We start from the raw sequence: 144179 nt of genomic DNA on the forward strand, positions 1-144179 counted from the left end.
AGGTGATTCACCCTGTGGAAAAGCCTTCTGCAGGAATTTCAAGAATCATGTTTGAGAGAAAACAGTTTTCTCATGATTTTCCCATAGAGGTTATTAATTGCGCTCCAGAAGCTAAAATTAGGGCATATTTTCTGTAAATTCACACAATCTTCCTCTGCCATATGAAAACTAAGTCTGACAGTTGTTTACCTTGTGTTCTACTGCAGTTGCCCAGCATGTCTCATCTAAGACTGACAAAAAAAACACGAGAAATGTTTAATGAGGAAAAATAAATGCTTGCCCCCAAAAATGAGTGCCCAAAAATGAGTGCCAGTGGCCCCCTCTGGCTCAAATTAAGCACGGAAGGAATGACAATTTAGAATATCTGGTGGTGACCACATTCCCCTTAAGCGGCATCGTACAACAGATGAGGTGTGTGGTAGTTTTAGTCAGTATGTTTGCTATTACAGATGGCATAGAACATTCATCCCTCTTTCACCAGGACCAGAAACAATCATTAGTAATATGCTTGGTGTTAGACTTGGCCCTTTTGACTTGCTTATTCACACACTTTTTGTATTTTGCCTCCTATTTTTCTGGCCCTGTTTTCGTTGGCTATAGGATTCTGGGCACTTTACTTCTGCTGATCAGTGTTAAAGTGCATATGATCTCTGTGTAAATTGTGATATGATTATTTATCCATGATTGACAGATTTGATTTACTGGTAAGTCCTTATAAAGTGCACAGTGTCTGAAAATCAAATGCTACTAGTGGGCTTGCAGCATTGGTTGTGCACAAATGTGAGTAGCCCTGTAAAAGTATCTCAGACCTACCACTGTAGTGTCTGCACACAGTTTGTAACTTCCATGTTGTCCTGGCAAGTGAGCCCACTTGCCAGGCCTAAACCTTCCATTTTCTTACAAGAAAGGCACCTCTACTGTAGGCTCAAGGTACCCTCATGGGCAGGGTGCAGTGTCTGTGAAAGGTAGGACATGTACTAGTGTGTGTGAAATGTCCTGATTGTGAAATACAGTGTATTTCCTTTTTTTGCTTTTGAAAGGCTACCTGTCTCGTAGGCTATTGATGTTGTACTGTACCATATTTACATGTGTAACTTTCCACAGGGACAAGATACCTATTGGTAAAGGTGTTTTTTAACTCCTGTGTTTGAAAATGCCACTTTTAGAAATTGAGCTTTTTCTTACGTCACCATTGTGTGCCTCTGGTTGTTTGTGGATTCAGCTTCTGAGCGGGGTTGAGGTCCTGCCTTGCCTGGGTGACTCAGAGCAGAGCTTAAAGGACCTGGTCTGCAGTTAGAGTGGTGCGGGGAGTGCTACGTACACCTACTGTGTAAGATTTGTAACCAGTCTCTTGCAGAAGGGATGGTTCCTAGTCAGTGGAAGCAGGCGCTGGTAACGCCATTGCTCAAAAAAGCCTCCCTTGATCTAGAATGTCTAAAGAATTTCAGACCAATATCTCTTCTCCCTTTCCCAGCCAAGGTAGTGGAACGGGTAGTGAGTGGCACACTATCCGCGCACTTAGAACATGCCAATCATCTGGAGAAGGAGCAGTTCGGGTTCCGACCGGCTCATGGTACTGAGACGGCATTGGTGACTATAATGGACGAGCTTCGGAGGCGGGCAGACAGGGGCCAGACAGCAGTGTTGATTCTGCTGGACCTGTCTGCCGCCTTCGATACGGTCAACCACAACATCCTTCTGAACTGGCTGAGTGAGGTGAGAGTCACTGGAGTGACTCTTAGATGGTTTCACTCCTTTCTTTCAGGGAGGCAGCAATCGGTGTCCCTCCCTCCTTACCAATCTGTTTTTACTCATGTCTCACAAGGGGTGCCCCAGGGCTCGGCCATCAGCCCCATTCTTTTTAATGTCTATTTGAGACCCTTGTTGACGATCATCAAGTGCTATAACATCAAGGTCATCAACTACGCTGATGATACGCAACTTATCCTCTCCCTGGAGGGAGAGCAATCCATCTCAGTAGAGGGGTTTCATAAATGTTTAGTAGAGATGTCACATTGGCTGAAGGAGAACTGTCTACAGTTTAATGTAGCCAAAACTGAGCTGATGCAATTTGAGACACCGCAGGAGCACGGGAGGGCCGCCCATGAACCTGTGGCCCCCAGAGTTTCCCAACCCTGGTCTGCCGGTCAAAACAGTCCGCAATTTGGGGGTAACATTTGATTGTAACCTCTCCCTGGAGGCGCACGTGGGGAAGGTGGTGAGTTGCTGCTTGGCGATTATTCGTTCTTGGAGGAAGATTTTTCCTCTTTTACCCAATCAAGCCCGCGTCCTGATAGCACGGAGTACTATTCTTAGTCGGGCGGACTATTGTAACGCCCTGCTCCTTGAGTCTCTCAAATTCCTGCTAGACAGGCTACAGCGGATGCAATCTGCCACTGCTAAATTGGTACTAGGATGGTCAAGGAGGTCCTCCGCCTCTGGAGCACTGGTGGAGCTGCACTGGCTCCCCGTGACACAAAGAATTACATTTAAATCCCTGTGTCTAGTATTTAAAGCCCTACATGGAAAAGGACCTGTCTCTTTCCAGAAAAAATTTGAATGGTACGTTCCGGGCAAAACGCTCCGCTCCTCGGGAGGCAAGTTAATAAAAGTCCCTCGTTTTAAAAAAGTTAGAGCTGGTGGCAGATCATTTGGGGTTGCTGTGGCCAGGCTGTGGAACACTTTACCTACTGAACTGAGACAACACAAGGATCTTCTTGTGTTCAGAAAGAACCTTAAAACTTGGTTATTCCCTAAGAACTAGGCCTGTGCTTTAGTCCCTCTTTGTGTTGACATGGTCCCTGAGTTACTAGCGCCAAGATGCCTGTCAGGTGGTAGTGCGCTCTATAAACTGTATAAATAAATAAATAAAATAAATAGGCTGTGTCTCCTTTTGTACAATGATGTCTCCTCCCCCTGTGGTCATGCTGCAGCAGTGAATGCAGAACTGGTTTGGATTGGTTTCAGAGACCCTTGCCACACAGAGAACAAATACATTTATGGGTATAAATATTGCACCTAAAACCCAAGGATTGTTTTACTTCCAGGAACAATAGGACCCTGCCAAGAACAAGAGCGAAGGACTGTAAGAGGAGCGCTGCCATTTCTGAGTCAGGGGTGGGTTGGCCTGCAGTTGCTGCGTCAAATGGACGAAATGGACTGACTCTTCTTGCCCTGCTGTAGTATGCTGCTTGTGAAGAATCTCCAATGGCCTGTGTGTACTCCCTCCTGTTTCGGAATATCTCAGGTTTATAATAGATTTCCAGAAAAGGATCAGGATCTTTAAGTGACTTGCCTGGGAGGACAGCCAAAGGATCTGTGTGAAGAGCACTGCCCTTAATTGGTGTAGGGGAAGGACTGGACTGTCCTAGACTTTTTGTCTACCAGGAAGTAAACCAATGCTGTGTGTTCTATTTGGGGCCCAAGCATGTGGAGAGCGCTGTATTTGTCACCTCGGAGGTGAAAGCAGGAGTGGGGTGCTTTTTGGTGACAGGAATTGCAAGGTGTCTCATTACTCTTTCGTACAGCAGGGGGTCTGCATGAATGGCCTTGTGCTGTTGAAGATTGCGGAGGAATTCACCAGGTGCCAGGAGCTTTTCTTTTGGAGTCATCTCCCCAGGCAGAGGTAGGCTGGAAAAAAGACAGGACGAGGCCGCACAGCTGGAGCAGGCACAGCAGGAGTCCCCCACCCGTTGCCCCCGGCAACTGCATAGCAAACACAAGCCTGGCCTCTATGGAGGTCCGAGGGGGAGTGCGCTGCACTTTGCAGCTGAGGATTCAGATGCTGTGTGTAGAGTTGAGTGCATCTGCATGTCATCATTCGAATGAATGTTAGCTATGTTGCGAGGATAGAATGTTAGCTTTTGAATATAGGAGTTGATCTTTGAGCTGTGAAGCTGTGCTGGAGGTATCTGCCTTGATTCTCAAATAAAGCTATTTGATCTTCATCAAATTGACTGGAAATTGGATATTTACACTGGCGACGAGTTGGTCTTCTCTGCGCAGGGGGTAGAGACATTGATACCTTCACCCCTAGATTTATGGACTTATTGGAGATTTATCTACCTGTTGAGATTTAGTTGGAACCTACAACTGCTGAAATCGTGTCCTACCTCCTTTGGATATACTGTGAGTAAAATTTGTTGGATGAAAGAATATTTGCTAGAATTTCCAAGATTTAATTTGAAATTGGAAAATCTGGATTCTCCAATAAGGAAAGGAAACGTTTATTTCCCTTAATATTTAATAAAACTTCTGAAGATTTGTTTAAATATAGAACCTGGATGTTTTAATATAGAACCTGGATGTTTTAATACTGAAACTTTAAGGAATTACATGCTTGCCTGAGAAATATCAAGTGTTAAAGACTGCATTCTTTGAACTGCTTCCTAACTGGTATATGGTGATTGCGGCCATATTGGATTTTCTTCGAAGCAAGCCCTACCTCCCTTGAAAAAGAGGACTGAGTGTTTCTTTTGGTGGCCATATTGGATTTTCTTTGAAGCAAGCTTTACCTTCCTTGAAAAGAGGACTGAGTGTTTCTTTTTGCGGCCATATAGGATTTCCTTCGAAGCAAGCCCTATTTCCCTTGAAAAGAGGACCAAGTGTTTCTTTCGGTGGCCATTTTAAGAGATTGGGCGGATTTTCATTAGAAAAAACATTACTTTACAGTGACTTTACTAAATATGATCAAGTGTACAGTAATGATTCAGAATCACATTCTGAAAATTCAGTTTTGGATTGTGATGTGGTTAGAGAAAGCACAGAATTGTTGACCAAGCCTCACTGCATCATAAAAGTATACCCATATGATGTTAAAATGATTGTTGATTCAGGGAGTCTTTACACTTTGTTACCCATGGAAACGTAAAATGAAGTGTGGAAAAGTAAATCTGATTTTAACTCATGGAATAAGCCTGACATCAGAGCTGTCGGGTATGGAGGAAAAATTATTGATATAATTGGTCTCAAATGGATGTTAATATTCTTTAAAGGAAAGAAAGTATATGGAAGGGTGTATTTAACCGAACAAGGTTCGAATTTGTTGGGCTGGCGCTAACAAAAGGATTTAAATATAATCCTCAACTCTAATGCTGCAGAACCTGTTATGTCTGCTGTTGTGCACGATATTAATTCTATCTATCAAAATGATTTATTTGAAAAGTACTCAAGAGTTTTCTCTGATGACCTTGCGAAATTAAAAAACTTCTCGCACAAAATTATTTTAAAGAGAAATGCTATTCCAGTAGTACACAAAGTTAGAAATCTAACCCATTTAATGAGAGAACCATTGCGATGTGAACTTAAAAAAGTCCTTGCTCAAGGAATTATTGAACCATTCGAGGCCTCCGAGTGGTTGGCCCCGATTGTCGTAGCGCGAAAAATGGAAACAAAATTCGTTTTTGTGTGGACTTACGCGATTTAAACAGAAATATTTGGGTAGATAGACCTTTGCCAAATATTTCTAAAATGCTAACAGCTATGGGTGGTGGTACTGTTTTCAGTGTGATCAATATGTCTTCGGCGTATCATCAGATAGATTTGGAAAGTGGATTAAGACATCTTACCTCTCTTGGGAGTTACATTTACTTGAGAGTTGTGACAAGGCATTTAATAACATTAAAAGAAACATCATTAGTGCTCCTACTCTTGGGTATTTTAATGTTAAGGATAAGACTTTTATTACTACTGATGCAAGTGCGGTAGTGTTTGGAGCTGTTTTGACTCAGTTGAGTAATGGTGAAGAAAAGATCAATGGATTTGCTTCCAGAAGATTGCGAGATGTGGAACTATCATATTCTGTGATAGAGGGGGAGGCCTTAGCGTGTTGTTGGGGGATTAGGCACTTTAAGTACTTTGTATGGGGTCTTCCTTTTCATGTGCGAACTGATCATAAACCGTTAGTTCATCTTTTCAAATGAGGCAGAGGATTAGAAGGAAATTTTACCCCTAGGATTTCAAGGTGGATCTTGTCTGTACTTGATTTCAATTTAAAATATGTTAAGGGTCTCAGGAATGTAGTAGCAGACTATTTATCTAGAATGCCAGTTGAGGGTGTGGCAAATGATATTGATGACATGATTGATGTAGTACATGATGTTAAAGAAGTTGAACATGCTTTTAGCAAGTAGTAATGGACAAATGCAATGTCAAATGAGGAACTTTTTTCAAGTGATTACTTGTGTTTCTCATGGGTGGCATCAAAACATTATTGAAGATGTAAGATTCAGAGGTTTCTACCATGTTGAGGCGGAACTGAGTGTAAGTGAAGGAAAACTATTGAGGAGATATCAATTTGTACCACCAGCAAGACTGAGAGGGAAAATTATAAATATTGCTCACGAGGGACACTTAGGCAGGAATATGACTAAGAGAAGGGACCAACAATCGTATTGGTGGCCTGGAATGGATAGAGAGATTGAGGATGCAGTAAGAGAGTGTTATGCTTGTGCTCAAGCGGATAAAACTAAAGTTGTAAGGCAGCCTTCATTGGTGTCTACAACTTTTCCCAAACATCCATGGGAAAGAGTGGCACTTGATTTTCTTGGGCCAATTGTCAAGCTTGGTACTCGTAGCAAGTTTTTGATGGTCATTGTTGACTACCGTTCTAAATGGCTTGTGGTGGAAAGCACAGAATTTATAAATAATCAAACAGTTGTTGATTTTATGGAAATAGTGTTTATGAATGAAGGGATACCCAAGACACTAGTCTCAGATAATGGTGTGCAATCTGTGTCGAAAGAAATGCAGGAATTTCTTTCTAAATTTGGGATCACTCCTGAGAGTGTTGCTCTATTTAGGCCACAAGCTAATGGTTTAGTGGAACAAATTAACCGATTGATTATGGATAGTATTCAGTTGTCCCTGTCTAATGGATTGTCTTGACGTGAAGAATCAAAAATTTTGGTGTGGTCTTACAGGATTACGCTGCATTCAATAACAGGGGTTTCTCCATTTATATCTTTAAGATTGTGTGTGGGTGGACAGAACTGCTGTGGAAGATAAAGTAGTTAAAATGCAAGCTGAATCTACTAGATATTATAATGATAGGAAGAGTGTGAAAGATATTAAATTTGAGATTGGTGATTGGGTGACCATAAAACGTGGTGGTGTAACTACAAAGGGTGACAGCAAATTTTCTGCACCGATTCAAGTGAAGTCTATAAAAAGAAATGTTGTTATCATGTACGATGGATCAGCTTGAAATACTGGAAACATATGCAAATGCTGTGCTCCGTTTCATGTTTCTGAAGATTGATGTCTTTTGAATATAAAAAATGGAAATGTATTATATTCCTTAAATATGATGTATATGAAGAAAGAAAAAGTATAATTTATTTAGTGTATAATAAGTAGGGAGATGTGTAGAGTTGAGTGCATCTGCATGTCATCATTAGAATGTTAGGTATGTTGCTAGGATAGAATATTAGTTCAATGCCAAAGGATTTAATGATATGGATAAGTGGGCACAGATATATAATAAATAGAATCAGGCTCATTGCTGACCCCTGCGGCACCCCTTGCTGAACAACGCTTTTTGTGGATATAAAAGGAGGAATAGTCACTGCCTGCTGCCTACCCGTCAGATAGGACTGAAGCAATTTTAGTGCCTGATCCTTGATTCCTATATTCATGAGTCCTTCTAGCAAAATACCATGGTTCACCGTATCGAATGCGGCTGACATATTCAGTAGCACCAGTACAACCAGATTACCATTGTCTGTACGCACTCTCAAGTTGTCAAGGACTGTAACTAATGCCGTTTCTGTTTAGTGCTCAGGGCAGAATCCAAATTGGGCCTCATCTAGCAGATGGTTTTCTTCTAAGAAGAGAGAAATGGATGTTTCTTATATTTGCAGGGAGTAAGTTTTAAAATGTTCCTTTGTGGGCAGAGAAGGAAGTTCCACCAGTGTGTAGCTTCCTGTTGGAAAAATATTAGGGTTGGGATGCACGATTTGAGGCCAGAATTCCAGTCTGTGTGTATCAGTGAAGATTTGCTTAGATTCCGCTGTTGGTACTGAAAAGTGAATTGAAAGAGGAACATCTCACCAAGTATTTTGAGAGCAGGAGATATTAGGGCAGGCCAAGAAGAACGCCTTGGAAGCAGGAGCTGCCCACCTTCTATATAAGGCCTTAAGGCAGACCTCTCATGATCCTTGCTATAATAGTTACATTAAGCTTAGGAGACAGCAGGAGGGAATATGAAAGGGAGAGATGACTTCTTTGAGGACATAGGCCTGCAGGGTTGTCTTGTCTTCTGCAATAGTTTATAGGGCAGAAGGCTATGTTAGTAGGAGGGGCAGTGCTTAAAATGGATAATACTCTGTGAAGGTATTTTCTGTCTCTGCAGTAATTGCTTCCTGCTCAGATGAGTCAATATGTTAACTCAAATGAGGTTGGAATTGGGTATGTAGTGATGGTGCCTAACTTCCTGCCTGCTACAACCAAGCAGAGGCTAGTTTCTCTGCAGTCCAATCTTTTTCTCACACTTTGTTTACTCCAAAATGTTATGCACTTGTTATAATTTAGCCCCATCATTCTTATTAGATGACAGGCTCATGCATCCAAAATTCTTTCTGGGATTACCTTGTCTTACTGCTACTAAGCTTCCCCCTAAGGAGTCTTATTTCATACGGCATTTGCTTCACACAAGAATTCAATAGAAATCTGCAAACATTGTTATCAGTAAATACATTCTCATTCTTTGAGCACTTTTGCAAATAATTTTCACTAATGTTATAGCTATTTAATAATCTGCTGCCATTTATGTTTAGGGGAACGTTGCAGGTTTGAATGTCAGCCATGAGCTGCCATTGCATTTATTCACTAAAATGGCAGCAATTGTTGTAGTGACATCAAAGGTTGTTCCCTTTACCCATGCTTAGCTCCACAACACCTACTTATTAGCTGCCCGGTGGCTAGGTAGAGGGACTGGAATGTAAAAAATACATAAGACTTTTAAAGCTCTGTTTATTTTCTGATCTTTTCATTTAGACAAGGGGTACTGAGTGCAGTGCGATGAGTGCCAAATGGAAAACTAGGTCAACATCTCGTACCCTTGGTAATCCCAGATTGACACCCACCTGTGATGTGGGGGAGTCATCTATCATCAAGCTAGTGTGCTCAGTTTCGATACTTAATGTATGTTATTGGAGCAAATCTTATCAAACATGGGTTTAGTTTTTTGCTAAATGACTGCCAAAGCATTTCAAATTCAAACATTTTTTGTGCAATACAGCTAGAATACGGGGCAGCTTCTCCCAAACAGCTACAAAGGTGTTTACAATACTAACATCATATTCAGAAAATAACATAAAAGTATTGTGTGCAACTAAATGAAGCATGAACTAAATATATGTGCTTAAACTGCATTATTTGCTGCCAATTTTCAAAACCTTCCTTTGGTGGAAGTATGGGGAAATCTCATGTAAAATATTTTTTTTCAGACTTGTTAGGTTGACACAACTGGCCCATAGTGTGGAGTGTACGATTTGCCCGAGATTGGGATGTAAAATAGAATCCGGTGTTTCACATTGCACCAGGTTTACTGGCTTAATGTGTATTAAAATAAAACATTTGTCACTCACTGTGCAAAAATGTCTTGAGAGCCCCAAAATCATGTTATGCAGACAATAATTTTAATGACCCTGTGTGCTTTAAAATTCACTATTTGCCACATGTAGTTTCAAAGAATGGCTTGGTGTTTTACACAGTACATTGGAAAACCAAAGCGAGCCCCACACAAGTAATTTTGATTTGTGCTCTGTCTTCCATAATCCATGTGTTAGCCCCCCTCCCCCCACACACACAGTTTGAGTCTAGCTGCCCCCCTGGTAGCATCCATCTATCCTGGTTCCTGCAGATGTGGTGTGCACTCTCATAGGGGAAGGTTTGAATTCATCACATTTTCGAGTTTTTCTTCAGTGATCGCATGGTGCATTTTCCACCCTGGTTATTGACATGAATGCCTGTAGGTGTGCGGTTGTTTATGTGCAAGGAACGCCCAAATATAGCTATAAGATGGAACTAAAAACTCTAATAAAAAGAATGAAGCGATAATGAGAGAAAATCTGTAAAGATAATGATGGAGAAAGAAAAATAAAATTAAAGAAAAGAAGGTATTAACAACCAAGGAGAAAATGCTTAGGAGGAGTACTTACGCGAAAGAGTAAAAAAGAACGGACACAAAGACAAAACGGAGAAAGAGACGAGAAAAAGGGAATAAGAAACTAGCCTCATTAGTAAACAATACATGCAGCCCTGACATCTGTAGTAAAAAATATGTTGCTGATCAGACATTACGAAATGTAGGCGGGAGTGTAAAAATCTGAAAAAAAATATAAATAAAAAGGAGTGCAAAGTTTTATTGTCTGCCGCCTCTGTCACTCCATGAAACCAGAGTCGTATATAAGAAAAATGTGACACAGTAATGGGAAGTAATTTACCCAAGGATGTTTCTGTGCCTTGAAGTGCCTTCGACATACAATGCTTTGAACGCTTTGCAAGCGTGTTTGCATCAGAGTCGTTACTCCAAGCTGAAGTTCCCAATTTGAGCGCAATGTGACTTTTATAATGCTATTAAATCCATCTCATGGAAAGTGCTTTGGAAAAACAATGATGCAGGATGGATCACGCAGGCTGCAGGGGCGAGGGGGGGACCACAAAGGAAGCCGAGGCTTTCACAAAGTGACTTTGAGGTTGCATATCATCTCCAAAACCTTTTATTCCTCGCCTTCGAAATCATAGCCCATGACTGCCAGCGCAACTATATTTCTCTCGCTTTCATGCTAAAATTGTGTCTGGTTGTTTTTCCGAGTCGTGGAAGAAACGGAACGGAGATGCTGAGTTTGTCCCTGAAATAGTTTGCCTCTCTCCGAGCAACAGTAAAGAAAAGCAACATTAAAAAAAAAGTGCGGGACCACATAAAGGGAGCTTTAGTGGTTGTAAAGAGGAGCAGCACTATTTTAGCGCCTAGAAAGTGGGAAGCATTGCTTGTCACGGGAACCTTAAATGAAATACAGCAGTGCTTGTTAACATATCTAAATTAAATAATGGAGCATAAGAAAAAAACATACACAAATCAACATAAAAAGACATTTAAAACATAATATGGCATGTCATAAAAAATAGAATGCAACACAAATACTGCAGTGCAACAAACAACATTATGTAGCAAGACTGCAGCAAAAAAACAACAGCACACATCACCAGCAGAGCAACATGCCACACAGCTAATGTGCACAAAGGTTCTTGTCACACGCTACCACCTCCAGAATCCAGTGCTCAAAATATAGTGGTAAAAGGTGTTTGAAGCAAGCACACCTTAATAGCGATAGTCAAAAATGTTTTGTAATCCAGCATATCTCTTCTGTAGGAGACAGTTTGAGAATTATACAAGCTATTTTTTGAGCATATACTAAGCTAGTTTTAACAGGCCAGTTTAACCGACCAAGGAATGCGTAATGTGGAGAGGGCTGAAGTTGAATCGTTGAACAAAGTATGTGAGTAGTCTGAGTATGTGTGAAAGCTATAAAAATATCCAAAAATCTACTTCTCCTGGTACAAAAATACATATGTGGCAATGGCATATAGACCATATTATCTCCTCCTACTCTTTTCACCATCATTAAATATGTAATGAGGCTGCTGCGCCTCACAGACAAGCCCTGAATCTGAACATTTAGAATCAATCAATCAATCAATCAAAGGCATTTGTAGAGCGCACTACTTACCCGGAGGGTCTCAAGGCGCTTGGGGGGGGGGGGGGGGGGGGTTCTGCTACTGCTCGAACAGCCAGGTCTTGAGCTTCTTCCTGAAGGAGAGGTGGTCTTGGGTCAGGCGCAGGTCGGGAGGGAGGGTGTTCCAGGTCTTGGCGGCCAGGTAGGAGAAGGACCTTCCTCCTGTTGTCACTCTTCGGATGCGGGGGATGGCGGCGAGGGCGTGATTGGTCCATCAGAGGTGGCGTTTGGGAGCGTAGAAGTTGAGGCGGTTGTTGAGGCAGCTCGGACCTTGGTCATGTAGGGCTTTGTGTGCGTGGGTGAGGAGATGGAAGGTGATTCTCTTGTTGACGGGGAGCCAGTGCAGGTCTCTCAGATGTCCGGAGATGTGGCTGCGTTGGGGGATGTCGAGGATGAGTCTGGCTGAGGCGTTCTGGATCTGCTGGAGTCTCTTCTGGAGCTTGGCGGTGGTTCCGGCGTAGAGGGCGTTGCCGTAGTCCAGTCAGCTGGTGACGAGGGCCTGGGTGACCGTCTTCCTGGTCTCGGTGCGGATCCACCGGAAGATCTTCTGTAGCATGCGCAGGATGTTAAAACAGGACGCGGAGACGGCGTTGACTTGTCTGGTCATGGAGAGGGAGGAGTCCAGGATGAAGCCCAGGTTGCGTGCGTGGTCTGTCGGTTTGGGTGCGGTGCCCAGGGCGGGGGGCCACCAGGAGTCGTCCCAGGCGGAGGGCGAGGAGCCCAGGATGAGGACTTCCGTCTTGTCTGAGTTCAGTTTCAGGCGGCTGGTTGTCATCCACTCGGCTACGTCTTTCATCCCTTCGTGAAGGTCGGCTCTGGCGGCGGCAGGGTCGTTGGTCAGGGAGAGGATCAGCTGGGTGTCGTCAGCGTAGGAGATGATGTTGAGGTTGTGTTGGCGTGCGATGGCCGCGAGGGGGCTCATGTAGACGTTGAAGAGGGTGGGGCTCAGCGAGGATCCTTGAGGGACGCCGCAGATGACTTCTGTGGCCTCTGACTTGTACGGCGGTAGACGGACTCTCTGTGTTCTTCCGTCGAGGAAGGAGATGATCCATTCCAGTGCCTTCTCCTGGATTCCGACGTTGCAGAGGCGCTGCACTAGGGTGCGGTGGCAGACAGTGTTGAATGCCACGGCGAGGTCCAGGAGGATGAGGGCCGCTGTTTCTCCATTGTCCATCAGGGCTCGGATGTCATCGGTGGCAGCGATGAGGGCGGTCTCGGTGCTGTGGTTGGCTCGGAAGCCAGACTGTGAGGAGTCGCGGGATCCATTAGTCTCGAGGAAGGCGCCCAGCTGTTTGTTGATGGTCTTCTCGATGACTTTGGCTGAAAACGGGAGGAGCGAGATGGGGCGGTAATTCTTGAGTTCGGTGGGGTCCGCTGTAGGTTTCTTGAGTAGGGCGCTGAGTTCGGCGTGCTTCCAGCTCTCCGGGAAGGTGACGGTGTCGAAGGAGGTGTTGATGATGTCCCGCAGGTGGGGTGCGATGACAGCGTCGGCCTTGTTGAAGACGTGGTGAGGGCAGGGGTCGGTTGGAGATCCGGAGTGGATGGAGTTCATCATGCGGATGGTGTCTTCGGTGCTGATCGGAGTCCAGGCGCGGAGGGTGGTGGTGGGGGGCGGTGGTTCGGTCGTGGCGTGCGTCGGTTGAGTGCTGAAGCTGTTGTGTATGTCCGCGATCTTGTTGTAGAAGTAGGAGGCGAGGGAGTTGCAGAGGTCTTGCGATGGGGTGATGTTGTTGTTTCCGGCGTTGGGGTTGGAGAGCTCTTTCACGATGTTGAAGAGTTCCTTGCAGTTGTGTGCGTTGTTGTCCAGCCGGTCCTTGAATGCAGTTTTCTTGGTGGCGCGGATCAGTTGGTGGTGCTTCCGGGTGGCAAGCTTGAGGGGGGTCATGTTGTCCGGTGTTGGTTCCCTTCTCCAGGCTTTCTCGAGGGCTCAGCAGTTCTTCTTGGAGCTCTTGAGTTCGTCGGTGAACCAAGGGGCCTTCTTGCTGCCGGGTCTGCTGGGCGGGGTCCTCAGTGGGGCGAGTTCGTCCGCGCAGTTGCTGATCCACTTCATGAGGTTGTCGGCGGCCTGGCTGGGGTTCGCTGAGCTGGCGGGAGGGTGCTGGCTCAGGGAAGCGGCGAGCTGGTCGGCTGTGATCTTGTTCCAGCTTCTTCGAGCAACCTGTTGCTGGTGGTGGTGGATCGTCGTTCTTTTGAAGGTGAAGTGGACGCAGCTGTGGTCCGTCCAGTGGAGTCCGGTGGCGAGGCTGAAGGCGATGTCTTTGCTGGATGAGAAGACGGCGTCGAGTGTGTGTCCGGCGAGGTGGGTGGGGGTGGACACCAGCTGCTTGAGACCGAGGTTGGCGAGGTTGTCGAGCAGGGTGATGGTGTTGCGGTCGTTGTTGTTCTCCAGGTGGAAGTTGATGTCCCCCAGGAGGATGTAGTCAGCGGAGGGGAGGGCATGCGGGCTGATGAAGTCGGCGATGTCCTCGCTGAATTGTGTGCGTAGTCCCGGGGGTCGGTAGATCAGGGTGCCTCTGAGGGTGGTTTTGGGATCCGTGTGGATCTGGAAGTACAGGTGTTCGGCGGTTGTCAGGGTGTCGTCGGTGTTGGTCTTGATGCGGATGGTGTCCCTGTAGATGATAGCGATGCCTCCTCCAGTCTGGTTGTAGCGGTCTCTTTGGGTGATCTTGTAGCCCTCTGGGATGGCGATGGCGATGTCGGGCGCTGAGGAGTCGTTCATCCAGGTTTCCGTGAGGAAGGCGACGTCAGGGGCTGTGGTGTCGAGGAGGTTCCAGAGTTCGATGGCGTGTCTGTGGACGGAGCGGGTGTTGAGGAGGATGCACTTCAGGTGGTTGCTGCTGGTGTTCGGCTTGGCGGGTGTTGGTGCGGGACAGGTCCGGATGCAGGTGAACTTGCAGGCGTGGCAGCTGAAGGGTCCGTGGGTTCGTCTCGGGGTGGCTCGGTAGCATCCCGGGATTCGGCCGGTGTTGAGTGCGTTGAGGGCGGCGGCATCGTAGGTCCGGCGGGTGGGCTGGTGTCTGCGGGGCCCAGGGGTCCTGGCACTGGGCGCGGTCCAGGCGCGGACGGGCGCAGACGGGCTTACCTTTGGTGCGCCTTCGGCGCACAATCGGCGCTCCCGCTGCGCGTCAACTCTGCGCGTGCGCACGGTCGCCATTTATGGCGAAGTGCAGGGAGGAGGAGCAGCTGGGAGGCGGGAGCGGGGAGGTTACAGAAAAGGGGGCGTGTCCACACTCCCGACGGCGGCGGGAAGCGGGGAGCGGGGCGGGTGGGCGCAGGGGGCAGTGCACAGGGGGACAAAATTATGGGCAGAGGAGAAAGCTAGGAAAGAGAGAAAGTACCGTTGGGGTACAATACAAAACAAGACACTAACAGACTACAGCAGGGAAAATCGACAATCGACGAGCGAGGCGGGGGGGCGTGGCCAGGGGAAGGAAGGCTCAGCGAGGCTGAGATGAGCGTCAGGCGGGGGCACACGCAACAGCTGGTGGCCGTGCAGCGCGGGGGTGTCCTAAGGATAGGTCACACTCACCTGCGCCGCACGGTCGCCATTTATGGCCAAGTGCAGGGAGGAGGAGCAGCTGGGAGGCGGGAGCGGGCAGGTTACAGAAAAGGGGGCGTGTCCACACTCCCGGCAGCGGCGGGAAGCGGGCAGCGGGGCGGGTGGGCGCAGGGGGCAGTGCACAGGGGGATAAAATTATGGGCAGAGGAGAAAGCTAGGAAAGAGAGAAAGTACCGTTGGGGTACAATACAAAACAAGACACTAACAGACTACAGCAGGGAAAGCCCCTCACACCCTCACCACCTCCTATCTTCCATGTTGTGTCTTTCAAACAGGAGGTCGCAATTTAGTTGCTTCTCCAGTTTGTTTTATATTTGATATTTTAAAGGCTAGTCCTCGGTTATCCTATGTTCTGAGGACGTGGAGTTGCGTGCTCTGTGTGTGTTGGAGCTCATGGTTGAATTTCCAGGACCAGAAAGTGACTTGTACTAGGTCTGGTACTTCGGGAAAATACATTTCCAGAGAGGATTTGGTTCAGATACTGGATCATATGAGAGGCAACCTGGCCTTCGAGGGGCCCTCTGCTCAACTGGAGGAGAAAGGTCTCTTCTCTTGAGTATGCCAAGCCTTCGCTATTGTCCTTACCTCTTCTTAAGAAAATTAAAGATATAATCTTCCAGCCCACAGTTTCAATTTTTTTTAACATTTACAGCGCTTTAAAAAAATGCAGTTTTCAGTTTTGCTTTTTTAAGTATTTACACTTTATTAAGCTGCTAACATTAGTTGATATTCTAAAATGCTGTGGACCCCAGTATGAGTCAGAGCCCCCCAGTGGTCCCCAAATCCCAGATTAAGAACTGCTGCACAAAGGAATGTAAGAGTGTGTAAAAAGGATGACAGGGGTATCAGTTCGTGTACTCTACATACCTTTGTGGTTTCCGCCCCATGTGATGCTGGGAAGACACTTTGGACGTGATTAGAGTTTGATGGGTGGGTTATTCTGTCACATTAGGATATACCTTATTGCAGGTGATATAGTATATGATGCACTAGTACTAAGGCTGTTAAGATGTCCGTCATGTTGAAATGGAGTAACTCATACGCCAAACTCACAGTCTGGCTCTTAACCTCCCTGTACTTACAAAAGTGTGTAATATACATATCTTGAATGTAATATCCTTGTGTAATTCCCATTTCATGTACACAATCTTTATCTTTTCCCAACACCCCACATAATGTAAAGTGATCCATTCATTCCTACAAATAGGTTCACTATGTAAATATTATTAGAGCAAAATATATTTAAAAAAATGATGTCAATAGTGGTGCAGAGTTATATGAGTCAAAAGTTATGATGAAACCCATAATTTAATTTGGATTTTTTTTGTACATTTAGATGCTGAAAAGACGATTCTGGTGTTTTTTAACTGTGATGAACTTAAACAATGTATGATCTCGGTTTTTCTTGCTATTGCTTTTAACGCTTTCTCAATTTTAATGATTTTGTGCTTACTGTATAGACAATGGATTTAATAATGTATATATTTGTTGTTTGTTATTTTTACTTGTATAAGTGTTTTCTATTTGTGCTATTATGATTGTACGAAATAGCAACTGAATAAAGCTGTCCTTGAACTGTGTACATATTTTGATTTCTACAAGTCATCATTTGTTTGGAGTTAAGTTGGCTAGGAATTTTCTTTGCAGGATTTACACCCACCTCAAATTCTATAGAGAAGAAAACTTAGTTTTAGCTTTAACTAAATAAGAAATGACCAATTTTATGTGAGTGTGATTGTTTTTCTGAAAATGAAGACTCTAATTACCCCCCAAAATTATTTGAGCAAATGCAGAGTACGTTCACTCATCTCTGAAGCACATAACATCGGCCTTTAATTCAGCAGGGGCTATTCTGCTAAGGTAGAGAAGCGTCGCCCTCCTTCCAGCTGCCTCAAAACAGCAGGAAAGGAAAAATAAAATGATTATAAACACGTTTTATTATTGTTTTATTTTTCCTTTTCTTCAGAGTCTTTGGAGGCGGGGCCATGGGGATGAGAGGCTGCCGAAGGAGTTGGAAATGCACTGTGATAAGTGCGCATGACAGTTTGGCAAGTCTTAGGACGGCTAAACCATCATGCGCACTGAAGGTGTCTCCAACCCGAGCTATGTTGCCAGGTTGGAGACAGCAGGCACAGGCTCCCAATCTCTCTGTGAGTGCAAAATCAGAGCGCTCAGGCCAATCCTGATGCTGCTTCCAGCAGTGTGAGAGCAGCACCAGGATTGGCCGAAGTGGAGTCTGGGAGCCTGTGTCTGCAGAGCAGGGGAGCAGACAAGAAAGACAAGGTCAGTTGCAGGTAAGTTATTTTTTAAAGTAAATGTTTTGTATTTTGTCATTTGTTGTCCTCGACCCCTTCCCCCCGCTCCGGCACTTTTCAACACCAGCCACTAATGCTTTAATTCTTATATCCTGAGGAGCAGATGTTATCAAAATAACTGTAGGAAGGAAATGGAGCATGGACAACGAGACCCTAAAAATATCCATAATGGCTGGGGGAATGTATACACACCTGGGGTAGACATCTTTAAATAGGATTTGGTTAAATATTATAATATGCATTTAGTGGCGGCCTCTGTGGATGCAGGCACATTATTGGCAGCTATCCAGCTCAAATATGGATACTTTGGAAATCCACAAGTCTGCAGCAGATATCTTTGAATGGGATTTGTTGAATAAAACCAAAGCCATTCATATGTACAAGCTGTGCATGAGTGCATATGTGTGGGGGGCTATCTTGGAATGCTTAAAAATATTTTAAGATGCCTGCCAGCTGATAGTGCAGTGGACAGCAACATGTTAGAAAGTAGGCTTGGGGAGGACTAAGGAAAGGACAGGAAAAAGGTTTTAAAAGAAAGGGGGTGCGTGACGGAGAAGGGAAGAAGGAAAAGGTAGAGAGAGGGAGACATAATACTGCACTGCAAGGTCTGAAGTAAGCAGCGGCACACTACATCAACCAATCAAAACACAGTAAGACCAAAAATCTCTCATGTGGGACAAACTGAAGAATAAGGAAGGAAGTAATTGGCTCAGGAGCAGAGAAATGGGACTGACAAAAAAGCTGTTCAATCATGAGGAAGGGGATGACTCAATGTCTACTCTAGATATAGGCTCAAATAGACAGCCCCCATTTCTAAGGGATTTTCACCATGGCATTAAACTCTTCCACAGAGTTGTTCGTGTCATACAACAATAACCTCAGTAACCTATGATGTGGAAATAAAAAATTTATGGGTTATCATGAGTTGAAATGTACATCATGTGCGGAAGGAGTCAGATGCTCCCTTTGGCTGTATGACAAAACATAACCAACAAAACTATTGGGGACAAGAGTATTGTCCAAAATGTATCAAGGACACCAGTATCAACTTTGACAGACTTTGTATGTAAGGTCAAAAATATCAACAAACATAGAATACCAAAATATTGTCAACAATAGGAAATTATATTGAATTGTAATAAATAGGAATGGTATTAAATTCTAAACATATATTAATTTTCAAAATAATATTATATATTTTAAATAGATTTGTATCATTGAAAAATGATAACATACAAGTGCAAGATACAAAAATATATTTTTATGACAACTGCAAAAAGTAAACATAATATTTTAAAAAATTGAGCATTGATAATAAAGTATGAATACAATTATTTATAATTACAAAACATAGATATTGGCAACAATTTAAAATATATAAAACACACATTACAATAAAAAGAAATTAATTAAACATATTAGTTAAAAAATTACATAATAACATATTTACATTAAACTAACAGTTAAAATGAAACCTATACAATATACATTAAAATATATATTGTATTAAACAGTGAAGAAAAGTTCGAATTGGGAGTGGTCAAATACACTACTCGCACTTCAAACAAAGCAATCCGTACCATTAACACTAACAGTTGCTGCCATCCCACCCTTCGCAACGCCATGGCGCCAGGGGCTAAAGTCTTGGCTTACAATATTCCGTACATCCCATATGACCAAATGCAAATACATTTGCCCTCTTCCATTGCAACAATACAGCAATATACTTGCTCATCTGTGTTTGGCTCGTGTCTGACCATTACGCACACCAAGGGCATCAATTCACGGTTGCCTGCCATCCGGTGGTTCATACAACTGTCTAACCATCTTAGCCCATGTCATGAAGACCTCTGCCAAATTATCATCGTGTGCCATATATTGCACTAGCAGCTTCTCTGTTGTAGCTCATTCTCTCATATCTTGTGTCCAAACTTCGACTTTTGACAAGTGAATACTAAACCGATGCATAGCTATTTTCCTCTTTACATGGACCATTCCCAATAGATGTCATTTTCTAACCATGTTTCCCTTCTTCTTTAGGGGCAACATACACAGTAGGTAGTGCCTAATTGAAGGCTGCATTGCTTGACCTATGCTATGTGCATGCACGGTTAAAACATGGTTAAAACATTCGTCTAGAGCTTTTGCACCCACCAACAATTTCAAATACGGTCATTATGTGTGCCTCTTCCTGCCGACATCTCAGACACCCTGGAGAGTGATCTCGATAGATGTTATTAAGCATGACAGTGTTCAAGTAGGTCATATGCATGTAATGTATTGTATCAGTGTGAAGCAGGTGTGTCTTACCATCTGTCTAATTCCCATACATTCATCACTCAGCATCTGTGAGTTTGTTGGGAAGGCTCTTTTGCTGTTTTTCTTTGACACCTCAAGTTCTTCAATGACCTATTTGCACAAAGGGCTTTGTACCAAAAGCCAAATATATCAACCTTCACTTTAGTTGGTGAGAGGGTATCCAGAAAGGTGAATCATATCTCTCTGTCCATACGTTCTAGTTTTGCTTATTGAAAGAATTGGCCTGTCCCAAAATTAAAACACTCCTCCTGCATCTGTAAAGCATAAAATCATCTATTGTGAGGGTACAGGTCTGCAAGAGTCTGACAGCATCCCTACTTCCAATGCTACTCAAATAGGCAGTGAGGGATTTGTAAGCAAGTGCTTATACTCCCTTTCTGCATGACTGGTGAAATCGGAGAGCGTCGTACAACTCTTTGAATCACTGTATCCTATACAATACAGACTTTCCCCTAAAACAAATGGGAGATGTGAGGCCATGCCCCTGCCCAACATTACTGAACTGTCTAACACATGATCTTTGTGGTTATCCTTCAATAGCCTTGTATCCCTATTGTCATCTCCTGCCAACCAGCGAACCATGTGCTGAAGCTGAGTGGCCATATAATAAAGCTCTGACTCAGGTATTTCCAAACCACCTTTGGCTCACTCTGTCTTCATTGTAGCCAGTTTAATTCTATTTAATGTTCTAGCCCAAAGCAACTTGACAAGAAGTGAATCTAGTCCTACAACCACCTTGTACAAGATCAAGTCACTGTCCCAGGCCCAGACTTGCCATAGCAGGCACCGGGCAATCCCCCGGTGCACCGCAAGGGTGGGGGCTGTCTTTGAGCCCCTGGGGGCCGATTTTGTTACTGGGCCGTTTTTGCAGCATAGCTGCAAAATCGGCCCTGCAACATAATCATCCAAAAACCGGCCCTAGCAAAGCGCTCGGCGGCACCTCCAACGCCCCCGAGTGGGGAATAGGGGGGGGGGGGTGAGCACTTTGCCAGGGCTGATTTTGGTTCCCAGTCCGGCCCTGCACTGCCCCTTGGAAGACATAGAGGCACTGTGCCAGTAAGACCATTTCTGCGATTGCAAATTTACCCATAGCTGATAGCAGCAGTGAGTTCCAACAATTTTTTAAACCATAGACTCCTGACACTTCCCACCCAATATTTAGGCTAAAATTCTCATGCAAGATGTGTATCACAAGGTAGTGAAAATGTGTGTTAACCCACCATAGGTCCAACCTTGGCAGCTGTTGCACCTGAAAACCTGCAAGCTGGCTTAGTGGTAATATTCTAGACTTTTTTGCAGTTAAATAAAAGTCCTGACAATTCCCCAAACTCATCCAAGGTATGTAGGAGAATTGGGACCAAATAGGTCAGCTGTTGCAAATAAATAAAGAAATGAATGAATCTGCATAAAAAGATACTGTATGGGTAGTCTCCTCCACCTGGATCCCCCATAGCTGTGGATCCCCCATAGCGGTAATGCTTCTCTAAACCGACAAGCCAAAGTTTCCATAGTGAAGTTGAACAGTAATTGAGGAAGTGGACACCGCTGTCTCATGACACATTCTAGTGCAAATCACATTCAAACCACTGGCATTGATCATCATTACCATCCCGGGGATAGCCTAATTTAGCCTAGCATCCCACACTTTACTAAGCCCCTCCCCATACATATTCAATAAGGACAAGGGGTGGTTCATAGACAGATCAGAGGAGTCCTTATCTGTGAGCTTCTTGCATCAATGAAAGCAATAAACCAGCCTCATATACTTCAAGATAAAAATCTAAAAGTCTTTCTGCTAAAAATCCCTCGTTGGATTGATAAAATTCCACAGAAAGGACATCTGTGCCCAGAGTCTTTGCCTTAGGCATAGACTGTATGGCCGACGATACCTCCTCCTATCTAAGGGGGGCGTTAAGCATCTTCCGCTGATCCAGTGAGACCAAAACAAAGGGGGAGCGCACACAAATATTCACGTTCAGTCCAAATTCCCTCCTGGAGACTGTTAATATCCGCTGTAAGTGCGTGCATGAAACCTCCTTACAGTGGCAATTCTAAATAAGTATTATGGGAGCATGTTGTGTCTCTCTGTTTATGATCCACGTTAGTTTTTTACCTGACTCACCCCAGTCCCAATGTAATTGCTGATAACAAGTAGTGTGAAAGTAACATTCCAGTGTGCCCCATGTGCAGCCAGAGATTTCTTGAGATCTGCCCATTTCATTAATTTCTCTGGATGACCCAAATGCCAGCATCTACCCTATTAAAATATTCATCTGCTTTCCCAAGCAGGAGGGTGATTTTTCTTTAAGCATTTTGATACTGTAGTTCTTTGACATGCACTCCCCTCTTATCACCACTTTCATGGTCTCCCATTCAGTGGTTCTGGCCTTAGCTGTACCCTATTAGACCCAGAATAAGTCGACTATCTCCTGCAAACACGGGGAGAAAAGCAAGTCAGGCAATGCTTCCACTCTGTGTTGCCCCTAAGGCAGCTTTGGTATCTGGTATTGTGTAATGTGTGTAGCTAAAAAGAGAGAGTAATCTGACTCGTCTAATGCTAAATATCCAACTCCCGAAATCTATGATTGATGTGTGATTGTTCGAGCAAGTAATCCAGTGTAGTATAAGTCCTCGAGTTTGGTGTGTAGCATGAATATTTTTTCTCAGTAGGGTGCCAAAGATGTCAACAGTCATTAAGGTAAGGTCCCTACCTTACCCCTCTAAGGCTTTAAGTCATGTTAGGTTTGGTGTTTTCTTTCGGGGGTTGCCTTTCGAGTGCTCCATTAAGCACACAATTCAGATCCCCTCCTATACTATATCTACTTGCAAATATGGGGCCGTGACCCTGAGAATCTCCTTATAGAAAACCCCATCATCAGCATTTGAAGTATACAAAGCAACTAAGCAGATGTCATGTGTGTCCAAGGCACCTGATACCACCAAGTATCTCACCTCTGGCCTGCAGGGGTGTAATACAGGCCCCCGCATCCCCCGCGGTGCGGGAGGGCCCCGCGCTCCAGGGGCCCCCTCACCTAGCGGAGCCCGGCTGCAAGCAAGCCCCTTCATTCCCAGCCAGCCGGCTGAAAACCTACACACATTAACAACCTGCTAAGCCTTTACAGTACGGGCAAAACGGGCTGAGAAGGAAAAGGACTCTGTCTTTTCCTTCGTGTCCAAAGAAGACAAAGACATTGTCTAGTTCCCCTGCCGCTGGCAGCTCCCCCCACCCCCTTTTTGTTTCCCCTCTCTCTTCCCTCTCTTACTGTCGCGCTCCTCCTTATTTAGTAAAACCGAGACTTCAAGAAACTCATATAATCTTCTCTTTCCTCCTTTCGTTTATTTGCTCCCCTGTGAAATGGACCCAAAAAAGATAAACACTTGTGGATACGTGGGCTTTTTCCGACATTTTGCAATTTCTAAGTACATCCTCAGGGTGGAGAGAAATAAAACATTAAAAATATGAAAAATAACTAGCTAACTAACTAAAGCAAGACAGAGTGGTTGCAAAGTGGCCAGATTGAGTTATTCACCCCTAAACACATTAGCGCCACTTTCCAGTGTTTGCCAGTGAAGCACTACTTTTGTTTTCTCCTAGCTCTTTGAACAACATTGTTTTTCCTGTGTGGGAAAGTGCACTATTTCTGGAGGTACTGAAATACCTGCTTGATGGGTGAATTGGAAAACAAAATGCATACTACGGCTCTGTATTCACAAACGTGGTCTTTGTAAACCATGCTGCTTACGTTTTGTAATGATATAAGCAATGGACATTGAAACTGGCCCTATTCTGGACCCTGTAGTCATGGACTTAACTTTTCAGGCAAAAGCACTCACTAATTTCTGAATAATGAGTGTAAAAAGAAAAAGGTAATCATGTTGTTCCTAGTTATATTTCACATGCTTTACTTAATATTGCATTCTCTATGAGTGTTCTAGGATGTTGTTAATTTTTTTTAGGCAGCATATTGCTCCTATTTAGTGTGTAATTTGAATTGAGTCGCATCCAGGTGTTTATAGAGGGTCAGTGCAGTGCAATTTTCTCTCAGTGGGGCAGTATGGTGTTCAGTGGAGGAAGGATGTGGCACAATGGTCAGAGCTGCTGAGTTTTGAACTGGGGAACCAGGTTCAGCCTTCATGAACAGTCCACCAGACCACTCACCCTGAGGGAGCACATTCCCATGCTAAACCTTAAAAGGCCCCATAAGATCATAAAAGCCCTGGTGTATTAGCACCAGCAGGTGGACCCTAGCAGTGGCAAGTGTAGGGTAACCTTGAAAGCCTGTTCTCTACAATTCATTCTGAAATTCACCTCCAGTCTTGCAGGCAGGCCTATGAAGCAGCACACCATAGAGTGAAAGAGACTCTGTCACTGAGTTCACAGGACCCTTGAGCAGAGTGGCTCTAGGGCAGTGCGACTGCACCAGGCACTGACTAGCCACGGTCCGTGCAGGTAACAGCGCTGGGGCAGAGGGGCCGGGTAAGGGGGGGATTTCAAAGGATGATGCAAGGGGAAAATTAAATAAATAATTAATTTCCCCTCTGCATCGTACCTCTAAATCCCCGCTCAGCCAGGCCCATCGCTGTTACCTGCATGGACTGTGGCTGGCACTGACATTAGGTGAGGTCGTCGTGTTTGCAAGTATGAAATGGTTTAAAAACACTTGCTGCCTTCTTCCTGGCCTCCAACAGTTTTCGGCAACAATAAAAATGTCATGATAACTCCAGTGATTAATGTTCCTTTTAGAGAGATGGTAGTTTGACTAATGGACGTTTTGACTCATGGAAACTAAGTGCAGAGGGTTACTGTGCCTATTGCTAAGAACATGTACTATGCAGATAACAAAGTGCACATCATCTAAATAGGTTACTGCTTTTGTCAGAGAGACTCTATTGTTACTTGCAGTTAATACGTTAAAATCCTAATATAGAACAGTGAGCTCTTAACTGTCATGTAAGAGCTGCATGCAAACTGCAAGGTGTAAATTAGAGTGTTATGGTTTTTTCCCCAGTCTTTGATTATCCTAATGTTGCAGAAAAAGGCTTGATTTGGGTAGAAATCAATTCTGATTATTAAAGAGAACCACCAACCATGGCATTATGTTTTAAATTCTGAGTTTGTGTTTCTCCAGACCAATCACAATTAAACTATACTGCCTACTAGTATGGTTATCATGTAACTCCTCTACCTAGTAGTCCTTTGTCTTATGTAACATTTCCTATATATTGATGTACACACATAAGATTGATTGTCTCTGTGTAATATGTGTGATGTAAAATGCTCCGATACCCTACATTGGTAATAGTGGTGCTGTAAATTTTCTGATAATTTATTATTTTGTGATTTTTACACATGCTAACAGTCTCTGCAAAGATTTTTCCTTATTAGTAAAAGTGGAACATGCAACTGCAGCAGTGAGAAAGGTGACCAGTCAACCTTTGCAAAGGGCCCTTCACTTGACAGCAGCACAAGTCACATTTTTTAGGAACGTTTGATCCCTTTGAGCTATAAACAATTTACTAGTTAAAAATCATCACTTTATGCAGATGATGTATTATGTGGCAAATATGTCAGAGCTATAATTATGAGAAAAACAATTGCAAACTAGGATATTTTGCAATTCATGTGTGAACTGTTCTTGTGGAAAAAGGGAGAAGTGCTGATGACAGAAACTCCATGGCTAGGAGACAAATGGCTTGTGATTCCACTTTTAAGGATATTTGAGACATTCTGTGATTGGAAACATATCATACTTTGTGAATGTATTTTAATGTCAATAACTCATATTAAACCTTAAGTAAACATGTGTATCCTTTGTTAAAATAAATAACTTAATTGGCTGCAACTTGTCAGTGAAATGGGAAACAAATAAAAAAGGGATATTTTGCTCTTCCTGCAACACCTCTGACTCCGCCCACTGATCCAATCTACGGGTTATTCCTGCCCTCTGATTCTCCGCACACAGTTCCCCTACTTTGACCACTGGATATCACATAGTGTTGGTGTGTGCCCTGAAATAAAATGCGGGCCTCACATGTTTATCTGGTGGATTACATGAATAAATTAATGGGTAATTAAATGCATAATAAAATCTGCCACTGAAGTTTCAGTATAATGGCTCTGAAGATGATATAATAAGCAGAAATCTGTTACAGCCTTCTTACAAGTTCTTTGTCGTTAGAGAGCAAAACTGGCAGCATCTGCAAACGCCACTTCCATAATTTAAGTATGTATCCCACACCCACAATTTTGCCTGGTAGTGGTACTTATATATGCACCAATTCCATGCACTGTTAATGAGTGCAGTAAAACTGTACAGAAGTAGCACATGTGCAAATACACCATTTGTGTGTCCACTAGAAGTCACGCTAGTGGGACATCTTGATCTGTACAACAACAGTTCAGGGACACATGGGAGGGGGGCTATGTCTATATTTAGTCCATGCCACCCCGATTAGTGTCATGGAGGCAGAAGACTTCTCAATCATGGTGCCATTTTGTGTGTTGTTATTTTTTCACACTAAATGGCTTTCAGTAAAGGAAAGGCTGATGTTTATCATGGCATGCTGGTGCTATCTGGATTCATGCTGTGCATGGAGAACGCCCTGTACAGTAGTGTGCTAGCATGCATGATGGACGCATTATGCAGCAGTGTGCTGGCATGCAAAGAGAACTTAATGTGCAGCAGTGGGCTGGTGTGCATGGAGGAAGCGCCATAGGCACAACCTACATCAACGTGTGCCTAACAGAGTGCTTTATGTCCTAGGAGGTTCTGAATTTGCAACTCTTCATTGTGTGACCTGAAATGTCTGGTGCATCTCTTCGTATCACACACCAGACCTTGTGCCTGGATTGCCTGGGCATGACTCTGATCAATGTGTACCAGAAGGGGTGCTCCTCAGACCCCGTGGTTTCCCTGGGTTATTTCCCATTCATCGCTTGTACCTTCCTGGCAAAATCACAGGCCTCATCACAGTGGGCCAAGTGCCCTTTTCCCACCTGGCCCTCCCAGAGATGTCTTGGTGCCTGGTAGGTGGGAGAGTAAGTGATTAGGTTAAAGGAACACTTCTGAGAAGGTTCGGAAGCAGGTCAAGACACTGAGTGACCCCCTTGTGACCCCCTTATGCTTCTCAGAACTGGGCTGCCCCGGCCTGCAGTGCTGTTAAAAAGTGTTATTTTTTTGTATGTACATATTACTGATGCCATTGTAGCCTAAGGTGCACCCTTAACCTGTGTGATACTGCAGTAATAGGATTGTGGGGTTGGGCTTGAGACTGACAATGCGTTGCACCAGATACGGGTGCTGTGTGGGGTTTGGAATAAAAAAATTCTCATGTATGCATATATTGAAATCCTCGATTGGGCCTAATACTGCTAAAAATGTTGGCAAGTATGATTTATGCCCATAAATACATGATATTCATGTTGCATTGATTAATGTGTGTGCTGACTAAAAACAATATTTGGTGTGATGTCTCTGATTTGTGATGTGCCGTGTAGGCGTACAATGCCTTGTAATGTAATGTAATGTATGTATACATGTAAAGCGCACTGTTACCTCGTTACGCGGCGTCCTGGCGCTGTATACCGCTGGGGAACCCGTCCTGGCTTTCCCAGTGAGAGGGCACCCCCAAGGTGAAGCCAGGCATCCCCGGCGCTGCTAGGGCCGTTGTGGAGATTAAGCAAGCTATTGCCCAGAGTTGCAGAGTGGGACCCATGGTTAGCGTAGGCACCTAGGCGAGAATTATCGAGTCCGTGGACATAGACCCAAGACCCTGCCGCGTCAGGAATTGAACCCTGGTCCCGGGCCGACTTCTGCTTCAGGGTCTGCCGCTTCTAACCAGTGAGCTACACTTCTCCACAAAGCCTTTGCTTTAGACATTGCTTCTGTAATAATCCTGACTGCTCAGTGACAAGCTACCCGAGGGTGAGCGTGGGTAGTCCAGTTTGTGTAATAACCTGCCCTTGACAGGAGCAGTGGGTTCTGCCTGGGGGTACCCCTTCTGCCAACCAGAAGGTGCTGGTTCCAGCAGTAGTCCCATTCAGAAGTTAACCTGGCTGGATGCCAGTAGGTAACCCTGTGTTAGCCAATGGGGCTACTAACTTTCCTCATCAAAATGACAACTTTTAGAGGGTAAACAGTCAAAATATCGATTTTTTAATTTCGACTTACACTTATATCGAGTTGCTAATATCGATGGGACAGAATATCGATGTCCAGAATATCGATGGCCAGAATATCGACCCTAAGGTAAGTAATATCGAAATTACTTATATCGATAGCATATATATCGATGTAAGTAATTTCGATTTACTAATATGTGTTAGAAATTTTAGTTAAGTATTTAAATTAATTGTTATAATATGTGTTTAATATGTTTTTATAAATAAAAAATATATAAAAGTAAATAATATGTTTTACTACCAGAGCGGGTTGTGGGTTTTTAGGGGAATAGGGTGGGAAGTAATTTATTTGTAATTAAATAATTATTTTTTAATGAATAATTTATTTTGCAATTAAATATTAATTGGCAATGAATTATTTTAATTGATTAATTGATTAATTAATTGATAATTTATGTAGATTTTTAAGTAAATTATATGTTTTACTACTGGAGCGGGTTGTGGGTTTGTAGGGGAATAGGGTGGGAAGTAATTTATTTGTAATTAAATAATTATTTTTCAATGATTAATTTATTTTTCAATTTAATATTAATTGGCAATGAATTATTTTAATTGATTAATTGATTAATTAATTGGTAATTTATGTATTTTCTTAATTAAATTATATGTTTTACTACTGGAGCGGGTTGTCGGTTTATAGGGGAATAGGGTGGGAAGTAATTTATTTGTAATTAAATAATTATTTTTTAATGATTTATTTTTTTGCCATTAAATATTAATTGGCAATGAATTATTTTAATTGATTAATAGAATAATTAATTGATAATTTATGTTTATTTTTAACTAAATTATATGTTTTACTACTGGAGCGGGTTGTGGGTTTATAGGGGAATAGGGTGGGAAGTAATTTAATTGTAATATTAATTAATTTTGGGTAAAGGAGTATTTTTAGTGTTCAGGGTCAGTTTGGGGTTTTTGGGTAAAGGGGTATTTTTTGTGTTCTGGGTCAGTTTTGGTTTTTGGGGTAAAGGGGTATTTTTAGGATTCAGGGTCAGTTTTCAGTTTTTGGGTAAAGGGGTATTTTTAGGGTTCAGGGTCAGTTTTCAGTTTTTGGGTAAAGGGGTATTTTTAGGGTTAAGCGTCAGTTTTCAGTTTTTGGGTAAAGGGGTATTTTTAGGGTTCAGGGTCAGTTTTCAGTTTTTGGGTAAAGGGGTATTTTTGGGGTTCAGGGTCAGTTTTCAGTTTTTGGGTAAAGGGGTATTTTTAGGGTTCAGGGTCAGTTTTTAGTTTTTGGGTAAAGGGGTATTTTTTAGGGTTCAGGGTCAGTTTTTGGGAAAAGGGGTATTTTTAGGGTTCAGGGTCAGTTTTCAGTTTTTGGGTAAAGGGGTATTTTTTGGGTTCAGGGTCAGTTTTCAGTTTTTGGGTAAAGGGGTATTTTTAGGGTTCAGGGTCAGTTTTTATTTTTTGGGTAAAGGGGTATTTTTAGGGTTCAGGGTCAGTTTTCAGTTTTCAGTTTTTGGGTAAAGGGGTATTTTTTGGGTTCAGGGTCAGTTTTCAGTTTTTGGGTAAAGGAGTATTTTTAGGGTTCAGGGTCAGTTTTAGGTTTTTGGGTAAAGGGGTATTTTTAGGGTTTAGGGTCAGTTTTCCCTACTGTTGCACCCACTGGAGTGGGAATAGTAATTATTGTTAAGTAAGTATATATTATATATGATTTTTAATTATTATTTTTTAAATTAAATATGTATTATTGCTTTTTTTAACATTATTACATATATTTAAATATGTTTAAGTAATTAATAAGTATTATTTACAGTATTTTTTATGTTATTTTAAATTAAAAAAAATCGATATATTTAACAACGATATTTTTAACATCGATATTATTTTTTCGATATTTTGGTACTTACCATGTTTTACATAGGGCGTCGATATTTTTGCTATCGATATAATTACGCCGATATTTGTGTAGGTCGAAATTCTGTCTGTCGAAATTCTGTCATAGATCCCTTTTAGAGGTTTTGCAAATGAGCCATATATAAACCTAAGTGTCTTGCTTAACAATATAAAGCTCCAAGCCCTAGGGCTCTATAGGACTTCCTTGGAGTAGACTTACACATACTGGTGGCTTTGCCATTATTTGTACTGGTGAAGTTCAACTTGCAGTGAGACAACTGTCTTTCCAGTCTGCAGTGGCAGGCAGGGAGCAGGGGCGTAACACAGGCCACCGCAGCACCTGCGGTGCGGGGTACCCCCAACCTCCAGGGGTCCCCTCAGCACAGCACTTTTGCCGGAGAGCTCCAGATTGAGTCTGGAGGGGGCCCCTCCACTCACCTTGCAGGGGGGCCCCGTAAAGTTTTGTTACGCCACTGCCTCTGGGTCTTTATGTTTGAAGGAAATTATTGAGACTAGCCAGGTGAGAACTCCATAAAGAAAGTAAAATAAGATGTAGCATACAACTGTCCTATCCATTTCCTGCGGGTTTTGGCAGCAACGTCCTGAAAGAGGTGCGTTCCCTGTATTCCTACTGCATACCGTTTTGAATATGCCTGTATTCTGTAAGGCTTGACATGGTTATAGAGTACCCAGACATTCCAGCTAGACAATTTGCAACCACTCATACCTCCTCAATAATTGCAACTGTCCATCCATTTTTACCAGTGAAAACCTTAAGGTCCATCTGCGACAGAGATCTGACCTCAAGGCATGGTGTGTGTGTGTGTGTGTGTGTGTGTGTATGAATTAAAACTAAGCATACAACTACTTCAGCCATCCACCCCAAGCAACCCCAGCCTCCCCCTGGTGGTGGACCCATGAGTTGGCAAACTGCAACAGCAAAGTCACACAAGCAAAGGTGACACCACCAAACATCCTATCAGGCTTCTTAAGCAGCCTGGGGTTACACTGTGGGTACTGCACTCAAACATTCAGCGCAACACCTGAAGAGAAGCGCAACTGTAATTAGTTATTACATTTGAGCAGCTATATTATTTTCCTAGTACAGGCGGAGAGTGCAGTAACAACTAGCATGTAATAAGAAAATCAGAGACCACTTTTTATAAAGAGCTTGCAGGATTTTATGTAATATGATTGTGATTGTTAGTAAGTTTAGTCACATGCTATTGAGGAGGCCTTTTAACAGTGCAAGAGTCAAGACTATGGACCAGATTTAGAGCTTAGCGGACATGTTACTCCATCACAGACGGGACAGTTATGCCATGCACCTTAATACAAGTTCATTATATTATATGGCACTTATAATAGGGCAGACGGGCTATCCATCCCCATCTTATTCCCAGGGAGAAGGCTAGTAAAATTCACTTTTTGAAGGACACCAACAATTCTTGTGTTGGCTCAGTCCATAGGCGGTAGGTACACTAAACAATAAAGGCTTGTTTGTGTAAGTTATTAAGTAGCAATACATGCCACGTATTTGTCCTCAAAACTATGTGCTGTAAACGATAGTTATTATTACCCAATTTAAGGGTACCAAATGAACTGATGTCAGAAGTATGAGATCTGTGACTGATAGTTTACCAGATGTCAGTGGTGAGCAGGTAACTCACTGAGCCATTTGACCTACAATGTGGAACACATTTACATAGTTTTTGTTATCCTGAAGCAACCTAGCTCATCCCTCTGAAGCGATTACCTGTATGTGAGCGCTCTAAAGCCTGCACGATGAATCCCCATTAATGTAGTGCGGTTAGCACTCTAGTGGACGCACGCACGCATCCATGCATCCGCAGGCCAGGCGTGGCCTGCGGGGGTCAATAAAAGGAAGGCGCGCGCTCGGGCACGTCACTTCCGACCAAGACGAGTGTGTGGTTAACTGGCTGTCGCTGCGCGTCAACACCCCTGCGCAAGCGGCCATATCTGCCTGGCTAGGCCCAACCACACCCGCACAACATTGGCGATGAGCGGAGGGGGCCCAACCCTCGCCCGTACACCGTGCCGTGAACGGAGCGGTCCGCTCACCCCCGCGGTGCATACCGCGTGTGTTCCGACGCACCCCCTGCGTCCTGCAAGCCAGCGTGCTCCTGCCTGCCTACCCGTGCCTGCTGGAGGGCGCTGTTCATCCGCCTCCACTGCCCTGCCCTGGGAACGGTGCGCTGTGCGTGTGCCTGCACCGGCGACCACCGAGGGAGCGAAGCGGAGCAGTTCGACACGGCACACGTGGTGCCGAAGTACACGCATCTCGAGTGGTACGCGAGAGAGCCGCCCCATGCCATATCTCACGCATTTGGGGTGAGAATTCGGTGGATCTCTGCAAGAGAAGGATTTTCCCTCATCCCTGCTGCACGTGTGAGCTGGCTGCTGCCTGGGACTGTCCCTGCATCTGGTACCTGCATGTTTGAAGCTCTCCACGGCCTCAGTGATCACCCCTCACCCGGAAACCACGCAGCACAGCGAGTGGAGCGACGCCACTACCAAGGTACACCTTGCTAAAAGCCTGTGCGAGGGCTGGGGGATTCAGGACATTGCATTACTTGCCCTGTGTACTACCACTATGGGGGACGGAGATGCGGTGGCCCCGGTTATCAATATCCCTTTCCAGCACGCTGCCGCTGGGGTGCTGCCGCCCTTCAGTGAAGCGAGCGACCCCTCTACTGCCTCGCCTCGCTGGAAAATTTGGTTGGAAAGGCTCGAGAACTACTTTGTGGTCACAAGGGAAACGGACGACGCAGTAAAAAGATCGCTACTTCTCCACTACGCTGGGGACGAGGTCTTCAGGCTCTTCAAACACCTACCCAACCCGACGGGAGTGACTACCTATGCTGCCGCTGTTACCGCCCTGAACAACCATTTTGACCCTCAATTAAATGTGGACTTTGAAGTCTTCAAACTAGGGCAAGCCCGTCAACGCGAGGGTGAGTCCATGGACCAATTCCACACCCGAGTCCGGGAGCTGGCTAGCTCCACGGATGAAGACCAGCCAAAGGCCATACGACGCCAGCTAATACAGGGGTGCCGAGATAAGACTTTGAGGGGCCATATCCTGAGAAAACCAGGAATCTCACTGGAAGACATCCTCATTCTGGCTAGAGCACATGAACTCTCTGACGCCAGAGCAACGGCCATGGAGCAGGCCTTACACAAAACTCCCGCCAAACCGGAAACCGTCAAGGTTGAGCGTGCCGACGCGGTACGCCCACGACCACGTGGCCAAGGAAAGAAGGGATTCCGAAGAGACACACCGCAAAGCCGCTGTGGATACTGCGGACATGAACCACATGCTGCTAAAGACTGCCCAGCTCAAGGGCAAACCTGCGGAAACTGCGGAATTCCCAACCACTTCGCGTCAGTCTGCCGCAGAAAGAGCCAACCCCGGAATGCCAAGAAGTCATGGACACCCAACAAAGCTGTCCGCCAACTATCACTCACAGATCCACCCCCGGAGAGAACAGACAAGTTCCTGCCAACGACCTATGACGAGTCGGATTCGGAAGACGAAGAGGCGTATGTAATCTCTTTTGCCAGGGAACTAAAGCTCAGACGTCGACCACAGCCAACGTGTGTAGTTCAGGTGGGAGAGACCGAGGTGAAAGCCGTCATTGACACTGGCGCCACCGTCAATGTCATGGGACTGCAAGAATTTAACAAGCTACGCCCTCGTCCGGAGGTCCTGCGCTCCAAGACCAGAATCTTCGCCTACGGAGCAGACACTCCTCTCCCTCTGAAGGGAAAAATCGTAATACCCATACGAGCTGACGAGAATGAAGTGACCGCAACGATACACATCATCGACCGGGAGGCCGACACGTTGTTGAGCAGCCACACGGCGGAGGACTTGAAGTTGATCGCCTTCGCCAACCGCATCCGGAACCACCAGGTAGAGGAACTACTGGAGCGTTTCCCTGAACTATTCAAGGGCCTGGGGTGCATCAAATGTGATCCGATAAAGCTCCACATCGACAAATCCATCACCCCTACAGCCCTACGCCACCGGCGAATACCATTCCACCTGCGGCCGCTGGTGGAAAAGGAACTCGAAAAACTAGAAAATATGGGGGTCATCGAGAAGGTAACAGGACCCACCCCCTGGGTCTCCCCCATGGTCATAGTCGAAAAACCCAAGCAACCGGGCGAGACCCGACTATGCATCGATATGAGGCTGCCGAACACCGCAATCAGAAGGGAGAGACACTTAACACCCACGATGGACGACATCATAGCGGACGTGAATGGATCGAGATGGTTCTCGAAAATCAACCTCAACGCGGGCTACCACCAACTGCCCCTTGCTGAAGAAAGCCGCTTCATTACCACATTCAGCACCCACCTTGGCCTCCGGCGGTACAAACGCCTCAACTTCAGAATATCCTCGGCAGCGGAGGTATTCCAGAACACCATCAGGGAGCTGCTGTCAGGATTGCCGGGGGTCATCAACGTAAGTGACGATATCCTCATTCATTCCGCCACTGCATCTGAGCACTACAAACAGCTACGGGACGTGTTAAAAAGACTAAGCACCTATGGAGCAACCCTCCACAAGGGAAAATGCCAATTTTTCCAATCATTGATCGAGTTCTTTGGTTACGTGTTCAACCAGGAAGGGGTACAAATCGACCCAAGGAAGTCAAAATCCATCAAAGATGCCCCAGCACCGAAATCCCCAACGGAGGTGAGGAGTTTCCTCGGAATGGCCACGTACTGTGGCCGCTTCATCCCAGGACTGGCCACCCGCAGTGAACCCCTCCGAGCACTAACGAAGACGGATGCCACTTGGACATGGGGCCCAAAAGAGCACGACGCATTTCAGGGCATAAAAGATGCACTCCTGGAGAACGCAACACTTTCATACTTTGACCCGACCAAGCGGACCGAAGTCATCGTGGATGCGAGCCCAGTGGGCCTAGGAGCGGTCCTGACACAAGAACACGAACCGGGAAAATGGACGGCTCTGGCGTTTGCCAGCAAGGCGCTAACCCCGACCGAGAGCAGATATGCACAAATAGAGCGAGAGGCCTTAGCCATCAAGTGGGCCTGCAGCCACTTTCACCTCTATTTACAAGGACAATCGTTTGTGATGGTCACCGATCATCAACCCTTAGTGCCGCTCTTCAAGGGCACTGCTCCCCATCCGCCACCGCGCATTGAGAGGTGGGTGATCCAGCTCCAAACATACGACATGGAAGTGGTCTACAGACCGGGAGCCAAAAACCCCGCCGACTACCTATCGCGCCACCCACTACCTCAAGAATCAACGGCTGCTGATGAAAGTTGCGAAGAATATGTCCAGTGGGTAGCGCTCACATCCTGCCCCCAATGCATGACCATCGAGGAAATCAAGGAGGCGACAGTGGACGATAACCCGTACATGCGGACACTGCAGGCGGTACAGGAGGGATCCTGGACCGACTACCTACACCCCCCCAACACCTGGACAGCATTGGATAAGGAAGCACTCATAAAATTCTGGCACATTCGTCACGAGCTCAGCGCCACGGAAGAGGGCATACTACTGAGAGGGGCACGCCTAGTGATACCAACACGCCTCAGATACAGAGCTACCCAGCTTGCACACGGGGGCCACCAGGGCGCCACGAAAATGAAGGCACGCATGCGCGAGAAGGTATGGTTCCCCGAACTAGAAAACACCGTGGATGAGTACGTTAAGAACTGCATGTCCTGCCAACTGACCAGCGATCCTGAAAGGCCGGTCCCCATAATCACTGAAGAAGCATGCACAACCCCGTGGTCAAAAGTCAGCGTGGACTTTGGAAGCTTCCCCGGAGAAGGCCACACCCTGGTAGTCATTAACTCTTACTCCAAATACCCCATCGTAGAAAGAGTGCCATCCACGGCATTCACACACGTGGGGCCAGCGTTAGAAAAAATATTCTCCCTGTTTGGACTGCCCGGCGAAATCAAAAGCGACAACGGACCACCATTCCAGGGAACGGACTTCGCCACGTTCCTGAAAACCAGAGGCATCATCCACCGGCGCATCACTCCCCAGTGGCCACAAGCCAATGGGGAGGCAGAAAGATTTATGCGGACCCTCAATAAAATGTTCAGGATTGCAGTGGTAGAGGAGGCCGACCCGGAGCAGAGACTACATGAATTTCTGAGAGAATATCGCGGAACGCCCCACTGCACCACTCAGAAGAGCCCGTGGTCCTTGATGTTTCAAGGTCAACGCAGAGACCTCCTCCCCATGCCCACGAGACCGACGCCGGCGAGGGATGACATGAGGGAGGTTCAGGAACGCCGGCGAAGGAACAACATGCGAGCAAGCCACCGACGCAGAGCGACACCAAAACAGCTACACCGAGGAGATCGGGTCGTCATCAGGAACAGACGCCCTGGGGGAAAATTCCAAACATTCTATGAACCAGGACCGTGGACTGTCACCAACACGAAGGGGACCATGGTGACTGCCAGCAAGGAGGGAGAAGAAGTGTCGAGAAACACCTCCTGGTTCAAGGTGGTCCCTTCCAGCTCGAGCGCGAACACCGAAGCCACAGATGGAATCAACGAGCCACCCCGAGCGGCGACGCAAGAAGAAGGGGGCAGCTCAGCAAACGACACCCGAGGGCTGGTGCTAGAACAGGGAGGGGGAACATCGACCACCTCCACCCCCATCCGGAATCCATTGCGCAGCGGGGAACGAGGGCCAGGCTGCACCCCCCGATACAGCTTGAGACCCAACCCCCGCCCAAATCAAAGACTCAACGACTACGCCTGTCAGCTGAGACCCTGAAGCCATCATCTAAGGGACACGCAAGTACAGAGCGCATAATGGAGTTCATTGTGAACAGTTTGGTTTGAACATTCACGAACTTGTGTATAGTTGGATAGAGATGTAGTGCGGTTAGCACTCTAGTGGACGCACGCACCCATCCATGCATCCGCAGGCCAGGCGTGGCCTGCGGGGGTCAATAAAAGGAAGGCGCGCGCTCGGGCACGTCACTTCCGACCAAGACGAGTGTGTGGTTAACTGGCTGTCGCTGCGCGTCAACACCCCTGCGCAAGCGGCCATATCTGCCTGGCTAGGCCCAACCACACCCGCACAACAATTAACACGTATGAAGCAGAGAACGCGTATGCCACATTAAACATGCCACCGTCACATCATTCGCTCCGTTGATGCACGCGCTCATTGGTGACGGATGAAGGCGATGCAGAATTCCTTCACGGTACCCACATCTGCATCCCACAGCCTTGTATCTCTTCATCGATGATTGACTACAAAGGCTGCCGACTGAAGCAAAAAACACAGCGCCATCTCCACAACCACGCGAGATTTCAGGAAACCGGACACCTCAATTATGAAATAAGACATTTAGAATCTCAAGCCTTCCGAAGAAGTTTCAAACCTTAGAGGAATACACGATTTAAATGACAGCTTTCCTGGGCAAAAATGCATTTTCCATTCTGCTCATCGAAGCATGTGACTGCGTTCTCATCGCGAAGCCTGCAGGCCTGACGCCATCTTTGATCTACTCTATGTAAATAGAGTGATTTCCTATTGGCAAAAGCCACGCTTGAATCAAAGTGGAGTTCATTCTCATTCCAGAAGCCATGCGCGCGCTGCCGCGAGACGGGATGGGGCCATTTGACGGCTGCATCTTAGGTATTCCTGTGGCGGCCCAGCATGATACAGAAATGTATAATTTGTAGGCCCGGGGAAAGCGCACTGCCCATTTATTCTACAGATGTCTTTGTATAGAATTAAGTAACATATCCCCTCTGGCTGCTAATCCACCATAAAATTTCCCTTTGCTAGAAAAAAACGCGTTTTGTAAAATCCATATGTGCGATTTTAGTCTGTGCATTCTTTTATTTTTTAGTGGGCCATGTTATACTTAAACGTTTATTTATTTTTTATACTTTTTGGAAAGACCCGGAGCCTTAAGAACGACAACCCCATCACTTAAGGTATCCTATATATCTGAGCGTGCACCACAGTAGCTACAGAACTTGCAGATAATAATTGATCCTCTGTGGCAGCAAAGCTGCCGTCGTTTCAGGACTGCCTCCTTCCTCTCTGTAGCCAAAGCCTTCTCTGCTTCTGCTAATGGAGCTAAAACTGTATTTTAGTTCTTTTTTTTTATTCCGGTGTCCTCAGTCGCTTTCAGATGTAAATTCTGTAAACACACATGGCAACAATTTAGACGAGGAAAGTGCGAGAGAAAAAAAAAAGAATGCATTTCTCCCATTGACTAAAAAGGCAATTTTCAGGCAGGCCAAAATAAAGCCATTCTCCCATTGACTTCTACTGAAGGAAAGGCAATTTCAAGCACGCCAAAATAAAGCTATTTTTGGCTTGAAAAACGTGAATTGACCCTCTGAATCGGGTCTAGAGGCATGCATGTGTAACTCATCCAAGCTTACTCCTACTGGGTGTGTCCCGCCAGGTCGTTACTTTCCAGAACGTTACCAGCCCAGTTGACTTAATCATTGAACTTTTATTATGGGGCTATCAAGTACGGTAGCTTCGGGAGGTGCTACACAACCCTAATAATTCTATTTTCAAGTAAAATAGTTGGGTACAGGTGTTTTCAGGTGGGTATGGTGCGGAGTCTGTCGGATTTTACCTGGGATTTTTACAGGCAAAAATACACTCACCCACTCTCTGTCTTTCATCTATGTTTTATAGGTCTTAAATAGTGTTGGTTATTTTACAAAATATTGTGTTTTAAGTGCCTGTTGCAGTCTGTACTCTGCTTCCTTTTCAACGTCCCTTTTTTGCACTGCTTCTATTATAATGTTGTTATGGGCGCCTACGGTCTCTTAAACCCATTTTGGGCTTTTTTGAACCATCTGTACGCCAGACAATTGTTCAAGCCCTTGTTCTATCGCACATAGACTACTGCAATGTCTTAATGCTGGGCTCCAACCAGACAGCTATCAACAGACTCCAAAGGGCCCAAAATGCAGCTGCCCGCACTCTGTTTGCTCTACCAAAACACTGTCATACGTCCCACATTTTGCGGCGTCTACATTGGCTACGGGTGAAACAACGCATTCACTTCAAGACCCTCTGTCTAATTCACAAAATTCTTCACTGTTCTGGCCCTCAAATATTACGAGGTCTGTGTTCCTTCTATGTTCCTACACGTGCCCTCCGCTCGACGGACCTTCACCTTGCCTGTACTATCAAAATTCGGAGGAGCAGAGCTGGTGGCCGCTCCTTCAGGCAGTTGGCCCCGAAACTGTGGAACTCGATCCCCTCGGAGGTTCGTGCTACAAATAACTATCTGTCCTTTAGGAAACAAATCAAAACCAGGCTGTTTCCCTCTACCTAGGGTTTCCTAGATGCGCTACATGTCATTTCTACAGGTTAGGTTGCCTTGATCTTAAGCATGTCTGCAAGCGCTGGGACGCCCCGTTGCTGGGGTAGCCATGCTCTATATAAGCTTAACTAACCTAACATAACATAATGTATTTTAACATGATATGTCAGCATGGTTGGCGGAAAACCTGAACCTAACTGCCAGCCGGTGCCAAAGATAGCAACGCAAAAGCTTACCTCCCCCCTCAGTGACACTATTTGTGACATTATACCACTTACTACCTTCCAAACGGTTTCTAAAACCATGTGTTGACAAACATGAATATCATTGGAGCTATCTTCTCTACACCTTTGACATCTGGGAGCTTTCCCCCTTGGCTGTCTGTGACAGCTTATCCGGCATACAGTGGATCTTGTGCAAAGAGTGGAATTTTTTTTTTCTTTCTTCAAGATGATTGACTATAGCCTTGTAGCCCACTGTAGCAGGCTATACCGGCTATTAAAGGCCTGCTCCAGCATTAAAGGCCAGGGAGCAGGAATTTAATGCACATATAGCCCAGCTACGGAGGGCTATAAGGCTATTAGAACATTTCGCTGCTAGAGGGCAGAATGTTCTAGTAAATAAAACAAATGCCTCTCTCAGGGAGCCCGAGGGGTTTGAAAACACTGGGCGCGGTGAGGCCTTTATTCACAGCAACAGCTGTAAATGACAACATTGGAATATTAGAGCTCCAGGCCTCTACCGGCCATTAAAAGTCTGGAGCATTCCGTTGTTTTCAATGGAGTTCTCAACATTTGAATGTTCTAATTAACATTAGTGTAAAGAAGATTCAAGGATACTTCCCGTGCATTTATTTGCTCAAGTGTTGCAGGTTTCCTTCCCAGGAATGTTCGGGAATTTTCTTGTTCGTGTCATCTTTATTCACGAGCTCCCAGTAGCAAGTTGATACAAGGGTCCTGTACCATTTCCTCGTACTGTCAAGGTTCCTTTAAAGTCCAAAATTAAGAACTTCACTATGATTTTAACTAGCAGTATTTGATTAGTGAGATCCTGCCGTCGGTCAACTCTCTTACAGCTTTGCAAGAGATAAGGTCTGGATCGTCGCACAGCTGTCCCCCCTGTTTTATCTCTGCCTTTTGCGACAGGACGCTAAGTTTATCTTCCAGAAACTGAGGGATCCCTGGAGACATTCCGACTGGGGTGAATGCTGAGTAGTAATTCACAACTAGTTGTCTCCTTACATCGTATCATACTAATAAGGAGGCTCTAAGATCTTTCAGGTGCATCTTCCTAAAGTATTTTGGATTTCCTTACTTGTATAGGAAGCTTTCCCACCCCAAATCATCTTCCATGCATGAATATAATCTCCATCTCAGGTATCATCGATCCGACCTGACAGTTGAAGTCTGCTGTTCATAAGCTGGAAAGCATAACAATACATCTGTACTGATGGAGCAGGGGAGAAACAATAGTTTTTGTACCCCTTGTAAAATTGTTCACTCATAACTTTAATAATATTAATTGTGTGAAGCATGTAAACTAATCAACAAAATGCACTTGAGATAGACACAAAACGTGTGAAAACTAACTGCTGTTTTGCAAAGAATCTAATTTACTATTAAAAACATGAGTCAAACTAATATAGAGCTGTGAAGACGTAAATATAAAAGAGTAAAAGCATGTATTTGTGCTTATAGTAGAATTGTATCGTGGCAAAAGAATGCAGATGGTAAGTAAAATTGAGTATATGTTTGCTTCGCTAGGTAACACCTAACATAGGAAATTAGAATGGCTTATTTATTATATCTAATTTCTGTTGTGTTTGTTTTCATATTAGTTCCCATTTTTGGCCTGATCGGCCTGGTCTGAAAGTGCCTGTTAAAACGCAATAGTGGAAACGATGTTAAAGATGGCCCCCACGCATGCACAAAAGAGAAGATGTGCTGTGTCGAGTGTATGGCCTATGCCCGGAGCAAGAGATGTCAAGGCCAGCCTGGCCTGCAAGCGGGAGTTGTGCCAAAAGTTGCCTGCATGAAAATCCTGAGAAAGATGGGACATTAAAATCTGTATGAGAGGAACTGTATCAAGATGCTAAACAAGTACTAATGTGAACATTTGATGAAGTCATGAGAATTTTGGAGTGATTTTGCATTTTTTTTAAAAGGTTTGAACAAGGAGGACATGAGATAATTATCACCACCCCTCCAAAGGACCAATGAGAAATAAGTGAAGTCCCCAGAAGTTACAATTTTAGGTTTAGATAATTAGTGAAAAGGGTATAAAAAAGCTTGTGCGAATGATCTCGGTGTGGCCTATATTTTCACACCATGACATGCTGTCGGTTGGGACGATTTTTCTTATGGTGCAAGAGACTTTGAAAATAATTGGACTTTAAACTTTGATGGGGAAAAGAACAAGATCTGTTACAGAGATTCTATGTCGGGAGGGAGACATCAAGGAAGTTAGAAAGACAGACAACTTGGGAACCTATTCTATATTCTGCGGTTCTATCATCTCCCTATGGCCAAGGGGTAATGAGTACTTTTCATTTTTCTTTGCTTAAATGTATTGAATTGAGTTTTAAAATGTACTTGTGAAGTGAAAAAAATCTTCGTAATATAAAATTCTAACTTAATGAATTTAGATACATTTCTATAAAAAATAAACTCGAGTCTGTGTTTAATAAAGTAAAGTCATGACGATTAAATGTTACAATTTACAAGAATATTGTGATTGAGTTGGACTTAATCACCATCAACTGATTCCTACTAGTTGGTCCATCGACCAAATAGCGGAGTACTTTGATGTTGTTCTTATGATTGTTTGGGCATTTAGAATCCTAATGTAAATAATGTATAAAGTTATTGTATATGTTAACAAGGTACCCCGCATGTCTTGCAGCCCGCCTACTTGTCACTGATTCAGGGGCAGTGTGCGTGTGTGTGTGACTCACGGTGCTCCAAAATTACTAGCCACTGTTGAGAGGTGTGAAGAAATTGCTAGTTTCTTTTCTGATAAAGTCAACAAGATTGAGTAATCTTTCTCTTCCACCCCCACTCCACTCAGCTAACACCTCCTCCTTAGCATTCCAACTGTACCTTCTTCTACTTCTATCCCTCCACCTGTTCCCCCTCAACCCCTACTCTCTCTCCCCCAGTATGATACTAACTCTATTGACCCCCAGCTAAAGAACAATGCATTGCGGAGTGAATTTTATCCAATATCAGAAAGCGCTGTTCTCAACATCATCACCAAACTCAAACCATCCTTGCATACCAAAGATCCTCTTTCCGCTCATTTGGTTCAGGAACTTAAGCACATCATTGCCCCACTATGGACCAACATTATCAACTCTTCCTTTGCTACAGGTAGTGTTCCTGCTTCCCTTCAACTAGGCTAAATCACCCCCATCTTCAAAAACACTGCAGCGTTCCTCGAGACGAACGGATCCCTCGACCCCTCACAGTCCGGTTTCAGAGCCAACCACAGCACTGAGACCGCCCTCATTGCAGCCCCCGACGACATCCGAGCCCTGCTAGACAACGGGGAAACAGCGGCACTCATCCTCCTGGACCTCTCCGCAGCTTTCGACACTGTCTGCCACCGCACCCTAATCCAGCGCCTCAGGAACATCGGCATCCAAGAGAAGGCACTGGAGTGGATTATCTCGTTCCTCGCCGGAAGAACACAGAGAGTCCGCCTCCCCCCATTTCGATCCAAGGCCACCGAAGTCATCTGCGGCGTTCCGCAAGGCTCATCACTCAGCCCCACCCTCTTCAACGTCTACATGAGACCTCTTGCCGCCATCGCACGCCAACACAACCTCAACATCATCTCCTATGCCGACGACACCCAGTTGATCCTCTCCCTCACCAGAGACCCCGACACCGCCAGAACCAGCCTACACGAAGGGATGAAAGACGTCGCCGAGTGGATGAAGGACAGCCGCCTGAAACTGAACTCAGACAAGACAAAAGTCCTCATCCTGGGACCATCGCCCTCCGTCTGGGACGACTCCTGGTGGCCCCCAGCCCTGGGCACCGCTCCCAAGCCAACAGACCACGCACGCAACCTGGGCTTCATCCTGGACTCCTCCCTCTCGATGACCAGACAAGTCAACACCGTCTCCTCATCATGCTTTCACACCCTATGAATGCTTCACAAGATCTTCCGATGGATCCCAACCGAAACCAGGAAGACGGTCACCCAGGCCCTCATCACCAGCCGATTGGACTACGGAAACACCCTCTACGCCGGAACAACAGCCAAGCTACAGAAAAGACTCCAACGCATCCAGAACGCCTCCGCCCGACTCATCCTGGACATCCCCCGACGCAGCCACATCTCCGGCCACCTGAGGGACCTGCACTGGCTCCCCGTCAACAAGAGGATCACGTTCAGGCTCCTCACCCACGCACACAAGTCTCTCCACGACCTGGGCCCCAAGTACTTCAACGACCGCCTGACCTTCTACATGCCCACCCACCAGCTACGGTCCACTAGCCTCGCCCTCGCCGCCGTACCACGCAACCGAAGAGCAACCGCGAGGCAGCTCCTTCTCCTACCTAGCGGCCAAGACATGGAACTCCCTCCCCATCCACCTTAGGCTGACCCAAGACCATCTCGCCTTCAGGAGACAACTCAAGACCTGGCTGTTCGAGCAGTAGCAGACCCCCTCCCCCAAGTGCCTTGAGACCCTTCCGGGTGAGTAGTGCGCTGTACAAGTGTTATGATTGATTGATTGATTGATTGATTGATTAACAACTTAAACAATTTGCACCCTATCTCTAACCTTCCTTTCCTTTCCAAAGACCTTGAAAAATGCGTCCTGACACAACAGGATAATCACATCAACACATTCAAGCTCCTTGACGTTTTCCAATCAGGTTTTCGAAAAGGATGCAGCACGGAAACTGCAATGCTCAACATTACTGACGACATTCATCACTTCTTTGGATAAAGGCAAATCCTCCCTCCTCATCCTCCTTGACCTCTCCGCGGCCTTTGATACTGTTAATCATGTCACCCTGCTCAAGACTCTCAAAGACTGCTTCTGTTTTGACAGCAAAGTCCTCAAGTGGTTCACCTCTTATCTAAAAAAATAGAACCCAACAAATTAAACTTAGCGGCTGCCTCTCCAAACCTCAACCTATCTCACTGGGCGTCCCACAAGGCTCTATCCTCTCCCCAACTCTTTTCAACCTCTTCATGGAACTCCTCACCCTTATTCTTAAACCGGCTAAAATCAGTAACCACCTATGATGATACTCAACTATATTATAAGATCAAATCCCACAATGAGATCTTACATCTCAACGATGCCCTGACTAAAATCCAAGCCTGGTTTCACCTTAACCACTTCAAACTGAATCCTCCAAAAACTGAAATCCTCCTATTTGCTGCCAAAAATAACTCACTGCCTATCCAACATTGGATTACTGATATTAAATCACTCAACTGCTCTCTCACCACATCCAACTCGGTCAAATCCCTTGGCATTAGCATCGATCAGAATCTCAGCCTCATCCCTCATATCAAAACTCGGCTAAAGGTGCTCTCTTCACTATACAACACCTTAAAAAAATTAAACCCTTTATTCCAGCTGACGACTTTAAATCCGTTGCACAATCTCTTGTCCTTTCCAAAAATGACTATGGCAACGCCACCCTTGCTGGCTCCCCCAAAGTCCAACTTGCCCCGATTAAATCTGTTCTCAACCTGGCGGCCAGGCTTATCTCTGACTGTAAGCGACATGATCACATCTCCCATGTCCTCAAAAACCTCAAATGGCTTCCAATCGAAGGCAGATACAAGATTGCCTGCATCACTCTCGAAGCCCTTCACCAAAACACCTCTTCATACCTTTCAGACAAACTCCAAAAAGCAGGGTGTACTGGATCTCTGAGGAGCACTAACGCCCTTGTCCTAATACCCCCTCAGCTCAACAATAAAAAGACTCAATCTCATTCATTCTCTGGTAATGCCCCCTCTATATCGAATTCTCTTCCCAAAGATCTTCGTTGCAACCTACCCCCTCTTCAAAAAAAACCTCAAGCTGCTTCTTCTCAACAAATATTGGGGTCCTTAAGTATATTGACGCTGTCCATTTACTCTTTGCATTACCTCTACTCACTCCCTTTCCTATAATCTCTCTCCTTCTTTCATTCTCAATCTAACTACTCAACAATTCTCTATCTACTTATTCAACAGTCCTCATTTTCTTTACACGACCTCTGAATTATTCTTTATCCTTATCCACTCGTTAGAATCAAATGCCTCATTCTATGTCAACAAATTGCCCTATGTTGATCTATTCTTGATGGGTAATTTATCCTGTAATGCGCTCTGATACTCTTGGGTCCAGCTAACACTATATAAAACCTTTTAAATAAATAAAATAAATAAATGGGGCCCACCGATGAGTAAAATATAGGTTGCTCCTGGATTGGTGATATAGATAGAGGGTTTTGTGTTAGACCCGCTCCATCAGTACATCAGGGAATGATAGCCCATCTTTTTCTGTTTCCGTAAAGCTAGTTTTGTGCTTTCGAGTCCCAAATAAAAGACCTTCATCTCCCCTGAATCTTATCTATCATGTCCTTTGGGAAAAGCAAGTTGATGTTGTTAGCTCTTTTTCTGGAGTTTGCACAGTTTCAGATGTAGGGTGAATATAAATATGCTGATTTCAAGGCAAGGTCGACAGTGTTGAAGAGGCTGCCATTCAGAGTATTATCCACTTTATTCATGGCTTTCCTCCAACAGTAGCCTCATTTCAATTGTCAAGGTAATATTAGGATTAAACCACCCATTTGAAATACTATTAGCTTATATTTTTGTGTTGATTTGTGCGCCCAGTCAGAAAGTGAGTTATTATTTTGGGAACCTTATGAACTTAATTAACCTACCCTGTCTATGTCTAAACACTGTTATCAGTGAATCTATGCTCATGCCTGGTAGCAGTGGCACAGGCAGCAGCCAACTCACTGGAAAAAATGTGCTAAGTGCAAGCAGCACCAGCAAGTTTATAACCAAGACAGTAAGAAACTAATTTATAAAAATAGAGACGAAATGTAATAAATAAAAATAAACCACAACAATCAGAATCAGATAAGATAACTAGAGGTATAAATTGCAAAGGTTTTAAGTTACAAATCATCTAAAAAAAGTATAGTGACCATTCAAGTATCAGTTTGTGGCCCAGATCTAAGGTTAATTTCAGGTTCACTTCGATGAAATGGAGAATTTTTTTAAAAAGAGTTTTATATAGCGCGAACTAGACCCATAGATATCGGGATTCAGAGCACCTTACATGAGCACCAGTTGCGTTATAGACGGACACATTAATTTTTGCTGGGTAGGGGGAGATTAAGTGATTTGACCAGAACCCAGTTCCTCAGCTTTGAAGTCGACCGCTCTAGCCGTAAGGCCACATCCTCTCCCCCAACTCTTTGGTTCTCAAAGTCTTCTAGCAGAGCAACTTCTAAAGTTGACGATAGCGAGGGACCCTCAAAGTCAGAGATCAAGTTCCAGATGAGGCCATTGGTTTTCTATCTAACAGCTCTAAATGTGACAAAGATGGATGTAGTAGCTGTCAAGGTCGCTTCACTACTGGGATTGATTTACTGTTCGTCCTGGCCCAAGGTTGTACCTTACGACTTAAACATATTTTTGGTTTTCAAAATCCATTAGCGGGGCAAGGCTGGAAGCTGTAGGTAGGCAGAGCTCCAGGAGGTCACACATCTTTACTGCTGAACACAATTTCAGTGATACCAAAAGTTCAGAACGAACTAATCTGTTGTTCTTGCCCCCCTAGATTGCATCATCCATGGGTAAACCTCTGAACATTTTTCTGCTTCTTCTCAGTTTGAAACAAAAGATTGTATCTGTCTGTTCTCTAACTCCTGGGAAATGCCTGTGGAGTCCTTAGGTGCTCTAGGCCGGCTTCTAGGCACCAGGTCTCCCTGTGGCCAAGCTGCTGTAGGGTGCAGTCTACAGCATCAGATGGTCTTTCTTGGGGTAAGAAGCCCATCTACTTTCCATGTACCTGAGTATACTCAAACAGTTGTCCAACGGGACTCAGTTAAGTGATCACCTCAAATGGTTCTTCTAGGTTGTCTAATCACTCATATACATACGTTCCTTTAGATAGTCTGAATGATCGTACAACACAGGATTTCATCATGAAATGGAATAAATATGAGTGCTCTTTTCTTTCTTTCCAAATAATGTTATTCATTAGAAAAAGATTGAAGTGCATATTACAGCCTTATAGCCTGGTGTAGAGGGCTATACCAGCCTTTAATTGCCCGCTCCAGCGTTAAAGGCCTGAGCCAAAGGCGAGGGCCTTTAACAAGGGAGCAGGACTTTACTGGCCGGTATTGCCCAGCTACGGAGGGCTAAGGCTATTAGAACATTCTGCCACTAGAGGGCAGAATGGTCTAACAAATAAAACAAAGGCCTCTTGGAGCCTGAGGGGGTTTAAATTTCCTCAGGCTCCGAGATGCCTTTGTAAAAAACATTGGAATGCTACTCTGCAGGCTTTTTACTGGCCATTAGAAGCTCAGAGCACTCCATTGTATTGAATGGAGTGCTCCACATTCCAATGTTCTGATGTACGGTAAATAATGGTTCAGATGATGCAGTGATAAATGATGTAATTATATGTACAGAAACATAATAGACACTGAAACCCAAGATTGCATAAGTACACTCATAAGGCTATCCAAATTGATTAACATAATCTTCTAAATTGAGTCATAAGTCAACCTAGGAGAGGAGGTGTTGAAGTTTCAACCTGATGTTAATTATCGGGTCTCGTAAGGACATAATGATCAGTCTAAAGCACCTCAAACATAAGAGAAGAGAAGATATAATCTGATTAACCCCTAGAGTATAAATGTTGTAAATCATCTTGATGCATCAATTAATGACAAATACCTAAGTTCAATCATAGCGATATAGTGCCAACAAGTAATGGGGCCATCAGTGATAATATTTCACCCACAGTGAAGGGTCAAAAAGGCAGTGGGAACTCACAACCAGTGTCCATCGATTAGATCCACTAACTCAAAACTGTTGTAAATTTCCTGGTCCTGTGACCATTAGAAGCAGAGTTCATTACGTGAAAGACCCCAAGTGCACCAGGATAGGGCAAATCTGTGTCAAACACCTGACAACTCATACATACAGGCACATTGGTAGCCTTGACTAGCACGCATGGATTCACAGTGCGTAAACCCCAGTGGCAGTCTCATAGACAGTACAGCCATACTGGATCATTGTCACAACCGCTTCTCCTTGGGAAGGGTTTCTCCCAACGATTTGTGATTATTTTTGGGTGATGGACTGGATTCCCCTAGTTGTCATACGTGGCTGTCTGACATCCGAAATTTGGATAAGGGTGTATCAAGCTCTTTGCTTTTACCTGTCTACCATCTGCCACTTGGGGGACCTTTCTGCCTTGTGGGACACTTTTTAGTCCATCTTCTGATTTTTCAATATAAACCTGAGCAATTCCAAGAATTTTATGTATGAATGATCTACATTGTCAAGCTATGCTTAGTTTGCTCAGATAATGCCAGATGTAGGTAATTTCTAATTACCGATTCCTAAACACCGAATTTTACGAATTCGGTATTTAAGAATCGGTGAATAGAATGTAGTTAAAAAATCGGTAGTTCGGTAATATTCATTATTACCGATTCGGTATTTACCGAATCGGTAATAGTGAATGGCTTCTCATTCATTCCTATGGAGGCCCATAGGAATGAATGGGAAGCCATTCACTATTACCGATTCGGTAAATACCGAATCGTTAATAGGGGGAGCATATTCAAGGGTGGCAGGGTGTCACATTGACACCCTGTTGCACCCCTGAATCTTGCATGTGTGCACATGTGGCGCTTATACATGTCCTAAGGGCATGTATGACTGCCACATGGCACTTTTGAAAAAGCACAAAATTGCTTTTTTACAGGTATTCAGGATTTACCACCAACTTGTAGTGGTGGCAAATAACGAATCCTTAAACCAAAAATGCACTCACTTGAGTGCTCCCTACATAGGATTTAAGGATTTGGTAATTTACTGATTCCTTAAATTAAGGAATCAGTATTTTACCGATTCCTTAAAATAACGAATTGGTAAATTACTGAATCCTTAAATCCAGCCTCCTACATCGCAAAGGGCTTAATACCGGTCGGTAACGGGACATTTTACCAATTTTCAGCCATTACCGACCGGTATTAACACCATCTACTTATGGCCCTTAGACCCTACTCTGTCCTCATTATGTCACCTTAATGTGCCATGGGTAGAAATGTTGTTGACAACAATCCGGATGTGAAGGATGTTCATTAAGGGATAAATATGTGGTTTGGTAGTTTCCCTTGAGCAACACTTGGATTTTTTTTATGGGCTATGGACTCTGCCCTTTCTATACATTTTAATAGTAGTCACATTAGTTTCATCACCTGCACAACTGTTTGAGCACTGTTTGTTCATATTACACTGAGCAGTTGAATTTTGCGTTTTCTGACACATTGTATTTTTGACACATTTCTACTGTATAAAGTGATATCTTCAATTAAATTGTGACTTGTGGTCTTACCCTCATCTCAGCAACTTTAGGTGCCTCACAGTATTTTGTTTAGGTATTGTACAATCTATAAAGTATTTAGATTCTCTCTATGAATGATGGGACCTGCACACCATGCTAGCCTTTTGCAAATCTGTAGTGTGCAAAAACGAATTAAGAAAACAGTCTCAAAGTTTATCAATTTCCATATCCTTGGAAACTAAAACATAAGGTCAGTGTAATCATCCCAACAGTAGCACCTGCTCAAATTGTTAATAACTGAAACTATAGGAGTTAAATAACTTGGCAATATTTGATGTATAACATATGGAAGCAGGCAATTCTTGTATAAAAGGCTATCTCTAATTTCCCTACTGCAGATGACTTGTAATGTATCTAGTCTCCTAGAAATGTCGTAGCTGCTCAACTGTAATAGGTTATTACAGTTGAGTTCCATCATAGTGCCTCCTTCGTGGGCCAGCAGTCAAGGGGAAAGGCAGTACACATTGCATATTGAAAGCCTCAGTTCAAACAACAAGCATGGAAACTTCCTTTTCTTCCAATGCTTTCTTTCTAGATGAAGCAAAAAGCAGATCAACAGAAAGGAGATATTTATGGCAACATGGTAATTTTTTAGCACATTAACTAGTTATAGGGAAGATAGAAGCTCTCTGCATGTTTCTATGCATTCTTAGATACACCATTTCCCTTTTAACTATAACTTGTGTTAAAAGGATTCTAGTACTTTTAGTGTTGGACCCGGCCCTCTCTACAGGGTTGACTCCAAATGGTTTGCCCTCACCCCTCCTGTTTTCTGAACACACTTCTGTTGGCTTTTAGGACTCTGTGCACTTTACCGCTGCTAAACAGTGCTAAAGTGCTTGAGCTCTCTCCTTTAAACATGGCAAAATTGGCCTACATGAAATTGACACATTTATTTACTTATAGGTACCTAATAAAGTGGCACAAAAGGTGCCAGTGCCTGTAATTAATTGGTGCTAGTTAAGCATGGGCGAATTTTGCGAATCTCGCGTTCGCGAATTTTGCGGATTTGCGAACTCGCAATCCGCAAAATCCGCGAATTCTCGCAAATTTGCGAATTTTTTTTTTTTGTGTGTTCGCGCGGGTTTCTGCCAGTTCGCGAGGGTTTTGTACAATTTCGCAAAACGCGAACTTACCTGTCGGGTCGCAAGTTTCGCGAACTTGTTGTTTCTACGTGTCCAGCCTGTTTGGGACACTCTTCTTCATCACTGCCACTCTCTGTCACCACTGCCACTCTCTGACTACTCATGCCACCCTCTGGCCCACCCATGCCACCCTCTGTTTCATCACAGCACCCTCTGGTTGTCCAGTCAGTGTACATTATTGTGGCAACGCAAGCACACCTTCCCTGCCTCAAGTGACCTGAATTAATTTGGGGCTGATTAATGTGTCACAGAATATTTTTTTAGCTGGCACCTGCTTCCTTAGTGCTTCCTGATTAGTGATCTTTTGCACTTGCTAAGTGCTTTCATTGTTGCAAAATTAGTTACAACACCTGCCCTGCCCCAACTGACAATAATGAATTAGGGGCTGATTAATGGATTTGAACCTCCAGCCTGGCTCCTGCTTGTCTCCCTTAGCTGTAATTCAGGACCTTTGTGGCATATGTGTAACTATTCTGAGGTTCAGAGCAGGGTCACATAATAGTTGCAACTGGCAACTGAACTCTGGAGGGGCCCCTCAGGAAGCACTACAGGAAATGGCTACTAATGATGAGCCTGAACTTTTGAACCTGGTAAGTAGTTTCAGTTTTGCTAAAATCGTATTTCTGCAATTTTGCGCTTATTCGCGGGGCGCGAAGTTGTACTGGGAAGCCGCGAACTCACGCGAACAGTGCGAGCAAGCCATGAAATCCGCTGCTCGCGGATTTGGGGATTTTGCGGGAGATTCGCGAATCTCGCGGATTGCGAATTTACCGAAAATCCGCAAAATCCGCAACCGAAACGGATTTTCCGCCCATGCTTAGTGCTAGTAGGCCTGCAACACGTACTGTGCCACCCACTTATGATGGCCTTCAAAGCATGTCTCAAGCCTGCCAATGCAGTCCGTGTATGCAGTTTTAAATGGCCATTTCTACTTGGCAAAATATACCCTTTGTCAGGTCTAAACCTTCATTTTCGAATACATTTAAGTCACCCTAAGGTAGACCTCAAACAGTACATAGGGCATGGTGCATTGTATTTAAAATGTTGGACATGTACGTTTAAGTTTTACATGTCCTGATAGTGAAATAAATCATATTTATTTTTCACTATTGCAAGCCCTATCTCTCCCATAGGATAACCTTGGGTTACATTATTACATTTATTAAGGGATAACATTAGTTTGGCAAAAGGTGAAGATGTCATATTTGGTGTCTGAGGAATTGTAATGCAAAACCCTCTTGAATGGTAAAGTTGGATTTTAAGTCACAATTATGAAACTGCTACTTTTAGTAATTTGGCATTTTCTTGTTCTACCCATTTGGTTGCTGCAGCCTGTTTCCTGGGTCACATGACTAAGTTTATTTGGCAGCTGACCTTTGTATATTCCTGCCAGACAGCAACACAATAGAGGGCCAGAGAGTTGACAGTATAGGCCATACTGTCTTGATGAGAGGAGCCAAGTTGTCACCTGCCAAACGTGCACTTCAAAGTCACTGCTTCGGCTCACACACAAAGAACTTAACACTAGCCTATTGTGATTGCAGACAGTCTGGGACTGGGAAGGGAGGCTGGAAATTCAAGACACATCAGTGGGAGGAAATTTAAGAAACTTCTCTCAATTCAAAGCTGTTATCTGGTATAAAAGTGGGACCCTCAGACCTGCTCTTGATATCATTTTGGGAGTTATAGAAGACTCAAAAGAAGTACTTAGCTGCTGCCCTGCTGTGGTAAAGAATGGCCTGCTACTCTGCTGCCTGTGAAAGGAAGACTGGACCTGCTCCTTGAACCCAGAACTACAAGAGTGAATACAAAGGCTAGCTGACTGATTCCAGGATCTGTCTTGCATCTTTCCAACTGCCCAGGCATAACTTGACCTTCTTGTGCCCTGCTGCTGGCCTCTGCTGGAGAGAGCCCTGATCCCCAAGAGGTGCCCCCTAGGTCCTGAACCCTTGGCTGACATCTGAGTGTACTCCTCCTGGCTCAACTGTGGGTTCCCTAGGAATCGATGCAGCACAATGCAACTCAATGCAGTACCTCACATGGCAGGTCTTGCACCACCTCATCAGAACTGTTGCAGTGCAATACAACACTCCACATGAAGAACATAAGGTACAATTCTCAGTAGGATTAACCTGGTCCCTGTATCCAGGGCAATCCTTCCTTGCAGTGGCCTGATGTAGTAAATTTGTCCTGGTGCTGGTCGGCCAGATAACCATAGTTGGTACTTTATGCTTTTTGGCGCTTTACTTACCTTAAAACCTTGAAATTGCATATCTCCAGTTCTATTAATTTGATGTCTGTTGTTTTGGTGAGAAATCAGTTAATAAATGTACTGTTTTTCTGAATTGGTGCGGGTGTTGTTTCTTGTGTTATCACGTTATTACTGTTAGTGGGCGGCATAAATACCTCCACATTGTCTGTAAGTTAGGCCTGACTGCTTTTGTACCAAGCTACCAGAGGGTTAGGCACATGTTAATTTTGTTACTTTTCTGGTTCACCCTGACAAGGCTTGTGACTGTTGCTTCAGAAGGGCTCACACCCCATCAACCAACAATCTCACATTTGGCAACAAATATCTAACAGCTTTTTGAAGTGGTTAATTTTGTAGTACAAAGGTTATGTCTATTGTATGTGTCTACATGCACCTTCGGCTAGATTTACTAACCTTTCACTCAGAGCAATGCAGCACAATAAGGCAGCTTGCTGTTGTGCGTTGTATGAAAGGAATGGAGCCAAAATGTACCACGTTTACTAAGATATGGTGCACTTCTGCTAGCTCATAGCGCCTACACACTTCAGGAAGCCAAGCCTCAGTGCAGGCACTGCTACTGGTAGGATTGTTTTTGTGCAGGAAAGTATACTATCCTGCACAAGACAATCCTTAGATGCATATCCCCCTTTTTATGTGTGCTACAGAATGCAGCACACATAAAAAGAGTAAGTAATAAGGAAAAATTAAGATTTTCATCCTTGTAATGCCAGCCCGGGATGGCGCACATTTTTGGTTTACTACCTTTAGTAAATCAGGGTTTCACAACAAAATCTATATGTGGATGCATGTGAACACCTATGCTGCACCCATGGAACACCTGATGCAAAGTAATGCAAGGCAGTGCTGTGCACTGAATTGTGTTACTTTTTTTTAAATTAAGCTGCGCAAAACGTTAGTACATTTGCCCCCCTATTTCTTTATGTGGAAGAACAACACACCAAGGATTTAAGCAGTTTGAGAGAAGGGTAATGGTGTGACCATGTATTATAAGTTATAAAATACCCTTTGCTATACTTCATAAGGAAATTGCAAGTCACATTGGAGTGTCTTTGGCTTGTTCTTCTACATGGTCACAGAACTCATCAGTTGCTTGCTATATCCTTATAATTTATGGTGGGCTTACATTATCCCATGTATAATGGCTATCTTTCTCAATGCATCTTATGAGTACATATTATTTTAAAAACGGCAATTGCAACCATCGTATGGTTGCAGCTAATGCTCTTATAGATGAGGATCATACAAATAAAGTAAAGTAGAATCTTTTTGTTGCCCAATAGGATTGTTTGCACAGATCATTTGTGACATTTTCATGCAAAGACTCCAGACAATCCATCACACAACAGCTAGACTGATCCCCAGGAGAAACCACACCCGACACCTGAAAGAGCTCCACTGGCTACTGGTCTAGAAGAGATGCTATTTTAAGCTCCTTAATCACGCCTCCATGGCCCTCCATAACAGAGTACCCGCCTACATGAACAACCGCCTTCACTTCCACTGACCATCCCAGGAATCTTTGCTCAGCACACCTTGCACAGAACCCTCACATACATTGTTGTCGAACCAGAGTATGCTCCTTCTCCCATCTTGCTGCCAAAGTTTGGAACATCCTCCTCCTCCCGCTCCACACCACACATTCGATGACCGACTACAGAAAAGGCCTCAAGCCCTGCCACTTAGACTGAAACCTGCAGCTAGCACCTGGATACCCTCGTAGGTGACAAGTCCCGGATCACTGACATAATATCGACAACCAAAATATAGAATGGATGAAATATTGACGCCAAAATATCGATGTACAAAATATCGTCTCCCTACCTACAAACAGGTAAGTACAAAAATATCAAAGACAAAATAACATTGGTTAAAATATAGTTTATAAAAATATCAAATTTTGTAAATATGTTAAAAGTAACATTAACTTAATTAAATAATCAATATAGTGAAGTAAAACATAATTAAAATTGTTCAAAAAATGTTACAATTAATAAATAATATATGTAATCTCTCTAAAAAATAAATACATCACTGTTGGGTGGCGGGAGGGTAAAATGTACTATTCCCACTTCAACGAGTGGAACAGTAGGGAAAGCATTGGATAGCGGGTGGGTAAAATTTACTATTCCCACTCCAGCGAGCGGAACAGTAGGGAAAGCTTTGGATAGCGGGAGGGTAAAATATACTATTCCCACTCCAGCGAGTGGAACAGTAGGGAAAGCATTGGATAGCGGGAGGGTAACATTTACTATTCCCACTCCAGCGAGTGGAAAATTAGGGAAAACGTTGGATAGCTATAGGGTAAAATGTGTTATTCCCACTCCAGCGCGTGGAGCAGTATGGAAAGCATTGGATAGTGGCAGGGTAAAATGTACTATTCCCACTACAGCGAGTGGAACAGTAGGGAAAACGGATAGCGGGAGGGTGAAATTTACTATTTCCACTCCAGCGAGTGGAACAGTAGGGAAAATGTTGGAAAGCTGAGGGTCAAATTTATTATTCACACTCCAGCGAGTGTAACAGTAGGGAAAGTGTTGGATAGCAGGAGGGTAAAATTTACTATTCCCACTCCAGCGAGTGGAACAGTAGAGAAAACGTTGGATAGCGGGAGGGTAAAATTTACTATTCCCACTCCAGCGAGTGGAACAGTAGGGAAAGTGTTGAATAGCGGATAGGAATAATTTGAAATTCACATTCAAGCAATTTAATCAACAATATTTAAAAATTAATTAATGTTTCTAAATTAATTTACCTCCCACCATTTTCCCCTATAAATGTCACCTCCAATATACTAAATTATGAATAATTTAACATAAGTAATTAACAATTAATTAATTAACTAATAACAATTAACAATAGAATTTATAATTATCAAATCTAAATTTATTTACACAATTAACCTTATAAAATAACTTTTAATAAATATTAATTTTAAATTATTATAAAATTTCATTAAAATAAATTACTTCTCACCCTACTCCCCTATCAACCCTCAACCCAGTCCTAAAAAAACGTACACAACATATTTAGAAAATTAATTTTAATAATTATTATCTCTTTAATTACTATTATTTTTTAACACAATATAATTACCAATTAATCAATTATTGTTATTAGTCTAATTATAATTATTAATAATACATTAATAAACCTAATTAACAGTATAGATTATTAAATATTAATGTATTAATTAATAAAATATTTAGTTAATTAATTGAAATGAAATTACTTCCCACCCTATTCCCCTATAAACCCACAACCCGCTACAAATTTAAATTACATAAAAATTAATTAACATATATTTAATAAATTTTAATAATTTAAAGAAAATCTATTATAATTAAATCACTTCCCACCCTATTCCCCTATAAACCGACAACCCCCCACGGAAGTAAAATACAGAAAAATGATTTTACAGAAATTTCTTAACTTTAAAAAAAATTAAACATACATTACAAAAATATTATACACTTTTAACACATATACTAACATACAAAACACTTTAAAAAATTCGATATTATTAAAAATTCGATATATTTTAATGCCTACATTACTTTGATATTTTGACAGTTGATATTACTTACCTGCCTGTCGATATTATTAACCTCTATATTATGTTCATTCGATATTATGTCCATTCTTTGATATTGTGTCTAGTTACCACAAGTCACACTTTACAAATACAACTTGACGGATTGATTGATTTTAGTCAATTGCTTTGGCGCAGACCATGATGTGCAACAATGTATTAAAACAAGCATTTGCAATGCAATCAGTGTCACCTTTGGGACCTTATAAGTATTCAGCGATGCAGCACATTATCGCGCAAAAAATAAGCCGTATGGTTTAAAAAGACCACATCCTTGCATACAGAGCAGCGGTACACATGTTATAAATTAAAATCAGGAAAACAGCTGCTAAGGATCACATCAAATGTTTTCTTTCAATGCATCAATCAGGTATTGTAGTACCTCCAGGAATAGTGCTCTACCCCAACCAGTGGAAATAAATGTTATAGCCTCCAGGCATTTCCATTAATGAATTTGTGTAAATTAGCATTAAACTAAGTTAATTGAATAATCTGCAATCCCTTCTTTAGAATTATCATGAAGCACACTTCCACTTTATAAACCTTTATATGCAGTGTGAAAGGGGTGATAACAGTAACCGATACTGAAAGGTACAGAGAGGACCTATAATGTAAAAAATACACATTTATGCTCCTATAAGTATTTGAAATGCTCACTCAAGTCAGATTTTTTGGTCAGAGTTTTTTATTAAAATACGTTAAATCTCATTATGAGCAGTCTGTTGCACTACTCGCCTCCATCCAAACAAGATCAGGTTGATTTCCTCCAGACATTTCAGGACTGATTTGAACTAAGTGTGTGCCAGGAAGTTGCACTCATCATATCTTCAGGCCCGACAAGATGGCAGCAAATTACACACAAACATACACTGTAAACATATACAGACGGGAAAGAGGAGATATTGGGACTTCAGCCGAGCACTGCTTTGGCGTAGCACTCCCTGCCCATAACATGCGTTAGGCTGCAGTGAGCAGATTTTGGCGTAATTCTCACATGGCTACTGGTTTAATATTTTAATATAAGCAACACTTGGCTGACCACAAAAATGAAGAGAGTGCACCGGGAGGCAGCCCTTAGCCAGTGAAGACCAGTCCCTATGGAGACGGATTAAGCAGGGAGGCAGACAGTATTCTTTGTTGGCAGAAGGCTCAGCTGCATTCCAAGCTCCTCCAGGTTACTAAATGTAGAAATCCAGGTTTGTGTGGCAGTCTTTCAAGGGAGAACAGGCGTTTGACAGGGTCGAGTTTATGCGTGCAGTGAGTGCATGGGACACGAGACGCGAGACGCTGCATACCTTCCCGGCCTGCGCCCCTACCTTGGCATACAAGTAATTTCTGGTGAACCACTTCAGAATCTCCATGTCCGTGCCAGACCCCTGCTGCTTCCCCTAAACTGAGACCACTTGCTCTGGCTCTCCCAACTGCACATGACAGAAGAGGGGGTTAGAATTGCACCCGTTCACCTGGCAATGCAAGGATGCCAGACCGAAGCTCCAGCATTGTGTCTCACCGCATCTACTCTCACACATGCACCAGAGGGCAGCAGCCAGCGCCTGTAGCTTGGCAACTTCAGCTTTTTAATAGGTAGCATTTAAAAAATAGGCAACGGTGAGTTGTAAAGAAAAACAAAATGTTGACTGATCGGTGTGTCGAAATCAACAATTAATGATGAAACCAGGGTGGCAGCGTCATGACTCAAGAACTCAGTGCTATAGTCGTTCCCTGCTTGTGCTGTCTCTGCCTCCTGCCGTGACTTGGGAGAAAGCTAATGTTTTGTAGCGCATGCATACGATGTAAGGCATGGTGTGCATGCGAGACAAAAATTGCAAATTCACCCACGAATCAAATAACAAACAAGCATTGAAATGCAATAGGACTAGTATTAAGCAAGATCTATTGCATTTTTAACGGAAGTGCGGACATGAAAGAAGGCACGAATGGGAGGGGGTGGTGGGTGGTGGTGGTCCAAGAAGTCACAGACTACGGGAGGGAATGGGGAGAGGCAGGGACACAGAACAGTTTTTGAAGTAAAGGGGCCTATAGCCTCGGAAGGAAAAAGATGACGACATAGCCGTCAGGAGGCGGGACTAACAAGCTAAACACCAATCACAACGCTGAATTTATGATTGGAACCAATCAAAACTATGGCCGGAAAATGGGCGGAGCATCCCCCGCTATAGTATACACTGCATACCTCGCAGAACCAACAGCGCGTTGCGCTGCAACACTATGCAAGACCTAAAAAGGCTTCAGTGCATGAGACTGAAACAATGCAGATCAGAAACATGGAGTCACAGCTCGCCAGGAAATGCATAGTAATGCACAGGATGGCGCCACAAGGCTTGATGGTGGCGTGAAGGTGCCAGTAGGTGGGCCAAACCACCAGGCCCCACTGCTGTTGTGAAGAGCCTTTAGGGGCCCCTCTAACGTTCCTGGATGCTTGCAGACATGCGCATTATGCTGACACCGATATTTCCATTATATTGGCACTCTGCAGGGAGGGCCACCCCTGTCATCTCTTGAAGGCGACCTGGGACCCTCTTACTTAGTGGGACACTCAATGGTCCTCATTTTTTAGCCCTGTAATATGGCGCTAGTGCAAAGCGAAATGTATCCCCTTGTTTGCATTCAACCACAACCCTATGCAATCTAGGAACAACTACTTCTTGTTCAGATACTAATACAATAGCTAATAGAGAAGGTAGAGAATGAACATCTTCAGCCGGTTCTGTAACACTAAATTGCCTCGTGAGTACAAACAATTTCACTAATGCCTTCACGCTCTCATCCATGATTGCAGACCTACCAACTCACTTGGTACCACTATGAGTCACACAATTTTGTCTCCATTCACATGGTCAGAAATCACAAGGTGGAAGAGAAGACGAGCTGAAAGGCACTGCACAAAGTGGCTTTTCAGCTTGTTTTTAGAGGCTGTGAGTAGCAAATGTCCATTAAAGGGTGTGCAAACATCCCAGGACATTAGTGAACGCCTCAGTGGACCTTAGTTTTTTTTTGGGGGGGGGGGTGAGGAGGGTGTTGGGAGTGGAGGGGGGAAAGGTGGAGGGCAAAATGCGTCTTAGATAGGTCCCGGGACAAGGCCCTGCCCCATACAAAGCCTCGCCCCACCTCACACGGTGAAAAATATTTATAACTTGGGAGTATGCGATAGCCAATGTTAATTTGTTGTGCCTGCTTGCCATACCAATTCAGCATCTGAAGTGTGTTATTGAAATTATAGTACGTGCATTTACATGTGCTTGTTCGGCCACTATAATAACATTACAAACCATATTTGCGGAGTTGATGTTTCCCCTAAGATGACACACCACATAACTTCATACCAGCCGGCATTGATCGACCTCGGAAGAATGAAAGGCTGAGTGAGCCCAGCAAGTTAAAGAAATGTGACCATGGCCGTCAAACTCAGAACCCTTCAGCAGACACACTATTTTCCTTTGCTTCCTGAGCCCATCAGATTAACTTGAAAAAACTTAGCAAATGGTAGAAAGGTTCACATTTGGTTGTGTAAAACCGAATGACCTTGTTGTCCATGGGGAGATGGGGTCAGCCGATCAGGCTTACGTGTCCTGAAGGAGGGTCACTCTGAAGAGTTATTTTACCTAGTGAAAAGGAGGATACAGTAGATGAAAACTTTTTCATAAACTCGGTTTGGAAAAAGAAAAACAAGTTAATATGTTTTCCTTGGCTCGCCTTTATTAGAATTGCAAATCAAAACTGCTGGGAGTACCAGAGCCAAAATATAAATAAAAAAAAAATCAGCGAAAACAAAAGCAGGCTGGGTGACAGCTGCCTTCGCCATCTTCAGTTAAGACAAATCATACTTCCCCGATAATCCTATTTCAGTCGTATTACAAATATATAATTATAACGTAATTAGAAAAGGAACATTTCAGCTGTGAAGCGTGCGAGGACACAAGTGTTCCTTTTCAGCACAAAATGCGCTGAGATTAAAACAACAACAATTGATATTGCTGGCTCTTCATATTTTCAGCAATAAGTTGCGTAGCCTAAAATATTACCCTTTTTAATTCAGAAACAAAGAGCATGGAAATTTAATGTAAGAACATTTTGTATTTGCATTATATTTTTCTTGTTTAGTAGTAAACTGGGACCAGCTTACTTGAGAGAAATGGTAATGAGGCAGCGATTTACGCTGTAATTTTTCAACGAGAAACCTCATTTTCATTTGTTTTCAATTTTTCACATTATCTAGCCGTGTTTTGCGCTTTTACCTTTGTGCATAATTTCTGAATGTTTAATCTGAATGAAAGGACAAGATAATGCTTTTCAATCTGACATTGGTTTTTGATGATCTTTTTTCCCTTGAAGAAATGTGTTTTGTACTGTGGGTCAACATGATTCCTTCAACTAATTAAACAGGGGGTGTGGAAGCACATAATAGAAACTGTACTAAAGCACAAAGCGCAAAAAATATTGTATGAAAGGTTAAATAAAAATATATTATCATTAATATTTAGTTACAGTTCGCCCCTCCCCCAGTCATTTGAGGTTGGCCTGCTGAAATATAATTATGCCGGCGTAATATCAGGAATTTCGCTTCATACTTTTTGAATTGAAATTCCACCGTTATGCCATGTTTGGGAATTAAGTAGCATTAGTTGTAACATTTTACAGCTACCACGCAGGAATAACACAAACAGCCAGAAAGTGTACAATTCTATTGCAGGACAGGAGGCTCCGATTATGCTAGTCTCATTTCTTTATTGAAATGCCCAGCAGCCAAGTAAAAAACCACATTACCCAGAAACACTTGGGTGATAACCATAGAGTCTTGTAGTATAAATAAGCATGTAGACAATCCCACTTCCTCTTTCTTTGCTGCTCCGCAGCCAGTTAAGTGCTCTTACCTTATTGTTGTTGTATTTGCGCTTTCTTGTGCTTATATTGCTGCATTGTGTATGCCTTGTAGTGCGCTTTGCTTGCAGCATCTTGTAGAGGCTTTGGACCGGGGAGTCCAGCACTCCATGAATAAGGCTCTTGTCCGTGCTATCACGCCGCTAAAGCGGCATTTGACTAAATATGCCCGACAGCAGAGTTGGGTCCCTGCGGCCAAGAAGGCTTCTTCCTCTTCACCTGCAAATCCGCATGCTTCGGACTTCAAAAAGTTGGCACAGTCCTTGTCCTCTGCCAAGCCTACCACTATTGTGGAGGACGACGAAAGTGATGACCTGCAGTCCTCTTCGTCCTCGGACCCCGCTCCTCCCCCTCCCAAGAAGAAGAAATGTAAAGAACATTTTGTCGATGCATCGACACATCCTCCTGTCCTTACTTTTGAGCCGGCGGACATTGTCCATCCTCAGTCCACGGCTTGGCTTCCTTCCCCGGCTGTGACGGAGTACGTCCAGCAGCACATACATCAACCCTTCGAGAAGGAGGTGCGTGCCCGCCTCCGTTCTGAATGCCCACGACCAGATTTGGCTGATCACCTGGCGGAGACCCCTGAAGTGGACCCCACCATGACGACGTATTTGCGCAAATTTGTGAAAGATCCGAAAAAGGGTCTTGACAGGTCTTGGCGGGCTTGCCAGGACAAGGTTTTAGATCTCTTGGGGCCCCTCACCAAGATGTTGGACCTTGGTTTCCTGGCGAAGAGTACGAACAGGATGATTGACCCTGATGAGCTCATTCAGTGGGCTCAACGCGCCATTTGCCAGTTGGGTAATGCCAACTGTGCGCTCGCTAGCGAGCGGCGCCGTTCCATCTTACTTAAGCTAGACCCTAAGCTGGCAGAATTGGCGACTTCAGAGTCGGGCCCTGCGGCTCAAGGTCTGCTTTTCGGACATCCATTTTTAAAAGAATTGACCAACTTCGTCAATACCTTCAGTGGCCTAGATAAGGCACAGGCATCTCTGCGCCGGACCTTTCGTCCGGTTTTCAACAGGGCTGGAAGAAGTAGGGGGCGTTCCTCCGGCCGTGGTCAACAACAGCCCTCCCAGAGGGGGTATCAGTCCCAGCGTGGAGGCCAGCAGGATTCGGGATATACCCAGCGTTCAAACTTCTGTCCCTCAAGAAAAGGCCGTGGCCAATTTAAAAAAGGACGTGCTGGTGGCTCCTCCGGCGGCTATCACGATTCCGCCACTTCAGGTGAGAATTCTTCCTGCATGCAGTGTTGTTCTGGGGGGCAGGATTCGCCTTTTTCTAGAGAACTGGCGATCAATCTCCAGCGATGCATGGGTGCTGGAGACGGTTCAGGGCTTCAAGCTAGAATTTTATCAGCCTGTTCGTCAGTCCCATCCTCCCTTTCCTCTCCATTTCTCAAAGCAAAGTCAAGAGTTCATCACAGAGGAACTCAAATCTCTGGAGCAGAAAGGGGCGATTGTGCCGACAATACGCCATCCTCAGGGCTTTGCCAGCTCAATCTTCCTGGTGGAGAAGAAGGGAGGGGGATCGAGGTTGGTCCTCAATCTGAAGGAGTTCAATGCGGGAGTGGTTTACCGCCACTTCAAGATGGAGGGCATCCATCTGTTGAGGGATCTCCTGAGGAAGCGGGATTGGATGGTCCGTCTGGACCTCAAAGATGCTTACCTCTCTGTTCCGATTTTTCCACCCCATTGCCGCTTTCTTCAGTTCCAGTGGCTGGGGATTTGGTATCAATATCGGGTTCTACCCTTCGGCCTTTCGTCTGCACCGTGGTGCTTCACGAAACTGTTGCGTCCGGTTGTGGAGTCACTCCGCAGTCGCGGAGTTCGCTTGATCATCTATTTGGACGACATCCTCCTACTGGCGGACTGTCCAGGCAAGCTTATGACTCATCTGACATGGACCGTCGACCTTCTTCAGTCTCTGGGGTTTTTAATGAATGTTCCCAAATCTGTATTTCATCCTACTCAGGTGATAGATTTCTTGGGGTTCCAAATCAATTCCCTCTCTTGCCAACTTCTGTTACCTCGTCAGAAGATTCGATACATCAAGCGGGAATTGAATTCCGTTGTCTCGAGTCCGACAGTGTCATTGAGATCATTAGCACGAGTTGTCGGTCTTTTAGCGTCTTCTCTGCAAGCAATATTTCCGGCTCCGCTGCACTACCGAGCGTTGCAGCGCCTGAAGATTCAACATCTTCAGAGGGGCCTTCGCTATTCCGACCACATTCCTCTGTCGGAGGAAGCGAAGTCGGAAATGATGTGGTGGTTGAATCACATGGAGGCCTGGAACGGCAGAGCCCTCTTCGGATCCTCTCCGGAGATTGTGATCGAGTCGGATGCCAGTCGGTGGGGCTGCGGAGCCCGCTGCGGCTCGGTCACGACGGGGGGACGGTGGTCCCCTCAGGAACTTTCTCTCCACATCAATTGTTTGGAGTTACTGGCGGGATCGTTTGCGATCAAATGTCTGTCTCCTCTTGAGTCCCGCTGCTGTATACTTCTCCGGATGGACAATGTATCAGCAGTCCGTTACATCAACAAGCTCGGAGGGACTCGTTCGAGGTTGTTGGCGGAGATAGCCAAAGAGTTTTGGCATTATTGTCTGCACAACAAAATCACAGTTATTGCGGAATACCTTCCGGGTTGTCGCAATGTTGTAGTGGATTGGAACTCCAGATACCTGAAGGATTTCAGCGACTGGAGACTCCATCCGTGGGTATTTCGACAACTTCTACGGACTTGGGGCCCTTGTCAGATCGACCTCTTTGCGTCCCGCCTCAACGCCCAACTTCCCCGGTTCTTCAGTTGGAGACCGGATCCGGAGGCTCTGGCAACGGATGCTTTCCTTCAACCGTGGCCGTCCTCCCTATGTTATGCGTTTCCCCCATTTATGATGATCCCCAGGGTTCTGGCCTATGTGACACGTTTCCAGGCGGAGTTGATTCTGATCACTCCTCTGTGGCGGGCTCAACCGTGGTTCCCTGTTCTCCTGGAAATGGCTTGCGCATTGCCATTTCTTCTGCCTCAGAAGCGGAATCTCCTGTTAGATCCGCTTCGGAATCCGCATCCCCTGGTTCAGTCAGGCTCTCTCCTTCTCCTGGTGTGGCGGATTTCGGGGAACGTTGGGCAGTGTCAGGCCTTTCGACGGACGCTACCAGACTCCTCAGCAAAGCCTGGGCCCTGGCTACTCACAAACGTTACAGAGGTTCATGGAAACGTTGGAGTGATTGGTGTGCTCAACGGCAGGTTGATCCGACATCAGCTGATGTCTCTTTAATTGTCAATTTTTTGGCTTCCCTGTATTCAGCTTCTGGTTTAGCGTACCGTACTGTCAACAATTTCCGTTCTGCTATTTCGGCGGGCCATCTTCCTATTGATGGAAAACCTGTGGGGGAGCATCCTCTGGTGTCCAAGATCCTTAAAGGTGTTCGTATGGCTGTTCCTCCGCGTCCCAAATATGTTGCTTTATGGGACGTTTCGGTTGTTTTACGTTTTTTGGAAGCCTGGCCGATCAATTCCTTGCTGTCACGCAAGCAACTCTCGGCCAAACTTACTATGTTACTATGTTTGCTTTCTTGCAAACGGATTTCGGATGTTCACGCATTGGATCTTGCTGGACGGAGTTTTACTCCTGAAGGGGTTACATTTCGCCTTTCCAGGCGCACCAAAACTAATACAGAGATTATCTCTTACCCTTCTTTCCCGGCTTGTCCCAACCTTTGTGTGGTCCAATGCCTTAAAGCTTATGAGGTGAGTACTTTGCTTCTTCGCTCTGATATGCAAGGTCAGTTGTTGATTGCATTGCTGAAGCCTTTCCGCCCCGTTACTCCTGCTACATTGGCTCGCTGGGTACGGTGGCTTATGGGAGAGGCGGGAATTGATGTTTCTGTATTTGGTGCTCATTCTGCTTGTGGGGCCATAGCCTCTAAGGCCTTTTCATTGGGAGTCACCTTGGGAGACATTATGAAAGCTGCTGATTGATCGACAGATTCTGTGTTTAAAACTTTCTACTTTAAGCCTGTAGCTACGGTTGCTTCTGTGGTGTTGGATGAGCTTTGAACAAGCATAATCGGAGCCTCCTGTCCTGCAATAGAATTCAAAATTTGCAAACATTCGTGACAAGAATTTTCAATTCTATTAAGGACTAGGAGGCGAGGATTATCCCACCCATGGATTGTACATTGTGAATACTGACAATTGTTTATGCATTATTCTGTTACAACAGTATCTATTGCATTGTCTTCTTTCCCACCCTTGTTTCGACATGTTCCTGTTTCTACTGGACGTGTATTACGGCTTTGTGTCTTTTTTCAGGCTCTGACCCCAAGTGATGTGTCTCCGGTTCGACGTAGAAGTGCCTGTTTTCTTCTCTGAAGATAGTTCCTGTTTTCTGCCTTCGGCTGTTGGGGTTTTGCACCTTCCGTCATCTTCCCTGGACTGGGCTTTGTTGTTGCATTGACTGTTTTGAACTGTTTGCTGTTTCCTGGATTCTCCTCACCAAAGAAAGAGGAAGTGGGATTGTCTACATGCTTATTTATACTACAAGACTCTATGGTTATCACCCAAGTGTTTCTGGGTAATGTGTTTTTTTACTTGGCTGCTGGGCATTTCAATAAAGAAATGAGACTAGCATAATCCTCGCCTCCTAGTCCTTAATAGAATTGAAAATTCTTGTCACGAATGTTTGCAAATTTTGAATTGTCGTTCATGTCACTTGTGTTTTTTTTGCAATTTTTCTCTTTGCAAAATGACGCAAGGATGTATCTTGCACTACAATAAAGTGCTAAAATATGGATTTGCATGTTGTGTGCTTACGCACAGTATTGTGTATTTTTCTAGAAATTTTGCATAACTATGTAAATTGTGTGAATTTCGCACACGCCTAATTTTAGGTCTCAGTTAGCTGTCTATGGGAAAGACCTATTGTCTCCAATACATTACATATACTAAGAGTGGATGGAGAGCTGCCCCCTAGTCATGATTGGGAGGTTTTGTTTTCTAGTTTATCTCCCTACTCCCGATTCAGTCTTTCCTCACTATTTGTGAGGCTCTGCTGTCCAATAGCATTAAGGGATCTCACTGTTCTGGTAAAATGAGTTGTATCTTTCCACTGCACGCTTGAAGGGACTTTTTTATTTTGCTTTAAGCACCCATATTTTGCTTTCGTGGGTCATGATACATAGGGGCCCAAGTATTTACCAGGTGGTAAACTTATGCCAGCTCACTGCTTTAGCATGAATGCGACTCAGTCTGCGCGATGCCAATGAGGCGAATGAATGTGAAGAAGGTTGGGTGGTTGTGACAACTGTTCCTCCCACAGTTTATAAAGGTGTCATTTAACCCTTCCCACACTTATGATGGAACCGCTCCGTCATGGCCCTCGGGTGGACTGTGCTGGTGACGGAGGGTTCCGTCATGGCTCGCCTGAGACGCCTGCGCGGCGCTGATTTTGCACCTGCGCTGACGTTCTAAAGAACGAGCGGGCCATGACGGAACCGCTCCGTCACAAGCACAGCCCACCCAAGGACCATGACAGAGCGATTCCGTCATAAGCGTCGGAGCGCCGCGCGGCCGCCCCACCCCCTTAGCGCTATGGTGGAATTGCCGCCACAGCGAAAGGGTTAAAAAGTTGTCCGGATAGAAGAATGCAAAATGGATGAAGAGTCATGGATACTGAAAAGGTTCATCAAGAATGGATCGACTAGAGATAGGGGGGCAGATTTACAACTAACGCAGCACAGTGCAGCAAGTCATTTTGCTGTGCTGTGCTTCGTTTGTTTGAAAAGCACAAAGAGGCAACATATTTACAACAATATGGCGCATCTCTGTGCTTCTCCCGCTGCTGGCGCACAAACTGCTGCCATGCGCCGATGCAGGCACCCTTGCACCATGGGGCAAGGATGCCTGCGTCGTGGGGAGATTATTTTTGTTCAGGAAGTGTTTCCTTCCTGCACCAAAACAATCTGAAATGCAGTTTTTCAACTTATATGTGTGCTGAATTAGCACGCATAGAAGTTGAAAAAAAGCATTCTTTCAATGATTGTTCATGTGCAAGAAGGGAACCCTTCCTGCACATAAACAATCATTAGAGGTGATTTCCTCTTTCAATGTGTGCTGCAGCTCGCATAGAAACAGGACACAAAAACTAGGAGAAAATAATACATTTCTCCGTGTTGCGCCTTCCTACGCCTCCCCTGGGGAGTCGTAGCATTCACACGCATTTCCCGATTTACGATTCCTCGTAAATCTGGGAATGTGTCGGGTTCCATGGGTGTTGCATGGGAACATCCACAGCAACACCCATGGAACTCCCCTTTCTTTCAAAGTGCTGCCTGTTAAGGGGCTATATTTACAAGGGCAGGAAAAGACATGCAGGGTGGCTTTTCCTGTCCTTGTAAACACATGGAAGTGTATTACGCTATCAGTGCGTTACAAAAAGTGACATACTGGCAGCACAATGGGCTTGTAAATCTGCCGCAGAATACATACCTCAGAAATGCGCAGCTTTGCACAGGTTGCTAATGAATTGACCATAGTTCAAGGAATAGCTAACAGAATGGAATATTTTGGGCCACTGGGGCTCCTGTAGTAACTCTCCAGAGAGACTTTAAAGGGAAAATGGTTATTTATTGGTAACCTCTTCCAGCTAACGGGAGAAGTTCTGAACAAGTCCTAAGTTACACCAACCTACTACATTCGATGCTACTAAGGGATATAGAATATGATAACATTCTATGGAATACATAAATACTCTACCTTCAACGATAAAGTTCTAGAACAAAACCACATTACTACAGCTCCCCAGTAAAACCTGAACACTCTCTATTTCGGTTGTGCTCCTGCTTTTTGTGTCCTAGTGTTCCCTGTTGCTGACAGTGTTCTTTCTAGGTGAGCTATCCTGTGCATCTGTGTTATTGTGTCAGCACTATAATGTCACTGTTTCTATGTTGATGCTACAACAAGGTTCGGGTTATATTATTTCTTACTGATAGCAATGATAGCAGATTGTCCTCTGCAAAAGACAGCCTGGCAGGGCGTGGCAGCAAGGACCTTGGCCTCTATCTCATTCATGACAATTCCTGACTCCTCCTCTCTATCTCCCACAGCATGTTGGTGGGGTGTGTTTGTCACAGCAAAGTGTTCTAAATGCAACAGGACGAGTGCAGCAGGGCTACTGATGTGCCTACTTCAGGAAACATCTGGTAAGAATTAGTGCTTGGAAACTGAACTTTGGAAAGGGTAAACGCTTTGCAACTTTTTAAGAGGTGGTGGAATTCATTTGGGATTAATTTAAGGCGTTTCTCTCGTCATTATAGAATGTGTTAATTGAGAATGAACTCCTGAAAACGACTGAACCTAACTTCTGGCTCTAGTGGCAACTTGTGTTAAACTGGTAACTGCACCTTTACTTTAAAATACTAAATAACTGGTACTAATCCTGTACTCAAAATCTCAAGGCGATCCTCTTCCAACGTAAGAAATGTGCAATGAAGTAAGAAACTGTTGTACATTGATTCTTCATGTAATATGCTTGTCTTTTGTCTTAGTCCTTTCTTTGTGTTTTCTTGTTCCCTGTCTACCACAATGCCAATGTGTGTTCTGACTTCTATCTGGAGAATTCCATGAGTGTCAGTTGGTGGTCTGGTCAGCTGGTGAGGATTGTACTCAGCTGTGTCCTGCATTAAATCTATTTGTAACCAACCAGAAGTATCCTGTCATCTGTCCGCATCACCTTTACAACATTTTGGCGACGTTTAAAGCTGACCAGACCAGAGGAGAAATCATCTAACACAGCCTGAGCTACACCTCGCAGAAAAGAACCCACTGCGACCCTCCTATCTACCACCAGCAACAATCTAAGCCAGATATAAAGGTAAAAGAAGAAGAACTCAAATGAAACTAGAGAAAGAAAGGAACTGAGAGTACCCTTCTTATCGCTGGCAGTACAGCGCAGTGTTCAAAGTGGCAAGAAGTGTGGTGAGGGAAAATAAAAGCGGCAATGTAACCAAGAAGATTTGGTTGAGCAGTGAGAATAGATGAAAACAGCCGCAGCGCAGTGAGAATTGGTGAAAACAACCGGATATTATAGCGAAAAGAATCCTGTCTAAAGTGGCGAATAGAGTTGAACTGAACTGAGTTTGAAATAACTGCAGTTTAAACCATGAGCAAAAATAGCTGAGAAATGCAAGGAAACACATAGAAAACTGCAGGAAATCGGTTCAATGAAACATCTGTAAACTAGCATCAAGCAACTGTGAGTAACAGAATAATTTCAAAACGCATTGTACCATTGTGCTATGAAGGTTGAGGTGAAGTTACATTGTATTCTTAAAGCGTGTCTTCTTTATTAAGATGTATTCAATCACCTCAGCCAACAACAAACTCTTACTGCCTTCCCAGCCTGGTTGGCATCTGACTCTTGTCATCACCAGGTTCTGGAATGCGATGCCAACTATGACTTAATACCTAGATACAGCCCACAATAAAGGAAATAGTAAATACCAGGCATCTCCCTTTCCTTAACTGAACACAGAATACTTAAACTGCTTACTTTACAAACCAACATAAGTCAATATTCATCTTAAAACAGGTACACCAATATACACATTTGTAAGATAAAGAATCCTACATATCACTTTCTTCATAAGATTATCATTCCACTTTTTATTATGTAAGACATTACACATATTGTAGATAATTTGTTTTTCCGCATTTCCTAGCATTCTACCTCAAACCTTTATTACCAGTACCATTACACTCTTTATCACACTCTCTCCCTTTTAATGTCACAGGCGGTTTGGCAATTCTGTTTTCCAGATCTTGTGATCATCTGTCTGAACTGTGTTCTTAAATGTCTAAATAACCCTGGAATGCGATGACAAGCACCCATGACATAATACGTAGTCACAGCCCAAATTGGAGGATAAACACCAGATAATGCTTCTAACTAGGCTTTAATATACTCCACAACCTAAACCATTTGTTGCAATGCTATTGGGATGGCTTATGGGACACAATAGGTGTTACCAGTGAGCAACATAATCTCTCATCATTACCCATGGCTTTTATGCATGACATGACAATATAGGAGTACTCGCCTCAGTCACCGATGGAGTGCAACCCCACGAGCTATCACTAAAATCTTTACAATGAGACATTGGATCTCCACTGTGATCCCTACCCTTGATGAATGTATAGCAGATCTACACTGGATATTTTCAGAGTTAGTGATCAACTTGACCTATTTGATTATCTAATAACTAGAAAACGCTCACACTGCTTAATTTTTAAAAGTCTACTACAAAACACACACCCCACCAACATGCTGTGGAAGATTAAGAGGAGGATGCAAGAATTGTCATGAATGAGATAGAAGGCTGTCTTTTACAGCAGGCAATCTGCTGTCATTTTTATCACTGAGAAAGGACATAAACTAAGCCGTGATGTAGCTTAAACATGAGGATAGTGCTAGCAGATAAAAAATCACAAGCAGAACCTAAATAGAGCATGTTCAGATTAGGCCTGGGCGAAGCACTTCACTGGGCTCGTGTTGTTTGCGAAGTTTGCGCAACTTCGCACTACGTGGCCTGCACGTAGCACAGTCCGTACACGCGTACATCCTGGCGAGACTTTTTCCTAGTTCGCGATCAGCAACATCAAGTTGCCGATCGTGAGCGTGGAAAATAAACCTCCCTGCGAGATTCTCAACGTGGGGAGGTCTGGTTTCTCATTGCGAGTGGTAGCGTATGCTCAAGACCGCTCGGGATGAGAACCTATCAGTTCGCGTTGACAAAGCTGCCGCTCGAGTAAAAATCTCCTCGAGCGGCAGAAAACTACAGCTCACTGTGCAAGATGATGTTTTCAATGATTACACAGTGCCGGATGCTCGTCCACACTGTGCAATCATTGAAAACGGCTTCTTGAATAGTGAGAACATGCTACTACGCAGTTCGCGTAGTGCTACGTGTAGCTCGCGTAGTGCGAAGTGCACTTCTTGTAGCTTTGCGAAGCGCTACTTCGCAACTACGCCCAGCCCTAGTTCAGATTCGACAGGGGGCCACTGGTTTCACAAAAACATCAATTCTCTTAACCATTACTGGAATCATGGTCAATTCATTTGTAACCTGTGCAAAGCTGCACCTTTCTGAGGTAAGTAGACTATCTCTCGGTCATCCATTCTTGATAAACGTTTTCAGTATACATGACTCTTCATACAGATTGCATTATTCTATCAGACCTCTTTTTAATCACACCTTTACAAACTGTGAGGGCGTAAGTTGTCACAAACACATACATTTCCTACCACACAGCGTTCTCCGCAGTCTCCTGAGTATAATGATACCTTAATTGTGTGGTTGGGGCAAGGGCCTGTGATTGGGAAGGGCCAAAAACATAGGCATTAAGTGTACAACACAGCGGATTCTAAGTTCTATATTAATAAAATATGTATGTTTTTAGCCAATTCTGCATTGGCCACCCACACACGTGTCGTATAATGTTTCTCGGGGGTCTGAGGGAAAGGCAGTGTGGTAGGACTTTTGTGCTGGCATACCACACAGAAATATGTGGAAAATGTGATTTTTTTCAGCTAAATTTGGGGTTTGTAGGTGATTCTAGGTATGAAAACGTTGTTAAATCCAGGCAAGCCATACCGCACTGGACTCCCCACAGTGTCTAGTTTTCAGAAATGTGTGGGTTTGGTAGGGTTCCCTAGATGGCCGCTGAGCCCGGAGCCAAAAATCCAGATATCACTTTTGCAAAACCAGGTAGTTTTGTGATAGGTAATTTTGATGTCTCCACAATACGTTTTGGACCTTTACTTGTCTCGGGTAATCAATCAATCAATCAATCATCGAATTTATATAGCTCACTACTTACCCAGAGGGTCTCAAGGCGCTGGGGGGGGGGGGGTCTGTTACTGCTCGAACAGCCAGGTCTTGAGTTGCTACCTGAAGGCGAGGTGGTCCTGGGTCAGGCGAAGGTGGGTGGGGAGGGAGGTCCAAGTCTTGGCGGCGAGGTAGGAGAAGGACCGTCCCCCTGTGGTGGTTCTACGGATGCGGGGGACGGCGGCGAGGGCGTGGCTGGTCGAGCGAAGCTGGCGTTTGGGAGCGTAGAAGTTGAGGCGGCTGTTGAGGTATCCTGGGCCTTGGCTGTGTAGGGCTTTGTGTGCGTGGGTGAGGAGACGGAAGGTGATTCTTTTGTTGACCGGGAGCCAGTGCAGATCTCTCAGGTGTCCGGAGATGTGGCTGCGACGGGGGATGTCCAGGATGAGTCGTGCTGAGGCGTTCTGGATCCGCTGGAGTCTCTTCTGGAGTTTGGCGGTGGTTCTGGCGTAGAGGGTGTTGCCGTAGTCCAGCGGCTGGTGACGAGGGCCTGGGTGACCGTCTTCCTGGTCTCGGTGGGGATCCACCGGAAGATCTTGCGTAGCATGCGCAGGATGTTGAAGCACGACGAGGAGACGGCGTTGACTTGTCTGGTCATGGAGAGGCAGGAGTCCAGGATGAAGCCCAGGTTTCGTGCGTGGTCTGTTGGTTTGGGTGCGCTGCCTAAGGCGGGGGGCCACCAGGAGTCGTCCCAGGCGGAGGGTGAGGATCCCAGGATGAGGACTTCCGTCTTGTCCGAGTTCAGTTTCAGGCGGCTGTTCTTCATCCATTCGGCTACCTCTTTCATCCCTTCGTGAAGGTTGGCTCTGGCGGTGGAGGGGTCGTTGGTAAGGGAGAGGATCAGCTGGGTGTCGTCGGCGTAGGAGATGATGTTGAGGTTGTGCTGGCGTGCGATGTCTGCGAGTGGGCTCATGTAGATGTTGAAGAGGGTTGGGCTGAGCGAGGAGCCCTGAGGGACGCCGCAGATGACTTCGGTGGCTTCAGATCTGAATGGGGGGAGGCGGACTCTCTGTGTCCTCCCGGCGAGGAAGGAGGTGATCCACTCCAGTGCCTTCTCCTGGACTCCGACGTTGCTGAGGCGTTGTACTAGGGTACGATGGCAGACAGTGTCGAAGGCCGCGGAGAGGTCTAGGAGGATGAGGGCCGCTGTTTCTCCGTTGTCGAGCAGCGCTCGGATGTCATCGGTGACTGCGATCAGGGCGGTCTCGGTGCTGTGGTTGGCCCGGAAGCCAGACTGCGAGGGGTCGAGGGATCCGCTCGTCTCGAGGAAGGCGGCCAGCTGCTTGTTGACTGTCTTCTCGATGACTTTTGCAGGAAACGGGAGCAGCGAGATGGGGCGGTAGTTCTTGAGGTCGGTGGGGTCAGCCAATGGTTTCTTGAGTAGAGCGCTGAGTTCGGCGTGCTTCCAGCTCTCCGGGAAGGTAGCGGTATCGAAGGAGGTGTTGATGATGTCCCTCAGGTGGGGTGCGATGACAGCGTCGACCTTGTTGAAGACGTGGTGAGGGCAGGGGTCGGTCGGAGATCCGGAGTGGATGGAGTTCATCGTGCGGACGGTGTCTTCGGTGCTGATCGGAGTCCAGGCGCAGAGGGTGGTGGTGGGGGGCGGTGGTTCGGTCGTGGCGTTCGTCGGTTGGGTGCTGAAGCTGTTGTGTATGTCCGCGATCTTGTTGTGGAAGAAGGAGGCGAGGGAGTTGCAGAGGTCTTGCGAAGGGGTGATGTTGTTGTTTCCAGCGTTGGGGTTGGAGAGCTCTTTGACGATGTTGAAGAGTTCTTTGCTGTTGTGTGCTTTGTTGTCCAGTCGTTCCTTGAATGCAGTTTTCTTGGTGGCGCGGATGAGTTGGTGGTATTTTCGGGTGGCGAGCTTGAGGGCAGTCATGTTGTCCGGAGTTGGGACTCTGCGCCAGGTTCTCTCGAGGGCTCGGCAGTTCTTCTTGGAGCTCTTGAGTTCGTCGGTGAACCATGGGGCTTTCTTGCTGCCGGGTCTGCTAGGCGGAGTCCTCAGGGGGGCGAGCTCGTCTGCGCAGTCACTGATCCACTTCGTGAGGTTGGTGGCCGCCTGGCTAGGGTTCGTTGTGCTGGTGGGAGGGTTCATGCTCAGGGAGGACGCGAGCTGGTTGGCTGTGATCTTGTTCCAGTTCCTGCGTGCAACCTGTTGCTGGTGGTGGTGGATCGTGGTCCTTGCGAAGCTGAAGTGGACGCAGCTGTGGTCCGTCCAGTGGAGTCCGGTGGCGTGGCTGAAGGCGATGTCCTTGCTGGATGCGAAGACGGGGTCGAGTGTGTGTCCGGCGTAGTGGGTGGGGGTTGTCACCAGTTGCTTGAGTCCCAGGTTGGCGAGGTTGTCCAGCAGGGTGGTGGTGTTGCGGTCGTTGTTGTTCTCCAGGTGGAAGTTGAGGTCCCCGAGGAGGATGTAGTCAGCGGAGCAGAGGGCGTGTGGGCTGATGAAGTCGGCGATGTCTTCGCTGAACTGTGTGCGTTGTCCAGGGGGTCTGTAGATGAGGGTGCCTCTGAGGGTGGTCTTCGGGTTGATGTGGACTTGGAAGTGCAGGTGCTCAGCGGTTGTGAGGGTGTCGTCGGTGTTGGTCGTGATGCGGATGGAGTTCCTGTGGACGATGGCGATGCCTCCTCCGGTGTTGTTGATGCGGTCCCGTCGGATGATCTTGTAGCAGTCTGGGATGGCGATGGCGATGTCAGGCGCAGAGGAGGCGTTCATCCAGGTTTCCATGAAGAAGGCGACGTCTGGGGATGTGGTGTCGAGCAGGTTCCAGATCTCGATGGCGTGCCTGTGGACGGAGCGGGTGTTGAGCAGGATGCATTTCAGGTGGCTGCGGCTGCTGTTGCTCGTCGAGGTCTTGGGCACTGCTGGAGTGGTGCAGGTCCGGATGCAGGTGAACTTGCAGGAGTTGCAGCAGAAGGGTCCGTGGGTGCGTCTCGGGGTGGCTCGGTAGCATCCTGGGCTTCGGCCGGGTAATTGGCCCACCTACACGAGTGAGGTACAATTTTTATCGGGAGACCTGGGGGAACACTTTGTGGTAGGAAATATGTGTCAGCCTGGTGATCACTCAACTTCCCTCACAGGAATGTGAGAAAATGTTGATTTATTTTCAGGTAAATTTGAGATTTGTAGGAGATTCTAGGTAGGAAAACGTTGGATGGTCCATTCAACCCATACCTCCGTGGACTCCCCAGGATGTCTAGTTTTCAGAAATGTGTGGGTTTGGTAGGTTTCCTTAGATGGCCGCTGAGCCCGGGACCAAAAACGCAGGTTACCCGCTTGAAAACCAGGTGGTTTTTTTTATAGATATGTGGGCACCTGTGTTTTTGGTCCCGGGTTTGCAGACATCTAGAGGGACCTAAAAACCCAGACATTTCTGAAAAAAAAGACACCCATGGAAATCCAGGAAGGTGTGGCTTGCATTGATCCCCCGCCATTTTAGTTCCAAAAATTTGCAGGAAACCTCAAATTTTGCTAAAAGTCACATTTTCCTCTAATATCTGTGTGAGAAAGTTGAGGGATCACTGCACGGCACACATATCCTATCACTCAGCATCCTCCTCAGTCTCCAGATAAAAAGGATACCTTATCTGTGTGGATGGACCAAGTTCCTAAGACATGGAAGGGCCAAAAACCTGTAGAGATTGAGGGGGCCCAAAGCGAGTCCAAAAGTGCAATTTGTTTATACCTGTTTAAGCTGACGCTACTTTGGGCACCAATACAAGTGAGGTATCATTTCCCTCAGGAGACCAAGGGGAATGCTGGGTCGTGGGAAATCTGTGCCTGTGCAGTTATCCTACAACTTACCCACACAGAAATGTGAGGAAAATGTGACTTTGTAAGTAAATTTGAGGTTTGCAGGGGATTCTGGGTAAGAATGTGCTGGGGGATCCATGCAAGCCACACCACCAGCCAAGAGTCAGTACATGCACACCACCATCCACACGCACCACCAGCCAAGCACCATACACACACCGCCAGCCAAGGACCATCCATGCACACCACCAGCCAAGTGCCATTCACATACACAGCCAGCCAAATGCTATGAATGCACACAGTCAGCCAAGCAATATCCATGAACGCTGTCAGCCAAGCGTCACCCACGCACTCTGCCAGCCGTGCACCATCCCCACACACTGCCAACCAAGCAGGGCCAGACTGGGAACAGCAACCAGCTCTGGCAGATTGCTTTTCGACCCGCCCTGACAGGTGGGGGGACGCTCGTAAAAAGCACTACTCCAGCTTTTGGTACTGGGGCCCGATATTGCAGCACTGCTGCAAAACCGCTGCCAGTAACAAACCGCTTCCCACAACCAGAAAACTGGCCCCCACCCTTCCGACCCACCGGGTAAACATCTGGTGCCCACAATGGCCAGTCCAGACCTGCAGCCAATCAACATATATGTACACAGCCAGCCAAGCCCCATCCACGTACATCACCAGCCAGGCAACACTCCACGCACACCACCAGGCAAGCTCCAGTGCACACACACCGTCATCAAGCGCAAATCCTCCCACACCATTTGCCAAGTGCAGTTCCACACATTCTGCCAGCAAAATGCCAGCCAAAGGTCAGTACACGCAGACCATCAGCCAAACTTCAATTTACACACATACAAACTCTCCCTGGTTTCTAGAGGTTTTCTGCCCCCTCTTGGAGGCTGATGAGAAAAAAAATATCACTGGAACAAATCCAAAATGCGTGCCTAAAAAAATGGGAGCAACCCTTGCCTGTGGAGCTTCTCACTGGCATGCCCATAAACATATCCCTGGTGCCTAGAAGGCTTTCTGACCCAACAGGGGGGCAGATAAGGGGCTATTGCCCCGAAATGCATTCTGGGGTGAGGCAGAAAGCCTTTTTTGGCAGTGGGGGCATTAGAATGCCCAATACTAAACAGCCCATACCCCTTCGTATAAAAAGACAATCCCTGGCGCCTAGTGGGCGTTTTTGCCCGATCTGGCTCCAAGGGGGGGGGGGGGGCAGAGAGACTGTGGAATTTTTTATGGGGTGTGGTGGGATTGGTATGCCCATTCTGGGCAGCCCTGACCCCTGTATAAAAAGATACCTGGTGCTTAGTGTGCTTTCTGCATCAGGAGCTATTGCCCCATCTTCCCCCCAGGGGGCAGAAAGACTGAAATTGTGCTAGGGTGGTTCATTTTGGGCAGCTCCTGCCCCTATATACATTAAAAATCCTTGGTGCCTATTGTGCTTTCTGCCCAACGGGGGGCAGATGGGGGCTATTGCCTCTATCGGCTCCCGGAGGCAAAAAGCTATAATGTTGTGGGGTTGTGGGTGGGGGCATTGGCATACCCATCTTTGTCAGCTCCCAAACCTAAATTTAATGAAAACAAATCCCTGGCCTCTAGTGGGCTTTGTGCTCTCCTGAGGGGGAAAGAAAGACTAATTTTTTGCACAATTAATGTTGAGGGGAGTAAAGGCCCTTGCCTAAGGGGCCGCTCCACCCTCCCTGTGCCTAGTGGGTGGATCACTGCTTGGGGATCTCCCTCCTGGGGCTATCCCCAAGAAGGGATCCACTAGGGAGGGGTACCATTGGAGATTCTCCCCTTTCCAACAAACATTCCTGACTTTCTATATGCTCATGGGGCTGCGATAGCCCGGGAGCAGGTGGAAAGAGAAAGTGAAACTATTTCATTTGTATGAGGTGCGCGCTGATCGTCATTTCAGGGAAACCAACTACACAGGAGTTGGGGGAGCTCCTTCCCAGCTCCTGAGGCTGTTCAAGGGGAAAATTAATTTCAGATGCCATGTGCGAGGACAGCTTGGAGCTGTCCTGCACACATGCCCACCGTGGCTTAGGGCAGCTCCTGCCAGTCCTGAGCACTTAGGGGTTAAGTATTTCTGAGTACCAACATGGACAATAAGTAATTAGGATGACCTGAAAGAAATCCATCACCAATTTATTCAAATAAATCAGCTTGTTGTATAATTTTAGGACACCAAAATGAAGACATTTGGATGAGTATAACCAAAGTGTATAATTTTTAAAGGAAAGATAAACCAGTGCTTTTCACTCTTGCAAAACAATAAGGTCACTGCGAAATTACACTAATGACACTCGGTGAACTATATGTCAAGTTCAGTGGAAGCCACTTTGTAGAAAAGTGATGTGGATCCCAGGACCAGGGTCCGATAGAGAGTTGAATTTTAGAATTTTACCTGGCTCATACAGCCCAGGTGCAAACTGGTCCTGGAGTTCTTGGTGCTGAACACAGGAACCATGGGTGCTGGTTTTGCTGCTTGGACAATGCTGGTGAGGAAAGGGGTGAAAAATCATGGTAAAGTGGCCACTGGGATGTCGGATTGAGGATGCTGCAGGGTTCCATTGAGACACTGTGGCGAAAAAAGGTAGTGGTAGCCTTACTGGCCACCAACAAGCCTTGGTAACAGTAAACCCAGCCTTTCGTTATTTCAATGTCAAGGAGTCCGAGAGAAAACAGTAGCTGCCTACGTCAGGACTACGTTTCCTTCAATGCACTTGATGATTTACCTTGGGTTGATCCCTCGGCAGGCCGGATGGCCATTGTTTCTTTGGTTCTGGGAGCGTGCTTTATGTGTGGGCTGCAGGGGATGAGTACCTCTAGTCCAAGTAATTTCTAAAGTTACCTTTGGCTTGTGGAACGATTGCTCTTTCCTTTGAAGCCTGTCTCTGGGCCAGGACGCATCACAGATATGCAGTTGGACGGTAGTTGTCACAGGTGCAGTTTATTGTGCCTTTGCTTTGTACAGGTCCTGAAGTCGCAGACTCAGGTCTCTTTTGCAAGTCGATGAGATCTGAGGTTCTAATACTAGGAAAGCCTAATAAAGCCTAGATTTAGGGGCTTTAAGGGAGTGGTTACTAGTAGCCTAGAGACTACTAGCACCAGTGGCTAATCTGCCCCTGAGATGTCAACTTCCTGTGGAGTGTGGCACCTTTTCTACCTTGAAACCTCTATTCTGCCACTTGTAACATGGCAGAATCCTTATTCAACTGTATAGACCAGGTATCCCACCCTAGGGGTGTGTCACGGCCTTCTAGGGTGTACACATCCTGACTATCTAATTTTTCGCAATGCCTGGGTTGCAAATGTGGCTGGGGCAAGGAGTTGGCTGTTACCTCCTCTGGGAGGGTGCTTGTTTGCATATCAGAGACAGAGAGAGCTTTGAAGCTCATAGCCTTGATGTGCCACTCCACTAGCCATCCTGTCAGGGAGGGAGTTGACACCTCCCACCCAGGCAGGTCTTTGTTTCTGACTCCTGGGAAGGCTCACACCTCCTGGCAGGGGATCAGATTCCTGTCTTGGAGGCAGAAGCTGCAGGCTGTCCGTCAGGGGACAGAAAAAGCTGGGTCAATCAGGTGGGCAACATCTAAGGTAGCCACCTCAGTGCATGCCACATCAACTCTGCCATGGGAGCAAGTCAGGTTTGGTGAGACAAGTTGTTTGATACCAAATATGACACTTTTCAATGGGGCCATAATGGAGCTGCCAACCTCCTGATGCCCAGGTGCCAGCCCATGCTATCATGTGGCCCTTAAACACTTAGAGTGACCCTTAATGGAAATAGGACTCTGTAAGGATAAATACGCTTGCAAGTATATGTCCACTCTTTAAATATAATGCACCCTGCCTTTTGGGTTTTGGAGGCCTACCTTAGAGGTAACTGTCATATATTAAGAATAGTGCTGTACACTTGCCACTCATGATGAGGGCAAAAATCGAGTTTGGGCAGTTTGCACTGTTCATGCAGTCTGCAATGGCAAAACTGCTGTCATCTTTTTACTTGGGCCACTAAAGTTGCGCAATCAGTGCTTCAGGCCCTGGTGACCCCTTTAACTGCCATGGCCTGGGTACCACTGGTACCACCTACCAGGGACTTACATTTTCCACTTCATTCCCGCGCCCTGGGTACCCTTGGTACCACTTACCAGGGACTTACATACCCCTTCCCAAGCTTTCTTAGGTCCTGGGAATTCCTTCCTCCAGGGCCTTTTTTTTAAAGAAGCGGAGAGCAGCCAATTGACCCCCCTACCTGAACCTTCTTAGGCCCTGGGGACCCCATCCCCTAAGGCCACTCTTTAAAATTAAGGGGAGCACACTGCATCCTTTCCCAATCCTTGCTAGACCCTGCGGATCCTATCCTCAGGACCCTTTTTTTAATTAAAGAGGAAGGGAGAGTGTGATCCTCCCTCCCCCAGCCTTGTTAGGCTCTAGGGAACGCCATCCCTCATGGCTGTTGTTTTAAAGTAAAGGGGATGAGGGCCAAGTGGCTCCCCTCGCGAGCCGTCATAGGCCCCATTAACTGGGGCCTTTTATTAAAGAATGGGGAGGGGACAATTGGTCCCCCTCCCTCAGCCTTGTTAGGCCCTGGGGACTCCATCTCTTAGAGCCACTCTTTAAAGCAAAGGGGAGGGAGGAACAGAAGCTTACCTCGAGCCTTGATAGGCCCTTCCGGACCCCGTCCCTGGACTCTTTTTATAATTTGATAGGGAAGTGGGCCTGTCGCCCCCATCCAAAAGCCTTGTAAGGCCATAAGGACCCCATACCCGAGGGCTCCTTATTTTAATTAAAGGGAAGGGAGATGTGTGGCGCCTTGCCTGAGCCTTGTTAAGCTCAGGAGACCCCATTCCCCTCGGCCACTACCTAGAAATTAAGGGGAAGAGTGGTGCGCAACCCCGATCCCTGAGCCTTGTTAGGCCCTCAGGAATCCATCCCCCATATCTGAAATGTTTTTAAATGAGGAAGGGGTGTGCACAGCCCCCCTCCTCAAGCCTCTAAAGACCACGGCGAGCCCACTCCGGGGCCAAAATTGTTCAAAATGGGGAAGGGGGACGTGCAGTCTCCCTCCTTGAGCCATTATCGGCACCAAGGACGACATTCCACAGGGTCTGCACTACAAAAGATCGGTGTCCTTGTGCCCACCCAGGGCACCCTACATACACTTAGTGTGGGCCGCAGAGGAGTTTCAGGGCTCCTGCGACCCCAGCCAGCTCCTCGCATGCAGCGGGAGCCAGATTTGAACCCGCCCAAAGAGAGCAGCTGCTAATGCTGCTCCCTCCAGGTGGAGCATTATTTTTATCTGTTTCCTTGCCCACATCAGTGCAAGCAGAGAAAAAGATCAAAAATATGCACCCAGCCACAGGGAGCATTTTCAAACCTCTTGTCAGCTGGATGCAGACTTTGTGTTTGCTACCACTTAGTAGGAGATTCAAAAATGCTCCCACCAAGCAGAAGCAAACACAGGTTTCCCTACTCATGGTGCTGCAGGCAGGGAAGCTGCTAGGGGAAGTCTCCCCTGTACATCGCATGTGAGCTAGCCCCATGGAGAAGAGTCTTCTGGCCAATAATGGCTCAGGGAGGGGGTCGCATGGCACAACTTCCTATTTACAATGATGTTGGTACTGGAGTGGGCTCCCCGGGGCTTTTACAGGCTCAGTGAGGGGGGCCACTCAAACCACCCCACCAATTTTGAAAATTTCAGCCCCAGGGGTGAACTCCCAAGGGGTTGTCATGGCTCGGGGAGGTGCCCCACTCCCTTAATTAAAATATTTCGGCCCCAGGGGTGAGTTTACCGCGACCTCTGATAGCTCGGGAGGGGGTCACACATCTCAACTCCCCATACACAAGTTTTCAGCCCTGAAATGGGCTCCTCTGGGCCTATGATGGCTTGGGGCAGGAAGCCTGGTGCCATCTCCCTATATATATTTAAAATTTTGGCCCCAGGGTAGAGTCCCGTGCCCGTAAAGGCTAGAGGAGGTGGGGGCGTATGGCCCCTTCCCATTAATAAAACAAAGCAGCCGTATCACGGGATCATGGCTATTTTTATCAATTTGTTTTTGTGTTTGGCCCCAATGAGGTTTCTCTGGGTCCCTCCATAAGGCCTAGGGGGATCAAGGTATCCCTGATTTGCCCCCTTATTTTTTTTTTAATAAAGATGCTCATACAATGTTAGTGGCAGTCAATCAGACCTCCATGGTAGCAAGATGGCCCAAAAGAAATTAGGCCCCCAGGGTCAATCAGAACGCTTCAATTTTTAAATTGGCGCTCCTATGAGCGTCTCTCAAGACTCATGCGGACCCAACCATACAGATATGCAATTATTTTTAACATTCATTTCTCAAAAACACCTGAATGGACTTTCATCAATCATAAAAACCACAATCTGCAGACTAAGATCTAACTTCCTGCTAAATTCAGTGTATTTTGTTCAGCAGCTTTTGCTGTAGCCTTGTCTAAAGAAAGTTGTGGAAAATGCATGGGGATTTTGGGATTTGGGAACCCCCTTTTTTCTCAACCCCCGCTCAATATATCAACTAAACTTTTGCACGCACAAACTAGTCAAACAGTAGCACCTTTTCTGAAAGTTTCATGGAGATTTTTTGAACAGTGGCAACGTTATTAGAACACATACAAATGCTTTTCCTATGGAGCAGCTGACCTAACAATAACTCCTCAGTGGTGTTCTCCTCAGGACTCAGGACGTTTGAGTACTGTTAAATTATAAATAACAAAACTTTCATTAACTTTCTCTCCACATACCATTATGCGATAAAAAAACCCTATGCATCCAACCACCTCTTATGAGAAGCCTCATTTAAGTGCCAACTTGCGCAGCAGGGCAAAACATAACTCTAGGTACTCCTAAATCCATGAATCAGCCACGGTTCATCCTGCAACCTAAATGTTACCGAATTATTTTGAGCTACACTGAAAATCACTAGAAAAACACGTGCTATATCAACTACAAAAATACTAAATTTTTCAACTGCAGTCTTAACTTCCGTAAAAGCATCCACAAGGGGAGGGAGCCACTCTGAAATGACCTTTGTAATAGACCTGCAATAGTCAATTCAATTGCTTTGTTATTCTCCTCTCATCCTTTCTGCCTGAGATTATATACTCATTTATTCTAGTACTACCTTTACACGCTTTGCATTTGGTGCATGGATAGAACCTGGTCACCTCCATCTTTTTCATAGGGCTCTCCACGTACCGCCAGTGGACTAAAATGTCCTTCAAAGAGACACTTTTTCTATAGGTTTTGTCGGGGGTGATTTGCTGATTCTTTGCCCAATATTGTGTCCGTTTGGAGAATACTCCAATGTCTTTGAATTGCTCCATGAATCTGTTTGGACATAGTGGAGAAACTGAGTATTAATCTCACCTTCCCATTTGTGTTATCCTTCCGATCTCTTTTCTGTTTATGTGTTAAAAGATCCTGCCTTTCTTTCTTGTGTTCTTTGTCACTTGCATTTCTTAACATTGTCTGTGAATACCCCCTCTCTCTAAATCTAGCAAGAGCCTCTCCTTCACCTTCAATATAATTAGCAGTGAGAGAGCAATTGTGTTTCACTCGCAGTAGTTCATCAAGGGAATACTATTAATCAGACTTCGTGGATGCTGACTTCGCGCAAGTAGAATAGTGTTTCCTGCTGTAGGTTTTCTAAAGCACTTGATACATAGTTTATCGTTAGAAACAAAAACAGTGAGATCCAGAAATGGCACCTCTGTCTTACTTATCTGGCTGGTAAATCGTAGATTTAAATCATTCATATTTAAGATAGAGATATACTTCTCAGCCTCCAAACAGGTGCCATGACACACTATAAAAATATTATTAATATATCTTGCTGACAGGTCAATCTTCTCCACCCATATTTTATTTGACTCCACCAATGCCATGTGCCTCTCCTACCAGCCTACAAACAAATTCATATAACTGGGGGTGAAGCACATACCCATGGTGGTCCCCTGTTTATGTAAAAACAATTTCAAAGTGAACAAAAACTTTTGTTGTTCAGACAGAAGTAAGCAATTTTGAGCAACATCATAGTATGTTCTTGATATTTGAGCAGCCTTAGGAAAATTCCAATGCAGAAAGGCCTTTATCATGTGAAATACATGTGTATAAGCTGGCAATGTCTAAGGTAATCAGCATGAAATCTTGTTCCCATTGGATGCTTGTGTGAGCCAGATAAAGTCTGTAGTGTCTTGAATGAATGAGCTTAACATCATAAGTGCTGCGCCCAGTCCAACGGCCGACGGCACCATTACCTCGGGAGTGCTGCCGTCGGCCGTTGGACGTTCCAACTGCACCTGCGCAATGGAACGTTCAGCACTGGAGCTGGACGTTCCATAGCAGCTAAGGTGTTAAATCATTAACATTGGGAAATAGGGAGGATTCCACATAGATCAAAGCTTTTTCCAGGATACTTCCATTTGATGGCACTATGGGGCGACCTGGTGGTCTTTCTTCGTTTTTATGCACTTTTGGTAAATTCCTTTATTTCCCCAACCATCTAGCAATTTGTAGAGAGCTTTGATACTTGCATTATAGGTCATCCTATTAGTTCGAGTGTAGCTTTGTTTATCTCCCAACAGACGCAATGCCTCCTCTTGATACATATCTTTGTTAAATAACACTACATTTCCACCTTAATCAGATGGTTTGATTTCCAAAGATGTCTCCTTTTCTTGGTAGATAATGGCTTTCCATAGCTCCTTCGATGGAGCAAGGAGTGACTTGCTTGTATTCATGAACCTCGAGTAATGTTAATAAGGTAACCTACATGTTTATTTTACTATTTCTGCATATTTTATATCAACATTGGGTGTCCGAGTGAAGCTTGCTTATGTGTTTTACTAACTGTAATACGCTGCTGCTATGCGAGGGTTTCTACTTGGCATGCGTCTGTCATACTCACGTGACATGACGTATTCTTTGCTTTGGAGGGAATCTGTTGCTTCTGCGCACTAGTGTTAATATGGCTGCTCTGTGTTCTCACATGTGAGAAGCTTGCACTGCTGCTTTTGCTAAACTGTTCGTTCTGCCTAATCCTAATGCTATAGTTAAAATCTCAGATAATGGGTATAGAGTAGAAATACATGGTATACAGTGTATTCATTTATTCTGTGTTCTAAAAACGGGTTCTTTCTAGTTTTCATGTATCGTAATCTTTGTGCCTGGGAGGTTGCTTTTACTCCATCTTGAAAGTCTTTCTGAGCATGATCAAGCTTAGCAAGAAATTGAAGTTGTGTGTCATTGAACAGAAGCCAAAGACAGTCCCAGCCAAGATGCGCCTGGGAAGCTGAACCGTAACCCTGCTAGAAGAAGCTAAACTGTACTCAATATATTACAATGTATTCAATGTTAAATTCTCCATTGTTAGGTGGAATGAATATGTCATGTGACAAATAAATTGATGGGCGGGAACGTAAAATTAATATTCAACACTTAAGTATCAGAATTTAGTGTGGTTTGATGACCTCTCCTCACTCTTTGACCAATCAAAATTGGGGATCCTTACACTTGCAACACTGGGTGGGTGGTACACTGGCCTGGAAAATAGTATAACTAGGGTAGGCTTAGCTAGTTAATTTGTCCGACTTGTCCAAATAGCTGACCTGTCACTGACCCAATGCACTCAATAGGTGACCAAGAGCAGAGGGCTGCTGAGCACTCTGCCGGATGACTCGCTGACCCAATCGGGGTCTGGGAAGCTGAGGTGCTGGCGAAGCACTTTGTTGGTGAATTTGATAACCCAAACGGGGTTCTGATTGATAGCTGCAGAGAGGGAGAAGCACAGGCGTTGCAACTGAACTGCGGGTGCTGGTCTTAACCTTTGGTGGTCCTGTCCTGATCCAAATCTGGTTTATCCTGTCCTGATTCTAATCTGCACCTGCTGGTCTACTGGTGACTTCATCCTTCTTTGGATTTTCTGTCTTTCAACTGACCCGTGGCCAGGGTTGGTCTTCACACTATTCTAGGTAAATATAAATCTGTGTGGGTTCATCATTACATATGGTTTTCTCTCTTAAACTCGTTTTCCTTAACATTTTGATTGCATATGTTCCTTTTCTCTTACTCATTCCCCATAGTAAATGATCAATTGTTTCTCTGATTTAATAAAATGTTCCACTTTTCTTACCCTCCTTATAGTTGAATGCTAAACGTTTTCATGATTGCGTAATAGGTGTAATAGCGTGTACCATTTTCTTACCTTCCCTATAGCTATGTGGTCAATTTTGTTTAGTGATTGCATATTATGTTCCCTCTTCTTACCCACCCTTTGAAAATTGCTTAAAGCTATGTTATTTAGTATGTTCCTTTTCCTTACCCACCCTTAGGGAATTGTGTAACTGTTTTATTAATTAGCATGTTTCTTGTTCTTGCCTTCCTTAAATTTGCTAAATGATTGGCATAATATATCTTTTGCATAGTTAAACATTATTTCTAATACTCGTCATAGACAATCTTATTGCCTTCAATCTTTGGATCATGACCTTTTCTGAAAATAAATAAAGAGTTTTAAAACTTCCTGAGTCTGTGGTTATTATAAGAGTACAAATGTTATTTTCCTATTATGCTAACACCCTGATCCAATAGGTTTATGCTAACACCCTGATCCAATAGGTTTATAGGTACCAGCGATATGGATTGGTAAGTCAATGGTATAGGACCTAGTTCATAAAATAGACCGGTAGTAGTGCAAAGGTTACCTGGTTAAGTAAATGTGTAATTGATTATGGGCCCAGGCGAGTATGGTAAATTTATAGTCGGGTGACCTGCGTGCTCTCCCAGTATATTTCTTTGGTATCAGAGGAAAGGTTAGGGTTTAGTTAAAATAGGTAACTAGTTAGCTGGTTATGAAATTACTATTATGATTTTCTGAATGAATGTGTGAATAAGTGATAGCAAAGAGTTCGCTAGCAAAACTTTTGTTGGGATATCACCTCGTAAGGGTCACACAGAAGGAGTAGCAGGTTCGTCTGAGCTTGATTGATAGCAAAGGGGTTCGCTGGTGAAACTTTGGCCTTAGTATATATCCCGGAACGGATGAGTCTGGAGGAGTAGCAGCTTCTCTAATGCTTGTGTGAAGGGTTGGCAGAAGGGATCTAATCGCAGTGTATGAAAAGTAAACAGAAGCGTTTTACTTGTTGTGAAATATTTATTTTCTTTCTAGTCACTCAGGTACAGTGGCGAATGTTTTACGTTGTTGATTAAAACGAACTGCACTTTAAAATAAAAGAAGTACATTTTGCATTACCTTGTGAAGGAGGGAGTCAATCGCAGTGCTGCGCTGACGTCACTCAGAGCCGCGCTGGTATTGGTTGAAACAGCGAGCGTGTAGCTGAGATAGTAATTGTAAAGGAGGGGTGAGCGCAGGAGCGTGGGAACTCGTCTCACGAGAAAAGCCGCTCACTCATTGGCTAAAATTATTTGAAACTACATTGTTGATTGGTTGAGAAAAAAAAATAAAAGGCGCACGAGTATTGGGAGTAATTTGTAAACAAAATTGAGAGTTATCATACGATTTCACATTTTTTGAAAAATATAGGTGGCATTTAAGTCCAGGAAATCCAGAAACCCGACCTGATAGAAGATACTCAGGGTTTGCTAGAGAACAGGTGTTAAGGGGCAGACCTTACAAAATGTATGGAAGCGAGAGAAAAATGTAACTCGTAAACAGAGTTAAGAATTTCTTTAAAAAAGATAAACCAATTAAAACTAGAGAAGGAGTTATTATTCCACCACCAAATACGCCTGCATCATTTATGATGTTTGACAGGGGTTACCACACATGTGTATGTTTGGAGAATTGGGTGGAATATATTAAAGATGACGGAATTTTGGCATTTCCCTAAGATGGCACATTTAATGGCAGAATTTTATTCAATTTAAGGACTCGAATGAATGATTTACATCCAAGACCTAGACTAACGCAATATGAGGCACTAGAAGAATGGGAAATTGAGGTTTTTGAGCGAGACAGACCTAGAATTGACAAAGGAAGGGGACTCTAAAGCTCTGCCTAACCTGCCGTGACGGGAACGGCCAACAGCCACAGAACACTTACCCTTGCACCGCTCTGCACCAGAACCGCGCCGTGAGGGAAACGGCCAGCGCTCACACCGCCATCCACCGCCAGCCACCGCCATCCACCCGGTGCAGCAGCAGCTGGGGAACTACATCACCCAGCTGCCCCGGGGGTGGACGCGGCGGTAGTGACGACGGACACGCGCCAGGAGGCGCTTCATAAGCAGGGAGCGCCGAAGCGCTCTGGGGACTCTAAAGCTCTGCCTAACCTGCCGTGACGGGAACGGCCAACAGCCACAGAACACTTACCCTTGCACCGCTCTGCACCAGAACCGCGCCGTGAGGGAAACGGCCAGCGCTCACACCGCCATCCACCGCCAGCCACCGCCATCCACCCGGTGCAGCAGCAGCTGGGGAACTACATCACCCAGCTGCCCCGGGGGTGGACGCGGCGGTAGTGACGACGGACACGCGCCAGCAGGCGCTTCATAAGCAGGGAACGCCTCTCGCACACGCGAGTCGTGCGCGGGAGAAGCCCGGGACAAGGGCGGGACCGTCTGTGGCCGTCCGAGGTTGGCCAAGGTTGGGTTGGGCCTGGTCTCTTGGCTCGCTGCCCTGGAGTTGCTGTTGCTGAGCTGCGAATACTGTCGACCAGCTTGTTGTTACGTAAGTTATATTGACTCTGGTTGCTTATACAGTTCATAATGCCCCCTAAAAAGTTAACCACGTCTACTAACACTATGGAAAATTATCTGGTGCAGGTAGTAGAAAAAATCAACCTTGATAGAAGAGCCTCTTTGGGAATCGACTTATCTGCTCATTCTCCATTTATTGATATCGAGGCTGATGACCCTTTTGGCCTTTTAGCAAATAACAGCACTATTAGTGCCACTCCTGATTTGTTCCCAGATACTATTACTATACAGCCAAGTGGTACTGTTGCTGGAGTTGAAGATCTGAGTGTCAACGAGGTACTGGCTGATTTTACTATCAGCCAGGATCAATCTATTTCTCCTCCAGCACCAGTTCTGGGTAAACGGGAATGCCTTAGGTCAGCCAAAAATAGAGTAGCAAACCCCCCGAGGAAATACTCTGAGGAGGAGGAGCATGATCTGACCAGTGAAGCGTACATTACACTTTCGAACGCGCAATTTAATAAACTGATTACCTTAATGGACTCAAAAATCAAAGGTGCAATGAAGCCCTTAGTTAGCAAAATAGACAAGCTAACTTCTGAGGTCAACCGTTTGGAAGGTCTACTACAAAAATCAATAGACGAGACTGGAAAACCACCAGAAAGTGTCCTTGCAAAGATAGAGGGATCTGTTAACAAATCTGTAATTGCAGCCGTTGGTGGTCTTAGCCCTGTCATTGCTCCAGTAACGAACACCCTAACGGCAAGGAATAATACTCTCCCAGGTGTTTCTCATACTGCCTCGATCCCTGCTCCTGCTGCTGAAGACCCGCTTATTGAAAACGGGACCTTTGAACTTGTGGTTGAAGCTTCCCCACTGGTACTTGTCCTTGCCAATGTTCCAGCTCTGGCTCAAGGTGAGAGGGAAACAGCATCCTCTCTACGAAACAAATCTTTATCATGGTTAACCACCAATATGGTAATTACTCCTTGGGGAAAGCAGCAACTTTCTGAAGAGCTTGTCAAAGCACGAAGGGTTCAGTGGATAGGGGATAGAGTAAAAAAGTTTAAAGGGGAGTGTGTTGTTCTCCACTTCTCTGACCCTGGGGTTTTGCCCAACATCCTACCAAATATCTTACCACCGCAAAGACGAACAACTTCAATTGTTCCTTTGACTTTGGACTTCTTTTACCCAAGAAAGGGAAGTGGACCAAATTCAAGTATTCTAAGAACTAAATGGAACATTGTGACTAAGAGGGGGAGGAAGGATGTTGCCTCAGTTGACTGGGGTTTGGGGCTAGAAAATCGATTTTCCTCATTATCCAATTTAAGTGACTGTGATTGACAACCACTTATTTGTAATGCTGTGTCTGCACCTGCTCATGCCATAAGTCTATCAGGTTTAGCTCACGACCCTATAACAACCAGCCCGTTGGGGCCTTTGATTACTGATTTAGCTGGGGCACCGAATATTACGAATGTAGACTGGGGTACAGGGGGTATGGTGTCAAACATGTATTCTACAACCAATGGTATTCCTATGACACCAACTTCAGGGAATATCCTGTCATGGAATGTAGCAGGCATATCTTCTAAAATGGAAAGTGCAGAATGGTTTGAATTCATAAATAGGTACGACCTCTGTATTTTCCAAGAGTCTTGGGCGTGTGAGCCTACTTTTGCTTTGGGGTATTTAAACTTTTATGTTCCAGCCACCAAGGGTTCCAAAGGGCGGCCTATGGGGGGCCTTACAATATGGATTAGGCAGTCCCTAAAGATTGCTGTAAAAAGCGTAGAACTTGACCAAAAAGATATTCAGCTTATACGATTGTCCAGTGATCTACCCCTCTCCATGGATGTATATAATATCTATGCCAGAGGTGGTAGTAAAGGCAGATCCGAGGTACTTATGAGCCTTTCTAATATTCTTGACATTGAATCTGCAGGAAAAAACATCTTAATTGCAGGTGATTTGAATCGGACATTTGAACCTTTAATAACTGGTGATTCTCCTCTGGGATCAGAGGAAGATAAACTTTGGGACATTCCCACACTTGAGTCCCCCCCGATAACCAGATGGACAGCTGACATCTTAGGTCTAAATGCCATGTGCTTGGAGCATGGGTTACGCGCCCTGAACGGCCGAACCCAATCAGACCGTGTACCCGCCATGACATTTAATAATGGTCGAAGCAAAAGTCGTATTGACTACGTTATTTGTAGTACATCGCTATGGCCATCCCTTATTGATATGGTAGTCACTGCCAGAATAGAAAGTGACCATGACCCGTTATGCGTCTTACATAACTGGTGGACATCTAATGTAAACCCCCCAACTAATTGTCATTTACTTGTGCCGCCAACGATCACGCTAACCAATAATATGCGTAGGCTAAGATGGTCTGGTGTTAAGACGGACCAGCAGGCCCTGGAAAAGATAGGTGCAGCTGCAGACAAGGCCATTCGGGCTCTGGAAAATATCACTGATTTAGTAAATGGACAAGGTGAGGTTAGAAATGTTCATACTTCTCTTTTTGATGAAGTTAAAATTTTTTTCTTAAAGCCCGCACGAAACATCAAGGCTTGTCCACTTAAAACAGCAAAGTGGTATAACCAAGATTGCAGGAAAGCAAGATCGAAATTAGGAGCTGCAATTAAAAATAACATTCTGACTGAGATTCGGTCTGCTAGAAAGCACTATAAAAATTGTATCGCCAGGGCAAAAAAAGACTGGGACGAAGATCATTGGCAGAGACTGAGATGTGCTAGTGAAAGTAAAGATTCTAGAAAATTCTGGCACATCGTCAAATGGGGACATGATAGACCTCCAGAGCCTCCTAATAATAATGTCCCTCACGATGCCTGGGTTACATTTTTTAAAGAGCAGTATTCTTCCAGGGGTCAGCCTGCAAGTAATATTAATCCCACTTATCTGTTCGCAGACGAAGATGTTTTTATGTTAAGCGAAATCCTGTCTGCTTTGAAATCCGTCCATAGGGACAGAGCCCCGGGTAATGATGGTGTTCCGGCGGATGTCTTCCTAGATGACATCGACCGGTGGAGTAAGTACATCTGCCTTTTATTAAACCTCCTAGCAAGAGGCGCTGAAATTCCGGTCTCTTGGAAGGGTGCCGTCATTATACCAGTATATAAAAAGGGGGACCGGGCGCAACCCTGTAACTATCGCCCTATCAGCCTAATAGACACGGTCCAAAAGGTGGTAGGACGTGTTATCATCAACAATCTGCTTGATTGGGCTGAGGAGCAGAACATTTTATCCCCTTTTCAGGCGGGCTTTCGTAAAGCAACAAGTACTGTAGACCAGGTTTTTCGCTTCCAACTTATACAATGGCGGACAGTGGTACTGGGTGGAAGCAGCCTGTATGCAGCTTTTGTTGACTTGCGGGCTGCATTCGACCTGGTGCCAAGGGCAAAGTTGTGGGAGGTGCTGGCTGCCCTAGGGGTCCCGATGATTATCCTAACTTTGATTATGAGACTCCATGAGGGTACTTATGCAAAGATTCAATGGGGGGGCTATGGCAATGACACTACTGACTTCCCTGTCGAGCGGGGGGTTCGGCAGGGCTGTTCAATGGCTCCAACACTGTTTACTCTTTTTATAAATGGAATTGTTCCCCTTATGCAAGCTGAGCCTCTAGATGCTCCCTCTCTTGCTGGTGCAAAAGTTCCAATTTTAATGTTCGCAGATGACACCCTAATTTTATCAAAATCCCCAAGTGGTCTGCAAAAGGCATTGACAATCTTTGATAAATTTTGTTGTGATCATGGCTTGGAGGTAAACGCAGCGAAGACAAAGCTCATGGTTTTTAATCCCAGTAGGAAATTCAAACCCAAAATTACCTTGAGTGGGCGCTGCCTTGAAGTCGTGAACTCCTTTACCTATTTGGGGATACATATCTCAAATAATAACAGATGGAACCACCACTTAGACTTAGCTATACTAAGGCATAGACAGCTTGCTGGTACCATCATTAAGGAGCACGCGAAATCCTTAACTAAGCCAATCAAACCGCCACTGATCATTTATGAGGCTAAAGCAATAGGGTCTGCACTATATGGGGCAGAACTGTGGGGGCAAGAAAACCTCCAGGAGTTACAGAGGTCAGAGAATACTTTCCTCCGTAAACTAACTGGTACCCCACAGAGTACTCCCCTCTTGCCACTCAGATATGAACTTGGTAGAAAGGAAATTTCTGCAATGTGTAAACTTCGACCAATATTATATTGGCGCAGAATTTGGACCACCCCTGAATTGTCACAATATGCAGAAGGATTTGCTGATGTAATCAAGGCAGATCGATTTCATGAAATTAAATGGTTTAGATCTCTGAGAACTGCATTAAGTGAACTAGGGTTGAGTGAACTGTGGTCGGATCCAACCGGGTCCTCCTTTCCACCTAAGTTGCTTATAAAAAATCTCTACTGGGAACATGTTGCAAATAAGAGCCTTCTTAGTAACAGCAATGGGTCTATGACGACTGCCTTCCTCGAAGCTAAACTGTTTCCAATGTTTGAGATGTACTGGGATATTATATCTAAATCCCTGGATAGGAAACTGTTCTTCCAACTGAGGGCTGGCTCTCTACCTCTTGGGAATTTAACATCCAAATGGAGAAATAGAGGCCCAGCAACTTGTTTAGCATGTGGGGAAGGGAAAGAGACTCTGGGGCATTTCTTGTTTGTATGTCAAGCATATTCTGTTCCGAGACGAGTCTGGTTGGCTCCCATGTGCAGGAATCTGGGTACTAAAAGTTCTATGGTAGCCTTACGTATCATTAAAACTACCCCTTTAAATTGGATTGTCATAGCAACTGCAAAGTATTTGGGGTGGGCGTGGGTAATTAGGCAGAGATTGCTAGTAGAGTGACTACTCTCTGCCTAGTTGTTCAGGGACTGCTAGTATATCTATTCCCTGTTCCCATGCCTGGTGTCTTTCTGACGAAATCTTATTTAAATTAATTTTTAATCATGTATGTTTTTAATATATGAACTTTGCACCTTGATGTTTAAAATTTGATGAAATCCGTTTTTAAAAAAAAAAAGGGAAAAACCTCCTTTTTAATGTGTCTGTGCTTAAAGTCATGCTGACTCTGTAATTTAATTGTATTTTATTATATTTTTGTTTGTCGCTTTTATGAGTAATTACTCGAATAAAGCACTTTTGACTTGACTTGACAAAGGATTGGGTAAGTTCTACCCAAAATTCCCACGAGAAACCAGGGATAAACAAACGAAACAATGGAGACAGAACATGATAGTGGAAGGATTATCCCCCAGATGCATCAACAACCCAATTTGCAAATCCTTAATAGCGAAAAATACCGATTCGCTATTAAGGAATTGCAAAATGGAATGCATCAAGAAATCACTTAAAAAATAGCGATTTCTTAGAATTCCTTAATTGTGACTCGCAAATTGCGAGTCGCAAATAAGGAATACCTCCCCATTCTTTCCTATGGGCCTAGAGGCCCATAGGAATAAATGGGAAGACAATCTCAATTTGCGAATCGCAATTAGCCATTCGCTAATTGAGATTGCGATTTCAAGGGTGCAGGGGTGTCCAAAGGACACCTTGTTGCACCCCTGAAATTGATATGTGCACATATGTTGCGCACACACATGCCCTTAGGGCATGTGTGTGCACAACATGAATCTTTGAAAAATGCACGTTAGTGCATTTTTCAAAGTTTTTGCAAATTACCATGAAATTGTACTTCATGGTAATTTGCGTGCCCTATTAGCGATTTCGCTGTTTTAAAAACTTTCATGCATTGCATTTAAGGAATCTCAATTTGACATTCCTTAAATGCAATTAATCGCAATTTAGCGATTTTCTATAATTGCGATTTTTGCTTTTGGGATGATGCATCCCAAATGCAAAAATACCGCTCGCAAAGGGGCAGATTCTGAGAACCTTCCCCTTTGCGAGCGGTTTTTTGTTTGATGAATCTGGGCCAAAATCCTGTGTTAACTTTAGAAGAACCCACTGGAAGTAAAAGGGCTGAGAAATCAAAACATTTAATGACTAGTGGTGATTCAGACGATGAATATATGGAGGAGTTATTAATGAAAAATCCACCACCTTATAATGAAGAACCAAGTACTGTAAATCCGAACGCCCCATTTTCAAAACCACCTTTAATTCTGCAAGTAATACATGAGACCTCAATCGAAAGGGTATTACAAGAAAGAAAAAAGAGAAGCATTAAATAAACAAAGAAGTGAATTGATTCAGAAAATTTCTCAATTAAATACAAGTCCCGAAGCTCTGACAATTACAGTAACTATTGGCCCAGTTGTTCCTTTGTACAGGGATAAGCAAGCTAGTTCAAAAGCATCCGGTTATAACTACATCGGTAATACAGCCAAGAAAAGAACCATTGATAGTAGATGATCAGGCAAGTGAATGGCAATCAGTAATCTCCTTAATGGATTTACCAATAAGAGAACCAGAAAGTAGTTCAATCAGAAAAGCCACTCCTTTGAATTTACGAGAAGTACAGATGGAGACATCCTTAGGTACGAGAAGTGCCACTGTAGTAACTCTTGAAGAGATAGACAGATGGACACGAAAAATAGAGAAACCAAAGACACAGCCAAAGCCATTGGATATATATAAATTAAGAATTGAATTAGAGGAACTGATGGCTGGAAATGTGGGATTGGACAGGTTAAATACTCTAAGTGAAGATGAATTGGTATTTATTTGTAAAAGCATTACTCGAAATACAAGGGTGTTTCATGAAAATTAAGGGATACCACAGCCAGCATGGGAATTGACATTGGTAAATCTAAAGTATTGCAAAAATCATATCAAGCAGAATTTTCGGACAAAGATTTAGAAAACATGAATGTGTCAGGATGAAAGGTGCAAATAATAGAGCTACTAGCATTGTTACAGAAATGGGGAGAACTAGAAAAGTGGAAAGCTAGGTGGGCAAAGAAAAAGGAAGAGGTTCGATCAAAACAAATGACTTCAGAGTATGTTTTAAAAGAAGTAGAAAAAGTGGAAAAATTGTGTCCTATGCGAGAGGTACCAGGCGGAGGTTATATGCATGTTCCAAGGTCCCGACAGGATATTTTATCATTTACAAATGATTTCCCAAAACTCAGTGAAAAACCTGTAGAATGGTACAGACAAGTTGAGAGAAGTTTTAAAGTGCCTTTTGAAAGATTTAGATGGATTATTCGACATTGTAGTTCCAGTAGATTTATGGACAGAATGTAAAATTGCTGTTGACTGGCCTAGTGATGAGTATCCAAGAGACCCAAAGACAGGGGCACCTTCTGAGGACGTTATGAAAAAGTACAACCAGGTAATACTCTACCTTAAAGGGACGGTGCCTGCAAAGGAGACAGACTAGACTAGAATAGATAGAACAACACAGAATAAAGATGAATCTGTGCATGCATATTATGAGCGTTTATTGCAAGTGTTCAAACAGTACAGTGGATTGGATAACATAGATATGAAGGATATGGCACATTTTATTTATCGATTTGTGTCAGGATTAAGACCAGAAATTTCACAGTGGATTAAAGATCATAAAATATGTTGGCAGGCAAAACCTATTGATGAGATCCTTAAATATGCTAAGTATTGTGAAGATGAGCTAGACAATAAACGAAAAGAATTAAAGGAAAAAGTCATGTGGGCACAAGTAAAATTAGCAGAGCAACAAGAACTCCAGTTAAACCAGATAAATAATAACCAGATTCAGAGTGATGGAAATGGAGGGGAAAATTCAATAGAGAGATGAGGCAAAACGGAAATTTCCTTGTCATGGGTGTGGCAAGTTGGGGCACTGGAAGAACGAGTGTAAGGCTGTACAGAGTGGTAATGTGCAAATTAATGATTCTAATCCACAGATGCAAAATGAGGTACCACGGAAGACACAGCAGCAGGTAATACGAAACCAGTTACCCTCTGCACCTATACCAAATTATAGGAGCAAGCACAACATGATGTAGATACCACGCCTTTGGAGGGAAGGGAAAGGAGAGATACAGTAACCTCACAATTTCTTTTGAGTGATACATTTTTTAGTGAAGAACTTACTGACGGGCCTGAGAGGGGAGGACGAGGAGTGTGTGCTTGGCGCCTCCTTGCTGGTAGACCAGTCAGGGCCATACATTGACGGAAAGTTTGAAGGAAATGATGTCACCTTTCTATTGGACACTGGTGCTACCCATTCTACTGTGAGAACAGCAGATGTTCCAAACCTACCCCTCTCGGGAGAAGCGATCCAAGTAGTGGGCATTTCTAATAAGCAAATTAGTACCCCAGTTACAGAACCAATGGAAGTTATAGTAGAGAATTTTAAAGAAATGCTTAGATTTGTCGTATGTGATTCAAGTCCAGTAAACTTGTTAGGTCGAGACTTGTTGTACAAAATGAATTGCACTATTTTCTGCACCCTAAGTGGTGTTGAAATTCAAACCCCAGACGAAGACGGAATTTATAAATTAATGTTAGCAAAGCAAGAGACATAAATTAAAGGACTGACAATAATAGACTTACCAGAAGAACTGCAACAGAAGGTACAACCAAAAGTGTGGGATTTTACTGGAAAAGATGTAGGATTAATGGCAAACGTTGACCCAATAAAAGTGACAATAAGAGAAGATGCAGTTTACCCAAATACTTGACAGTATAAAATGAGCTCATAAATAAAAGCAGGTGTTGCAGTAGAAATAAAACGCTTGGTTGAAGCAGGCATTTTACAAGAAATAATGAGTAGTCCATGTAACTCTCCCATAATTGGTATAAAGAAAGCGAGTGGCAAGTACAGGGTTGTACAAGACCTCCGAAAAATTAATAAGATTGTTGTTCCCTGCTCTCCAGTCGTGCCAAATCCTGCGGTGATTCTGTATCAGATACCATGGGAGGCTGGATGGTTTACTGTCATAGACCTGTGTTTACAAATTTTTCTTGATTCCATTACAACCAGACAGCAAATTTATTTTCTCATTTGAATTCGACAGTCATGTTTATGTCTGGAATCGTGTCCCTCAGGGGTACACAGAGAGCCCCTCAATTTTTAATCAAATTTTGAAAAAGTGTCTTGAATCTTTGATAGTGCCTGGACAGTCCGTTCTGGTTCGGTATATAGACAACTTACTGGTGTTGTTGATACTATTGTTTTACTGAAACATTTAGGTGAAGGAGGACATAAAGTGTCACCAGAAAAATTACAATTCTGTGCTAAGTCAGTGAAATATCTGGGGCACCAGATAGAAAAAGGTGCCAGAAGAGTTACCTCAGAGAGAATCAGAATAATTAGAAACATGGACTTGCCTCATACCCAAAAAGAGATCAGAATGTTTCTCGTAGTTGTGGGATACTGCAGGCAATGGATTATGGGATTTGCAGTCCTAGCAAAACCATTGATATAAATGACAAAGAAAAGAGCAAAAGACCCAGTAAACTGGGATGACGAAAGCATGACTGCTTTTGTAAAATTACGAGAATGTCTGTGTACAGCTCCAGCACTAGGGATGCCTGACTATTCAAAGGATTTTGCACTTTTTTGTGACACCTGAGATAATTGTGCACTTTCAGTTTTGACTCAAATTCATGGTTTGGTAAGATGTCCGGTGGCATATTTCTCTTCCACCCTTGACCCGGTGGCAGCTGCATTGCCATGAGCCTTGAGCAGAGTGAGTCCAATATAATGGGACATCCTGTAACTGTGTATGTTCCACATGCAGTTTTAATTTTGCTAACCTGGACTAAGAACCAGTATCTCACACCTAGTTGGCTGACTAAGTACAAGAGAATCCTTGTAGGTGCAGGAAATGTAACCATTGCTAGATGTAATATTCTGAACCCAGCAACACTGCTACCTAATTCACATACTGCAGACTTGAAGGGAGAAGTTAAACATGACTGTATTGATTTGACTGAATATAGTACAAAACCACGACCGGATATATGAGAAGAGCCATTAATTGGTCCAGAATACGAGCTATTTGCGGATGGCTCCTGTATTAGACATGAGGAAGGAGGTCTGAGCGCTGCTTACGCAGTGTGCACATTGGGAGGTCCAGTTGAAGCATCCCATTTGCCTGGAGTCAAGTCTGCACAAGTAGCTAAATTGGTTGCCTTGGCAAAGGCCTGCAAATTTGGGAAAAATTGGAAAAGTAACCATATATACTGACAGCCAGTATGGTTACGGGGTTGTGCATGACTATGGCCAACTATGGATACAAAGAGAGTTTCTGACTTCTTCAGGTACTCCAATTAGAAATGGTCAATATGTAAAAGATTTACTTGAAGCAATACAATTGCCAAAAGAAGTGACTGTGGTCAAGTGTGCTGCTCACAAATCTGCCACTGATAAAGTGACAGCTGGTAATCGATATGCTGACCAGTTAGCCCAACATTGTGCAAAATATAAAATGGCTGTTAACAAGAAAGTTGAGGTTGGCGGAAACAGCAGCCAACTTATGTTGCTTGGAGATGTGAATACATGGGAGGAAGTGAGAGACTTGCAAATCGGAGAAGAACCAAAAGAAAAGGAAGAAGGAGGAAACTAGGTTGTCAGAAAAGGGTTGTGGATGGTGTCATTGTTCACCTTGATGGAATGCCAGTGTTACCCGACTGTCTGCTTGCTCCTATGGCTAGGATGATTCACGGAGATTCTCATTTGGGAAGAAATGCTATGATACGTCTGTTCAGACAGTCATGGTTTATTTATTTATTTATTTATAGATTTGTAACGCGCCGGAATCACACCCGAAGGTGTATCTCCGCGCAGTGCTGTCTGAGGGTGCAAGGAGAGGAAAGCTCTAGTACTGAAACAGAGTGGTCTTAAGACTCTTCCTGAAGATTGAGTGGCTGGTACACTGCCTAAGGGAGAAGGGAAGGTTGTTCCACAGACGTGGACCCATAATAGAGAGGGCACGTCCTCCCTGTCTGGTCTTGCTGAATCGGGGAATCTGCAGTAACAGCTGGTTACTAGAGCGCAGGTTACGTGAGGGGCGATGGTGGACAAATTTGTCAGCTAGATAGGACGGCCCTAGATTATGCAGACTTTTGTGCACCACGCAGCAGGTCTTGAATTCCACCCGTTTCCGGATGGGCAGCCAGTGGAGCAGTTTAAGAAGGGGCCGGGATGGAGTTCTGGGGGGGCATTTGTCAACAGGCGTGCTGCGGTGTTCTGTACCACTTGGAGTTTGTTTAACACGCCCTCATTGGCCGCTAGGAGGAGAGCGTTACAGTAGTCCAGGCGACTCAACACGAGAGCCTGAACCAAGGTCTTCCTCGAGCTGTCGGGGAGGAGAGGGAACACCTTCCGAAGGAGGCTGATGACATGGAAGCAAGACCCCACCGTGATGTTTACGTGATGTACAAGTGTGAGGTCGTGGTCAAGGCGGACCCCCAGATTTTTCACCACCTGTTTAGGGGAGGGGGCCTCTCCCAAGCGAGTAGGCCACCAGTCAGGATTCCACAAGATTTTAGCTTCCCCAAACAACATGACTTCTGAATTTCCCACATTACACTGGAGAAAGTTGTTGGCCATCCAACTGGCGACCGCCGTCATGCCACTCGAGAAGGCTTGCCTTACCGCAGGGGTGAAGGTTTTAAAGGTAAACAACAACTGAGTGTCATCGGCGTATGAAATGGGTACAAACCCCTAAGACCTCATAATATTAGCCAAAGAGGCAACATAAACATTAAATAGCGTAGGGCTGAGACAGGAGCCCTGCGGGACTCCTCTAGTGATTTTAGAAGGGTTGGAACTGAAGGTGCCCATGTTCACCTGCTGGGTACGTTCTGTGAGGAAGCTGGTGAACCACGCCAGGGCAGATTTTTCCAGGCCGATCTCCTCTAGTCTTCTTAGAAGAATGGTATGTGATATGGTGTCGAATGCTGCGGACAAGTCCAACAGCACCAATACCACAGACAAACCCCTGTCTAGGGACATGCGTATAGTATCCGTGACCGAAAGAAGAGCAGTCTCGGTACTATACTTTGGCCTGAACCCTGATTGAGAATGGTCCAGGCATCCAGTCTGCTCAATGAAACTGGAGAAGTGAAGGTTGACATGTTTCTCCATCAGTTTGCCGACAAACGGCAAGAGGGAGATGGGCCTCAAGTTGGACATATCAGACCAAGGGACGGAGGTGTTTTTCCTAATGCGCTTGACCAGGGCATTTTTCCACTCCAGTGGAACTAAGCCTTCAGATAACGAGCAGTTAATCAGGGTCTGAATAGTAGGACTAAGAATGTTCCCTATGAGATGCATCACTCGGGCAGGAACGAGGTCCGCCGGGCAACCCGATTTAATGGTGCCAATCAGTGAATTGACATCGTCCAAACTGATCTCAGGAATGCAGGACAGTTTAGTGGGGCCAGATTCAACAGTCTCGAGCTGAGGGCTTAGGAGGGAATCACTAGTATCGACCAAATTAGTAGATTGAGCAATTTTTTGGTAGATAGAGTCGATCTTATTCGAGAAGAACCCAGCAGTGTCATCACACAGTTGTTGGGACACCGAATTACGAAGTTCAGGAACATAGCAGAGGCACTCTGTCAGAGGTGTTTGGTTTGTCAACAAATGAATCCAGGGAAGAAAACAGTAGTGCTACAAGGAAAGATTGGGAAGGCAGAGGGTCCCTTTATACGTTTACAGATTGATTTCATTCAGTTACCCCCTTGTCGAGGACTGAAATACATACTTGTCATTGTCTGCATGCTTTCAAAATGGGTGGAAGCTTACCCCACACGCAGGAATGATAGCATCACTGTAGACAAACATCTACTTAGAGAGCTGATACCACGTTTCGGTTTTCCAGTAACAATTGAATCAGATAGATGAAAACATTTTAATAATGAAATAATGGGTCTAATTTGTGAAGCATTCAAAATTATGCAAAAATTGCACCGTGCATCTCACCCAGAGGCTTCTGGAGTGGTAGAACAATTAAATGGCACAATCAATTCAAGATTGGGAAAAATGTATGAGTCTACTCGATTGGAGTGGCCAGATGCTTTGCCACTTGTTCTGATGTGACTTAGAAGTATTCCCGACCGGTACACAGGTTTGAGTCTCCATGAGATACTGATGGGAAGAGCAAAGAGGCAGGCATGGGTGCCAGGACACAAGCTGCTAAATATATATGATGATTTAGTACTGGGGTTCTGCAAAGAACTGGCTGACCAAGTGTGTTCTATCTCTCACCAGGTTGGGGAAGACACTGTTGCCAGACCAGCAACTCCAGCATATGATCTGAACCCAGGTGATTGGGTAGTGCTTAAGAAACATACTCGAAAAACTTGCCTTGAACCAAGGTGGGGAAAACCAAGACAAGTGATTTTGGTTACCACCACAGCTGTAAAGTGTGCAGGAGTTCTACACTGGATTCATGCCAGTCATACGAAAAGGGTGACTGAACCTGATGAAACTGAAGCTGAAGATTTTTCAGCTGAGGGGTCTCAAATTATCGATCCTGAAGTAGCTGAAGAAGAACAACCGAGCACCAGTCAAGATGATTGGATTCCAGTAATCAACATACCTGCAGAATACGTGAGAACAAGAAGTCAAACTTATCTAGATAGACAGAGTGATAGTGAGGACGAGACAGGTGTAGAAGAAAATACTCAGATCATAGAAATTTTCAAGTCAAAAGCGATTCTGAGGAGGACCAGGTAGAGAAAGATCACATAATCGACACTCCACCAAGAACTCCAGAGTCTGAAAAGGGACAGATAGAAATTAGGACGGAGGCTCAAGCAGAAGAAAATCAAGGGTTCGAAGAGCTTGACCAGGACCAGTCAGGAGTAGACAATAGTGTTCAGGAAGAACAAAGAGAATCAAACGAAAGTCAAATTCAGCAGATCCCGAGACAGAGACAGATTTGTAACCAGGCAGAAGAAACAGAAATAAGACCTGGATCTAGTCAGATAGAGAGGGAAACAGAACACAGCATCAAAATAGATGTGTCACAACTGAATGAAAGTAAAAGAGCATCGAAAGAGGGCCAAAGAACAGTGCCAGCTAAAAGACTCAGAAAAGGAGACAAGTGGCCTAGATTTGTCAAAAGACTCTGACTGCGTTTGAATACAATTAATGAAGATCCTGAACAAGTGAATGAAGTTACAAGTCAAACTGATCAACCGGTGATACAAACAAGAAGGAGAAGTCCGCGATTAAAAAGACTGAATAATAAATACAAAGGCCCTCAGTGGACCTACCTTGTTTTGGAAGATTTTGAAAACTTGGAAATATGTGATGAAAGTGATGAAGAATTGATTGCTGATCAAACTGACGAAGAATTGGGACCAATCTGAAATTTACACAGGGTAAAGGCTGTGTAAAAGTTACAAATAGGGGTTGAATCTCTTTTAGTCAGAAATGGCGGATCATACTGTTAATGGAAGACCGAAAAGAAATTGTTTAAAAACATGCTGCAGAATATGTTTATGTAGTATAGCAATAGTACTTATAGTTTGGATAGGACTAACAATAGCTATTCCTTACATGATGAGTAGAGAGACAAAGAATCACACTAATGAGCAACTACCAATAGATACAGAAGAGCTACAGACAATAGATACACCAAAAAGAGTAGATACACAAGAAAAAGCACTAAGCATAAGACAACAGAAGGTAGATTTAGAAGCACCAGATGATGAAGGACTGCATTATACAAGAATTAAAAACAAAACACACTTAAATGTATTCGCAAACCTATTAGTACACTAGGTAGAAGCTATGGAGATAGAAGATTGCTATGCATGTATGAAGCTGCCTACTTCAGTAGCTTACTGGAAAATTGGATTTAGATAATTATAAAAGTGAATTGGTTTCAGGTAAATTAATCGTCCTGAGTGAGTTTAGTTCCAACAGATCATATAAATAAACATATAATTCAAACTAAACAAACATAACAATACTCAACATTTGAACAATAACCAATAGACAAGTGTATAGGCAAAGTAATAGATTTTATCAAAAAAATGAATCATAAGGGAAAAAATACAATACAGATATATATATGTATAAACAGGGATACAGGAGAATTATATATGAAACCAAATCAAATTCTCTGTAAAGCCTGTAAAAAACCTATCCAAAATGTAGATGTATAAATTCTTCTTTGGATAAGGCTGAAAGTCGACGTTTCGGTCTTTATGGACAACTCTTTAAGACCATCATCAGGACAGAAAAAATTGATATTGTAACTCCCTAAAAAGAGAGGTCCTTAGAGTATCTTTTGCCTGGGACTCTGTTAACATCCGCACTTTGCTTCAGGGCGAATCTTAATTTATCCACCATCAAATTGATAGGGTGATAGAGGAGACGATTGATAAAGACTCTGGAAGTGGACAGAAATTAATCTTAATATTAGCGAAATTATAGACAGTGAGCGCTCTTCAACTATTTGGCAATGTGTCACAAAATCGTCGAGGGATCAATCACAATCTGTCACAGAATCGTCAAAAGATCGATCTGTAAAAGTCTTAGAAGTCCAAGCAGCGAGGTATGCCAGCCGTAACCGTACAAGCGGCGATTTTGTGACACATTGCCAAATAGTTCCACTTCCACTTCCAGAGTCTTTATCAATCGTCTCCTCTATCACCCTATCAATTTGATGGTGGATAAATTAAGATTCGCCCTGAAGCAAAGTGCGGATGTTAACAGAGTCCCAGGCAAAAGATACTCTAAGGACCTCTCTTTTTAGGGAGTTACAATATCAATTTTTTCTGTCCTGATGATGGTCTTAAAGAGTTGTCCATAAAGACCGAAACGTCGACTTTCAGCCTTATCCAAAGAAGAATTTATACATCTACATTTTGGATAGGTTTTTTACAGGCTTTACAGAGAATTTGATTTGGTTTCATATATACTTCTCCTGTATCCCTGTTTGTACATATATATATCTGTATTGTATTTTTTCCCTTATGATTCATTTTTTTGATAAAATCTATTACTTTGCCTATACACTTGTCTATTGGTTATTGTTCAAATGTTGAGTATTGTTATGTTTGTTTAGTTTGAATTATATGTTTATTTATATGATCTGTTGGAACTAAACTCACTCAGGACGATTAATTTACCTGAAACCAATTCACTTTTATAATTATCTAAATCCAATTTTCCAGTAAACTCCCTTGGAGGCAAATTTACCCATCCTACCATATTTTACCCAAGCCCCCAAGGGTATATTGGGTCGCTCACTGTATTTAAACATACTTCAGTAGCTGACATATGGCATTTCCTGTAGTGTTTTAGCTAGTTTATTTTATAAGAAAGGACCTTTACAGTATTATTATTCTAATCTAGACGTGATATTTGCTGAACTTCCTATACGTAGAGACCTGAATCCTTTACATACTACGAGGAATATAGCACACTTCATGAATGAATATTTTTTAACTATAGGTACGATAGATATAGCTGACGCACACAAGAAAAATTTAACATGCTTATTACAAGAAAAAGAAAAAATATTTTTAAATATGGTTGAGAAAAGGAGAGAGAATTTCCAAAGAAAAGCAAATGATAAGAATCATAAAATTCCTAAGTGGGCTGAAAATATGGGGAACACCTCAAATGGTGGAGCTAATGCTGCTATGTTACTGGATTTCGAAAAGAAGGGGAAAATCTGTCTCCACAGAGAAAGAACTAGTTATTATAACAATATACTCATTGGTTACAGTGTAAGTGAACATAATTATAAGGTAATTGGGAGTTGGGGTTTCAAAGATGGGAGAGAACCTGTTTTTCTCGGAATTTATTATATATGTGGGAACAAGGCTTATTATAAATTACCGGATCACTGGTATGGGAGCTGCTATTTTAGAATAGTGTTCCCAAAGATATATCATGTAGACAAAATAACTGGAAACATTGAAGAGACTAATGGATTAGTACGTAGTAAAAGAGCTAGTGTTGGTGAAATAGTAGGTGATATATTTGGTGCATTGATACCAACAGTGGGAGTGGCTCTGAATACACACAGAATATGCAAATTGTCAACAGTAGTGGATCGGTTATCAACTGACACTGCTGGGGGTTTCTTGATGGTCAATACCGAATTGGTTGCAATCAGATCTATGGTTTTACAAAATCGACTTGCTCTTGACACATTATTGGCAAAAGAGGGCGGAGTTTGTAGAATGTTGAAGGTGCAACATTGTTGCATGTACATACCAGACAAAAGTGTTGAAATTAAGAGGTATGTGAGAAATATTACTAAATTGGAAAAAGAGCTGAAACCACTTGAGGTTGATAGTGCATTGAAGAGGCTTACAGATGGTCTCTCCTCAATAGGTAGTTGGTTGTCTAATGTAGGTAAAAGTCTTGTGAGTAGAATACTGATGCCAATGGCTGGAATAGGCTTACTAGTTTTAGGAAAAATAATTTGTTGCAAATATCGAAAATATAAAAAGAAATACTCCATAAATAGGCGAGGAGTAAAAAGAAATGTTGATGAACTCGGATTTGAAGAAATATATAAGAAAATGAAAAATTCTCATAATAATAATGAAAAGAAGCAGAATAGAAAGTTTGAAGAGATTGAATTGGGTGAAATGTGAGAAGTTGGCAACTGTTTTATTAATTGGTGATGATATAAAATATCATCAAAGAGGGGATTGGTGGAGCAAGGATTCGCACATGAAGCGACTTGCTTGTATTCATGAACCTCGAATAATGTTAATAAAGTAACCAACATGTTTGTTTTACTAATTCTGCATATTTTATATCAACATTGGGTGTCCGAGTGAAGCTTGCTTATGTGTTTTACTAACCGTAATACGCTTGCAATTAAGATGGCTGCTGCTACGCGAGGGTTTCTACTGCACATGAGTCTGTCTTACTCACGTGACATGATTTATTCTTTGCTTTGGAGGGAATCTGTTGCTTCTGCGCACTAGTGTTAATATGGCTGCTCTATGTTCTCACATGCGAGAAGCTTGCACTGCTGCTTTTGCTAAACTGTTCGTTCTGCCTAATCCTAATGATATAGTTAAAATTTAAGATAATGGGTAGAAATACAGTGTTTTCATTTATTCTGTATTCTAAAAACTGTTTCTTTCTACTTTTCATGTATCGTAATCTTTGGGCCTAGGAGGTTGCTATTACTCCATCTTGAAAGTCTTTCTGCGCATGATCAAGCCTAGCAAGAAATTGAACTCATGTGTAATTGAACAGAAGCTAAAGACAGTCACAGTAAAGATGCGCCTGGAAAGCTGAACCTTAACTCGCTAGAAGAAGCTAAACTGTACTCAATATATTACAGTGTATTCAATGTTAAATTCTCCATTGTTGGGTGGAATGAATATGTCATGTGAAAAATAAATTGATGGGCGGGAACGTAAAATTAATATTCAACACTGAAGTATCAGAATTTAGTGTTGTGTGATGACCTCTCCTCACTCTTTGACCAGTCAAAATTGGAGATCCTTACACTTGCAACATTGGGGGGTGGTACACTGACCTGGAAAATAGTATAACTTGGGTAGGCTTAGCTAGTTAGTTTGTCCGACTTATCCGAATAGCTGACCTGTCACTGACACAACGCACTCAATAGGTGACCAAGAGCAGAGGGCTGTGGAGCACTCTGCCGGAAGACTCGCTGACCCAATCGAGGTCTGGGAAGCTGTGGTACTGGTGAAGCACTTTGTCGGTGAATTTGATAACCCAATCGGGGTTCTGATTGATAGCTGCAGAGAGGGAGTAGCGCAGGTGTTGCAACAGAACTGCGGGTGCTGGTCTTAACCTTTGGTGGTCCTGATCCAAATCTGGCTTATCCTATCCTGATTCTAATCTGCACCTGCTGGCCTACTGGCAACTTCATCCTTCTTTGGGGTTTTCTGTCTTTCAACTGACCAGTGGCCAGGGTTGGTCTTCACACCATTCTAGGTAAATATAAATCTGTGTGGGTTCATCATTACATATGGTTTTCTCTCTTAAACTCGTTTTCGTTAACATTTTGATTGCATATGTTCCTTTTCTCTTACCCATTCCCCATAGTAAATGATCAATTGTTTCTCAGATTTAATAAAATGTTCCACTTTTCTTACCCTCCTTAAAGTTCAATGCTAAACGTTTGCATGATTGCGTAATAGGTTTCTTTTTCTCACCCTCCCTTTAAAGTGCTTAAGTTTGGTTATCTTATGTAATAGCGTGTTCCATTTTCTTACCCTCCCTATAGCTATATCGTCAAATTGTTTCGTGATTGCATATTATGTTCCCTCTTCTTACCCACCCTTTGAAAATTGCTTAAAGCTTTGTTATTTAGTATGTTCCTTTTCCTTACCCACCCTTAGGGAATTGTGTAACTGTTTTATTAAATAGCATGTTCCTTGTTCTTGCCTTCCCTTAAATTTGCTAAATGATTGGCATAATATATTTTTTGCATAGCTATACATTATTTCTAATACTCATCTAGACAGTCTTATTGCCTTCAATCTTTGGATCATGACCTTTTATGAAAATTAGATAAAGAGTTTTAAAACGTCCCGAGTCTGTGGTTATTATAAGAGTACAAATGTTATTTTCCTATTATGCTAACACCCTGATCCAATAGGTTTATAGGTACCAGCGACATGGATTGGTAAGTCAATGGTGTAGGACCTAGTAAATAAAATAGACTGGTAGTAGAGCAAAGGTTGTCATAAATTGGCAGCAATGGGTTAGCGTTAGCAGAAGCCATTTTGTATTTCTGGCAGCCATCTTGTCTGCCATGTGCTGCAATGTGCTCACCATGTGCTTTGTCCTACCTTCCTGTTAACTGCGCCTGAAGTCTGCCCAGTAACAGGATATTTTTAGCCTTCTCCACTTTAACGCATGCCCAGACATGCCCGGTAGGGTCTGCAGCTGTTACTGATTAGTTTCAGATAGGAATGTGTTTACTACTTTCTGAAAACTGTTAGCTCCTCCCACTTGGTTGAGCAAGTAGAACTTGCATGTCCATATTAGGCATTTGTATATGCTCACATGAGCCAGGACTGCCCCTTGCATTTTTGCTTACTATGTAACTCTAAAACATATATAAAGCCCCAGGTTTCTGCATTCTTCAGACTGCCTCATTCAGTTGCTAAGGCTTCTGAGTGATGTAGTCTCAATCATTTGAGTTTAAGAAATATGTCTTTTGATATTGCAGTTTCTGTGACAACTTTTGTGCAGCTTTTAAAGGACCAAGTATCAGTGAGACCCCTGAGAAGCAGTTTTGATTTCTACAAGGTTACCTGGTTAAGTAAATGTGTAATTGATTATGGGCCCAGGCGAGTATGGTAAATTTATCGTTGGGTGACCGGCGCTCTCTATCACCTTAGTTATATTGAATTTTTTTCTGGATGCTTCTGGTTGGGCAGATGTTCTTAGTCTATCCAAATCTTGTATTACTGCATCGTGAAAACAGTCAGTTGCATCGAAGGGAGTTCTGGGTAGAAATCTTGATTTTGCTTTTAAATTACTTTTCCCACTCCTCTGTTCAATGCCAATTTGGTCAAGAAATATAAACGTATTGTCAGAATCCAGTTCCTGTGGGGATATTGGCGATTCCTGTAATTGGCACAGGATTTGAAGTGTTTCCAGATCTCCACCAGTTAGAATATCAGTTGATGCCCCTATGTCTGTGATCGTTGTTGACTTTCGTTTTGACTGCTGAAATGAAGTTTTTTCACTTTGAGTTTTCTTATAAGAAAAAGAAACTTGAAGGAGGTATCTGCAAAGAACACAACCTCCACAAACAACAGAAGAAAGATCCAGTGAGGGGCCAACGGAAGGAAACCAAACACCACAGGCAAGGGTCACCAGGAGCAACAAGAGCTATTATTGCAAATAAATGCTAAGTCTGACTATTGTAAATTTATCTGACCGTCAACTTACCGCCACTGACTCAGGTGTTCTCGAAAAAGTTCTAACATTTTGTCCCACAAGGGGGTGGCACTATACTCAAACAGGCATTGATTTTACGCTTTATAAGAAAACTCAAATTGAAAAAACTTAATTCTTGTTTGTTTATCTGTATAAGCAAATGACTTCACACATTTTAGTTACATATTTTGTAATACGGTACCTTGTAACTTTATATCAGTTATTTATAATATTACACTCAGAATAGTTCATATTTTGCTTTTGTGTAGAAAACTACACTATTTCCAGTCAACATGCTGTGTGTAATTAGATATATCTTGAGTAAGACTGTGATTTTGGCAATCTGACGCCTGTGGTTTGTCAGTTTATGTAGAGTCCTAATATACCTCTGGGCCCAGTTAGGAGTTGCACAGTGTAAAGATACTGAAGAATAGACTAATCAATAGGGTAATTGACTGGCAGCAGTCCCCAACAGGTAAACTTCCCTAAGTCACAAGCTACCCAAGACTTGGAAAATGGATCTGAAAAGGCACTGTTCAGGCTTTAGGTCTGAGCACCAGATATTGTGTGATCGATCTATTCTTGGCAACTGCTGCTGATGATGTAAATGATGCAGCTACATTTTATGTGTAATTGGTTCTTAAACAAAATGAATATAAGAGATCTATACCAATTACATTTGTTCAACCTTGTTTTTTTCCCGGGGCAAAAATGAGTGACTGCCACTCTTTTAATTTCTCAGTGTGGAGTTTTGATTGCCACTAGTTTGTTATAATCTTATTTTCTTTTCAACTATCTACATATGATACAATGTGTTAATACAACTTGTAATATAAACTTTAGAATTCAAGCACCTCCTGTACAGCAGTCCTTAGTAATGACATTATTCAACAAAAAGGTAAAAATAACCTGCAAACCCTAATTAGACGGAACGTTTGATCCAAAATACCAGTCCTAGACATAACCTCCCAGATCCCTGTGGCCAGCAGGTCCTTCCATAGAATTGTCAGTTTCTCTACCTTCCAAGTGGAATGTTGAATTAGGAATGCACTGGTTGTGCCACCCACATGAGTAGCCCTGTAAATGTACCTCACACCTACCACTGTAGTGTCCGCTCACACAGTTGTGTACTGCCATGTTGTCCTGGTAAGTGTAGCCACTTGGCCAGCCTAAACCTTCCCTGTCCTTACATGTAAGGCACCCCTAAAGTAGGGCAAGGTACCCCATTAGGCATAGTGCAGTGTATGTGAAAGGTAGGACATGTACTAGTGTGTGTGTCCTGATAGAGAAATACGGTGTAAATAATTTTTCACTATTGAAAGACTATGTGTCCAATAGGCTTCTTATTGGAGTTGCACTGCAACATTTTTACATGTGTATCTTGCAATAGGGACAAGATAGGAAAATTAAGTTTAGACTCTCTGAACTCTGAATTTATTAATGCACCTTTTGGTGAAGGTGGTTTTTAAATCCTGTGTTTGAAAATGCCACTTTTAGAAAGTATGCATTTTCTTACGTCACCATTCTGTGTGCCTCTGGCTGTTTGTGTATTCAGCATCTGGTGTTTGAGTGACATGATCTGAGATGTGCATTCACTATAGTAATCAGTGGGGGTGTTTGAGGTGTCCCTTGCCTTGCCTGGTTGACTCGTCACAGGCCTGACTAGACTTGGTCTACATTTAGAGTAGTGGGAGGAGTTGTGATTACGCCTGAATAGGCTGTGTCTCCTTTTACACAATGCTGTCTCCCCACCGTGTGGTCATGCTGCACTAGTGAGGCCAGAACCGATTCGGACTGGGTTCAGAGACCATTGCCACAAAGAGAACAAATACATTTTTGGGTGTAAGTATTACATCTAAAACCCCAAGACCTTAGATTACTTCCAGGAACAAGAGGACCCTGCCAAGAAGCGGAGCTTGAGAGCTGTACAGAGGAGTACTGCCCCTTTGCTGTGTGCTGTGTGCTATGTGAGGTTGGCCTACAGTTAGTGCCTCTGTCTGTGGTGAAGGAAAAGGACTGACTCTTTTAGCCCTGCTGTGGTATCCTGCTTGTGAAGGGAATCTCCAAGGACCTGTGTGTGCTGGCCTCCTGTTGTTGGAAGACTCAGAGATATAAAAGTCTTTCTTGTGCTTTTACTTTTACAGAGCTTTGTGTGCATTGCTCTGCCAGTGCTCTGGGTGCTTTGCTTTTGAAAGAGGGCTGTATGTTCTGCTCCTCTACAGCACCCTGACCTTCACCATTTTATTTGTCTATTTTTGTTCGTATTAATGGAAAACGAAGCGCATATCGAGCACTTCTCTTTACAATCAGCACTGGGAGGCACTGATTTTTCTGCACTTACCCATGTGTTTGGAGAGAAGGGAGGGGAGAGCTGGGGCACAAGAAGCGTTCTCCCTGTCCCGGGTGGCCTACTGTCAACCTCTCCCGGGTGGCCTGCCGTAAAAATGTCCTGATTGGCAGCAGGGGCTCTGCCATTCGGCCCAGGGCTGCAACTTGACATCCCACGTTAGGCGAAGGCTGGGCCCATCCGGCGGAGGATTCCGGAGCCTTGCGGGCTCCTACCAGCAGCCTCGGGCCGCACCAGGATACTCCTCAAGGAGGGGGAGAGAGAGCAAAGCCGATTGGCAGAGAGCTGCTGCCGCCCTAGACAGGAAGGAATGCTGGCCGGGTGTTCCCTTTCTCTCTCGCAGCATGACGTCACAGTTGGTGGGGCTAGCCACCCAGGATGAGAGATGCCAGAGAACTTGGCTGGGAACCTCAGGAGCCCAAGGGAGACCGAAAGAGCCCTGTGAGAGGCCTTTGCAGGGAGTGGAGTCGGCGCGGCTCCATTGGTCAGGTACGATAGCTGCCCCATGTGGGAGAGGGCAGCTGCCTTGATCACAGGGGTGATTCTGGTCCCATGCGGGTGACCCTGTTAGGTCACCATACTGAGGGAGTTGGTCAGCCCCTCCCCTTACTACCATACCTCCAGAAGAGCGTGGAACACGGTCCCAGACGGTACGAGACACCGAAGGGCAATGGCCGTGTTGGTGCCTACCCCATTCCTCTGGCCTCACAGTTCTGGGCATTCTTTCCTGGTAGTTGCAGGGGGAACCCTCGACGGAGGATCCTCCAGTTGCAGGGCGAGGTGTGGGGCCTCATGGTGAATAAGGTGACGTCTTTTTGGGTATTGCTTAATGGTGGTAAAGTAATTTATACAACCAACTGTGCTATGACAAGTTGCCCTGTGGCAAAGTGATAATAATTTATGGTTAATGCACCCTTATGACAAGTGCCTCGTGTCACAGTGATTTATGTGATTGTGACCTAATGTGTTCCATGCACAATACAAAGTGATATTCGGTCTAACACATGACAAGTGCCTAGTGGCACAATAACTTATGTGATGTGGTCTAATGTATGTTACATGCTATGAAGTGATTTATGGTCTAATGTGTTTTTATGTATAATACAAAGGCTATTTTTAAATAACCTTGTGTGGAGTCTCTTTTTGTGGTGTGTTTAGTGTGTCCTGGGGTATGTGTGTGTTGCGCAAATGTTTTAAACATTGCCTCTGGGATAAGCCTGACTGCTTGTGCCAAGCTACCAAGGGGGTGAGCCGGGGTTATCTTGGGTGTGTCACTCCCTTACCCTGAATAGAGTGGTGGGTTCTTCCTGGCTTAGGTGTAAGCCCTAGCCACCCAGAAACCCATTTCTAACAAATGTAAACCACGTATTCACAATTGATAAAAGTTTAGCACACAGAAGAAAAAATTACAGCTATTAATTTCAACTCCTAATGTCCTGCCTTCTTCATGCATACTGTTCATTTCAGGGGTCTCCAATCCTTTCTGTAAAAAGAGCTACTTATGTTCAATGGAAATCATCCTGGGCTAATAATGTTAGTGATGTATTAGTGTAGTGACAACCCCATCAAGATTGTCAACAGTGATCACATCAGTGAATCAGGCAAGGTATCCAGCACTAATGTTAAAAAAATAATTTGAGAATTTGAAATTATAACATGGGTAATACATAAAAGCCATAGCTGAAATTCCCCTGGCATTAAATTAATGATTTTAGTAATAAACCTCTCCAACTCAACAATAGCTATAAAACATTTGGAAACACAACTATTTTTTGTCAAACATCAGCTTATGAGTCCTGAGAATAGACACATTTTCATCCTGAGAGAATGCTTTTAAATTTTAGTATACATATATTAATTAATTCAAGCAAAAGCTTCTATATTAGTTGGCTGGGCTGAACACAGGAAAGTTACTCACAGGTAGCTGGAGAGCTACTAGTAGCTCACAAGCTACTCGTTGGAGACACCTTATCCAGTTACACTCTCATCTTCTCACTGCCTTCTTCCTTCATATACCCCTTCCATCTTACGTACCTTACATCTCCTCTGACAACTGTCAGTGGTGTCCAGCTCCCTCAAGCCTTTCCACGAGCCTCCTCCACTGGCTGTTTCTTCCTTCTCTCTTTCTGTCCTCCTCTAGACACCCCTACCTATGCTGTTTCTTCTTTTATTTATTTCTCTCTCATTGTTACAACGAATCATCTGTAAAGAAATTAACCATGTCTAAAATTGTCACAGTCTAGAACTTGCTGACATCAAGTTGGTAAGCTATACATTACCAAGAACTCTAAATAAATATATCATTAAAATTCTATATATTTCTCATTATTCATACATAATAAATCTATTTACAACTAACGTGTTCAATTATTGTAAAATAGGAGGAAAGTTTAATTACTTCTTTAATGAATCTATATGGCCACTATCTAATAACGCATGCATTCATTTTCATAGATAGAAAGAAAAGTGTCAAAACACCTATAGTTTAATTCATGTATTGCATAAACATGCCAGAATATTTGTGAAGGTGTGTAGGGTTAAACGGAGCAGGGAGAGTTGCTCTGATAGAACTTATGGTTAGATGTACAAAAATCAGAATAGCAATTTCCTAATTGCAATTTTCTGCGAATCGCAATTAGGGAATTGCTATTCCTATAGGGCCATATGCATCAACACATTTTCCCATAGACACAGAATGGGCAAAACCCTTTGATGCATCTGGCCAAATGTATTTAACTCTTTTGAGTTTCATTAGCGATTCGCAATGGGTCGCAAATAGACTTGCCTCTAGAATATCAATGAGACAGTTTGCAATTTTGGCACACAACGATTCACTGCCATCCTGGGCATGGTGGCCTACTGGAGTCGACAGATCGCGCAATGTCTGTGATTGATTTTAAATAAAACAACTTTTTTTGTTAAACGATATACATTTAAAAAGAAATAAATGAAACTTTGAAGTTTACATTTTTTAAGAGTATGTGCTTAAAAAATATTTTGTCAAATATTTACAGAGGGGAAGGAGGTCCCTCAGCAATCATTCCCATATGCAAATGGGTTACCACCATTTTTCAAATGGCAGTACATTGTGAATGTTTTGCAACCCCATCTCAGTAGCAAAACATTTGTGCACACTATTTCAATTCGTTATTAGGAAAGGACGCCCTCAACACGCCCCTTCCAAATACCGAATTGCAAAACCCAAAATGTGGATGACTCGATATTTGGGCTTTGTAAATCCCAGAAAGCCTTTTTATGGTCGTAAACGCCCCTATTCTGCGAATAATACCCATAATGCTTAGGTTTGTGTGTTACCTACAGCAACAGGTGTGATTGCCCTATAATCTCACCTGTTCACCGTCTCGAGGTGGCAAATTACTGATCCGTATTTTGGAAAATAATACTGTCAGTGAATTGCCGCACTGAAGCAGTGAAAATGTGCTCTGAAGCGCAATACAAAAACAAGTTTATATTGATGTAAATTGTTTGAATGTGGGGTCGAAATGCAAAAACGAAAACACGGGTGTCCCTGCACATACAGCAAAACTCACCAAAACATCTATCTGCTCCTATGTGGCTGTTTAGTGCAAGTTATAATGCTCTTTGTAGAATCCGAGGGAGGACCTCCCTGGCGAATGCGCCCTCCATAAGAAAGGGGGGCTTTATTGCCCCCCTTCCCTTCACATTACCCTGTAATCGGCCCCTTGCCTTGCCACAATTTACTCGTTGCAAGAAAACTGCAGCAGAACATGCCAGTGAAAAATGACTGCATTAACTAAAAAGCCTGAGTAATGCCGCATAAAATGTCAGATAATATAGAACACGAAGCTAAATAATTCCAGGCCCCAATTGGTTGTTATGGGTAAAAGCTATGGTGAATAGAATATACATGTGCATCGTCAAAGTAGGTAATGGGCGCGCGGCATGATGGATTACAGCCTCAGCATCCATTCCTGCAAGATAAATCCGGACAACATAATCTGTTGATAGTTAAGACTTGGTCATTTATTATCCCGGGCTACCACACAAATGATTTCATAATAACCTCATTAAGGCTAATTTTTAGTAAAACACACTCTCCTGTTTTCAAGGGCCTCTCTCTCCTTGCTGGAAAAGTTGAATTTAATTCAAGGAGCTGTTTACTGTACAGAATATTAAGTGTACTGTTGAGCACAGCTGCAATAAGCAATAAAAAAAAGAGTCTGAATTCGGAATAGGTAATTCATGGGGCCATATAGACCTGAGGCCATAGTGCATGTAAACAAGAGAAAAACTGTCACTGTGCCAGCTGCTTGCAGGAAAATAACGACTTGGGAAAAAATATTCTTAAAATAACTATAAATATCTACATTTTGATTTACCATGGCACTATTTACAATAAGATTGTGTATTTTTTAAGTATATTGCGAGGGGATGGATATTTGTTATTTTTTTCCCCTGCATTCAGTGGTGCCAGATTGCACGAGGATTGTTATATACCAGCCACATTTTTAACAAAAAAGTAGAAAAACCTGTGTCTATCCTGCTGAACTACAAAACAAGTGTCGTTTGTTGGTGGGTGTTCCTGTTGCTTTGTTTCGGAGGGGCATTGGTGATCTGAGAGAAAAAGCAAAAGGGTTCTTGGCAGGCCTACGTGTTTTTTTCTCAGCCATTAGTGCAGAGAAATTTGCAGTAGCAAATCTAACAAAAGGGGTGAGAAGTGGGTTGAGCAACCGTGGCTAGTGCTATAGGTTTTGGAAAAAGTTTAATGAAGGAAGAAACGAGCATTCAGATGACTCCTGAAATGGAGGAAGAGCATCATAACAGGCTGCCCTCTGGGGGAGGCGAGATTGCACTCATTCCCCGGACTTGATTGGGAAACACCCTTTACTTCATGGCCTGAGCCACCCATGCCGTTTCCCCGCAAGTCGAACCACGCTTGACTTAACTACGCATATGTGTGTTAAGGGCAAGAGCTAGATGCTGGAATGGGCGGCGCTGGAAATGACCATTTTTGCAGGGTTATCCCCAAACATTTTGCTTCTTTCTCCTATTTTTCCCTGACCTGTCTTTGTTGGTTTTAGGACTCCCTGCACGTTACCACTGCTGCTGAGTGCTAAAGTGCATATGCTCTCTGTGTAAATTGTGTTACGGATTGGTGTTTCCATGATTGACATATTTGATTTACTGGTATGCCCCTAGTAAACTTAAAGTGCCAGGGCCTGTAAATCAAATACTAAAAATGGGCTTGCAGCACTGATTGAGCCACCCACAGTGTTAGCCCAGTAAAGGTAACTCAGACCTGCCACTGCAGAATCTGCGCACAGTTTGTAACTGCCATGTCGACCTGGCAAGTCCACTTGCCATGCTGTCGTGTTGCCCCTTTAAGATATGTTAGAATTGTTTTGCTTTGACATCCCCTTCTGTCACAGGATTCTCTTCTAGCCTCTGTGTGGACAGTTGCTGGGAAGAAGTCCTGTGTAGGTTGTACCTTACCCTGCTCCTGTGCTTTCCTTCCAATAAACTCATCATTTCTACTAAATATTGAGTGGACTCAATACTACAATTTTGGCGACGAGGTCCAGGAAGCACTAGGAAACCCACAAACCCTGATGATTTCAATTTTAAGAATTTTTCGTCATTTTTACCTATTTACAAGGAAGAAGCGCTTTTCAGAAAAATTAATTCTACTCTTATTTCTTCGATGTTTTAAAGACTCCTCACTTCAAGAAACATTTTTATTCTGTTTCTACTTTGACTGCCTCTACTTCCTTTGACTGCTTCGTTTGACTGCCTCCACAGTACCCATGTGAGTAAGCATCCTTGTTATATTGACCCGAACCTCCGTTGTATGCGCAATCATTTTAGAGATTTTAAACAATCTCCATTACTTTGGCGCAGGGTCTATTCTTAACTCATAAACCTTTTGGGTAAACTGTGCATCTTTCAAAAGGGCAGTAAGGCAGTTAGAGAAGTTTTTACCTTATCGTGGATCGAGCGCTTTCATTCCACCTCGCTCTTCGATTCTTCGACTTGCAGCAACGTTCGCTCTGATGCTCATCATTCCATTACGTCTTCCGTACGTCGCGTGATGACGTAGGACGCCGGCGGCCATTTTGTGGTTCCCATAACAACGTTACCAGCTTTCCAGCCGTTCTTCGTACTCATTAAGCATCTTTCAGCGGCGTTTCATCATTTTAAGGCAGTTTTCAACAGCGTTTCTTTTCATCTACTAATCCTTCATACTTCCACATTATCATTTCTATTTTAACACAATTTTCGTATTTCCAGTTTTCCACCAAGTTTCATCAAATAAGATTTTTTTTTTCAATTTCTTTTAATTACATTGTGACTTCTTGTTTTCCTCATGGCTACTCAAAACTTTACTATACAATCACCTCAAGCCTTTTGGCCGTCTGGATCAGAACCTTGCATGAAGTGGCTTCAATGGAAGGCATATTTTCTAAACTTTATTGATACCATCGACGAAGAGGGAAAATGAAACCGGAAAGGAAAAATAAGTTGTTTTTACATTATCTTGGTACCGGGGGTTTGAAAGTGTATGAGGAAATCTCAAAATGTACTGGTGGTGGAGAATCTAATGTTTTTAATGAGATATTGATTTTGATAATCATTTTTCTCCCAAAGTATGTATAGGTATTACCCGGTATACATTTTTTCGTAGGAAACAACAACCTGGAGAAACTATTGATGTTTATGTTTCTGAATTGAAAAAAATAGCAGATGATTGTAAGTTTGATCACCTTCAAGAACAGTATATAAGGGATCAAGTTGTAATGCATGCATTTGATCCATCAATCCAAGATAGACTTTGGATTAATGGTGATTCTGACCTTAAGGATGTTTTAGCTATTGTTAGGAAAGCTGAAATTTCTGGCCGCAGCGCTAAAGCCATTAAGGATAATGATAAAGTTTCTTCTGATTCTAGTGTTGTTTCTGAACATACTATTTCTAAAGTTCAAAGTAAGTCTAGTTATAAACAGAAGTTTCAAAATAAACCTAAGTCTGTTGAGGTTAAAAATCCTGATAAGCTCAAGTGCTTCAGGTGTGGTAGTAGTTCACATTTGGCTAATTTCAAATTGTGTCCGGCCATTAAGGAAAAATGTTCCAATTGTGGGTTAATTGGCCATTATTCTAGAGCTTGTCACAGATCTAAGAGTAAGAAAGTCAAAGTGATTTGTGATTCCTCTTCTAGTGATGAGGAAGATATTATTAGAAAAGTTTTACATTGTTCTGTTGAAGATGAATGCATTAAAAAAGTTACACATTGCTCTATGGAAGAAGAGTGTATTCAGAAACCACTTGAGAAGGTTTATATTTTCAACATTAATGACTCTTTCAAGGGGAATGTTCTCAAAAAAACAATTTGTAACATGTTAATTGGTGGGGTTCCCATTAATATTTATGCAGATTCCGGCTCTCCCTACACAATAGTTAATGAAAGAGTGTGGAATTCTGATTTTGCACAATTTTTGGGAAATTATTTTTATGCTCTAGACATTTCTCCTGAAGGGTTTTTGGGGGAAAAGATTGACATTATTGGTTTCAAGCCTTTAAAGTTCAGATTTAAGGACAGGGATTCCCTGTGAAAACTTTATGTGGCTAAACGTGGTCCCTCTGTCCTTGGATGGAGAGATCAGAGAGATTTAGATATTATCTTGAATCCCAATAGTCCTGAACCAGTTTTAGTAATTAATGATGGTGAAAAAATTGGTGAGTCCATGTTTAAAAGATTTCCCAAAGTTTTTAGTGGCAAAATTGGTAATCTTCATGGATTTTCTCATCGTATTGTCTTGAAGAGTGATGCAAAACCTAAGATTTTTTAAAGCTAGGAATATTCCTATTTTGGTTCGTAGTAGAAAAAGAGTTGGAGAAGTTGGTTGGAAAGGATATAATTGAAGCTATAGAATCCTCTGAATGGATTTCTCCAGTTGTAATCGCCAGACGTTCAAATGGCAAAATTCGGCTTTGTGTAGATCTTGAACGAGAACATTGTAATTGATAAGTTTCCATTACCTAAGATTTCTGAAATGTTGTCTTCTGTTAAAGGTGCCACTATTTTTTCTACTTTGGACCTTTCTGCTGCTTACCATCATATTTCCTTAGATTGTGACAGCAGGCATCTTACAGCATTTATTACCCCTATGGGGTGTTTTCAATTTAAGAGGATGCCATTTGGATTGGCCTCCGCTGCTGCCATTTTCCAACGTATTATGCACCAGCTGTTTGGCAAACATCCTAAAATTAGATTTTTCCAAGACGATATTTTAATTTATGGAAAAGATGAGGTTGAGCACAATTCCATTCTTGAAGAGGTTCTTAGTATTCTGGAAAATAAAGGCTTAACCATTGAGTTTTCCAAATGTCATTTTGGGGTTAAATCTGTGACTTATCTAGGTCATGTATTGTGTTCAGATGGTGTTTCAACCAAACCCAAGCTAGTTGATGCTATTAAGGAAGCACCCTCCCCAACTAGTAAGGATGATGTTCGGTCATTCCTTGGAATTTTATTCTAAATTTGTTAAAGGTTTCTCTAGTAAAGTTTTTAATATTAGACAACTTTTGAAAAGTAAGGTCAAATTCGAGTGGTCTGCTCTTTGTGAAAATGAATTCAATGGTATTAAATCCGACATCATCAATGCCTTTTGATTTAGACCTTGACTCCGTTATTTATTTATTTATTTAAACACTTGTTAAGCGCAGCAAAGGCCCGTGGGCATCTTGGCGCTAAGTATTTGCTGAATCTGCCTTAGAGAAGGATGTAATTATTGATCAAATAGCCACGTTTTAAGATTACTGTTGATGCCAGTAGCAAGGGTTTGGGAAGCGTTCTTTCGCAAATTGACAGTTCTGGAAAAGAACACATTGTCGCTTTTGCGTCCAGGGTTCTTTCAGTTCCTGAAGGTAAATTTTCTGTTATTGAAAAGGAAACTCTTGCTGTTGTTTGGTCCTTAGAACATTTTTGGAGTTTTGTATGGGACAAAAGATGTGTAGTTAGAACTGATCATAAACCCCTTACCAAACTGCTTTCCACTGATGGTCTTTACAATGCCACTGCTAGAATTGCTAGGATGAATGTGCGTTTACAAGACTTTTTAATCAAAATTGTTTCGTTTCCAGGCAAAAGCAACGTAATTGCTGATTTCCTTTCGCGCATGCCCTCAGACTTGCAAGAGTGTGCAGTTAATGAGTGGGATTCTTTTCAAATTGCTCTTATCCATGATGAGAACCCTTTTTGCATTGAGAAGAAAGTTTGAGCTGAGGAGTATGTAAAGGACAATGTTTTGATCTCTGTTGTTTCTTCTATTCGCGAAGGTTGGCTGGAAAAAAGTAATTTGTCACCTGATCTTAAACCGTTTTGGGAGGTCAGGAATGAGCTTACTGTTTTGGATAATACGATTTTTTGAGGTGACAAAGCTGTTCCTCCTGTAACTTTAAGGAACCCCATTTTAGGGTTATGTCACAAGGATCATTGTGGAATTGTCAAGACCAAGCAGAATATCAAACAGTGGTACTGGTGGTCTGGTATTGATGTCATGTCTGAAAGAATGGTACGTGAGTGTGTGTGGTTTGTTCAAACTCAGATTAAGTACCTAACACTTTGAAACCTGATATGTGTGTACCTGTAGTTCCTGATGGTCCTTGGCATACTGTTGCTATGGATATTATGGGACCTATTGGGGACAGTCACAAATTTGGGATTTCCATCATTGACATTTTTTCTAGATGGCCTTGCATTACCATTGTAGATAGAGTTGATTCAGCTACTGTTTTGGAATTTATTGATAACGTTTTTATGGAGGAGGGTCTACCTACTCAAATTATTAGTGACAATGGTGTCCAGTTCTTATCAAAACTGGCTAAGTCTTATTTTGACAGAACAGGTATAATTCATAAAACTACTTCATTATACAATCCGAGTGGTAATGGATTATGCGAGAGATTTAATAAAGTCTTGAAGAGTGCCATTCAACTTGCTAGATTGAAAGGAGAAGATTGGGAAGTTGGCGTTTACAAAGCTGTTTGGTCCTACAGAACCAATATTCATGATGCATTAAAGCTGTCACCATTTGAAATTATGAGAGGTCGTGTCGCTAGGACTAAGTACAATCCAAATTGGTTGCATAAGAAAGATTGTTTGGATATCTGTATGAACGAAATTAAAGGCAATATTGTTGAAAAATATCTCCAATATAAGAAGAATTTTGACAATGAATTTGCTTCTGGTTCTGCGAAGGTTGAAACTGGGATGCTGGTTAAAGTTAAAATACCCTGGAAGGTTCGCAAAGGTGAATCTCAGTTTTCAAAACCTTTAATGATTAAGAAAGTGTTACGTAATGCTGTCCTGTTGAGTGATGGTAAGGTGTGGAATTTAAAGAGAATTGCTATTTACAAAGGGAAGAAGGATTGTTGTGCTGATAATTCTGCAAATTTTTCTGATATTTCTCCGGTTCCTCAAATTGTTCAAAAAGAGGATCATTGTGGTTTGCTCTTTTCTGAAAATATTTCTGCTCCTTCTGAAAATACTTCTGTTCCTGTTAGTACCTCTAATGATGTTATTCCTGGAGGTATTAACAATGAAGCTATTCCAGAAGTTACTAATAAGGAAGGGTTGGTTCCCACTGGAGATGTTAATGATATTCACATTGCAGATGAATGTTGTTCTTCTAATCAAAACATCAACAACACCTCTGTTAAAGATTTCAATTGTACTAAGGATACTGTTATTGGAAAGAAACGTGTTTGTTCAAAACCTATATGGTTACAAGATTTTGTTTGTTAATTATTTTTTTTTTCTTTTTGTTCATAAGGAAGAAGATGTGTTGTGTTGCCCCTTTAAGCTATGTTAGAATTGTTTTGCTTTGACATTCCCTTCTGTCACAGGATTCTCTTCTAGCCTCTGTGTGGACAGTTGCTGGGAAGAAGTCCTGTGTAGGTTGTACCCTACCCTGCTCCTGTGCTTTCCTTCCAATAAACTCATCATTTCTACTAAATATTGAGTGGACTCAATAATACACATGCCCTAACCATCCCTTGTCTAACATATAAGTCACCCCTAAGGTAGGCCAAAGGTACCCCTGTGGGCATGGTGCTGTGTATGTTAAAGGTAGTACATGTACTGGTGTGTGTGACATGTCCTGGTAGTGAATTACAGTGCATTTCATTTTTCACTAGGGAAAGGTATCTGTCCCATATGGTAGAATGGGAGTTTATCTATAACATCTTATAAATATACCTTACCAGTGGGACAAGATAGGAAAGTAAAGTTTAGTATGCCTGAACTCAAAATATAAAGATACATCTTTTAGTAAAGATGGGTTTTGTATTCTGTGTTCGAAAATACCACTTTTAGAAAGTGGGTATTTTCTTGCTTAGCCATTCTATGTGCCTCTGCTAGTTTGTGTATTGGCTGTATGGCTTTGAAGTGACAGGGGCTGGCGAGGTGCATTCTCTAAGATGCCCAACGGGGGGGGGGGTTGATGTGTGTCCTGCCTTTCCTGAATGAGCCAGGGCTGGGCTGAATAGACCTGGGCTGCATTCAGAGTAGTAGTAGGAGATTTCAATGGCACCTGAATAGGCCATGTTTGCCTTGGACAATGCTGTCTCCATCTCCTGTCGGGAAGCTAGGACAGAGAGGACAGAACTGGTTTTGGCTTAGCACAGACACTCTCTGCCTCCAGAGAGCAATGGATATTGCTGTATAAATATTGAGGTCCAGACCCAGAGATACAGATCACTGCTGAACTAAGGAACCTGCAGGAAGAAGTGCTGGAACAGCTGTCAGGAGGAATTGCCACTTTGCTGTGTGCTCTTCTCTGTGGCCTGCTGCTTGCTGCTTCTGTCTTGAACAGGGAAAGGACTGGAGTGTACTTTCATCATCCTGCAGTTTTTCAAGGGCTTGAAGTAGAGCTTGCTTCCTGTTGGAAGTCTCAGGGATAGAAAAGACTTCATAGAAGTCTTTTGTAACCAAGAAGAAGAGCTGGAGAAGCTGTGAGGAGAGACTACCACTTTGCTGTGTGCTTTATTGTGTTGACCAGCAGTGGTTGCTTGTGTCTTGGGCAATGAAATGACTGAATTGCACTTTCTGCAACTTCCTTTATAGTGAGTTTCTCCAAGGGCTTGAGTTAGAGCTTGCCCCCTGTTCAAGAAGTCCCAGGAACAGCAAAGACTTCAAGTTAATCTGTTTCCAGCACTGGGGACTTTGTGTTTTGTGCTGCAAGAGAAGAAAAAGCAATCCAGTCAATGATGCTGCTGCCGACTCTGTGTCCTGAAGGCACTGCAAAGGGCACTGCCACACTTTGCACCGCAACCCTGGTCTCATCAATGAGGCCACCTGACGCCGCCACCCAGCCGCTGCTTGCACCACTATATGTGGGGACAGCACTCCGCACCACCTCCCTTCACGCCACTGAACTGGCATCCCCAATGACGCCGTTTCACATCATCCATTATGCCGCTGCTTGGACTGTGGTTTCAGTTACACAATGCACCATCCTCATCCTGTACCGCAGCCTTGGCCTACCGACACCGGGCGCCTTCGACTCTAGTTCATCAGCTGACATCAGCGCTTCAGCAACGACACCTTGAACTGCCAGCACCACGACGAGCACAGCATCACTTCGCACCACAGCCCTGGTCTCACCGACGCCGCTGGATGACCGTCACCATGCTGCTGCCTGCACAAGACCTAAGGGCACCGTTCGCTGCACCACTGCACTTTACCCCGCAGCCCTGACACCACCCGGCGCTCCCAACTTTAACCACAAGGAGTTCGATCTGCAACACGTGTGACTTCGACGACTCCTGCACCGACTACCATAACCGACGTCTGCGGAAGCCAGCCCTTTGGGGCTCATTGAAAGGTCACTGACGCCCTACATTTCTAAAGGTAATGTTTTGTAGATCTACCTGACACCGTAGCTGCCCCGCGACACTATGGTTAGCCAGAACTGTTTGAATTTGATGTTCATGACACCGCATTAGCCCCAGACAGAGCTATTGACTACAAGGAACTGTATTTTAAGTCTATTTTTGATTATTGAAGATTTCTGAGAACTGTATGGTTGATTTTTATCGTTTTCGATTTTGTTTTGGATATATGAAAATATTGGATATTTTTCTAAATTGGTGTGGTGTCCTTTTGCAGTGTCTTCACTGCATTACTGTTGGTTATGTGCAAATGCTTTACACACCGCCTCTAAGATAAGCCTGACTGCTCGTGGTAAGCTAGAAAGGGTGTGACTAGGGGTAAGTTTAGGAGTGTAACTCCCTTATCCTGACTAGAAGGAAGGGTCCCTACTTGGCCAAAGGTGCAAACTCTTGCCAACTAGAGACCCCAATTTCTAACAGGTGGGCAGAAAAAGGAAGGATTAGGAGAGGAGGCTGTCAAGTTAGTGGGACAGGGGACTGTTTTTTTGGACGGTGGGGTAGTTTTTTGGGGTGGGGAAGTTTTTAGGGCCGGGGGGTCGAGGTTGTTTTTAGGACAGGGATCCAGGTTTAAGGGTTCAGGACAGAGGGTTGGAGTAGTTTTCAGGGGTGGGGGTCAGCTTTTAGGGCTCAGGGCGGGGAGGCTGGGGTTGGGGTAGTTTTCAGGGCATGCGGTCAGTTGTTGGTGCTCAGGGCAGGAGGAAGGGTTAGTTTTCAAGGCTGGGGCAGTTTTAGGCCTCAGGGTAGGGGCCAGGGGCAGGGTAGTTACCAGCTTAGGGTGGGGGCTGGGGACAAGGTCGTTTTTAGGGTGTGGGATACTTTTTAGGGCGGGGTGGCTCAAAGGGATAGTTTTAGGGCTGAGGAAGTTTTAGGCCTCAGGCTGACAGGGTGCTGGGCTGGGGTAGTTTACAGGTGTAGAGACAGTTTTTAGGGCTCGGACTGGGGAGATGCTGTGGTTGGTATAGTTTTCAGGGTGTGGGGTCAATTTGTATGGCTCAGGGAGGGGGAAACAGGACAGTTTTCAGGGCTGGGGCAGGGTTGTGATCTTTACCACACATGTTTCTTTACCAATCATGACTTTACCACAAAATTGCGTGGTAAAGTCATGTGTGGTAAAGGCTTGTGTGGTAAAGGCATGCATGGTAAAGCCACAGTCATGGTTGAGACCACGTGGTTCAGGCAGGCACTGTTGTGGCATACACTGTTCATCATGCAACCCATGGTAACAGGTGTTTCCCTTATTGATTGTTTGGTAAATTGACTTTAATAAAATAAGTAAGCATGTAGTAACAAATCCCAATAGAAGCAGGACATTCTAGCATTATTCTACAGATTCATTATGATACATCAAGGTTCATTAACATATTTTGGAGATGGCTTTGCACTCACACAACTACTTAGGCATTCCTCTTCCCCTCTAGTATGACATATACCTCATCCTCATGCCTTTATCTCCACTCGCCTTTAATATCCTCTGGTGGTACACAGACAAAATATCGAGTTTTAAATTTCGATATACAATTATATCGAAGTTTAAATATCGATGGGACATAATATAGAAGGTAAGTAATATCGACACTCTTAATATCGATATTAGTAATATCGAAGTTTTAAATATCGATGTCAGTAATATTGAAGTAAATATTTTCAATATTACTAATATCGATTTTTAAATACATTTTGTGTATATTATATTGTATTTATTATGTTTTATTATTTATTTTTAATGTAATTTAATTAAATATTGTCTTTTAGTACTGTAGCGGGTTGTGGGTTTATAGGGGAATAGGGTAGGAAGTAATTTAATTATGTTAAATTAATTATTAATTAGTAGGAATTATTAATTAATTATTTGAGAATAATTTTTAAATAATTGTAATTAATTGAATAATTGATAAATATGTTCTGTAGCGGGTTATGGGTTTATAGGGGAATAGGGTGGGAAGTAATTTAATTATGTTAAATTAATTATTAATTAGTAGGAATTATTAATTAATTAATTGAGAATTATTTGTAATTAATTTTAATTAATTGATTAATTGATAAATATGTTCTGTAGCGGTTATGGGTTCATAGGGGAATAGGGTGGGAAGTAATTTAATAATGTTGAAATAATTATTAATTAGAAGGAAGCATACATTAATTTTTATTAATTGGTAAATAATTTTAATTAATTGGTAATTAATTTTAAATAATTAATTAATTGATAGATCTGTTCTGTTGTGGGTTGTGTGTTTATAGGGGAATATGGTGGGAACGAATTTTAATGTAATTAAGTAATAATGAATTAAAAATAATTGTTAAGTTAATTTTATACTTGTTAATTAATTATTAATTGGTAATTAAATATTATAAAATGGTATGTTTTTCATGATTGTTTTAGGTTACATATATTTTGCTAATCATGTTTTTAATAATTATGTATATGTATTGTAAATGTTTTATATTTATTTAATAGATCATATTTGTATTATTAAAAAAAAAATGTAATAAGTATGTAATTTAAACCCCTACGCTATCCAACACTTTCCCTACTGTTGCACTCTCTGGAGTTGGAATAGTAATTTTTAATCCTACGCTATCCAACACTTTCCCTACTGTTGCACTCTCTGCAGTGGGAATAGTAATTTTTACCCCTATGCTATCCAACACTTTCCCTACTGTTGCACTCTCTGGAGTTGGAATAGTAATTGTTACCCCTACGCTATCCAACACTTTCCCTACTGTTGCACTCTCTGGAGTTGGAATAGTAATTGTTACCCCTACGCGATCCAACACTTTCACTACTGTTGCACTCTCTGGAGTTGGAATAGTAATTGTTACCCCTACGCTATCCAACACTTTCCCTACTGTTGCACTCTTTGGAGGGGGAATAGTAATTTTCACCCTTACGCTATCCAACACTGTCCCTACTGTTGCACTCTCTGGAGTTGGAATAGTAATTGTTATCCGTACGCTATCCAACACTTTCCTTACTGTTGCACTCTCTGGAGTTGGAATAGTAATTGTTACCCCTACGCGATCCAACACTTTCCCTACTGTTGCACTCTCTGGAGTTGGAATAGTAATTGTTACCCCTACGCTATCCAACACTTTCCCTACTGTTGCACTCTCTGGAGTGGTAATAGTAATTTTTACCCATACGCTATCCAACACTTTCCCTGCTGTTGCACTTTCTGGAGTTGGAATAGAAATTGTTATCCCTACGCTATCCAACACTTTCCCTACTGTTGCACTCTCTGGAGTGGGAATAGTAGTTTTTACCCCTACGCTATCCAACACTTTCCCTACTGTTGCACTCTCTGGAGTTAGAATAGTAATTGTTACCCCTACGCTATCAAACACTTTCCCTACTGTTGCACTCTCTGGAGTTAGAATAGTTATTGTTACCCCTACGCTATCCAACACTTTCCCTACTGTTCCACTCTCTGGAGTGGGAATAGTATTTGTTACCCCTACGCTATCCAACACTTTCCCTACTGTTGCACTCTCTGGAGTTTGAATAGTAATTGTTACCCCTACGCTATCCAACACTTTCCCTACTGTTGCACTCTCTGGAGTTGGAATAGTAATTTTTAATCCTGCGCTATCCAACACTTTCCCTACTGTTGCACTCTCTGGAGTTGGAATAGTAATTGTTACCTCTACGCTATCCAACACTTTCCCTACTGTTGCACTCTCTGGAGTGGGAATAGTAATTTTTACCCCTACGCTATCCAACACTTTCCCTACTGTTGCACTCTCTGGAGTTGGAATAGTAAATGTTACCCCTACGCTATCCAACACTTTCCCTACTGTTTCACTCTCTGGAGTTGGAATAGTAATTTTTAACCCTACGCTATCCAACACTTTCCCTACTGGTAAATAATTTTAATTAATTGGTAATTAATTTTAAATAATTAATTAATTGATAGATGTGTTCTGTTGCGGGTTGTGTGTTTATAGGGGAATATGGTGGAAACGAATTTTAATGTAATTAAGTAATAATGAATTAAAAATAATTGTTAAGTTAATTTTATAATTGTTAATTAATTATTAATTGGTAATTAAATATTATAAAATGGTATTTTTTTCTTGATTGTTTTAGGTTACATATATTTTGCTAATCATGTTTTTAATAATTATGTATATGTATTGTAAATGTTTTATATTTATTTAATAGATCATATTTGTATTATTAAAAAAAGAATGTAATAAGTATGTAATTTAAACCCCTACGCTATCCAACACTTTCCCTACTGTTGCACTTTCTGGAGTTGGAATAGTAATTGTTACCCCTACGCTATCCAACACTTTCCCTACTGTTGCACTCTCTGGAGTTGGAATACTAATTTTTAATCCTACGCTATCCAACACTTTCCCTACTGTTGCACTCTCTGCAGTGGGAATAGTAATTTTTACCCCTACGCTATCCAACACTTTCCCTACTGTTGCACTCTCTGGAGTTGGAATAGTAATTGTTACCCCTACGCGATCCAACACTTTCACTACTGTTGCACTCTCTGGAGTTGGAATAGTAATTGTTACCCCTACGCTATCCAACACTTTCCCTACTGTTGCACTCTTTGGAGGGGGAATAGTAATTTTCACCCTTACGCTATCCAACACTGTCCCTACTATTGCACTCTCTGGAGTTGGAATAGTAATTGTTATCCGTACGCTATCCAACACTTTCCTTACTGTTGCACTCTCTGGAGTTGGAATAGTAATTGTTACCCCTACGCGATCCAACACTTTCCCTACTGTTGCACTCTCTGGAGTTGGAATAGTAATTGTTACCCCTACGCTATCCAACACTTTCCCTACTGTTGCACTCTCTGGAGTGGTAACAGTAATTTTTACCCCTACGCTATCCAACACTTTCCCTGCTGTTGCACTTTCTGGAGTTGGAATAGAAATTGTTATCCCTACGCTATCCAACACTTTCCCTACTGTTGCACTCTCTGGAGTGGGAATAGTAGTTTTTACCCCTACGCTATCCAACACTTTCCCCACTGTTGCACTCTCTGGAGTTAGAATAGTAATTGTTACCCCTACGCTATCAAACACTTTCCCTACTGTTGCACTCTCTGGAGTTAGAATAGTAATTGTTACCCCTACGCTATCCAACACTTTCCCTACTGTTGCACTCTCTGGAGTGGGAATAGTATTTGTTACCCCTACGCTATCCAACACTTTCCCTACTGTTGCACTCTCTGGAGTTTGAATAGTAATTGTTACCCCTACGCTATCCAACACTTTCCCTACTGTTGCACTCTCTGGAGTTGCAATAGTAATTTTTAATCCTGCGCTATCCAACACTTTCCCTACTGTTGCACTCTCTGGAGTTGGAATAGTAATTGTTACCTCTACGCTATCCAACACTTTCCCTACTGTTGCACTCTCTGGAGTGGGAATAGTAATTTTTACCCCTACGCTATCCAACACTTTCCCTACTGTTGCACTCTCTGGAGTTGGAATAGTAATTGTTACCCCTACGCTATCCAACACTTTCCCTACTGTTGCACTCTCTGGAGTTGGAATAGTAATTTTTAACCCTACGCTATCCAACACTTTCCCTACTGTTGCACTCTCTGGACTGGGAATAGTAATTGTTACCGCTACGCTATCCAACACTTTCCCTACTGTCGCACTCTCTGGAGTGGGAATAGTAATTTTTACTCATACGCTAACTAAAATGTATTTAGCTTTTTTATTAGTATTATGTTGTTATTAATTGTTATTTATGTGAATATTTTATGTAAATAAATGTATTAGTAATTTATTAGGCCTTTTGAGCCTTTTGAGCTCTCCCTGGTGAGAACACGAGGGCTGCGAGCTAGCGCTGGACCAAATATTTTGCTCACTATTTTACCTCATTGCTGACATTCGTTTTTATTCATTTTAAATCGTGTAAATATTTTCTCTGCTGGGGGGCTGTAAATCTTGTAGCTAAAAGGGAATTTTGAGAGGCACACTGACACCCCTTACACGCTGCTGTTTGTTGTTCCCTGCCCCAGCCACACCTAAGATGGCGCCTGCCGTCGCTTGCAGCCGATTCAATAAAAACGGCTTTATTGAATCGGCTGCAAGCGACGGCGGGCGCCATCTTAGGTGTGGCTGGGGCTGCGCTCTAGTCGCGCTGGCCTCCCACCCTCCTCACACTCTATATAAGTAGTGTCATGGCCAGACGGCGCAGCGGGCTGGCGCAGCGGGCGCGCCGGATGCGCGCCGAAGCCGCGCCTAAGCCAAGCCCGTCTGCGCCCGTCCGCGACCGGACACGGCCCAGGGCCATGACCCCTGGCCCTTCTGTGCGCTACTCCTCGATCCAACTCAGATCGCTCAATCCGGGCTATCTTAGACACCACTGCATCCCCTTGCCTCCTTCAACCGCTGTGGGCATTAACCCCGCCCCGTGCCCTGGATGAAATTATCAATTACCATCCCCACTTTTATCCAATTCACTAGTTCCTGACGCCCCCTCCGGTTTGACCATCACCCCATTCCAGGGATGTCGAGCGGCGCTAATCAACACACGCTCTCTCCCATGTCATAGTCTAGATATCAGTGAGTTTATCACTACTCACGATCTTGACCTTCTCTTTGCCACCGAAACTAGGGGAGATGCGGGCTCGAGACCTGACTTTTGTCAGGCCACCCCGGATGGTTATAGCGTTGTGAGACATGACAGACAAATAGGAAGAGGGGGAGGACTCGCTATAATTTACAAGAATCAGTACCATACTACGCTTGACCCCATTTCATCCACCAACTGTGAAGCTGCAACCTTTGCAATCAACATTAATTGCAAACAAACTTTTAAAGGCATTTTGCTTTACCGACCTCCCGGACCCCGGAACTCCTTTCTTGGGTCCCTCTCTGAGCTAAATGACTACACTATAGGCTCCACTGATTACACAATACTGGGAGATTTCAACTTCCCTTTGGAAGAACAGGGAAATCACGACACCTCCCAACTTACTGCTGATTTCCTTACTCTAGGACTTCAGCAATTGGTAAAGGGAACTACTCACCAGGCGGGACACACACTAGATGGTGTGTTTACCAATAACTCTCTCATCATGATATTAGACACTTTACCCCTTACCTGGACTGATCATAGGGCCATTATATTTGGTATTGACACTCGCCCAATTAACCTCCCCGCTTCCAGACCACCTAGCAGGGCAGCAATTCGTGCCTGGAAGAATGCTGACATCCCTCAGATGGCAAATATCCTGATATTATCCTCCCCTACCATAGGGTCCAACCCTGTCCCCTCAGCTTCTGACTTCCAAGACTGGATTAGGAATGCTGCTGATCAGGTCGCCCCGGGAAAGTCCATCCAACCTAACAGAAGGTCGCCATCGGCGGCATGGTACACAGAAGAGCTTAGACTTCACCGACAACATTGTCGGAATTTAGAAAGACGCTGGAGGAAATCCTATTGCCCCATAGCTAAGCAATCCTACAAAGATGCCTTAACTATATATAAAAAGGCTATCACCACTCGGAAAACGACTTTCTTCTCGACCCAAATAGACAATGCTAGGAATTCGGCCAGAGAACTGTTTTTAGTGGTCAATTCCCTATCTACTCCTCCGTCGGGTTTCGGAGTAGAACCCTCCCAACTGTTCTGTAACGCACTGTCCACTTTCTTTACTTCTAAAGTGGCAGATATATATGCATCCTTTGGTGGAGATGTAGGGGCTAGATCTACTGCCAGCAGTAAGGAAACTCCCCATATTAACCATGACCCTCTCTTTTCATTTGCTGATACCTCAGAAGACCAAATTAGCAGACTTATTTCCATCACCAAGTCCGGATCCCCTTTGGACCCATGCCCCCCCCTCAGTGATGGCTAATTTAAGTGAGGTGATTTCTCACCCACTTATGGAAATCTGCAACACTGCCTTTCAAACCGGCTGTTATCCAGCCCCATGGAAGAAGGCAGTAATTAAGCCTCTCTTGAAGAAGCCCTCCCTGGATCCCTCCGTCTTGGTCAGCTATAGACCCATTGCCTGTCTCCCCTTCCCGGCCAAAATTTGCGAAGCTCTGATGAATATACAGCTCTCAGAGTACGTCGATACTTACCAACTCTTAGACGAAACGCAGTTTGGCTTCAGGAAGGGACACGGGACGGAGACCGCTCTAATAAAAGCCTCTGATGAAATTAGAACCATCATGGATCAGGGAGGAGCGGCCATCCTAATTCTTCTGGATCTGTCCGCAGCATTCGACACGGTCGACCATGCTATTTTGGTTGACCGTGTCACAGCTCTGGGGATAGACGGTTCGGCTAGAGACCTCATTTCATCCTTCCTGGCCGACCGCACCCAGACAGTTAAGTTGGGTAATTTCTACTCTCCCGTCTCTGCACTACCATGTGGAGTACCACAAGGTTCCTCGCTAAGTCCCACGTTATTTAACATCTACGTAGCGGACTTAGCGAGGGTAATAAAGGCCTATGGGGTGCGATTAACTTCCTACGCAGACGATACCCAACTGGTGCTGGCGATCCACAAGAATGGCACAGCAGTGGCAGCCAATTTTCAGGAGGCCATGCTTGCTGTCAGTATGTGGATGTTCTCCAATTGCCTAAGGCTTAACTCGGATAAAACCGAGGTTATGACCTTTGGCAACCTCGCCCCAGAATGGTCCTCCATCTGGTGGCCCAACCAACTGGGCTCTCCACCCGTCCCAGTGGTAAAAGCGAGGAACTTGGGAGTCATCTTTGACAGCAAACTGACTTTCAACCTTCATGTCAACAAGGTTGTCTCCTCTGCTTTCTTCACTCTAAAGAAAATAAAGAAATTGCTGCCTTATCTCCCCACCTCTGCTGGGAAGACCCTAGTTACCACTCTGGTATTCTCCAAAATTGATTATGGAAATGCCCTCTTCCTCAACACCCAGAAACTTGTGCTGTCAAAGCTACAGTCTGTACAGAACGCGGCTGCCAGAATTCTCTTAAACATTCCTCGCCGCCAGCCTACCACCCTTGCTATTCGCCAGCTTCATTGGCTCAGAGTAGAGAGCCGTATTAAGTTCAAGGCCCTCTGCATTGCCTACAAGGCAGTGCATGGCATAGGACCTAAATTCTTGACTCAGGCACTCCAGCTGTACACCCCCAAAAGACTGCTGAGATCTGCTAACACTTGCCTTCTACCTGTACCTCGCACTAGAACGGCAACTTGGGGAGATCGTCGCTTTTTAGTGGCTGCACCAAAACTTTGGAACCTTCTTCCACTAAATATCAAAAATGCCCCCAACCTGATGAGCTTCCGGAGGCTCGTAAAGACATGGCTGTTTGACCAGTGAACTCTATTATTGCGGTCCTGCTAGTTCACACATGCGCCGAGACACCCCAGGGTAATTGTTTGCGCAATAAAAATTTCAAAAAGAAATAAAATAAATAAATTATATTTTTATGTGTTTATAAGTTATGAAAATATTTAATTTAGAGTTATTATTAATGAAAAATATAGTATGTGTTATATATTTATTAATATTAATTTTTATTACATTATGTATTAATTTTAAATATTATAGTACATTTTTAAATATGTTTATTACATTTATAAGTATTATTTTGTTAATATTTGTTTTTTATTATATTTAAAAAAACGATATTTTACAAAAAACGATATTTTTGTCATTCTATATTTTATTTTCGATATATTTGTACTTACCTTGTTAGGGATAGGATTCCTATATTTTTGACTTCGATATTTTTAATCCGATATTTTTGTATATTGATATTTGTGTTATCGAAATTTTGTCAGACATTCCCTCTGGTACGTTAAGCCCCATCTGGCACTCTCACCTTGCTTTGGCACTAAGGGATTATAATACTAGAACATGCCTTTTCTGACCAACTTCTCTACCTCATGTATACTACAATAACCACACTGAACCTCTCTTTTCTCTTCTATGTGCTCTATGATTTATCATCAGGGTCACTGGAATTATGTGATTGTGTGGCCACTGTTATTTTCGCAAAATTATAAATTTGGTGCATTTGCCACATAATCTGCAGATTTTTGCAAAAATAATGTTGTTTCTAGCTCAAAGAGTTCAACAGTTGGTAAAAATGCAGCAAAACGTGTAGCAGCGCAGTAGAAGGCCTTTTGCAAAACTGGACTGGTCACTGTTCTGTCGCTTTCTGCTATATTTGGGTGTTAAACTGGTACTAATGATGAGGTGCAACCAGTGCCCATACCGTATTACCAAGCTTAAAAATGATGAAATAATCAAGTACTACTATTATGAAATGTGTCGAATTATGCTGGATAATTTATATTTTCTTGCACCATAATTTTCTCAACCATGCCGCTGAACTTGACCACCTACAGCTGTATAATTCCAGTGGCCAATTTTATTCACACTTTCCTCCATTTCACCACTGCCCTGGCACCCTACTCAGTCTCAGCCTTTTTAACCCCTTAGAGAGTAAATGATTTATTACTCTCCATCAAGTCTGGCTCCTTATTAGATCCATGTCCACTCTCAATACTTAATTGGCTTTGGATAGAATTAGTACACATTTGGCACCGCTCCTGAACAATATTCTCATTTTAGGATCTTGCCCTCTATCTAGGAAGAAAGCTTGCTGTTTGAACTGGCCCTTCTTGCAGGGTCATCCCAAACTTTTTGCTTCTTTCTCCCTTATTTTTCCTGACCCGTGGCTGTTGGCAATAGGACTCTGCACACTTTAGCACTGCTGATCAAGTGCTAAGGTGCATATGATCTCTGTGTAAATTGGTATTGTGATTGGATGTACCTGATTGGCATATTTGTATCACCATGAAGTCCCTAGTAAAGTGCACTGGGTGTGCCAGGGCAGGTGATGACAAATGCTACTAGTGGGCCTGCAGCACTGATTGTCCCACCCTCATGAGTAGCCCTAAAATGGTGTCTCAGGCCTGCCACCGCACTGCCTGTGTGCAGTCTGTGAACTGCCATGTCCTCCTGGTCAGTGCCCCCACTGACCAGGCCTAACCCTTCCCTTTTTGTGCACATTTGTTACCCCTGTGGAAGGCCCAATGTACCCCCCTGGGCAGGGTGCAGTGCATGTGAAAGGTAGAGCATGTACTGATGCAGGTGACATGCTCTGGTTGTGAATCACAGCCAATTTCGTTTTTCACTATTGTAAGGCTATCTTTAAGTATGGGCGTAATTTGCGAATTTGCGTTCCGCGAATTCCCACGAAAGCGAACTCGCAATTCAAAAAATCGGCGAATTCGTGCGAATTTGTTTTTTTGCGTGTTCGCAAGGGTTTTTGCCAGTTCGCGAGGGTTTTTTACAAGTTCGGGAACTTGTGTGGCCGCAACGGTCGTGACCATGTTGTTTCTACGTGTCCAGCCTGTTGGCGACCCTGTGGTTCATCGCGGCCACCCTCCGGTTCATCACTGCCACCCTCTGGTTCACCACTGCCACCCTCTGGTTCATCGCTATCACCCTCTGGTTCACCGCTGCCACCCTCTGGTTCATCACAGCACCCTCTGGTTCACCACTGCCACTCTCTGGTTCACCACTGCCACTCTCTGGTTCACCACTGTCACTCTCTGGTTCACCATTGTCACCCTCTGGTTCACCACTACCACCTTCTGGTTCACCACTGCTACCCTCTGGTTCATCACAGCACCCTCTGGTTCACCACTGCCACCCTCTGGTTCAAGACTGCCACCCTCTGGTTCATCACTGCTATCCTCTGGTTCATCAGCCTGTGGTTCACCACTGCCACCCTCTGGTTCATCGCTGCCACCCTTTGGTTCATTACTGCCACCCTCTGGTTCGCCACTGCCACCCTCTGGATCATCACTGCCACCCTCTGGTTCATCACTGCCACCCTCTGGTTTGCCACTGCCACCCTCTGGATCATCACTGTCCCCCTCTGATTCATCTCAGCACCCTCTGGTTCACCACTGTCACCCTCTGGTTCAAGACTGCCACCCTCTGGTTCATCACTGCACCCTCTGGTTCACCACTGCCACCCTCTGGTTCATCACTGCTATCCTCTGGTTCATCACCCTCTGGTTCACCACTGCCACCCTCTGGTTCATCACTGCCACCCACTGGTTTGCCATTGCCACCCTCTGGTTCAAGATTGCCACCCTCTGGTTCATCACTGCTATCCTCTGGTTCTTCACCCTCTGGTTCACCACTACCACCCTCGATTTCATTACTGCCACACTCTGGTTCATCACTACCACCCTCTGGTTCATTGCTGCCACCCTCTGGTTCGCCACTGCCACCCTCTGGATCATCACTGCCACCCTCTGGTTCATCACTGCCACCCTATGGTTTGCCACTGCCACCCTCTGGATCATCACTGTCCCCCTCTGGTTCAACACAGCACCCTTTGGTTCATCACTGCCACCCTCTGGTTCATCACTGCCACCCTCTGGTTCATCACTGCCACCCTCTGGTTCACCACTGCCACCCTCTGGTTCATCACAGCACCCTCTGGTCCACCACTGCCACCCTCTGGTTCAAGACTGCCTCCCTCTGGTTCATCACTGCTATCCTCTGGTTCATCACCCTTTGGTTCACCACTGCCACCCTCTGGTTCATCACTGCCACCCTCTGGTTCATTGCTGCCACCCTCTGGTTCGCCACTGCCACCCTCTGGATCATCACTGCCACCCTCTGGTTCATCACTGCCACCCTCTGGTTTGCCACTGCCACCCTCTGGATCATCATTGTCCCCCTCTGGTTCATCACAGCACTCTCTGGTTCACCAGTGCCACCCTCTGGTTCATCACTGCCACCCTATGGTTCATCACCGCTATACTCTGGTTCACCACTGCCACCCTCTGGTTCATCACTGCCACCCTCTGGTTCATCAGATCCACCCTCTGGTTCATCACTGCCACCCTCTGGTTCACCACTGCCACCCTCTGGTTCATCACAACACCCTCTGGTTCACCACTGCCACCCTCTGGTTCAAGACTGCGACCCTCTGGTTCATCACTGCTATCCTCTAGTTCATCACCCTCTGGTTCACCACTGCCACCCTCTGGTTCATCACTGCCACCCTCTGGTTCATTACTGCCACCCTCTGGTTCGTCACTGCCACCCTCTGAATCATCACTGCCACCCTCTGGTTCATCACTGCCACCCTCTGGTTTGCCACTGCCACCATCTGGATTATCACTGTCCCCCTCTGGTTCATCACAGCAACCTCTGGTTCACCAGTGCCACCCTCTGGTTCATCACTACCACCCTCTGGTTGATCACTGCCACCCTCCGGTTCAAGACTGCCACCCTCTGGTTGATCACTGACATCCTCTGGTTCATCACAGCACCCTCTGGTTCACCACTGCCACCCTCTGGTTCATCCCTGTCACCCTCTGGTTCATCCCTGCTGGAAGGTAAACGACAAATGTTCACCTTGTGCCCGTGGTTCATCACTGTCACCCTCTGGTTCAGCACTGCCACCCTCTGGTTCATCACAGCACCCTCTGGTTCACCACTGTAGATTAGGTGGGGAAAGCACACCTGGCCAGCCTCAACTGAGATGAAGTAATTTGGGGCTGGTTAATGTGTCACTGAATTTGAGCTTCAAGTCTGGCACCTGCTTCCTTAGCTGTAAGTGCTTCCTGTTGCAGTTTAATTTTTTTACAGGAGCAGTGTGCCATACTTGTAACTATTCTCTGACCCTGCTTTGAGGGTCAGAGCAGGGTCAGAGAATAGTTGCAAGTAGGCAACTGAACTCTGGAGGGGCCCCTTAGGAAGCACTACAGGGAATGGTTACAAATTAGCTTGAACTTTTGCACCTGTTTAGTGCTTTCAGTTTTGCAAAATTCGTTTTTCTGCAATTTCGTGAGATTTACGGGGCGCAATTCGCGCAAAATCGAACTCGCAATCCGCAAATTCGTGCAAATTTGGGGATTGTTTTTTTTGGCGTGTTCGCGGGGTTTTTTGCGTCTTCGTGGGCCGCTTGCAGTGCAACGACCGCGAAGTTACCCATGCTGTCATACATGGGTGCGCCCATCTTGTGCACGTTGCGTATTTCCGTTTCCGGGCGCTATTGGCAATCTCGCGTTGTGTGCGGCGCGGTATTACAACTTCGCCTGTGTTTTTGCATACTCGCGGGGAAAATATTGCGCAAACTTACCCACGCGGTCCGCAATGGGCGCGGTCATCTTGTTTTTCATTCATTTCTATGGTTCTGGGCATGCTATTCCTATAATGCTTCAATCGGTGCCATCCTATGTTTGTTTGAAGTTTTTTTTAATCTTTTTTACTTATTATATATCCCTCTATTTTTCTAGATCTATATTTTGTGTTTTCTTCTACTTTTGGTTACTTTAAAACTACTTTTTTGCCTCTTCTTTTATTTACTTTTTCCCTATTCTCTTTCCTATTTATTTTTTCCATTCCTGTCCAGGACCATGGCAAAGGGAGTCGGGAAGGGGAAGGGGAAGGGTCCCGCACCCCATGCGGGCGATTGCAGGGGGAGCTGGTCACAGCCCGGGAGATCTTCAGCACGGAGGATGTGGCCGCACTGGTTTACTATGTGCAGCGCCGCCTCCCCAAGACCATCGCGGCAGGCGGCGGGAATCGCTAGCGGGTACGGCCTCCGGGAGCGTCGGAAGGTGAGGGAGAAGGTATGCCGGGCCATGGATAAACACTCTCGGGTCCGGCGCACCTACAACCAGGCCACGCACCGGTGGTCCGACCTCCAGGACCGCGAACACGACCTGCTTGACCTGCTAGGTGTTGAGATCCCCGGGCTTGGTGAGTAGTAGTAGCTATTTAATCACTACTCTGTTTTCTCCTGCTCTATGTGTTATCATATTGCAAATTTTTGCTTTTTCCTAAGAGCAATAATGCTGCCGATTAGATTGTAGGTAAATTATGTTTCAAAATGTTCTGTGATTGCATTTCAGGTGCACTGCTCTCCTGCTCAGTGGTGGTGCTACTATGCTTATTTGTTTTTGATTTTTTTTGCTCATTTCATTGGCCTGAGTAATTATGTATGAGTGTACTTGCTCCGTCATTGATTTATTTACGCCCATCACTGTATTGCGTCGCGTAAGTTCCGTTGGTATTTCATCTAAAATGCGATTAGGCAAGTCACGTGTATTTAGAGGCATTTTTGAGCTGTATCTAACACGTTGTGCTCACGTTGTGTACTTCACAGGAATATTGCATGTCATCCCAGTCTAATAGCGGTTTTTCATTTTACAGAGTTTTTAAACCTAATGTGACAAGTCGTGCAATTCTCCTAAACACAAAACAAAGACTGTACATATATGCATCTCTTTGCAAGTAAGTGCATTTGCAATTATTTAACACTAATTAAAGTCAGCAATAGGTCCTTAGACAAACATAGTGTAAAGAATGGCTGACATATCCATTCTGATTCAGTCCTGATTATTAATATAAAACTGTACCAGCATAATATATGTGCTTTTTTAATAAATTCAGCTAGAAGACCCTGAGAGACAAGTGTAAGATTATTGCAGCACTTTCTCTTCTTATTTTTAAATATGACCATTTGTATCCTTTTTTTTTATTTGACCACTATTATATGGTTGTTTTTATTCATGTTTCTTTTGGCATCTGGAACTATAACATTATTTCTTTTCAAATGAGCACTGAAGTCCACTTTAATTATTCTCCCCTCATTTTGAGGGTAAAAACTTGCTAATTATTTTGGGGCACATATACTTTTAACCCACTTCCGTCATATTGGTTCCTTAAAGTTACTGTAAGATGCTATATTATGATGTCAGTATAGATTGTGGTGTCCATTGATAAATATAATTTGTTCTCTTTCTTAGTTAAATTAATGAATGTATTCTTTTTGATCAGTAATTATGTTTTCATACTTAGGTACCTGAAATTTTGTCTGTCTTGAAGAAGGTGCTGGTCGCCGAAACGCGCGTCGACAACACATTTATTAATATTTGACTCAGGAATTATTATTATGTTTTTATGAAATTTATGATTATTGTATTAAAATTGTGTTCAAGTCTTTTTACTTCATTGCTTATATTCATTGTATGTTTCTACATGCCCTGTTTTATATATAAAATTATTGTGGTTTAGTTTGTGTATGATTTTTTATAATAAACAATCTGCCTTGACTACGGAAGTGGGTTCTCATGTCTTAAACACTATTCATGTGGGCAAGTGTTGTTTATGACCGCCTAGGTTGATACCTACACAGTACCTTTTCCCTGACCTAGGGGTTATCACTATCAGTCTTACAGGGTACCCTTGTTTTTCACAAATTTTTCCAAATACTACAATGAATAGTAGCAGTACTTTGTAATGCAAGCACAGCATATATCTGGCGATTACAGGGGCCAATCACTACCTCTGTTAATAATTTTGGTACAACTCTGTCATTCATGTGTGGCCTATCAGTGTTCACTCAATAAAAAACAAAGCACCTAAAGTCATCCCATATGTAATCAAATACATATCCTGTGAAGGGATGAATAATCATATTATTTATCTTCTTCATTTTCCTTTTCTAGTAGTTATTGGCACTGTAGGGTGAAAGTTAAACGAATTAAGCAGTAGCCCTTGTAACAGAGTATTCTCAGTGCCACCCGTAATAGAAAAGTAAGAGCTTCACCACCTGCATGTACTGGACTGGTACAGTAACGCAAGCCTGTGTCATCATGGCGTGTGTCTGTTTTTCTCGGGTGCAAGTTGACTGCGCTGGCATTATGCCGGCTTCCAGAAGTTTACGTACCAATTTCGCTAAACAAGAGAGAAGAAGAAGAATAAGACTGGTGTACTGTCATAGTCGACTCTAATGTAGTGAGTGCTCATAGAATTGATTCCTGAAACTCCCACTAATGTTAGAGCAAGGCTGAAGAAGTGGGAGGTTAGATAGATACTGGCCACAATAGTTATGTACTGCGCTTGCAAGTTGCTAGTTTTACTGTGACACAACTTTCTGCTGAATTATTTTGTGTGAATCTTAAAGAGCATTGGTTACTGACTATGGGCCCGATTCACAGAACTAACTTAAGACAAAATCCTAAACTTACTACTTTTGGTATTCACAGAAGTTAGGATTTTGTCTTAAGTTTGTCTTAAGACAGACTTAAGACAGACTTAAGACAAAATCCTAACTTAAGTCTGTCTTAAGTCTGTCTTAAGACAAACTTAAGACAAAATCCTAACTTCTGTGAATACCAAAAGTAGTAAGTTTAGGATTTTGTCTTAAGTTAGTTCTGTGAATCGGGCCCAATGTTTTTCTTTCTTCATATAGATGCTCCTTCCAAACTGTCACGGAAGGAGCTGGCTAGACGGGCCCGGCAACGGAAACTGAAGGCGACTGTCGCCGAATATCGGTGGCTGGTGGCCCAGGAGGAGGAGGACACGCAGTCGCAGACCACCACAACATCCACAGGGACAGCTGCATCCTCCTCCGTGCTCCCTGGGTCAGCCAGTCAGCGCAGGCCTCCAGCGGTACGGAGCCGTGGTACTGCAGCCACCCGCCACCGCCAAGCAGCCAAAAAATCAGCTGCACCCCACAGCAGGTGCAAGGCATGCAACCCCCCTGGTGTCCTACCTTGAGCAGGAGCAGAAGAAACTGAGAATCCTGCTCAAGAACCTCCGCAAGGAGCATGACCACCTGGCCCAAAAAGTACACTGCTAGCGGCATTAGAGGAGGAGAGACTGTCCCTTGCCCCTTTTTTAAAGACTTTTGTGGGGTGGGAATTGGGAGTTGAGTTTTTTGGACTTTGGGGACTTTTTATTTCACGGACATTCTTTGGGGTTAGGTAGGGGGTGGGTCGGGTCTTGCGGGATAGTTTATTTTTGTTAGGGATATAAATAATTATTACTTTCAACTTAAACATAGCATACATGTTTTTACTGCAGTTGAGGCTGGAGGGGGGGGGTTAACTGTAAGTTTGTTTTCCTGAAACTTAAGTGGCTTCTTGATTCAAATTGTGTAAGTAATTGCCCAAATGTTTACAAAAGTAAGTGCCTCTCACAGAGTTAGTGAATTCAATTGTCCTAGGACTTTACTTGTACTACCGCCAGTCTCTCGTCTCTCATACTACTCCATTATTCTTCCTCCCCCCAAACGCTTATCTTACCTGTAATTTGTGTTTGAGAATAGGGCTAGGCACAGGGCTGGCTGCATGGCAAATGGCGATTAAGGTTGGCAATCCTGGGCGGTTGAAAAGGCATCATTGCGGTGGTACTAGTGGTGGTACACAGTGGCAGTTGCAGCATATGAAAAAAAAGAAAATGAAACCTTGATTGGCCTGAGCGGAGCATTAGAATGGTACGATAGATGGTATAGCACATGACAGTACACTAGAACAGTGCCAAAATGTAGCCTTACAAATGCTAAAGTATTGAAAGTATAACTACTACTTGCGTGGAATTTGACATTGACTACTACTACAAGAAATAGTACTGAAGGTGAAGGACACAGCAGCATAATCATTTGCCACGTGTAGGAGGATGTTCGTCATGATCAATCTAGTTGATGGCGCCCAGGAAAATCTGCTTTGATTTGCCAATAGTTATGGTTCTGTGTCAAGCTGAGTAAGAATGTATCCTTCGATTCCTTCAAAAGCCTTGAAATGTAAATCATTTTCAGTTGCTATGACCTTATCCTCCCAAGCAAGTGTGTGGAATTATTGCTGTCATTTACTCACACATCAATGAAAACCACACAGCCCGGGGGAAGAGGGTTAGGGTTTGGAAATTGGATGGGAATGGGGTTTTTTGGGAAAGTTTTGTTGAGAGAGGAAAAAAAAACACGGCATGGACAAACAACAAATGAAGATGAACAAATCTTTAGATACAAAGATATCCATAAATATTTTAAGGAACATAAAGGAAGTGCATGCACGTCTGCAGGCATGAAGTTGGTTGGGTTACTTTAACTAAGTAGTACTTTCTAATGAATGAAAGAATGTGACAGTACAGGGCTGCAGT

This window comes from Lissotriton vulgaris, chromosome 3_1 (genome assembly GCF_964263255.1).
Source record: "Lissotriton vulgaris chromosome 3_1, aLisVul1.2, whole genome shotgun sequence".
Taxonomy (NCBI): domain Eukaryota; kingdom Metazoa; phylum Chordata; class Amphibia; order Caudata; family Salamandridae; genus Lissotriton; species Lissotriton vulgaris.